Source organism: Psittacula echo (genome assembly GCF_963264785.1).
Source record: "Psittacula echo genome assembly, chromosome: 15".
NCBI classification, from domain to species: Eukaryota; Metazoa; Chordata; class Aves; order Psittaciformes; family Psittacidae; genus Psittacula; species Psittacula echo.
The window spans coordinates 5,658,329-5,783,621 of record NC_137751.1 but is presented as its reverse complement, the minus strand read 5'-3'; the positions used below and the strand labels follow the sequence as shown (position 1 = coordinate 5,783,621).

Sequence of the window (125,293 nt, the reverse complement as noted above, 5' to 3'; positions counted from 1 at the left end):
ACAGAACCTTATGGGTTTCGCACAAGTAAGTCTAAAACTATAATGGAATTCTTCTTCTATCACTGTTTGCCAACCCACAAAATCAATGGTCTCTTTCCAGGGGATGTTTTGGCCCTCAACTCTTTTCCTCATCTCAAATCACAACTCCATCAAAGAAAAAACAAAGATATCGGTGTGTCTGGACTAAGGTCAAAAGCAGATGTCAAGAAAAAAAAGTTATTTTCAATGTAGTCAAAATATGATCAAAAAAATGCTGATTTTGTTAAAATTGGGACTCATTATACGTATTTACCTCTGAATTCTTTGTAAATACATGGTACTACTGCAAAAGCAGTTCAGGTAGGCACTCAAAAGACCCCAGCAGTATACAGTCACCATGTATTTGCATCCTTATACTAAAAATCATTCTGAAATGGAAAATCACCTCTGCACTTCATAATCTTGACCACAAAAAGTCTATTTTTCAGCAACTGAGGCTTAGTTTTGTGTGGGAGCTGTGCACAATATATCTGATTTGCATCAATTTAGATGCACTTTTCCGTGATCCTCATGTTCAGCAGCTACTCAAGTTGTAGAAACCTCAACGATACATATAAATGAGGCCGCTTTAAGCGTGCTTATTTGGCAAAAGTTGATACACTTGCTAAATGATAACCTATTGTCTAAATACCCTAAATATATTTGAATGCACTTGTTACAGATGGCATGCAAATATTTGGAAGTTGGTCAGGGATTTGGCAATCACAAGGAATAAACAGTCTAATACAGGGAAATGCAGCATCATTTGCTGATGCAATCTGCTTGTCCCTTGCACCCTCAACTTCTACCACTGCTGCGCTGAAAACAGTTGTTGGAACGAGGGGGAAAGGAAAGGAGGGCAATAGGTTTCTGCGTGAGCCATGTTGCAGCAGCAGCAGACACTTACACCAGGCCAAGGTTAAGCAGCAGAGGGGTAGTGTGGAAGGGTCTATGGAACCTCTTCCTACTGAATTATCCCAGGTAATATCATTAAAAGGCCATCTTGGGTTGCAGCTCTGCTGCAGCCAAATTGTATGAACACTGGAGCAAAGCTGGGGGCAGCACTTTTACCTATGAAAATTTAATAGGAACCCACAGGTGTGGAGCTGGAGCTGTGCTTTGGTGCACACGCCAGATTAAACTGGCTTTATATACAGTATTGCCACCAAGATTCTTATCCTTGTGCTTGAGAGGCCACTGTCCCCTTGCAGATTTTAAGGATTACAATGGCAAAAGTAAGTCTAATGCAGGTTCGTGTGACAAATGTTCTCCCACATGGGATATAGACATTCTGGTCCTCATTTTTGGTGCTTTCTCCTTTGACAGTAGACTGCACATTGTAGCTTTTCATTGAAATACTGCTATCCCACCCTCAGAGAGAAGTCATCCTGACCCATTAGTACACTCATGTATGAGATTCTCTCTGGTATCAATTTGTATTATTTAATGTATGTTTTTACTGACAATTCTAGGAATGATTAAACAGCTTTTTATTTTTCCAAACTGTCACACAGCATCCAAAGAATCCCCAGAATCTTTCCCGATACACCTGCGGAGGTAGAAGTGACACTAACAGCTACAGAGTCCCACCTTAACATTCTTCACGAGTCCTCTTTTGCAGTGAGATATACTTTTTCCCCCACCCCCTTGTCTCAAGCAACTCATTTGATTACAGAAAGTCACCTTGGTTTTACTGGTGATTTTACTTGACTGTAAACCCTCTATTTTTCTGGTTTCTGACTGGGTTATGAGTTACTTTAGTTACCTTGGTTTGACTTACATCTATGTTGCTTTCATATGAGTATGGCCAATTCAAAATGCCATACCCACTGCTCTATTTTTAACACAAGTATCCCAACGAGAGCAGATTGAGAATGACACCAAGTCAAAGTTTTGGCTATACTTTTATTTACTTCACGTACTATGAACATATACATTACATGCTACAAAAAAAATAAAAAAAAGACTTTAACTGTCAAGAAAGTGGATAGTGTTATAATACAATGGCACATGTTCATATTTGTCTTCAAACTGGTTTGGTTAGAATCCTTCTCCAAAACCATTAACACAAAAAATGAAGTGTTTTATTCTTAAGATGATTAGAAATATTTGCATTATTAACAAATACAATTCAAACAGATTAACAAGATTTAACCAGGGCAAATATTAGTAAAAAGGCTGGGGTTTACCAAAAGGAAAGAGAGATTAAAAAACCATAGCAGCCAGTTGTACTTTTTAGTGTGATATAATGTGTAAATGCACCAGGAGAACACAGTGTAATTGAGCATTCTGCTTTCACGGTGTATTTCTAGAAATGATTATTCTAGTTCTAACACCTGCCTATGCACAAGAGACCAAAACCACAGCCAAGGAGAGACAAAAGATTGTGACCAACATTCTTAGCAATGAATCTTTTTTGCACGCATCCGGGAGGAGGGAGGGAACAAACAGAAGAGGATTAAACAAAGGCCACAAAAGGATTTAATCTACATGTTCATGAACATAGGTTCTACCTATTTTCCTTTAAGAGCTTTGAAAAGCTGAAATGTCTATCTCGTCCGAAAGCAAACATACTCATTTCTATCATCTATGAAACAAAATCACATTTTGGCTTAGAACTGAATGGTGAAAAACAGTTGCATTAACGTATCAGTTGCCTAAGAAGCTGCTTGACAAGAACTTCAAATTCTAGTGCAACAGCACCTATTAAGACTCTTCTAGTTGCTTTTATTAGCTCTTTCCAAGTGTACAAATATTCACCATTTATATAGTCTTGACAAAACCACATCTACAAAGATTGCAGGGTATTTGCTACTTGGTTCAATTTGCATCTTTCGTATTACAAAGGCAAGATTTGCATAATAAAACCAGGTGAAGAATGTTCTCTTGGTATCTTAAAATAATTGTGATTGGAAAGGTTCAAACATCTGGGCTTTCATCAGCTGCAACTGGAAAAAGTACTTCAGAACAAACCATGTTACTGTAAGAACACACAGGTCATTATGTTTCTTTTGCAATCTAAGCCTAAATGGGCAACTGGTAAACTTGATATTGCATTTGTTATTTAGAATGCAGCTATTGAAAAAACAAATAGTCCTAGTAAATATCCAGGTGAGAGGAAAAATGCAAATTAGCCTTAACAAAACCAATGTGTTACAGGACCTAAAGTTAGTTTCTCAGTTCTTTTTCTCAAAGTAAACCTTGTCCTAAGCTAGAAGAGATCCCACAGTTACTGGCAGATCACTCTAACCAGAAGAGCACCCCAAGCTAGACTAGTAGTACTGCAATTCTCTCTTACTGTTCTGTCACCACTGTCAGTTTTCTCATCATCTTCAGTAGTGCTTATGAGATTGGTGATGGAAAAGCACGATGAACACTGGTGTTAGGCTACAGATTAATGAGTGCCCATAACCTGAAAATTAGTCAGGCTTGCTGATGGATTAGTTTTGAAGTAGAACAACTAGTACTTAAATAGAACAGAAATATTAGGATTTCCAGCATGTTACAGTTCTGAGGTAAAGTGTTACCAGGATTCTGTTGTCTGGGTCGGTGCCTTGCAGCAATAGCCTTTGCCATGCGAACCAGCCCTTGCAGCATTTACAACCAATGAGCTGTTCTAGCACATGGCTTCTACCAACCCAAAGAACATTTTCAGTTTGCTACTATTCAGAAAAACTGTTGTGTATGAATTACACTGTAGGCAAAGGTACAAAATCTGTTTGCTTAAGTTTGGTCACTAGAGTGCTGTGCTTGGAAAACAATCCAGGGTACAGGCAAGGGGGAGTTACTTCAGTGTTTCATTTCAGTTTACAAAACTTACTGAATCCATTCTGATTTATGTTAGAGAAAACCAGATAACTAGAAGAACAGACTAAAACCAAAACCAAGCAGTGCATAATACCACCTATTCAATGCACTGATTCTCATTATGAGCTAGGAAGCCATAGTTACTCTATTATGCCTTTTGAGAATCAATCCAGAAGCACACAAGTATTTTCCATTAGTTTATTAAAAATAAAATCCTTGTGAATTCACTATCAAGTATTTTACAGATGGGAATTAAACCAGAGGAGTCCCCAGAGTAACTTTAAAATAAAAACTACTATTTGGTTTGTCAGTTCACCATGTTTGACACTGATTTGTACTGTAAGAGTATTGGTACAAGAGGAGTTATTGAAGAACTCCAGAAAAATTAAACTGGCCCTATATAATTCAGTCTTACTGGAAAGCAGTGTCAATGTTTTAGTATATTTAGTGACTCAAACACTGCTTTAAAGCTATGCATTAAAGTGCTACGCACGTATGTTTCAGCACTGATATGGATGTTTACACTTCCATAAGCTTTATATTTGTGGATAAAAAGAGACATTGGTGTGTTAATAGAAGAATTTAATTTAAAATCAGCTGCTACGTTTGAAGCATCAACAGTACTGAAGGAATCAATCTAGTGTCCACAAACTTCTAGAATTCCAAGGTTGATTTGATCTGTCATTTACCATTAAAATGGTGAGCATCGATAAATCATAAGGCTGTCCTCAACGGGCTCTACGTGGATCTGTACTGCGCACAGGTAATTGACTACGCAAAGTACTCCACAGCCTTTCCAGGACAGAGGATTCAGAATGGAAAAAACCAACAATATGGAGAAAGCTCCAGGATAAATTTGTGACATTTCTATCTATATATTGAATTGTCTAAGGTTGATGTTCACTGCCTGAGGAAGAAGCAACATAAGCAATAGGACCGGAGAGAGCTATAAATGTTACCTTAACATCTACATTACTGCCTTCTCCAACTGCTGCTGCTGGCAAGGTCCAGTCTGCTGTGCACATGGACAGAAGCAGGCATTACAACCTATGATCATGTACTAGTTCTGCCACTTGACACACGAGTTATCTACTGTCGTACCCTGAATTACATGACCCTTGATTAAGGAATGGTGGTGTTCAGTCCCAGGGGTTTGCAGGTTATCAGAATGCTTAGACAAGCGATACCGCTTTCAACATCTGTCGGAACATAGTCTTGATGGCATCTGCAATAAAAACAAGTTGAGATTGTTCCCATCTGGAAGCGCAACTGTTGAGCCACACTCAGCTGAAGTCCTCGTCAGGATTCTGTTGATCCAGCAAGCGGACATGTGTGAATGGAAAGTGGCCACGTCTGCCGTTACACTCTCCTTCCCACTGACCACTCACGTTAATCTTTGTGACCTTTACCAGCTCACCGACCTGCAGGGCAGGAAATAAGGATGTGTTACAATTATAAAACCCAAGTGGACCAAATATACTTCTATAAAAAGTAGTTTTAGTCTTGACCATGTTATAGCCTACACCCGATGTTATTCACTCCTGAAGAAAGCAGAGAGAGAAAGAAGTGTACCTAGACTAGGTAAGCACTACCTAAATTGAAGAGCCTGTAATCCAATGCCAACCTGCCAGAGCACCATCACAATAAATGCATGGCACTGAATGGACAGAGGTTTGCACTCTGCTTGTGCTCCATCCACCACTTCATGAAGGGAGGGAGGGTCAGCAGGGTAATCTGCAAGCTAAACAGCTCCTTGATTTGGAAATTCCACTAAATGCTTTTCAGGTTGTATTGGAAAAGATCTGGGTAAGTGGAAGATGGATGGATAGATAGATAGGTATAATCCAGCCACAGATTATTACTATGCCATGGGTAAAGACAATTAATGCCCTTTCCCTCTTATACCTGAATTGTTCGGCTAGAAAAACAGAAAGAATGGTTACTATGGACTGATGGAACAGTATGCTGTAGTTTAAAAGTGTTCAGTTCTCATGTAGCACACTAAATAGAAGCACAGCAATGTATCTCATCTTCTCATTTCCAACCTAATATTCGCATAACCAGTTCTAAAGGTATCGCCTCCCTCTGACAAAGGTGGAGAAGAACTGTGCAGCAGTCCCTTTCCCAAGGCTGTGCAGTCAGGTAGTTCAGGTCAGGGCTGCAAGTCTAGGTCTAATCAGTCCCTAAAACTGTTGAATCTTAAAGGGTACTTTAATTAAGGAGCACTTACACAGCCTAAGACAGCACAATTTACATTGTAAAGACTGTCACTGGAGAGGGGTTAAGTGCAACACTAAAAAGCTGTCTGCCCATTTCCAGCCCTCTGTAGAATTCTATGAGTAATCCTAGTTACAAGGAACATAAAGCAGTTTTCAGAACTCGTCCCAGGTCACACATGAAGAATGCTTTTGGGACAGATACACTCTATTTTCTTTCACTAATACTGTAAATAAACTCTCCATGCACAGCCACAAGCACTACCACATTTCATCCAGAAATTCACTGAATGTACAATTACTAGTTTACACAGATGCTCATCACTGCCTTCCAAATTCATCCAAAAGAGAATCTCTTTATTCTCATTTGCCAGACAGTGAATGAAGAACAAGGAAAACAGTTTAAGATGTTACAAATATCCATTAATTTTAAGCGTTTTAATCACTTGCAATCTTTTGCCAGCACAGCTTTTAACAGCTCATAAATTCAAACCACTCCATGGACATTTAACTAAGCTCCCATACCTCTGATGGTTACTTCTCTAGTAATGAGAGGCACACTTGGGACTCCAGTTTTTCCTTTTGTAGCCATTAGTAGAGACATTTTAATGAATCATATTTTAAAGAAAATCCTCTTATTTATTTGCTACAGGCAAAAGGAAGCCTTCGTGGACTACTGAATGCTTGGTTTTGCTCTTGAGGAGTTTAATCAAGCAGGATGGATAATTTTGCTACTGCAAATAATCACTGGGGGATTCTACCAACCTCAGTTGATCAAATCAATACATCAGCTATAATTTAACAAGGCGAAGATTAATTGTGACAATACTAGAAGGAAGAAAATCTCCTTTCTTAATCACAACCATCACCAGAACACTATCCTAGATAACTGTGAATTGCTTCAGATCTGGATATAATCTATGTATCAGCCTTCAACAGAAGAGTATATAACCTACAAGCCACTAGGAAGGAAAGAGCACTTGTTATTCCAAGTTCAGGAGTTTTAAAGCATTCAGATTAGAAGTGGATGTTCTCTCTGAATTCTTCTCACTTTTAAGGTTGATTTATGGTATCATTTGTCTATTGCACATCATCCCACCAAGCACAGCACCTTGGGAATAATGTTCCCCCTGCTAAGAGGCCAGATTTGTCTCAGTCTTCATTAGAAGTTTTAAAACTAAATATATCCCATATGCTTCAAAGCAAAACTAAAGGTTCATGTGAAGACTTCTTAATGCTGTGGTTTTATTCCAAGTACTACACTGGTAAGGTCAAGATGGCAAAGTTCTGCTACTGTTACAAACACTGGATTGATCTCATTTCCTCCTAACTTTTAATTAATATAGACTGACAACTCCTTGAACAGGTCCAGATAAAAGCAAAGTTATCTCCTGCTGAATCTTTTTCCATAACACAAAACAGCCTTTAGTAGAACATCTGATCCTCTTCCTTGAGCTCTTTAAAACCAAGTCCGTTTAAAAATAAGAGGACAGATATTCTGTTGGCAGTTTGTACCAAAAATGTTTGATATTAAGCATGTATTTTCCTAAGAGCAACAGTGTGATCCACCCCCACCCATGCACAGTGCCAGACTTAAGGATAAGAGTTTTAATTTGGAAAGAATCCCACTTTCTATCTTTATAGTTATTAAAGAGGTCTGGGCAAAAATGGACTGATAAGAGTCACATAATGCTTTCTACTAAGCTATCTAAGAAGAGATCTCTGAACAGAGAAAGAACACAATGAAGTGAAAGGAAATGGGAAAAAAGGAGACAACAAGAAACAGTACTTCAATAAACAAGATGAAGAGAAACTTGCAGAGAGTGAAGTGCATGTTGCTGTTTGTCCTGTACAGACATTGAAAGCAACTTGGTAACATTGTGATTTGAAATGATAAAAGCTGCAAAGAAGGTGGGGAAGCCTATAAGAAGCAGTGACAAATGGCTCACACTTTATATAATCATGCAATATTATATACAGAATAAAGAACCACCACTGTTATTACTCTTCTTAAATCCAGAGCTGTAGCAAGGCAGGAATATATCATTCTAACCAAGAGAATGTCAACTGAGAAGTATTTAAGTAAGTCTACAAGAACTACAAAGGCCCCTGGTTTAATATAAAAGTAGAAAAATAACAATAATAATAAATAATAGTAGTAATAATACTAGAGAAAGGAATGAACAAGTGATGCACAGTTGCTCACCACCCACTGACCAATGCCCAGCTCATTCTTGATGCCTGATCTGCCCCTTTCAGCCAACTCCCCCTAGTTCCTACACTGAGCCTGACATTCCATGATATGGAATATCCCTCTGGCTAGTTCAGGTCAGGTGTCCTGTCTCCGGCAGGGCATAAGAAACCGAGAAGTCTTTGACTAGGTTAAGCTTTGCTGAGGAACAACTAAACCATCAGTGTGTTATCAATAATATTCTCAGACTAAAGCCAAAACACAGCACTGCACCGGTTACTAGGAAGAAAATTAATTCCCCAGCCAAACGCAGGACACTAAAGCACAGCATACTTGACAGATCATGTGGGTTGTAGTGGAGAGGACTGAACTAACATAAGGTCAGCTGTGGCAATCACAAGCTGTTCTTCAGTGTGTAAAGGATTTTGCTTTCACTCAAAGTTTCTCACAATGGCCTGGATTATCAGTGTTTTCTCACTCTATCCCACTTCATGCTACCAAACTGGGAGTTGGGCAGTGTTGTGGGGATCTAATTTAAGTGAAATAAAATGTAAATTTAAGCTTAAGAGAACAGCGCTAGTACACTGATAAATAAAAGCCAGAAAGAAATCCAAAAGGCTTTGACAAATATGCAGCTCAAAGAAAATGTAACATCCGGTAATTGCAGGAGTATTTCCAAGCTCCAGGAGGTGGCTGGCTGGAAAGAGTGAGAAAAAGGGAAAAAGAAGGTGGTTTAGGCTATATAAAGCCTGAAGGTTAAAAATCTCCACATTCCCCAAAACCTGGTGAGTTGGCATGAATTTCTAGACGTGCTTCTCAACCCCAAAATTTATACTCAGTATCCTGTCAATCTCAATTCACAAATATAATAGTACCTCAGAGTATATTTACACTGCTTCCCTAGACAAATTTTATCTACAATGAGGATATTTCCCACCTCCCAGGTTGTACATCATCGGGTCTGCAGAATGTGCTGCATGTGCCAATTCTGTACTAAAGACACAGACCTCCAGTTGCCACATCACTGAAGTGCCTTCTGTGCTCCACACAATTAAATGAAGTATTTGAGAGTGAAGAGGAGATGCTCTGACTCAGCACAAAAACTGTTTTTTCCCAAGTACTTCAAATGTTATATAAACAGGAAGTCAATTAGGTATCAGGAAATTCCAGAGCCTTTAGCTCAAAGAAAGCCCAGATTAAAGGAATCAATTTACATATCATCCTAAGGGAAAGGTCTGCCACTGAGAATACCTTAAGTCTCAATTTCCTCAACTATAATTTGGGGGGTAGCTATTTGATGTGCAGAGATAGAGCATTCTAGTCTCCTTTTAAGAGGAAAGCAATAAAAAGGGGCATGGTCGAGTAATTGATTGTGTCAGGAAGTGAATCAACCTTAGGGAAACTCACTGTTTTATTACAAATCATACTCCATCAATCACTGCTTTACAGGAGACCTCCCTAATGAACTATGCGTTCCTGCTTCACCAATTAGAAACCAATGCACAATCATCATCCTCTCAGTCTGTGTAACGTTTAAGTGACTCGATGCTTCCAGTGACTGCTTTTAAAGTGCTGACAGATCAGGGGGCAAAAAAAAAGCTAAGAAACAACCCAGCACACCTTTTAAAGCTTGGGGTGAGGCAAGAGACAGTGAACACGGGTTCAGACACACAACTTATGAACTGCTCCCTCTCCCTCCCCCCTAAAATAAAGACTTCGGAAGTGAAAACATGGATGGGGAAACATGTTAATGACGTTTGACAAAAGACACAGTAACCTGAACATGCCACAACAATCAAACTCTAGTCTACAAGTGACTTTAGTCACTTATTAATTCAAAAAAAAGCTTTTATCCATAACTTATTAATCATGATGTAAAACCAGTATTACAATGCTTTTCCCTTTCTTATTCCTACAAAACTAGAACGTGATTGAAAGGGAAATCCCTTCAACAGATCTCTTCTTTCTAAGTTTTGCCCATTATGTACCTCCAAAGCCAAGGCTGTCTTGTCGTAGGCATTAGGGACTCGCTTCTGGATAACCCGGGCATAAATAGGGCCATTCTGAAGGTTAGGGAGCGGAGCGTTGATGCAGGGCTGGGCATAGGGCCCTGGCTCCGGCCCACCCAGTGGTTGTGGGTGGGAACTATCCTGGTTACCTCCAATCGGAGCAGTTAGTGAAGCAGAGGAAGGTCTATACTTCTCGACGTAAGGAACAGGTATCATTCCCCTCTTCCCTTCGCTGTCTTCTGCATTCCACCATTGCTCTTCAGGTTTATCCCGGATTTTCAGTATGTCTCCTTTCTTAAACGGAAGATCTTCTTCATCATTTCCATTAAAGTCAAAGAGAGCTCGCACATATTCAGCTTCCTCCTGCCTGAGGATAACACCACTATTCTGCCTGGATCGGGAAACTGGTTCTATCAAGGTTGTAGTGTCCAAATAGTGTATTTTGTAGAATTCCAGTAAAGATGGCAAAGAATCAAACTCTTGGTCACCTATTCGAAATCGGCTGGGATTCAACCCTGAAAGAAGAAGGTAACATGTCAAAGAGAGCATACAACAGTTAAAACCAAGTAAAACAGTTGGGAAGACAATTATATTTACAGATACATCACTTGATAGTGAATTTGGTCATCTTTAGATCAGCATTTACCCTACTCAGCTCTTCTGTGTATTTCTAATCAAAGACAGCACTATAATGATCGTGAGGAGAGTTTTATTTGTAAAAAATTTGTTAAAGAAGGAAAAAAGAAATTGTTTGGCACTGCCAAACTTCCCAAATGAGGATAAAAATATCCCATTTCCTTGAACGTTATATGGACCCAACAGATATAAATGTTCAGTACATTTGAGTTTCTCAGGAGCCTGTACATTCAGTAACAGACAATTCCCTTTTCCCTATTTTATACTATAAATCCAGGAAGCAAATGAAATTTTGGTGCAATTTCAAGAAAGTTGGGGTTTTTAAAAGTTGTTTCAAAAGGACACATCGCAATAATGGTTATTTACCTGTTGTAATGGATCTTGGGTTACAGGCATGGAAAACTGCTTTGCACAGCAGTGAACAACTTGTGCGACTGAGCAAATGAGCTTCTTTTTGATAAAAGGTACCATTAAAGAACATTATGTCTATTTGATGCAATGCAAAGCAACAATGTATGTTTTCATAACAGGTATAATTTAGTATTTTAATCTCAAGTCTCGTAGTTTCTGTGTCAGATGGAGCCTAAGCTATAAATCTCAACCTCAAATACATTAAAATACAGACAATGTTCACATTCAAGTCATTAGAAGTATCAAAGTGCAGATATCCATTAGTTTTCAATCTGTGTGCTGCACTTTTTTCCCTGTTTTATGTTCTTCAGGCTCATCTGGGGGAAAACCATACACATGATGTTCTATTTCCACAAGCCCCATACACTGTAATCAGTTATAGGAAGGACTGTGGAAGGCTGGGGGAGGGTAGTGGAGAGGAAAAAGATTGATGCTTCAATGAGTAACTCTTAGCAAGAAAGAGATGCTTACTTTGCAAGTCTGGTTCTCTGCAGGGAATATCTAACAGTTCTGAGACTGAGCTCTCCCGTACAAAGCTAGCAGAATTCTTCAAGCTGTCACTGATCCAAAACCCCCTTCAAAGTAGCACTGTCAGCATGGAAAGCCAACAGTGCAAGAGACTAAAAAGGGGTTCTAATAGAGAAAGGGGCAAATTCAATATGATCAACATAGACATATACCCGATAAATAAGTTCTGAAGTATCCTGAAGGAACATGCACATTAGTGAAGCTGGTTCCAGGGAATTCAAAGCAGCAGAACTAAGTCATTGGAAAATGCCCATTTGCATGCATTAACTGCCCTGAAAGGCTTGCAAAAGAAATGAGCACAAATGCAGTGAGACAAAACCCAGAAGCAATACCCTCAACAAATATAAAAACCAAAACACAAACTGGCATCACAAGAGATAAGGAAGTTAATGGAAGCATCAGTAAGAAATATGAACCCAGTGTAGAAAGAGAAGGAAGATTTCACCTTATTCTCCCAAAGCGCGATGCCGAAAAGATGCAAACCCCCCTCAACTTTTGTTGATGGGATGTAATTTACAGCTCCAGACTTAGCAAGAACTCTGGAATTTCACCTCAGAGGCAGTTCTTAGCTCTGTGGTCTCACAGGAGGTGACTTCTGGCTGGACACGCAGCGTCCCTACACCGCTTCACAACAGCTTATGTGCACTACATAAGCATATAATATGATCTGGGAATGTTGTGCTTCCGCTAGCATCGGAAGCAGGAAACTGGCTTTGTAACAAGTGGTATAGAAATCAAGTTCAGACAAACCTGGTGACAAACATTAGCATACATCTGTTGCTATTTCAGAAGAGAACCTTTAAGGATCAAGGCTTGTGTAGACACTTATGTCAAAAGAAGAAGCCAAGGAAACTTTAGGACCACAAGTCCTGAAGGAGTCTTTTAAGAAGACTGAATCTCGGGTAATTTCGTGGACACAGAACTTACACATGACAGAGATCTATAGCGTGAAACTAATTCACCTCTGTAAAACCTGCTACAAACTGACTCAGAAGGCTGAGATCTTCAATCACCAGCAAAGTACACACAGAAGTCTCTTTAAAACTCACAGGAAATGAGCAATTCAGTAACATTCATCAGCCTTGTCAGCACCAAAGTCATCACTCTGATGAACAAGGTGTTCTGGGGATGTCTTTCCCTCCTCCCTCCTTTTTCTATTGAACAGGTTCACCCTCCTGAATTAATGCAAAACAGCCTGAAATAGCTGCCAAATGTACCTGAATAAATCTGAAGTTGGATTCCAAGAGGAAAATCCACTGGAAGTTTATGTGTGGGGAAGGAGTGACTGAGATCAGTGTACTGTATCCTGGAAAACCACATTCTAAAAGACATTTCACACAACTGGATAGGAGTGAGATGACAGAGACCCTCCAAACAAATCTCTTCACAACAAAAAAAATCTACAAGATTAACCCAAATCAGGGAATATAAAGGCAGCGACTTGGTCACTGCCTGGAGAATTTAAATAGGCGGCGTCTAAATTCAGCTAAAATACGCATAAAAAGGACCAAAATGGTTGAAAGTCACAGTTAGGAAAAGAAAACACAGGTTGGAAGTAAAATACAACTACACCTTACCAAGCAAATGGTAAGCTTCCCATCTGTTTAAATCTTTTGTGTATACTCTTGTTTGGCTACAAGGAAATAAGCTGAATGATGCTCACTTATGTAGTGAGGAAATCATTCTATTCACTATGGGCTTCCAAGTTTGTCATTAATGAAATTCAAAGATTAACAGATTTCAGGCTCAGAGGAATTCTTCAGCTTCTTGTTTGAGCTGCAACACTTCTCATACCTGCAGACCAATGGAAAAATTAAGGCAAGATGTACCACAAGAAAAAGTTACAGTAGCAAAGGAAATGGGTTTTGGAGAGCCAGAGCTGTTTCCCTTCATGATTCTGGGATTCTTGAAGGCACAAGTTTGAGCAGCACATTGCATCTTCTGAGGGCTCTCAGGAAGAGAAGGCATGTAAAGGTAAGCCTAGCTACTGGAGGAACTTTAGTCACTTCCTGTTAAAGCTGGACAACCAGTAGAATAGGAGGAATAACTCTCTCCCAGCTCTGCACAACCAAAGGAAGAACAGCTATTCACAGCTTGCATCCCAGCTTCTTTCTACCACTCAGCTCGTAAGATGACTCCTCTAAATGAGAAGCACAAAGGGCTGAGTATCACCTTTCTTACTTATTCCATCCTAGTTCCACCAGCACTGTGACTTAACCTGATTCCACAAATTCCAGCATGTCAGAAGAGCCATAGAAACCTCTGCTCTCAGGAAGGTGAGGAAAGAGTTAAAATCCGAAGTGTCCCAGAATGAAAGTTTCAAATCTGGACCCTGTCAGTTCTCTGTTTATGATGCACATTCCTCCCTGACAAAACACTTTCACACTGTCTTGGCTTCATGTCAGTCTGGAAAAGATTGCTTATGTATGTTTTAAATAGTGGACAGATACTGGGGAAGCAGAGGTATAAACCACCTAATATTCTAATTCTGAGAGTGCAGGCAGGTGGTGTAACCACAGAGTAACTTCTCACTTTCTCAGACGTCTCAGGGGTTTTATATTTCTCTCTTCACTCCGGTTATGTTAGTACCATGGGGCAGTTTACTCTTTATTCCTAAGCTTTGGCAAACTTTCCTCTTCAGTGCAGGGAAGACCTCCCAGAAACAGACTTTCATTTTTGTGTCTAGATCTAGTCTATAAGGGTGCACCCTTTTCCCCAACTTATAAAGAATGTTTGGGCAAGAAAAGCTGTTCTTATTATGCAGGGTACTGAGACAGGAGGCTCTCATTTCAAAGCAAGACATCACAGTGATGTAAGCCAGCTTTCTCCTGGAGCATTTGGGAACCCTGCATGAAGGCATCACATTCCAGCCTGTGTGTTTCCCCACCCCCATAGGGACACCTTTTCCCTGTTCTCAAGTACCTCCCTACTCAAGCCTGAGTAAAACAAGTAAGTACCCATGAACACACTATAAAACCAGTAAAACCCCATTCTCTGTTCCTGAGAAGAGCTCTAAGCACAGCAGGAGAATCATAGAATAGCTAGGGTTGGAAAGGACCTTGAGATCATCTAGTTCCAACCCCCCTGCCATGAGCAGGGACACCCCACACTAAACCATGTCACCCGAGGCCTCATCCAACCTGGCCTTGAACACCGCCAAGGATAGAGCATTCACAACCTCCCTGAGCAACCCATTCCAGTGCCTCACCACCCTCTCAGTAAAGAATTTCTTCCTTAGATCAGGAGTTATATTGTCATTTCTGCAGATAATCAGAGGATTAAAGTAGATGCCTGTGTATACACTTTCCAAGCTTCCAGTAGTTCACGTTTTAAGAACTTAATGTAAAAATAAAATTAACCCCCCCCCAAGTAACAGCAAATAGCAAAAAACAACCCTCAAAACCCCCCAAGTATCAGAATTAGATTATTCCGCTCACACATATCTAAAGACACTGCCTACAGAACTGAGTATGGATATCATTATGTAAATATGTGATTCCAGGAAGTACAGTCACAATGGAAGTGATTTAGAAATGTAAGTCAAATAGCATGTTTTTACCATGCAAACTTACTGTAAACACCACCTTCTACATTATATCTGTCATAATTTCCTGCTTTAGAGACAAGCTTTACAACACTACAAGGTTTCTGGCTTTATTACATTGTACTTTCAACAAAAGCGTATCTTTCTGTAGATATTTTAGGCATTTTGGTTTAATGCATGTCATACATTTTTACCCTGGACTCATATGTCAAATTGCAAACATATGATGCATTTCAATGTTTCCTCTATTGTCCATGGCCATACTAATGCCTGCATGCAGTACTTTGTCCTGTTTGCTACTGTGACATTTCATCACAAATGATAGCTAATTCTGATTCAGTTGTTAATTTCCATTGGAAATAGAGTGTTTTGCTTTCCCATAATCCAGTGATTTATCCTGTTTTCTTTAAACAGCCTTAAAAACATCTCAGGAAGACGTAGCTATTTTGAGAAGTTCTGTTAAATTCTTTATTTCTCATGCTGAAAAATCACTTGTGAGAAGTTACAAACTGCAGCATGTCAGGCAGAAGGTGAATTAAGAAAAAGTTACCAAGCTTATTTTATACTCTGGAAATGGATGAAAGTATCACAGGGGTTTCTGGCTTCCTTTTAGATTAAGGAAGCCAAAGCTTCTTGTCTCATTCATTCTGCACAGAGCAGCGTTAAAGCAGTCATGAACTGCACACACACATACTGAGACTAACAAAAACCAACCTAAAAAACCTAATCTGGCATATTCAGCTTTCCAAGTGAGAACCAATTGCTAAAAACCCTCTACCATTAACTACGCAATTAACACAGTAAAGATTTTCCTGGAAGAAAATCTTAATTACACTTGAAGTTTAATTTAATATACAGACACCCCAGAACCTTCTTTGGTTTGAGTGTGAAAAGAGAGCAATGCATGGACACATGACTTATTTCGAACTACTACAATCTCAGCACTAGAGTAACTGTGGTGCAGGAGTGATGCATCACCCATCCCCAGTACATCCAGGGGAAATCAAGAGAGACCAACTAAAGCATAATTATACCGTTTAACATCTATTAAGCCTGTTGTACCAACAGCTTACAGGGCTCCAACAGCAGCCACTCTTCTAGAATGGATAAACATTTAAAACAGAAGAGAATTAGCTAAGGGGTATTTAGTGATTTTTAAAACCACCACCAAAACTCCAAAATGTTTTAACACCCTTAACATAAACCAGCCCATGGAACGCCACAAGCATTACTGAACTTAAGAATGTAACGCAATTAAAAGTGAGGATGGGTATGGTAGCAAAGTGATACCCCAGGAACATGGAAAACACTGGTTTTCCAGAGATGAGCTGCGCTCTGGAAAACAGCTGCCCAGAAATGACAGACGGACATCCTCCAGTGTTGTTCATCACTACTGCCTTTAAAACTCTCTTGGGCTGGATTCCAGAACAAGCCACCCTGGTAACTTATTCTGCTCTGTGTAACACCAGTCATGCATGGCAACAACTCAATACATAAACCTCTGCCCTCTCAGACACAAAACCATGAACAATCCACCACATCTTGTGGCAAACCATTTTACTACCCACAGCAGTAATGACTTCCACTTCCAGCTGAACTCAGGCACCTTTAATTTCTACCTTGTGGAGCTTTTTATGCCTTGGGTGCACTCTGTCACAAGTTCCTGGGATAAACACGATGATTTCAGGCTTTCCCAAATTTGCCAATAGGAAATGTTCCCCTCAGCAGGGGAAATTACTGTGTAACCATGCAAACCTATTGGCAACGGTTTTGTTTGTCTTACGCTATCTCCTTCTTAACTACAGCTTGTGCAGAGGCTGAAGAATCCTTCCATAACAAGTACTGTTGCATCTTCCCAATATAGGTCTCTTATTCCAACCAGAGCTACACCAGAAAGAACAATTCACACGCTGCCAAAGTAGTTCAGCAGATCTCTCGTTACACAGGTTTACTACACTTCCCAATCATGTGCCGGTTTCCCTCTGAGATGCTAGCAACACACCCACATCATTCTGCAAGCATTAATACCCACACTTGAGCAGTTCCACTATAACTTCAGTCATGCTGTTGCCTTTGCATTACGCATTCTTACACAGCCGAGGATGCTGCTGGGGACTCTTGTTCATTTACTTGCACTTGTAAATGTAGAAATGCTGCTTCTCATGGTAGAGTTCTCCCTCTGGCACAATCAGTATCTTCTGCTCTATAAGCATTACACTTAAACACATCGTTGTCAGATGTAAGGTTTAGGAATAACATCAAACATTCCCTTTTAAGACAAAGGGGGGAAACCCCCCCCTTAACTTCACATCGGACTTATATTCCTTAACAGTTCCCGCTACTTAAACCACCCACATAATACTTTGATTCATAACTTGAAGTTTAGCCTCACTCTCTGCTAATACAAAACTATCTAGTCAGAATCCAGACATTCAGGTGACACCTCCACCGAGCCGTGCCCTGGCTGAAGTGACACAAGATCTATAGACTATAAGTAACCGGTTTATGAAAGTAAAATAATGGGTGAGCTCTACAGCTGTACAACCCTTTCAGGACGGCTGCAACAACCGCTCAGCTCCAACAAACACCTAACCATGAGATGTTAGGTGTCTGGCAGGCAGGTGCAGGCAGCCGGCTCAGCTGGGTCAGGAGCCCCAGCAGCACAACTCCACTCCATTCCACCACAAAGAGCTCCGCAACCTGCACCGCCGTCCGTGGGGAACCGCACACCGGGGCCCGGCAGCCCTCCCCGCCGGGGCACCGCCAGCCCTTGGTGGGGGTCACTCACCCGGGGCCCCAGGGCCCTCTCCGCCGGCCCGCCGGCCTCCCGCCGGCCCCAGGCTGTTGACGATGTAGTGCGAGACGCGGGAGCTTTCGGACACCGAGAGCACGAAGTCGCCGGGGATGGTGCCGGAGTCGCGCACCAGGAAGGTCCCGTGGCGCTGCCCCTGCAGCAGCGTCACCGCCTCGGCCCTGCTCAGCCGCCCCCAGTACCAGCTCGCCCGGTCCTCGGAGTCGAACTGCCCGGCCATGGGGCACACCCCCACCGCCGCCCGCGGGCCGCCGGTGCCCCACTCCGCGCCCAGCCCCGCCACCCAAAATGGCGGACCCTGCCCTGACCTCACCTACCGGATGTGAGCGCACACGGGAGACGCAGGAAAGGCGCGGCGTCATCGCCCCGCGCGGTACGGCTGGGGCGGGGTGTGGAGAGCGGCGCATGCGCGGTGCGGAGCCAGGAAGAGGCGGGAAGGCGGAGCTGTGAGGTACCGGGGAGTGCTTCCCGCGACCGGGGTGTTCTGCTCCGGGTTCCCAGAAGCAGCAGCTGCCGCGTCCAGGGCTGGTTTATCCCCATGGTGCTCTCACATCGGGCTGGCGTGATGAGTGTCTGGGGAGCCGGCCCTTGTCTACGGAGGAGTGTCAGGACTCGTCTCTGCGTTTGGTATATCCCGTTAGGAGGGTAAAGTAGCACCCTGAGAGTCCCCATTCCCTGGTGGCTTCCTAGCTCCTGTATCTTCTTGTGGTGGTTTATGTGAAGCCAGGATATTAGGAGTGTTAAATCACAGCAGCAAGAAAAGACCTTCATTCTGTGCAGTTGTTCAGAGACTTCAAGGAAATAAATCGTGAGGTCTCTTGCCGTGGCAAAATTTAGTGTTCTGACAAAAATCAGAAAAACTTAGTTTTCTGGCTAAAATCATAGTTTTCTGACCAAAAAGTCTCCTTTCGACCACGGGCTGCTTTTTCCTTCTCCTCGCTTCCCATTCTCCACCGTTGTACCCGATCTCCCACTGTTTTCAGCTGAAGCTGCTGAAGTTCGTGAAGGTTTTTATCAAGTCTGGTTTTCTTTGCTGCGAGCAGCTGGGACTCGTTGCAAGAGTTCCCTCTGGTGGTCAGGGGTGAGGAGATGGACAACGCTCCTGCTGTAAGATGCTGCTTTTGATACTTTTACGCTGGAATAGAATCTCAAAGAGGTTTGGGTTGGAAGGGACCTTAAAGCTCATCCAGCTCCAACCCCTGCCACGGGCAGGGACACCTTCCACTGGAGCAGCTTGCTCCAAGCCCCTGTGTCCAACCTGGCCTTGAACACTGCCAGGGATGGGGCAGCCACAGCTTCTCTGGGCACCTTGTGCCAGCGCCTCAGCACCCTCACAGGGAAGAGCTTCTGCCTAAGAGCTCATCTCAGTCTCCCCTCTGGCAGGTTAAAGCCATTCCCCTTGTCCTGTCCCTACAGGCCCTTGTCCAAAGCCCCTCTCCAGGTTTCCTGTAGCCCCTTTAGGCACTGGAGCTGCTCCAAGGTCCCCCCTTCAGGAGCCTTCTCTTCTCCAGGCTGACCCAGCCCAGCTCTCTCAGCCTGGCTCCAGAGCAGAGCTGCTTCAGCCCTCACAGCATCTCCATGGCCTCCTCTGGACTCGCTCCAGCAGCACCATGTCCCTCTTGTTCCCTCCAGAGCGGGATGTAGGACCCTGCTGGTTGTGCTCCTGGTGACACAGCCCTGCACATGGTAATCCTGGCCTAACTCATAGGGTGAGACTGTGTAAGCCTGGTGTAAATGGCATAGCTCAATACTGTACCCAACTCGTGACATTAAAGGAGGAAAAGGTGCATCTTTGTTTCTTTTCCCCATGACCCGAAGAAACGAGGTATTAGCCACAGAAACGTGGGATTTGGGTTGGAAATAGTGCAGAGCTCGGGAATGGGTTGGAAATGATGCAAAACTCCGGAATGGAGCAACCCGGGTGGGATTTCTCCGGTAAAATAATAGGAATTGTAATGAAACCACTGGGTGTAATGGAAAAGGTGGTAATTGCTGGTGACAATGAGGTGTGGAGCCACTGATGGGGAAATAATGGTGCCAAGGCAAAAGCACGATGTGTTTTGGTTTCGTTGTGTGTGAGGGGATGGAGCTAATTAGTGTAATTAGGGAAAGAGAAACTTGTCTTATGGAAATAAGTAAACCCCATACGGTTTATTTAGGCCAAGGGGAGATGGGGCTTCACTCTTGAAGCAGCCCAATGCCTTGTGTTGGGAATACACGTAAAGAAAGTAATTGAGCCCCGGAACAAGGGGATGCAGAGCCTGTGGGGAGCCATCAGCTCTTCCCCGCTGACCCAGTCCCGCTTCGCGGGGAAGATGGCGGCGCGGCCCTCCCGCTCGCCGTAGCCCTGGAGGACCGCCGGCCGCGCCGCTCTGTTCCCCTCTCTCTATGGCCTCTCAGCCTGTGGGCCCCGACCCGGCGCTGGCCTCGTGTGGCGCTCTACCCACCGCATCGTCTCGGTGGTGGTTCTAGGCGGTGGCGCTCTCTGCGCGGCGGCGGCACCGTCTCGGTCTCCGGGCGCAGGGCGGGCCTGGCGGAGCCATGGCGGCCGTGCGGGGCCTGCGGGTCTCGGTGAAAGCGGAGGCGGCAACGGAGCCCCGCGGCCCGGAGCCTGAGCCGATGGAGGTGGAAGAGGGCGAGCTGGAGACCGTCCCTGTGAGGCGCTCGCTGCGGGAGCTCGTTCCGGTGAGGGGTGTGAGGTGTGGGTATGGGCTGGGGGGGACATCGAGGGACTGACGGCTGGGGGGGCGTGTGTCTGTAAGGGCGTTTGAGGGGACATTCATGGGAAAAGGAGCTATACTGGGGGGTGCGTGCGGGGAAGCGGTGGAGGGAGTGAGGATATAAAGGGAACTCGGGGTGTGTGAGGGGAGCGAGGGAGCAGGTCGTCAGAGGATGTGCTTTGGTTCGAAGGGATGAAGAAGCTGGTGGAGAAGAGGATCTGGGGGGTAGTAATGGACTATGGCTGTGGTGGGAGAGTGTCAAAGGAGCTCAGGGTACAGCTAGAGCTGGGGGTGTCAGTGGGAGAACTCAGGTTGAGGCACTGGGAGTGGGGCTCTGATGAGTGAGGTTTGAGTATTTCCTTTCCGTTTCCCCCCCCGCTTTCTTCATTGTCCCTAATTGTTCCTGTACAAGTTTTAGTAGGATTAGGTTTAATACCTGAAAATGGGTCAGAGTTCTTCTAAACTTCTCCCTAGTCTTTTGCTCTCAAAACTTGTGTGGGAATTACTTTACAAACTAGTCTCTAAGTATCTGAGCCACCACCATGCTTGAGCTTCTGCCACATACGTGGCCTAAAAGACAGCACCCTTCTGTATTTCCTTGTGCTCCCTGAGTCAACCCTAGACAGTAGGTTTTTTAACTTCAAAAATACTGCTCATTTTGCTTTTCTTTTTAATAACTAAACGTTTGGCAACTTCAGACAAACTTTGCTGCTGTTACCAAGCAAAGCAGTTACATGGTGTGTTGTTTGGTATTTCTAAACTGAAACTGGCCTACTTTATACTTTAGCCAAAATAACTATTGCAGCACAAATGTAAAGAACATATTTACTCCTAAAGAGAGCAAGATGTGTCCTTTCAGCTCCAGACATTTGCCAGATGATGGTCCTGAGGGTGCCAGGATGAGGAGGTGCTGTTTTTACAGAGGCAAACAATGGAAGGGATGACTGGGGCATTGGTCCGGGGTCTGTGTGGTTCAGTGAACTCAGCCTTCTCTGTTTTTGCTCTTTATCAGTCAGGTTGTATCAAAACAGTAATGTTTTGTCTTGCAGGTATTTGGGCATTGGGTTTGAAATAATGACAGGACTAACAAGTTGCTTGTTTAAGTGTGGTTGTGTCTTGGTGGTTGGACTTTTGAGACTAGAAGCTGCAAATTGACACTTCAGGATTTGGGTATCACTATTCAATCTTTTGTGTTTTGCAAGGAAATTAGATCTGAAGCCAAGATTGTGGAAGTTTTAGTTAGGAAATGTGTTTGATGACTTTCCCTGCATTGCTGAGAGAGAGTAAGTAAAAACCTTCACAGCAGCAGACACAGAAACTAGATTATGCCAAACGAATGAATCCTTGGAGTAAAGGAAGTTTGGTTCAGCTCATATGCTTTTACCTTCACTGACATCAGCAAGAATCATTGCTCGTGTACTAGAGGTGTCACTTGGAGTAAGGCTCAAGGAGAAGAGGATGTATTTCTCATAGAAATGGTCAGATTTGGTTATTTTCAGCATAACAAGTCTGTTGCTTTCAGTGTTCACTGAGATTTCATCACCATTTCCCTTTGTTTCAGGACACTAGTAGGAGATATGAAAACAAAGCTGGAAGTTTCATTACTGGAATAGATGTAACCTCCAAGGTAATTCCTGTGCTGTGGTTCTTCAACATACTTCAACATCCTTATTATTGCTACTGGGAATTATTGGCTCCCCACCATGAACAAAAGCTTAGCTTCATGTTCAGAGAGCTGCACTTTTCAACACTTAGGGAATTAACTCTCCTTTTGTTAGCTGTGGCCTGCATCAGGACCTGATCTCCCTTATAAACTTGTGAGAATTGGTGTTTTTAAGTTACAAAAACTTGTGTGCCAAGACCTTGCAATGATTCTGTTGCAACTGCCTCAGTGCCAGTTGATACTGCAAAGCCAAACCCTTAAGAGACAAGTCAGCTGTGGCTTTTCCTCTTGGGAACATGACAGAAGGAAGGACAAGTGCTTGGCAGGAAAATCAAGTTTCGTTGCTTTGTATCTTCCAAGGGCATCTTCTTGATTAATTATTTAAGACGCAGCTTGAAGAATGTGAGCAGCTGTTGCATTGAAATAACTGAAAGTTGCATAATTCCATGGAACTTCAGAAACTTAATCCTACAGCTCGTCTCTGTACATTTAATAGTGAATGGACTGTTTCATACTGTACAATTGACCACTAAAACTGGTATTTAGTAGTGGAGAAGAAGCATTTAGGCATACACTTTGCAGGACTGATACAATTTTACATGTTCTAATCAGTATGGATCCTCACCAGAGCAGTGTGCTGACAAATCACATATTCCCATTTGCATTAGTGAAGCTCATACTTATCAAAGAGTACAGAAAGGGTTCCAAATGAAGACTGAAAATCAGCTTTTTGGCTTCAATAGCTTGTGTGTTCTCTAACTCCATAAAGGATTTGCAGTTCCCCAAGTCAGGACCAAGCTGTCATCTTTTGTGATGTTCTTTAATGATGCAACTCTGATGTGGCCAAAGCTGTTGTGGCAACCTTTAAAAAGCGGTGAAACCCCTGTGTTTATTTGGCTGTCATTGGTGGCAGGTTCTGCTTAAGCACAGTTTGTGTTCCAAGTTTGACTTTGGTTAGTAAGATCCCAAACCTTATAAAGCTTCCCTATACGTTCTGCAGAACAAGGAGCTTCTCATTTGGTTGCAGAACTTGCACAAGATCCACATAAGCCGTTGCTCATGAGCTGTTTAAAGCAGCGTGAACTGCCAGTGTGAAGATGTCGATAGTCAGCACTCCAGCTTGTGTTGCTAAATCCATGTGGAGAGAGACAAGTCTTTAATTTGTATATATTTAAAAAACAGGGAAAAATCTCTATAATCTTAAACCATGAATTTCCCACATGGAGGAAATGTTTAAGTGACCTTTATTTTTAGCACAGCCTCTGTACCTCTGTTAGAAAGAAGATAATGTTACTGTTCCATCATGGAGTCTGAGCATTGTCCAAGATGCCTTGTTTTCCATGCATCCTGATAGCATCCATTATGTTGCTGGTCCTATGTTAAAACTGTTAGGTGTCACAGAGATGCTTTAGGGAATGATTTCTATGCTCTGAAACTCACAGGTCCCTTCAGAATGAATAAACCTCTTAATATGGATTGTTGCTGTCTGGTAGATTTTAAGTATCTGGTCCTTCAGTGCCACTTGTTGGGAATGCTGCTGAGATTCCTGTTCTGATTGTATTGTTGTGCATTTTGCAGGAAGCCATTGAGAAGAAGGAACAAAGAGCAAAGCGCTTTCATTTTCGAGCTGAAGTGAATCTCGCCCAAAGGAATGTGGCTCTGGACCGAGACATGATGAAGAAAGGTAGGAGTTTATCCAACAGCCTAGAAGAAAAGATCCCTTTGTTTACTTCCTCACAGTCCCTTTACTTGATTTATCCTATAATATTCCCTGCATCAGAGGTTTTCCCAGATTATTGCCAAAAGAAATCACTGCTGGGTTTTTTCACCTTTTAAAGTTGTTATTTTAGAAGCTATTTGGCTGTTCTCAGTTCACTCCTTGTTTTATCAACCCCAGAAAGAAGATGACGATTTTATATTTATCTTTATTTGCCTAGTGCTGCATGCCCAGGATTCATCTTCTGTCTCAGTGCTGCTTTAAGAACCTTTAAATTCTGTGAACAGACCAGACCTTGAGCACTGTTTGTGTGTACAAGTGAAGCACACAGTGTCCTATGCACAGTGAGAACAGCTTCTGTGCCATACACTGAGTGAAGCTGGGCTGATTGTGCTTGTGCCCTCAGATGGCAAGCTGAGCATGTTGGAATAGAAGCAGATCAGCCAGGAAGTATGTGTACAGCAGATCAGTGCTTCTGGCATGCTGTTAGTTGGACCTGCTAAGCCCTGTGGCCTGTAGCAGCTTTCATTAGGTGATAAAAGTAGTAAAGTTTATAAGGCAGTTTAATTGCTGTGCAGTACCTGCATCTACTGATGCCTGTCACGTTACCTCTTTTTAATTCTCAATTTATCAAAATTTTGCATTGTGGAAGAATAATTCAAGTTACGGTGTTTAGAATGGTGTACCTCATGCTTTGCTTTAATCAGGTTCCATTTAGCTTATTTAAAACATTTGCTTTATAAACCCATATATTACTAATTCAACAGCTTCCTGTATATGAATAAGTACCAATTTTATATCTCTTCCTTTGTGCAGCGATTCCTAAAGTGAGACTAGACACAATTTACATTTGTGGAGTGGATGAGATGAGTACACAGGACATCTTTGCCTATTTCAAGGAGTATCCTCCTGCTCATATTGAGTGGTTAGATGATACATCATGTAAGTAAGCGGAGTGTTTTGTCTGTAATTCTTACTCATGTTTTAATGCCAGTAGTAGCTGTACCTCGTATGTCCTAATGGCTTTCGAAATCACTGATATTTGTGTGTTAGTTTCCTTGTCATTTGCCTTAGTAAAAAAGATTTAGAAGGAAATAATATAATATATTAATAATAAACTATAAATATATCGTATATAGTCAAAATCAAACCTGCTGTCTGTTTGAATATTTGCTGTTGGAAAGAGATAGCACAGAACAACTAGCAGGAGTCTAAGAGGGGGAAAAAAAGGTCTAAAATTACATCTTGACATACAGAGTATACCTGCTGTGAGTGTCGCAGCAGATGACACTGTGAGAGAACATGCCTGTGTGCAGTTAAGCAGGTTGGTTTTGTGCTGTGGAGGAGCAGACTTGTTGCCATATTTATTTAGTGCATTCTCAAGGAAAAATCAGTGGGTGGAAGAAGGCAGAGGCTGAATGTGATTTACATAGATTGGAAAAGGAATGCAAATTCATGTTGCAAGGGCTGTTTCGGGGAGTAATAATGCAGTGAGATTGCCAGGAAGATAGAGGGTTGTTGACAGCCGTGTTTTCTTCACAATACTAAACACTGCAAGAGTTGTTTGCTCCAGGTGGGTGCTGGGTCATGGAACTGGAAGGCTCTGAGATTGCCATGTGGCTAGAAATGCTGTAAATGAAATCATGTAAAAAGTAGGAGCCAGTGCAGGTTTTCCAATTGGATTGCTGGAAACTAGTTTATTAACAAGCATGGCTAAGACTTGAGAATTAGCAGCCTGGTTCCCTGGAATGACCCTGAAGAAATTATGTTCCAGTGCAAGGTAAAATACATGGTGTACTATTGGTAACCTTACAGTTACTGTGCATGACAGCTTGAGGTGCTGCCACAAGCTGCCAGAAAACCTGAAACACAGTGAGCACAGGGTGGCCGAAGAGCTGCTGTGGTGATGCCTAAGCTGGCAATTGCACAGCTTAACTCTGTATTTGAGGCTGCATTTCTAAGGTTGATGATTACCCTTTTTCTGTGTTATTATCCTTACTCTTAAGTGATACGTGAGTAAATATAGTGTGGAACCAGAGTGAGCTTGCAGTGCAGAAATGCAGGCTTCAGAGTTGTAGCAATACTTTATCCAGTTACAGTTAAAACACATCTTCTTTAGTGATTAATTTTCATGCTGTATGAGTTAGCATGGCAGCTACGTGGTGAAAATGCAAGAAAAAACAGTGCCCTTTCAGCACAGATTTGTGCCACAGCATGGCAGAAGGTGTCACATTCCCCGCTGAATTATATCTCGAGGTGTCTTAGTGCAGAGGTGGATTTAGATGGTGTTCTGTATTTCAAATTGAACATAAAACGATAAAGGCTTTGAATGTGGAGGTGTGAAGAGCAGGTAGGCATACAGAAATGGAAAGTCATTAGCCAGTCATTGAAGTTAGCACCAAAAGTGGGTGTTCTTCACCTTGTAAATTGTGTCTGTTCAGGTAGTTTGAGAGAGTCTTTTCTTCTGGGACACTGCATAGTTCTTGTGATATCTGAATACACTCTGCTTAACTGCAGAGCAGTAAATTACATTTGCTGCTGTATTTGCACTGGATGCAGAAAGCTTTTGTTCAAAACCTGATTCTAAGCAGTTTTAGCTCTTTTCAACTTTGATGTTTATGAAATGCTTTTAGTTGGCCTAATAAGTTACGTTTTAGTACCAGCTGCTGATACAAGGTATATGCAAGGCATGTACTGAATCATATGGTTAACCTATGACATGATGATCAGTGCAAAGTGTAGGCTTTCCTATTTTCCTGCTTTTTGGAAAAGATTAACGGAATTCCTTAGTAAAGTCCAAGGTTATGTTAAATTGCCAAAGGGAAAAAAAATCAAGGCTTCTTTCTCCCTGCCTCTTGAAATACACTGACCCTGATCCAATATCCTACGCTCAGGAAGCAGGCTTTAGTACATATGATTATGCATTTCACCATTCTGGTTTGAATCAGTTGTTGTGTATGTCCTCCAGCTTCCTATGTGTGTTCAAGAGTGACTTTCGCTGCAGGAGGTGTATCTGATTCCTTCTTTTGCCATGTTACCATAGAAGAGTGTTTCTAAACTTCTGTTAGCAGTTTCCAGTAAGGCGGGGTATGTGACTGATTATACAAACTGCATTATGGTTTTGTGTCTGCTTTTATATGTCACAGGTAATGTGGTCTGGCTTGATGAAGTAACAGCGACACGGGCTTTAATTAATATGAGTTCCTTGCCTGATCAGGAGAAAACAAAAAGCAGAGAAAACAATGAAGAGAAGACAGCTGAAAAAGCCAAGAAAGGTAGATTGAGACATGTATATTTAGATATCACCTAGTTAAATCAGTGCAACTTTGAACTTGGGCTTGGGTACTACATAGCCTGAATTACTGAAGGAGCTTCTATCATATAGTTTCAGGTAAATGTATTCTGCCACTTTAAAAAAGGCTTTCATCTTGGAAACCTTTTGAAGAAGCTGCTTCTTAAAAGGTGGGTTGGAGCTAGACCAAAAGCAGTCATTCAGTCGATACTGAACGTGTTAGATACAGGGTCATATTCAGATACGGTATTTGTAGTGGTACTTGGGGCACAGAAGTAAGTCTGTGGCATTAAAAGGATGAATTCCAAGTGTGGAAAAAGCAAGTGTAAGGAAATGTCCTGGTTTTGAAATACCACAGTTGATTCCTTTCTTGATGCATCACCATCCTTTATCGTTCACGCTGGTGTGACAGGTTATCACTTCACCACTGTGTACGTCATCTCTAAATCTGGCCATTGTACTTTCAAGAAAGCAGCACACTGAAAGGTCAGTTATACAAGAGCAAAGCAGTAAAAATGCATCTTAATATTGTGTTAAATCTGGTACCTGAATGCCTGAATTGTGAATTGATTTTACTTCTATGGGTGTAAGTGAAGAATCAGGCTTTTGCTACCTTAGGACAATTTGCTTTTAGGCTGGTGTGATAAATTGCTGTGGTTCTAAGCACTGTACCATGCAGTACAAAGCAAAGAGAGATGTTGTATTTATGAACTCTTCCATAGATTGTCCTTAAACATGCTTTATGAGCAAAACGCATCATGCTTTATGAACAAATGTGGATCCTTCTAATTCATCCGCTTTTCTTGTTGCTTTTCTCCACAATGCAGTGGCTCCTCAACCATTCGTGTGGCTTTAATTTTGGGGCGAATGTTGATAATGCTTCAAGTAAGACTTGTTATGAAGTCAGGGATTAGTGACTGTCTTGTTTAAATGGAGCATAAATACATGTATTTAATCTTCTTGGCTACAAGTTACACATTGTGTTATCATTACACCACATCTCAAAACAAAACCTGTCATCTAAATTAATCCTGTTCAGCTGGAAAAGTGGGATATTGGATAAAGTACAAACTGTTCACTTACAGCTTAAGGTGTGAGATGCTTCCAGATACATGAGAGTGACTGGCTTAGATGCATTCCTTGTGCTTCCCTTGGTGGGGGGGCAACCCAATATGAATTTTTTACTCTGAGCTAAAAAGAACCCTGAAAACTTTATATAAGCATCTCACAATTGTAGTAGTTCTGGAAGCGTGCACTGTTCTGTCAGTTATTTCACTTTGAAATGAAGTCTCTCAGGTGGTGGTTTGAGGTTTTTCCTCCTGCTCTCTTAGAATATTCTAAGCTTTTGAATAATCACCTGGTTTACTTTAGTAGTATTAAATACTTGTGGGTACTCACAGCATTTTAAAGGGAAACTAAAGGAAATAAGCTTTAATTTGCCTTTTGTGGTCTTGGCCTAGCTGATCTCTCCCATACCCTGAAATGCAGTGTAACTTCATTTGCTTTCAGAGAATTAAAGTAATCCACATGTGCTGCTGCAGGCATTTATCTGCTCAGTGGCTGCCTGGTTTGTTGTATTCCATGTTCATGTGTACTTCACATTTCTATAGACGTTTACTGTTTTGACTATCGGCTGCACAGAAGAAAGGATAACACCTTCCCTTTGATTTCAGAGACTGTAGGCAATAATAATCAAATATAACTGACATGCTAAATGGAGTTTATTTTTTTCCCCCCTCAATTATTTTCCTTCTTAGAAAAACAGGAGGAAATCTCTGATGATGAGACAGAAGAAGGCGAGGTTGAGGATGACAATCCAAGTGATGTTGAGGTCAGTACAAAAGGAAAGTGAAAACACCATTATGGAAGTTTGACTTTGGCTGGTGTGAAGCCTTTATAACATTACACTTTTCACCATATATATTTGTAATTCACAATTTAATGACCAAAGTAAATGAAAGAGGAAATGACAAGAAGTGCAGGTATATCGTTGGTGAGAATAGCTTGTAATGTAGAGTGTTTTGTGAAGAGTGATAGGGCATCCAGCGTGTAAGAGCCAGACTGGCTGCTGTTTCCTGCTGAGAAGAGGCAATGGAAGAACAATAATAGCAGGCAAAGGCAGTACTGAAAAAGACAAATAGGGTTTAGAATGACCATAGGTATTTGTTGGAATCAGCATACACATTGATGCTTTGTAAATGATGTTATCTTCACTGGCTGAATATAGAATTGGTGTGATTAGAATTTCTTTAGGAATGGCTTAGTGAACGCTCGTACGTCATGGAAGTCTGAGTTTCAGTTTCCATAAAGCAGATATAAATGGAAAAGAAAACCTTTTAGTCATTGCATGAGGGCATGAAAACCTGTTAGTGAAACCATTTAGATATGGATCAAGCAAAAAGGAAAAAATCTCAGTGTCCAGGTTGTGTTATTTGTTGTCTGCATTTCAGCCATTAGGATAGAGTCATTTGAAAGTGACTGGATTTAATAATCTGAGGGAATATTATGAAGTAAGAGAAGGAAATATTTAAATCTTCAGGGCAAATTACTTACAAATTCACATCAGTTTGTCAAGAAAAAAAGCAAATTATTTGAGCATAATTTGACAAGTAACTTTCTTAATACTCAGTGGGTTGCTGCTCTCTAAGCAACCCATTTTCATTCAACAGTAATCTTATTTTTGAGTCCAAAATACCTCTTTTGCCCCCCAAAGTTGGATGCCCTCTCCCAGGTAGAAGAGGATTCTCTCCTGCGTAATGATCTTCGCCCTGCCAATAAACTGGCTAAAGGAAACAAGCTATTCATGAGATTTGCTACTAAAGGTAAATGACCAGCTTAACAAGCACAATGCATTCTTGCTTGTTGTAGTTTTACTTGTTGACTAATCACTGACTCAAAGTACCTGACTTTCTATTTGCACAAGTGTTAGTTTCTTTGCTAATCATTAGGTATTAAGATTTTGCAATAAATCCACATTTAATGTGTAAATTAAATCCAGTTCAAGTTGTATGAAAACTGTGGTACATACATCTTGGGCTCAGGGCATTCTTCCAAATACCATAGAATAGGTCTTATGATGCCCTTCTCCATAGGGGTAAACTTCATGGTTTATTAATAAGAAATTAATTGAGATGCTGATGAGATATTAGTGGCAATTCTTTCTAAATACAGTTGAGATACTAAATGATATTTATGAGTAAAATGAAAATCCATATGATTTCTGGACCATGAGGGAAGTGACACATCCATAAGGAAAGGAAAGGTCATGAAGAAGGTAAGTACAGCCTCCAGCAATTACAGGGGGATGGAATGCTCTGTGGAATGATATGTGGAAACTCAGCCTTGCTAGAATTAAGTTTCTAGACACAAAACTGAGGTGTCAGCAAAGCTGTATCCTTCTGAAGGAGACTGAGGTAGTGCTGATCTATAACACGTAGTTTTGCCTTCCCTCAGTGTCTTTGACTGGAGGGTAATGTATTTTTGTGCTGATGTTGTAAGATGCCTTCTAAGAGGGAAATATTCCTTTAATTTATGTTTTTTCCAGATGATAAGAAAGAGCTGGGAGCTGCAAGGCGAAGCCAGTATTACATGAAATATGGGAATCCCAACTATGGAGGCATGAAGGGGATTCTTAGCAATTCATGGTGAGTATTGGATAGAGGAGTTGGAATATTGCAGGATGAGAGAGTCTGAAATGGTTTTAATTTGTGGATTTTCTTTCTGTTTTGTTTATGTAGATGCTCCTTATGTGTAAATCATGTTTTTACAGCATGACTGTGCAAGGGGAGCATTTTCCCATGAAAATAAAGAATGCCTATATTCAAAACAGACATCTCTGATGTAAATGTCTGTCTGCTGTTAAAGTGAGGGATAACTGTGTATGCTTAATCCAGGACTGAATATGGGTCATTCATTGTGCCTTTCCTGTGACAGCAATGTCATTCTTTTTGTGGTGTTTCAGGAAACGAAGGTACCATTCACGCCGAATCCATCGGGATGTGATAAAGAAAAGGACACTTATTGGGGACGATGTTGGCTTGACTCCTCCTTATAAACATCGTCACTCAGGTAATGGATGCCAGTATGTCAACCCTGTAAGAACACAGCTGGCGAATGGAGGGTTGGGAATAGCCTTAATCAGTCCTTCATCCGATCCCTGTAGTGCATGGAAGCGAAGTCCAGCTTTGTGCTTGAGCAGGCTTCTGAGGTAGTGAACACCATGGATTGCTTTTGTCTTGTGATGATTTTCTTCCACTTACGCTATTCTGTAATATAGATGCCACTCTGTTCTCTCTTTAGCCTCAGAGAACCACAAAGACTTATTTGTAGTGGATCATTAATTACAGTAATTCCCCCACATTAAAGTACTTTGTATGAATGATAAAATTCAGTTTATCAGAAGCAATTTGCTTTGCTACAGGCTTAGTAAATGTTCCCGAAGAGCCTATTGAGGAGGAGGAAGAAGAGGAAGAAGATCAGGTTATGGATGAAGACGACAGAGTTGTGGTAGAGTACCGTGATGAGCTGCAAGCTTTCAAGCAGTCCCGAGAGCGTAGTGCAGCCCGAAGGTCGAGTGCAAGTGCATCTGACTCTGATGAAATGGACTATGATCTTGAACTGAAAATGATATCAACACCCTCTCCCAAAAAGAGCATGAAAATGACAATGTATGCAGATGAGGTGGAGTCACAACTGAAAAATATTAGGTAAAAGTTTCTTTTTCTTTAAAAGGATCAGTGAAAAGGCGTTCTGAGTTAGTGATAGAGCTGTTGCAGCTTAAAGGCAAACTGTCAATGCTCTCTTAATTTCTTAACCTAATTTTGTAGTAGGTATTAAAAAGAAATACAAAATACAGCAAACAGTGATACAGGCTTTTAATTGCAATTAACATCTTTCAAATACAGCTTCCCTTGCAGATTCTGTAACCCTCCTTATTGATAATGATGGAGCTCAAAGTGGAATCAATAGAAATTAATGCAAGCAAGCACAATTAACTTCTTGCATTTCATAACTAGGCCAGGAAGACATAACTCAGTAACTGCTCTTTCTCTTTTGCTTTTAGTCCTTCCTCTTTCCTCAGAAAGAAGAATAACCCCCCAGTGTTGATGGCAAAAAGGAGTTTGTTTGTTATGGGCATATTAACCAAAATCACTTACGTTGTAGATTACTGAAATCACTTTAATGTGTCCCTTCAGTAGTCTCATTAGACTTTATTATAACATCAAGTCCTTTAACAGTTTTGAGGCTGCATAGCTGCTCTGAATTTTGACACAGAGGCACAGCCTTAAGGAGGCTAGCTCAATATTTGCTTTGCAATAGATACTGAGGTATTCATGTGATGATTGCTAAACTTGGATTCTGACTGGAATATGAGCTCTTTCAAGTCATATTTTACCACTGTTTCTCTGTTAAGAGATCCTGATATTACTGTTCTCCATGACGTAAAGTTACATTCAAGAGGACTTCAGATTTGTGCTAGATTTCATTTCATTTAAGGGATGTGAAATCTGTAATTTTCTTTAGGAATTCCATGCGAGCAGATAGCATAGCAACCAGTAACATCAGAAACCGGATTGGCAATAAAGCATCATTAGAGAAGGTGGCAGATGTGAGACTACTGTTAGAAGAAAAACGTCAGAACAACAGTGGGCCACGTCATCCAAACAGCATTGTAAAATCAGGTACTTATCAACTCCTACATTGTGCAGAACTTGACTGGCTCATTAAAAGAGATATATTCCTTTTATATCTGTGCTCTGTTGCAAGTAACCTGAGGGAGTTCTGTTCAGGAGCAGTTTCTGCATTCATGCAGTTTAAGTTGGCACCTAAGTCCTGTAACTCCCTTTGTCTTCATCTTTTTGTTTGAGTCTCCTTTAAGACAAGAAATACCCAGCTGAAACAGGCAAACTTCAGAAGGCAAGATTCACATTGTGGGTTAAATAGCAATACATTTAGGATTCTTGTATTCTTGTTTTCATTGTCTTCTGCAAAATAGCAAGCAGTATTAGAAGTCCAAAGCAAGGTATCTCTTATCTGGAAGGAATTGTTGGAATGTACTGATACATGCTGTGCTCTTAAAGCAGAAACGGAGCAAGCCATAGAGTACAATCTCTTGGATAGAGCACAACCTGAAAGTATTAAATGTCAAATTTATTGCCAAGAAAAAAAGAAAGATTAAATTTGGATACACTGTATTGGCGCCATTGCCAGGACTGAAATCCGAGTATGAAAGACTTAAAAGACCAGAGAATCTGTCTAGTTTCAAGTTGTACACATGGTGAATGAGCATAAAACTAGCTGGTAGAGCTGGAATAAAGACAACGTGGCTTTTGTCATTTTAATCACTTGAAAATATCCCCAGATGTGCGGCGAAGACTGGGAAAGAGACCACATTCTCCAGAAACTAAACCGCCAAGTAGTACCTCTGCTTCTCGTCGAGAACCCATATCAGATGTCCACAGCCGGTTAGGAATCCCAAAACAAGATGTTAAAGGCCTCTACTCTGATACCAGAGAGAAGAAGTCAGGTTAGTTTTATGGAGAAAATGTAATACTGCAGTTCCTTTGGGTTTAGCATATAAGAGAAGTGTCAGCAGCAAATCATGAAGGATGTTCTTTAATTTCACTGAATCAGCAAATGTTTGTTCAGAGCTTTGAAATCTAAATAGATGCAGGTTGAGCTGAGTATTCTAAGGAGTAATAGTTTTATATAGGTATGCTTAAAAGTAGAGGACTACTTTAAAACTGAGGTTAAAACAGGGCACTAAACCAAGTGTCATGAATGCAGTGGCACTTCAGACCTGCATGTATTATTCTGTGCAAACGGGAAGCAGGGAACAAGACCTCCCACATTTTAGTTTCAAGTACTGCTTCAAAGCATAGTAAGTTCCATGCCAAACATGACGGTGGGAGAAGGATGAGGAGTTTAAATGAATTCAAGCCTAGGTTCCTCAGACTTCCTCCAGCATTCCTCTTAGTCCTGTCTTCCTAAAAGATATTTGTTTTTCATCTGACCAGGTAATTTATGGACCCGATTAGGGTCTGCTCCGAAGGCCCAAGAAAAGACTTCAGATAAACCTGAAAAACCTGTGGCAGCTCCAGAGGAGGATGACTCAGAGCTCCAGCGGGTTTGGGGTGCTCTCATAAAGGAAAAAGAACAGTCTCGGCAAAAGAAGAGCCGGTTGGATAATTTACCGTCCCTACAAATTGAAATCAGCCGAGAAAGCAGCTCGGGATCAGACTCAGAGTCATGATCGGGTTTACATCCTGATCCTCAACGTTAGAACTCTGCAGTGTGGCAAGATTTCCTTTGCCCAACAGCTGGACACTGGCAAAGACTCTGCAGTGAAGGTTCCAGAAATGTCTCTGTTCCTTTTATATACAGCAGAGATGCAAACACCACTTGAAACCTGAAGCAATCACATTTGTCTGGAGTCTGTGGTTGGCCCTGTGTTACGTAGGGCATTGTCATATATGTTTATTACAGCAAACCTGTAGTTAATTCTAGCAAAACACTTTCTTCCCCCAGCTTTGAACTTAAGAGGCAGAGATGCTCTGTATTTTTAAGACCTTTTTTGTTCTTAATATTTTTAACACGGAGGCTTTTAACAACGTATTTTACACAGTCCTTCCAAAGAACAGGGCATTTCATAACCAACATCATTGCCTTGCCCTTCTGGCTCTTAACCAGCACCTTTCCTTTCCTCTTGAAGTAATGACAGGTAAAGCCCTTCCTGGGTGGGCAGCCAGCAGGGATAAGCTTGAATGGGACTGTCACGTTCCTCTCCTCCAAAATACTGGATGTGAATTGGAAGTTAAACATTTTAGTAGGGTGGAATTTCACATAGTATCCAAGTAGCATCATGGCTTGAGGAATCCTGCTTGTTTCTTTAGGTGATACTACATTCTGCTGCAGTAGGGATTGAGATGTTCAAGACTGCGAAGTTGGAGGTTTGAGAACTGTGCAAATTGCCAAGGGTTTCAGTTTTTGTTGTTGCTGTTACACAATGAGAAATCCCATTTCTTTCATTTCCTCTGTGTTACGTTCTGAAGAAATCTAACAACTGAAAAGCATCCATTTTTCTACTTGTGAGGATTTTCCTGTTGGCCACGGTGAAAGCTGTAGTAGTGTTTTCCTACATGCTGTTTAACTATATATATATATATATATAAAACTGAAAGAGAAAAGGAAAACTCTAGAATCACTGTGTCATGTCAATACTTTCGGATGTTCTTCCTGTATAGTTCATGTGGATGTGGACATGGTTGACTTGTTACATTCAGCTTTTTTACCTGCATCCCCTCTCTTGGTAGGAAAAAAAGGTTTGGTCAGTGTGCAACTGTAGTTACTTTATTTCTTGTTGCCTGTGGCATATATTTGCATTGCCAGTGGTTTGAAATAAGGAATGATGCAGCACATCACACTCTGGTAAACAGAACAGGTAGCAAAACCATCGCTACATTTGGATAGGCTGAAAATCTCTTTGTGTTGTCCGTCTTTCCTGTGTTGTCAGTCCAAAATGTCTCTCAATCTCTCTTCCCCTTCCTGCTTTTTAACAAACATGTTTTACCTTTTCCCTCCCTGTTTTTGTACTAAGCTGAAGTAAGTCTGAGGCTTCCCAAAAGCAAGGAATCTGCAATTAACTTTTCTTACTGCTTTATTATGATAAAGAATAGCAGCATGGGAAACAAAAGGTAAAATGAAAGGTACAGTGACTAGAAGGTTATCTGGGGACTGACTGGGGTTAAAGCCTTATTATTTCCTCTTTTTGTGACACTCATCCTTGGTTTTCTATTTAATTCTTGACTATATAAATATGTCGCATAAAAGTCCTGTTGAGAGTAAATGGCTGTAATGGTTGATCACTGTAAGAGTTCATCTTAATGTGTGCTTTCATCAATACCCTTTCCAAAGCTTTCAAATGCAATCATGCCCATTTCTCAACATACAGATAAAGTTTATTTAACCAGTGTCTTTTTGCCAGTAAACCTTTGTTGTGTTAGTGCTTTGAATCCATTATGACCTTCCCTTTTCCCATTATGACCTTCTTTTTCCTGGGAGGAGATGATAGACATGAATCATGCACCTGACCTATGAAAACAGGCTTCTGTGGTGTTGTGGACCCTTGCATGTGTTTAAGCTCAGCCACAGGTTGTAGATGTTGCTGATAACCACTGTGTTTCCATATGAATACTCATAACTTGAGCCTGGTGAAGGGCAGGATGGGAAGAGAGAATCTCTTAGCTGTGATTTAAAGGGTCTGAACTCATGGATGTGTGAAATCAAGACAAACAATGTAGGCAAAGGCTTGTGTTTGAGGAAGAGGAGCTGTTAACACTGGTTCTGTCTTCCAGATTGTCATAAACACACCTTTAAATGCCTCCACATTAGTTGGGTCTGTTGCAGTTATGGTTTAGAAGGGAGAGTTTTATGTGTTAATGACACCACAGTAGCTTTGCTGTAAGAAAAATAGAGGTTTAGTGTTGAAGAGACCTATAGAGTGGGGTTTTTCCCACTTGTTTGCCTGGTTTTGCTTTTGGGTGATACACAGAGAAGCCTTAATAATTGCGGGTATCAGGAATTCTAGCTTTGGTCTTTAGTTCCCTGCACATGAACTGCTGGGTTTTGCTCATTCAGAATGAGCACTGAATCTTCAGTGAGTGCTTCATCCTCAACACAGTTAACTGAAACCTGTTTGATCTGGAGAGAGATTGTATGGAGAATTGTGTTCTGAGTCCCCTTCTGTTGTACTAAAATGAACTTGCACTGAGAATTGCAAGAAGGAAAAGTTTGGCTCTTGCTGGAGGGAAAGATGGGTCTGAATTTTGGGTAACTCAGCACAGGACCACATAATCCTTTCTCTGGAAAGGTTTTGCTGTTTAAAACAGGGTCTTTTGGATTTTATGGGGGTTTATTTTTGTTCTATAAGGTGATTTGATTGTGTAGAAGAAAGAGTTGTGGGGGCTACAGGCTCTGTGGCTGCAGCTGCCCTCGGGCTGATTCTCAATGTGTGACATTGATTGGGAGACTTGAAAGAGAGGGCTTTGCTTTTCTTCTCAAAGATGATGGTCCATGTGTTTAACAGGGAAAAGGAAAGCCAAATATAAACCCCTGATGTTCAGTTCACAATGCCATTAAAATGTGAAAATAACATCTATATTTAAGCAGCTATTCTGTCCCAAATAAAGGTGGTCTGGAATCACCCTGACCCATCCCCATGTGCTGGAACAGCGATGATACAGAGCAGAGCTGCATCGGTTCACAGTGGGGAGCTTGTGGGTGCTCCCTTGGCTGCCCTAAGAGAGGGGCTTGTGCCTTTCTGGGGGCAAGATCATGGAATCCCAAAATTCCAGGTTGGAAGAGGCCTCAAGAATCATCTGTTCCAACCTTTCTAGGTAAGCAGGACCTAAACTAGTTAGTGGTGCCAGCACCTTGACCAGTCCAGCCTTAAAGATACCCGATCTTGGGAAATCCAGCACTTCCCTGGGGTGATCCCAGACTATTCCATCATTATCCCAATGGCTGGTCATTCTCAGTATGGAAGATTTTCCTCTTGTGTTCAGTCAGAATCTCCCCAGGAGTGACTGATGCCCATCACCCTTTGTCTTTTCCATGTGTGTAAGAAGTGAGTCTCCATCTGCTTTGCAGCCACCCTTTAAGTACTAGAAGATGATGACAAGGTCTCCCTGAGCTGCCTTTTCTCCAGGCTGAACAAACCCAGCTTTTCCCGTCTTCCTTCACATGCTTTCCGGTCCTTGGATCATCCATGTGGTCCTTCTCTGGACCCTCTCCAGCCTGTCCACACCTTTTTGCATAGCAAGGAATTGTATTCCATGTGTGGCTTTACAAGTGCTGAGTAGAGCAAGACAATGACACCTTTATTTCTGCTGATGATGCCCTTGTTGATGTCCCTCTGCATCCTCTTGGCTTGCTCTGCTGCGTCTACACACTGTTCACTCACATCGATGGGGATCAGTCATCAATTCGAGGTGCAGCCCGTCCCATCCCAGCCATGATGACCCCACTCTCCTGCCTCCAGGATGCCTAAAATCAGGGTCCCACCAGCCTGGGGATGCTCAAAGCAGCCCCAGGTCCCGCCTCCCTCCCGTGCCCCGCTGCAGGAAATGGATGCCTCCACCTACCCCCGCCTTGGTGCAGCAGTGGTACGGCTCTCCCCCCTCCCCGTGAACTGGTACGTTCCAGGCCTTTATAAGCGGTCGCCGGCTGTTCGGCGCCCTTTCACCACGCGTGCACTGTGGTCGGTGAGGAGGGCAGCGGGCATGGGAGCGGTTGGGCGTTAAAGGTGCGCAGGGAGAGGCGCCATTATCATGTCGCACGCTATGAAGTGGCCATGAGGTGGGGGCCCACACCCCCGCCCCGGCAGTGGTGGTGTCCGCCGTGCCTCCCGGTCCCCAGGGCCGCTGGAGCTGGGCCCGACCATTCGGGGAAGCGGAGGGGGGGGACACATAGAGGGAGAGCGGGCCGTGCCGCGGGTAAGGGAGGCCTGTGGCATGGCGGTATGTGGCGCTGACTCCCTTCGTCCCCACAGGGCCGGACATGAAGGCGGGAACCGGCACCGGGGCCCTGATAACCCGTGAGAGCGGCCGGGACCGCGCTAGGACCGGTGCGAGCGGCTCCTCGGTGAGTTGGACGGGGCTGCGGTTGGGAGGCCGGGGCATGGCGGTGGGTGTGAGGTAGCGCCAGGCACCGCCATGCCTGAGCTGTAGGAAGGGCTCTGTTTGCATGTGAACAACATGGGAGTTAAACCCTGGTCACATTCGGTTGCCTCCTCATGAGCCTTCCAGTCGCTTTCGGGCTAGGCCTTTGTTGCTGGTGCAGAGGCCTGCCCCGCTCGGGGCTCCCGAAGGGCTGTGGAGGTAACGCTGCAGTTAGCGCACGGCATTCCTGTGCCTTCCGTGGGTTTTCAGTTTTAGAGGGCTGGAGCACCTCTCCTGTGAGGAATGACTGAGATTTGGGGTTGTTCAGCCTGGAGAAGGTTCCCAAGAGACCTTATTGTGGCTTTTCAGTACCTAAAAGGGGCTATAGGAAAGATGGGGAGAGGCTTTATCAGGGCCTGTTGCGGCAGGACATGGGTGATGGCTTTAGGGCATTGATCCTGAGGTCATGGTTTTGGTTGGGGATTGATTTGTTCTCCTTTATAAACCTACTTTATAAAACTACTTTATAATAAACTGTTACTTTATAAAACTACTTATTTTCTAAACTCACTGCTGCTGCCTCTTCTAATAATGCTTCTTTTGCTTTATCCTCACAGCAGAAAGATGGCTTGAAGTGAAAAAGGTAAGTTACAGTTTATCTCGTACCAAGGTATATGGAAAGTTGTTGATGTGAAGCAGTTAATGCAGGACAGCTAGTAAAAAATAACATGTAGCAGTTACATTGTAAAGCAAATTAGCTCAAAAGTCGTTTTACTTATCATTAAGAGAGCTAATGCCTTTTATAAGGGGGAAACGGACGACTGTCGGTTCAGGATGAAGCACTTTGCGGTGTTTGAAGGACTCAGATACAAAAGTTGGCTGTTGATGATGATAACCCTGAATAGGAAGTGCCGTCAGATGCGAGAACTGACGATAACATCCTTACGTGTCTGAAACACAGCTGCATGCCTGCAGAGTTTGAGTTCTGGAGGTTTGTCTTCTAGAACTAATGGGGCAACTCCTTAATGATACTTGCTGTCTGTGAAAATTGCTCTTGTAGTATCTTAACATAGCCTCATGTCTGCCTGTGTCACTGCAGAGCCTGGCTTTCCAGATGAAGGTGACACAGGGAGTAGATTGCTCTATGGAGGTGGCCCTAATGTGAAGGTGAGTGATGAATTTCACTGACTCAGGTAGAGCTTTGTGCCATGTGGGATCTAAATGGAGAATAAATGAGGTTTATAGGCTGCAAAACCTCAAGAAGCATGTTTTGTGAGTTAGTTTATAGCTTGGATCAATCCAGTTTCCCTCCTCTTGCTCGATATTCAAAGCCTGATACTTATTTCCTGGTATCTATATTTAGGTGTAGCTTGCAGGTCTCTGCTGCCATGTACTAATTGTTCCTCACGTCTACCAGGTGATGTTATAGCTCTTCACAAGTCCTGCAGAAGGCAGTGAGACAGCAAGAGCAGGAGATTCCTCTAGGTGAGTTTAATACTTGGTATGCTGTTAGTTTAACATGATGGGGTTTGTCTGCAATCTCAGAAACATGACCTACTTGAGAACATCCCCATTGGCTGTGTTTCTGTCTGTATATTCTTAGCTCTAGAAGTATAATAATTGACGTTCTAGGCCAAAAAATAGTTTGCAATAAAACATGGGCAGCAAATGTGTAAGAGCAGTTGTCTTTTGCACTGCAGTTTTGCTGATGGCTCTGTAGAGCAAAGGGATAAAGGTCTTCTTTCTGCTAGAAATGGATCAATTCCCCTAAAGATATCATGTGATGAAACTAACCACAAGTTGCTGGAATTACCGGCAGATTGACTGGTGGTGAGCAAAGGTTTTTCTGATGATATCCCTTACATTAGCAAATGGCTTAATACTTGCTGGGAGTGGTTAACTCACCCGTGCTGTTGTATTACAGGTGTTTACGCTGAGAACATCTTGTCTGAGGAAGAAGGAATCCAGCAAAACCTGTGTGTGAGCTTGGAGACCAGTGTTTGTACCTAAAACGTTAAGAAATGGTAACAGTTACACTATTTTGATGGCACGTGTATTAAAACCCTATCTCAAAGCAAACAACTGGGTCTCGTTTTGTCACTTAATGCACTAAGGAATGACTTCCCATTACACAACATGTTTTAAAAGCCATGCTGAGCACTCCTAGAATTCACTGTAATATAAAGGAGGTGTATACACACTGCAGTATAATTGCTGCAGATAATTAGGTTTTAGTTGCACCAGCATCTATCTGGTATTTGGCAGTTTACTTGCTTTAAACAGTTTAAACAAGTGATGCTTACACTGCTGCTGTAATTACCAGAGAAATGAGGCCTTAAATACCTCTACAGCAAGAAGAGCAAACAGCTATTTCTGTCGCTTGTTTCCAGGCCATTTCTTCTTTATTTTGGCCTCAAATCTGTTTTGAAGTCTACTACAGAGGTAGCAGAATCTCCCTGCAGCAATAGCATTCTTGCTAAGTAATGGTCCAAATGCGTGAATCTAACATTAATCACCAGATGAAGAGAAAGGGAAAAGAGCCTCATGCTACACAACTATAGGAGGTGTGGAATATGTATCAAGCCCGGAGTGACTGAGCATGTCCAGCAGATGTTACTGATCATTTTGCCCACTTGGTGTCAGCAAGTGAAAGATTTTAGTACAGCTTTTAGTGTGCTTTCTGAGAAAGGTGAACTTCATTAAGATACCTTGTGAGCACACAGTTCTGTGCCAGCAAGGACTGAAAGAATGTTAGCTGTACAGCTCCAGGTAGAAGATACTTTGGTATTCCTTTTGAAAGCAATGAAACTTGGACCCAGTTGGGAATGTTGCCAGAGGGGCTTTGGCTATTAAAAAGCCCTTCAGGACAGGCAACAAAACAGTCAAAAATAGGTATTTTCTCATGAGTAATAGTTAACTGTAGTAATTTAGGTGAATAGTTCTGTCATCAAACAAAGCAGGGATATTACCCAGGGGTTTGTAGTCCATTATACCACTATTGCGGTGCAAGCTTGCTTGTTTTCATGATGGGACGTGGGAAAGAAAAGTGGTGACAGTGGAACATAAATGTTACTCCAGTCCTGGCTCACAGATAAGGCTTCAGGGACTGCCCCGACTGTAGCTGAGGCAAAGACCTGAATCTGTTTTCTTGTCCGATTCACCCCCTGACTGATACCTGAAAGAAGGAAGGTGGTGTGACTGGGTGCTCCCCATCTGGCATCACAGGGCTGTGTCCGTGGAGTACGCAAAGTGTGCTTGGAACTAATTAGTTTCTTTTTATCTATATATGAGCTTTTGGAGGAACAAGTTACTCCAATGTTCCTTTTAATTAACATTTTAAAGTAGAATTGCATTCTGTTCCCAGTATTTAAAGAGAACTTCTTTTTGCCTGATTTTAAGGGCTTGTGCATTAGAACATGTCAGCAGAAGATCTTTCTTAGATGGTGTAATACACATTAGAACTAAAAGTGGTTTCAGAGCAAAATGCCCTTAGTAAACAGGAACAACTCAACAGATTCGTGCGTGACTTTAATTTGCTCAAGATGGGTTTGCTGCAGCTTGGGTTTCTAATTGTTTGGTTCTTTCTACTGTGTATCAGAACTATTAAAACGGAGAAGAGTTGATCTGGGAATACTTCTGTGAAGAGGGAAGTGTTTGTTTGGGTTTATTGAGGTTACAAGTTGGTATCTATTATAGTTAACTATTCATGAGTTTCATTTTAGTATTACTTGTTTATTGTGTTCATCAAAACCGAAGTTCCTCAGCAGGGATCCTCTAACAGGCTGGGGTTTTAAAAGGAATGAATGGAAAAGTGTTATTTCTATTGGAATATGGAACAAAATAGAGGGCCTAACCATATTACTGTGATCTTCAGGGGAGCTGAGATAATCTCACTATTCATCTCACAGTGCTTGGGGGGAGGAGAAATGGAGTCACTCTGTTCTGATTACATTTGGAGCACATCAACTTCACAGTGTTGGGAAATAAGCAACAGGAATAAAAAGATCCTGATTTAAAAATACAATTGTTTTGGCTTTTCTAAAGGTTTAAGAGAACAGTTGGCAGAAGGCCCTGGCACTCAACAGCAGCCAACAACTCTGGATAGATCTGAAATAGAGGAGAGGATTAAAGCAGAAAGAAAAGCCAGCAAAGCTAGGTGTGGCTGAGTGCCAGCTCTTAGCAAGAAGAGAGATGGCAACGTCATGTAGTGTAATTCATTTGTGATAGAAAACACAGTGATTACGCATTAGCTGTAGAATACGTGTTCTGACTGCTGACCTGATGGAGAGTGGCTGCTCTGTGTAGTAGCCTTGCTGTTTGCGTCTTTCTGTATGAGATGGTGTAGAGGATGTCTTGCCAGTGTTTGGCTTCCTTTTTGTAAATCACAAGCTTCACATTTCCTATAAGTGCTGGTTATCATCATTATTTCTTGATTAGTAGTATAAAGCAATCAGATCTCCATCAGCATTGAAATCACTCATGCAAACCCGTAAATTACTGTAATTAATATATCCCAGCTATTAGCTAAAATCTAAAGATGTTCTTTCTTGGCTTGGTAGCTGCTGTTTCAGCTCAGTTTTAGCTGGCTGTAGGCACATAATGAGAAGGGAGGAAGGGGTACACTGTGTATTTTACCTTTTCAGAACAAAATAGGCCCTAAATTTGGAAGCTTCACTCCTTTTCTCCTGAAGGCAGATGGAAAAGCAGTTAATTTTTCACCTCTGCTCTCCCTTATTTAAATTGGTGAAAGAGAAGCAAAGCACCATCAGAGGAGTTGCTGTTCTCTAGCAAGGAACAACTGAGATGATACTAGTTTTGTGCCAGGGAAATTTATGGGTTTGTTTTCTTCCAACTGCCACATTAGCAGATGCTTTGTCTGTTGTAATCTCAGATGCTACAGGCAACTCAGAGCAAGGAGTGGAGGCTCAAAACAGCTGGGGGGTGTTTGACCTTTCTCATGCAGGCTCAGTGCTGTTCATAGCTTCTGATGGACCTTGTGCTGCCAAAGCTTTGTCAAAACTCGTGTCTTCCTATGAAGAACAGGACTGACACATCATCTAGTGATCTGGTAGGACGACAAACATGCGCCTTATTTTGTCAGTTCGTGTAATTTGGTGTCTCAATTTTATGCTTAAAATCAGTTTTGGGCAAACGTTACCAACTGCTCCCAATACTTAAAACTGTCAGAATTTAATGGGTGGAACTTGATTTAGAGCATGCAAGAAGGACAGAACTAAAGAACAAAAAGCATTTTGTGCTCCTGTACTCTTAATTCAGGAAGGGAGAGAATAATGTTTGCCCCTGTGTTACCTCCTGAAGCTGGAGCCCACAAGATGGTTCAGTGATCAAATTCAGGTTTATTGTAGAGAAAGATTTTGCAGCCTTGAAGAATCTTGTTTGGGAATACACAGTTTTACTGCTGGTTCCTTCCTGGTTGTCTAATAAGATTTGCAACTTTAACATGCAGAGTATCCCTTGCACAGTGAAAATACCCCTCTTTATCTGACTGTTAATAGTGGTTCTTAGTGCAACACCAAGCAAAGGCTGAACCTCTGTTTTCTTTGATGCTATGCAAGCAGTCCCAGCCCCAAAGCGGTTTTGGTCTAAGCAGTCATCAGTGACACAAAAGTGTGTGAATAAACTGTGTAATTAGAAGACAAAAGAGTTAAAATTCAGGTTTCTTTAGTAAAAATAACTACGTGAAGGATTATCTGCCTTTCACTCCAATGCAGTGATTGGAGGGACTTCAGCCCAGCTGCTTGCTAAAGCCCTGCTGTGATTCCTTGGTGGTGTGTGTTGAGCATCAGCTCAGCTGAAGTCAATAGACACCTCCCAGCCCAGTACCTGTGTGTGGAGCTGTAAACCCTGAGCAGAACACACATGAGAGGATCATTCTAGGCTGGAGATTGGGTTTGGAATCCTGTTGCTTGAATCAAATTGAAACCTTCAGAGTTTCAGCTCCAAGAATTCAGCCCTTTCCTGTATGTGCTGGTTTTTGGGCGTTGGACTCCTGCTGGTGTTTGCAAGTCAATACTTGGATTTTCTTTGTAACAGCGTTTTTAGTTGTAATGATTTGTGGTAAAATAACTGCATAGCACAGCTGCACCATGAGCTCTCTAAACAATGAAGTAATCCATATTTCTAAAGCTGCTTATGGCTTTCTGGTGGGCTGCCCTTGGGTTTTTTAATGCTTTTAATTTCTTTCTTAGTCTTCTGAATTATTTCCTTGTTTGTGCTTTTTCTTTATCCTTTAGGAGGATTCTCCAGGTTTGGTTTTCTTCATTTCTCTTGTATTCCGTACACATGCTGGCTGCACTTGATTTGTTTGCATTGCCTATGGGTTTGTATGCAGTGCAGTTATCGCTGAAGTTATAACTGTGGAATAGGGTTGAGGTTTGATAGCACATTCAGAGATACCTTCCTAGCTAAGTCTAAGCTTATCACCCATATAATAAATATTCCTGAACAGTTTAAACTTTATTAAATACCTGGGTCAAGATTTGAGTGGCATTTGGTTCTTATCTGACAGCAAAGGCAAAATTGATGTATTGGTGATCTGTGAATATGCACAGCATTATAATGTGGCCCACAACAACAGGAGATGAAATGCTTTATATAGTGTTTTACATCTCTTGTGCCTCCATCAGATAATCTTGAACTGATCTGCCAGCATTTCCGTGAAGCAGTTTTACCTCCTCATTGCAGATGAAGAAGCTGGACAGGAGAGCCTTGCTGGGGGGGGGTGAGAAAAGGGAAGCCCCATTTGGTCAGTTGGATGAAGCATTTTTACTGAGCTGTGTCCAATCTGGTGTTTATTACCTTCAACCACAGCAGTAAATAATAAAGTCTTTGTGCCAAGTGCTCCTGGGGATGTGAATACAGAAGATACCTGCTGTGAAGATGATGAGAATCATGTCAAGGCAAGGGGTGAGCTGGGAGCTTTGAAGAGCAGTGATTTCTGAAGGTAATGGGAGGATGCTGCACTGAGGTATGTGCTCTTTCAATTTGATCATATATGTATCCAGTCATCTCTCAACCAGCCTGTATGCTTCTGCACTGTTGGAGGAAGATACTCTGTCTTTGCAGGGGCAATATAAAGCTTTTGTGTCAGCACGAGGCTGTTTGGTAGTCCAAAACAGGGGGCCACATCAAGGAGAAGGTATTTCAAAGCTCCTGCATTAAAGCTTCAAACAGGTCTTTGGAGATGGCAGCAATGCTGTGTCTCTTGGCAGCATATCAGCAGCTCAGAGGCTAAAAAGGAGGAAGAAGAAGAGTTTCAGGGTGGAGAAGAGCAGGACCGAGGTAACAGCAATGACACCTGATCTGGTACCTGGAGCTGGTTACATGGATGGAGGCACAGCTCTGGTCTGATGGCTGCCGCTGCTCTGGGTGGCTGTTGGTGACGGTTTTGGGGGTCAGTTTCTCAGTGGTTTAGTGAACACTCACTAGCTTGTGTCTATGGAAAGAGTTTCTGGTAAAGAGGGAGGTGGAAAAGGCAGCTCTGCTTCCAGAACCCCTAACTCCAAGGGAGCAGCAAGTCGAGGCAGTGGGTTTGCAGATGGGATGCTGCAAAAGGATGTGTGAAGTACATGGAGGAAATTGGAGATCGTGGAAGTCGGAGGACAGGGATAAAAAGAAAGTGGAAAGTGGCAGTGAAGTTATGCTTTGGGGAAGCTTCTTCCCCCTTAGATCCTTTGGAGAAGCACATTCAGGAGCCCAGTCGCTGTGGGAGTGGAGTTTTGGCTGGTTCAGAGAGGATATTTGTGCAGAACTGTAACTATAAAAGCAGATTTAACCGGTCAGACACTTCTCACCTTCACAGTTCTTAATCAGAGGGGTTAAAATGGCACCTGCAATTCCCCCCAGCCCCTGATAACGTGGTCACCTGTTGAAAACCAAGGTCTGCAGGTCCTTGCAAGGAGGGGTGGCCCAATCTGTGCTGAACAACATCAGAGCTTGATTAATGCAATTAAAAGCCTCAAGGCTGCTGCAAGGGCTTGGCTGGAGGTCAGGCCATTCGCTGACTCATTGATTGAACATCTGGTGCTTGTTGGGGGCCTCAGGTGAGGCTGTTTATCTCCATTTTGTTTCTAACACCTCCCATTTAGTGCTCGTGCGTAGGGTAAGGATCTTGGGTTTTCTTTCTTTCTTCCCTTAGCAAAATCCAATACTTTCTTAAAGTAATACTAAATTATTGTGCTCCAAGGAAGGAACAGCAACCTCCTGGGCAGTGCTGGGTGGGCTTAAAAGTAGTCAAGGAGGAAGGGATGCGTTTCTGATGGATGGTTAAGCAAGGAGCCTTTGAAGATGCAGACCTGGAGGCAGAAGGGCATGGCTGCAGGAGGAGGAAGAGGTGGCACCTACATCCATTACAAGAGAAAGTGAAAGCAGGTAAGAAAAACTCTGATTTCCTGGAGAAATCCTGATCACACTTTTCAGGTTCTCCTAGGAATTCAAGAGGGGAGATGGAAACAATTGCTGGTCACGGGAGGATGCAAGAGGGGGCTGTTGGTGTCTTACTTTGGAAGGAGTTTGAGCGGGCAAGGAGGGAAAGGGGAAAGAAATGGATGATTTGGAGGAACACAGTGACTAAAGACCTTTAGAAACTTAAACATGTAAGAGCTGCGCAGCAGAGGTGCTGCTTTGTTGTGAGTGTATGGTGTTGCTTAATTCCTGTCAGATATTACCAATTGCTTGACTCTTGCTTGGCAGTTCTCATCAGAGAAGGCTGATTTAATCCCTGACTCCATGAATTAGTGTGGGACTAACTAATATGAGGCTCTTTTGGCAGACTGGAGCAGACCCTGCCCATCAGATGGCTCATTTTGCTGATGTGCAGACCTGAGCTGCTAAGATTGGGCTGCACCTCCTAGATTAGAGCTGCGGTTCCATTGTGTGTGTGTGTGTGTGTTCACTGTGTGGTGTGTAGTGTGGGGAATACAGCTCTTGCCTTCTACTGCTTCCTAATAGTACTATTGCTTAAAGAAGCGATACCCACTCTGGTTAATGAGCTAGAATGAGAGCAGTCTCAGCAGTGAGACACATGCAGAAGACTGAGTTTACCTCTGAGACGGGTGCCAGCTTTTCCCCCAGCAACACTGAGGACTTGGTTCATTTATTGCATTGCAGATGTCTTTCTGTGCCACTAAAGGGCTTTACCTGACTTAGCTCTGATGGGAGCTGAGGTTTGGACCTGCGCTCTAAAGAGAGCTTTAGTGAAAGCCAGCTTGCATCTTCCGACTGTTGCAATGCTTTAGGCTGTTCTGCTGCTTTGGGTTATTGTTCTTGTATCCTGGCTGAAAAATGGAGTGAGTTTTACAGCAACTTTTGCCAGTTGTTGGGAAAATGTGGATCCCCGGTTGGCTTTGAGCACGCTTGCAAAGCCTTTCTTCTCCTCCACTTGGAAAGGAGAAGAAATGCTTTCTTCTTCTGAACATCTCCCCCTTATAATTTGCCTGTTTATCTTTTTCCATCTCTTGCAATGAACTTAAACACAATTGGCAGCTTTTCATGGCAAAGGGAGGCAAGTGAGGGCACAAAGAGAGGCTGAACTTTGCATCTTAGCCTGCAGCCCTGCTGTTCCCAGTGCAAGTGGTGGAGGGGAGCTCTGAGCCTGCAAGAAGGAACAGCTTCCCCCAGAGTGGCTGGAAAAGTGCTTAGCCTTTAAATTCAGCTTTTAACAAGCAGCAAAGGAGATGAAATAAAGCAAACATGGAATGGTGAAGTTCTATTGGGAAGTGACGTGTAAAGGCACAGTCTGAAGTAATGCCTTTTACTTTGTGTGTTTGATAATCTGCCCACTGCCTGCATTTCTGTGCAGGATTCAGCAGCCATCATGTACCAGAGTGGGATGCCCATGGTGCTCAGAAATTGCTTTTATATTGCCTTGTATTTCATCTGTATAAGACCAGCTGAAATTGCAGGGCTTACCTGGAAGTAATAGCAAGACAAGAGGCCAAAGAGGAAAAGGGAGGTTCATTCCTGCAATGATGCAGCTTATGATGATGCAGGATTGTCTATATGTGTTACAGCCAATGTCCCTTCCTTATCTTGTGGTTTTCCATGTGTACCTGGGTCACTGTTTATCCATTATGCCTGTAATGAGATGCTTTGAGGTCTAATTATGTAGCTGTGATTTTGCACTGCATTTATCGTGTCTGTTGCTTGTGGTGCTGGTGGAGGCCTTCAGCTGCTGCTTGGGATGCAAAATCCTCCTCACTGAGCATCTCCACAAAGGCTTGTACAAACCAAGGGGAGCTCTGGTTTCCCTTAGGGAAGGACACAGCTGACAGGTAACACAGCAAGCTATGGGGAAAGCAGAAGTAGAGAAGCCTCACAGCACATACCCAGTAAAACGAGTGCTAAATGCATGGGCCACATCTTCAGTGAGTTCTGTATCAATCGCTGTGCCCTTCTTGGCACAATCTTTGCCCCTTTTTCTTTTGTAAACCTCAAATGCTGCTTCTCTTTCCACTAACAACTCCCTAAGAGATGCAGCATGCAATAGGCTTACTCAAGAGGCAAGCAGTTGCTCAGCCCAGCCTGCCAGATGGGACCCCTTCTTGAAGGATGCTATATGGGCTCTGCAGGTTTATTTTCTCCTCAGGTTGAATTCATAAACTAGCAAAGAGTGGCAGATGGCACAGAGGCCGTGGAATCAATGAGGAAGCAGAAAACTCAGGGAATGAATGTAGAAATCTGCACGAATGACTGAAGGTGGTGGTGAACAGGTTGCGTCTTCTCTGACTCTATTAGATCAGGTCTTGTTTCATGTACAACCATAAACTAAGCCCAGGTTAAAACCAGCTGTCTCCTCTGCATGGTTATAGAAGGAAGATAGAAAATGCAAGCTCAAAGCTGCCAGAAGGGGCTATAAACAAAGTGTCTCCAATTCCCCATCCATCAGGAGTAGTTGAACTTTGGGCTTATGACGTTAGAATGGAAAAAGCTGGCACTGTATTCCTAAATGCCTGTCCTGCAACGCTGGCTTGGGATCCAGAGTCTCTTCCATCCTTTCCAGCTGACAAAGCTCTTGTGGATTGTCCTTGTGACCAAATCCTGCACTAGCATTTGTTAATAGTGATGCACAAGCAAAGCAGATGGAATACTTCCATTCCCCACCAGCATACTGATTATGGCTGCTCAAAGAAATGAACTAACATCCCCATTTTATCTGCAGCAAGCACTCAGCTCTATAAATCACAGATTTTGGTCATACAGCTCTTTTTTGCCATTCTTTTATGATGTTGTTTGAAGACATTGGTTATTGCAGTGCCTGAAAAAGGAGGTCAGTGAGCTTGTTATAAGCTCGACCGTCTCACCAGGTAGCAGAGGAGCAGGAGTTGCTGCTGCCTGGCCAATTGCTGCTGCCTTTCTCTGTAATAAAGCTTCCTAGGAGAGAGCTGTTGTAAACTAACTGCTTGTCCATCATGCAGCAGCTTTGTGCTGGGCAGGCAATTAATGGTGCAGTCAATGAAATGACTCAATTTAGCTGTGACCTCTGAAGGCTCATCTGCCAACTTAATACCTGGAGCCGTGAGCCTTGCAGGCACCCCCTCAATGCTCTTCCTAGTGCAGGGCACAGGGATTACATAGCAGAATCTGCAATGTGATTCCAAAGGCAGCGTAAATCAGGAAAACTGGTCTCCAAATCCACCTTCTTTTAAAGAAGTCCCTTCGGGGGCTCACTTTTGCTGGGGGTTAGCTTTGAGTGCGTGGTGAAATGATGCTGTGCTGCCTGTGGTCAAGGCTGTTGTGTTTGTACAGCGTCTGCTGCTAGAGAGCCCTCATCCTGGCCAAGACCTTGTAGCATTGCCATAAGCATCAACAAATAGGGTCTATCAGATGATGATGATGATTATTATTATTGTTATTATTTATTATTTATGGTTGTAGTAAAAGGGAGGTTTCACCATTGGGTGCACTATTTGCTCACTGATCTATGGGAGATGACTGATGGGCTGCAAGGGGAAAGTGGTCTGATCCATCCATCCCTGCTCACAGGAGGGATCCTCCCCAGGCATCTGGCACTTTTCCTGGCTCCCTGAAGTGTTTTGGTATCACCCCACCAAGAAGAACAATTCCAAGACCTGCACCCATCTGAACTGCAATGTAATGTGGGTTCAGAGCTCTTTATCAGCAAGAGCTCAAGCATCTCTGGTTTCTAACGATGCTCAGTGGTTTGTGTGTAAAACAGGTATTCCTTGAGAGATAACGCTTACTTTTCCAGGTCCCAATATATGAGTTTTCCCCATTCGCTGAGCTCCAGCAGATTATTTGCCATCTCCAGGGCCAGCACTAAACACACCAGCATGAGCTGCTGATGAATAATGCAACAGATTCTCCTACCCAGGACCTCTTATTCTATAAGGGGGGGAAAATATCAGGCTCCAGGTAGCATGGGAGCAGCTGAAAGGTTCGGCCTAACCTTCCACTGGGTTCTTATGTGGATGGGTTTTAATCCCAGATGTCGTGGGTGAGATTTGCCTTGGTCCCTGTGTTCTCCGGTCTCATATCCCTTATTGCAAACCCTCCAGAGTCGCTTTCTCCCTGGGAAAACAGCATCCTGCAGACATCTTCCTGAGCTCCTGCTGCTTTCTTCTCTATTTAACCAGCTGCAGCTGAAGCACTCCCTCAAGAATTGATTTTCCTCCCAATAAGCAGAGTACATAGAGGTTTTGTTACGACCTGGCTCACAGCCTTCAGAAGCAGTCCCTGGATGTTATGTCTTAGGTGGGAATGGCCTGATGTATGTGGCCTGACTCATGGTTTTGGAAGGAAAGGACCCTGGGGCATGTGTGGGTTGGTGGCTCTGCTCAGGGAAATGGCAGCTTAGCGTTCCTTAGTTTGGGCTAATGGGATGAGGCTGTGATGTAGCTTTAGTCCAGGCTGCTTGGTGTGCTGCTGCCTTTACGGATTGGGTTGTATCTGCACCCAGGAGCAGCAGCGGCTGCTCAGGAGGCTGCTCACTCCACATCTGCCATGACAAGTGTAGAAACCCTTCTCTGTCCCTGCGAAACCTTCTTCCCACTCCCCACACTCTGCATCTTCCCATTCCTGCTTGTAGTGACAGCAGGAGTCAGCCGAGCTGCTGTTCTCTGGGTTCTCCACCAGCTTTGCTGCTTCTTGTCTGAAAACCACGTTTTCCACATTGAAACCCACCTTCTTCTGCAGCAATTGTGATTATTTTCCACTCCCCTATTCCTCATAAACAGCTGGTTCCCACCAGCCTCCTGCTTTACAACCCAGAGGCTGCAAAATGTAGATGGAGGGAAGAAAACACCCCAGCCCCTACCCCCCCTTCCAGTTTAATCCACTTCAGTTCTCCCCTGCAGCGCTGTGTGCCCATGAGGAGCACATGGGAAATCCTCCGCATGCTGCAGACTGCAAATGGATGCTTCTTCCTTAAAGCTTAAGAAGGGAATGGAAATAAATAGAACCCAAGCTGGGTTTTGCTAAGGCTCTTCAGTGAATGCAGGCAAAGCCGTTTGTGTTCCCAGGCCAAACACCCTCCTGTGTGCCCATAGGAGTACACAGGAACTCCTGAATAAAGACCAGGGAAGATGTGGGGATGATGGTGTAAGTAAAATAGGTGAGTGTGAGAGCAAAGGATGCTCTGGGCTGTACGTGTCAGGGATCGATGCCTCGATTCCCATATATATATAATGCATCATAGGACCCAAACCTGTTGTATTCCTTATTTATTGTCTAATTTGTGTGAGAAATAGCAGTTATGATGTGCTGCATGTGGCTGCAAGCCCATGTGTGCAATCACTGCTTGTGGGGTGCTGTGAGGGAGGAAGCTTTAACTCCATCTTATAGGACTGCTGTTCCTCCAAGGCATGGAAAGGAAAGGCTGAATCCCCAGAGCCCAGCAGGTTCTGTGTTCCAGGGTCATTACATCTGTTGCTTACAACTGCTGAGCATTAGATAATACTTAGTGAAGATGGAGCTGGCTGTATGAAGCAGTGACCCTCGCATTGCTGGCTGTGAGTAACTGATCTGGTTTCCCCTTTGTCCTGCAGGATTTAATGTTCAAGATGCTTAACAGAGCTGGAAAGATCATCTCTTGCTGTGTGTATCTGCTGGTGGAACACAGCCCCCAGGCAGCTAAACCTCAGCTGCCCCTGGAGCAAAGGCAGAATGGGATCACCGCACTGTTTCCATTAGGAAGAGATTGAATCTGTTGCTTACCCAGGAGCACTGCACTGGAGAGGCAAGGTTGGTTGGTTTTTCCCTTTCTCATCGGTGTTAATACATGAATACTGCTAATAAGGTCAATCTGTTTCCTTGGCAATGGAAGCTATTGGTGATGCGCTCCCAGTTAATGGAACATGGATGTAGTTGTGTTTCTGAGGACACAAATGGTCCCTGGTCACTTTTTGGCCTTCCCTCTATGGCAGGTTTGGGTAAGGGTTTGAAGAGGTTTGCGTGAGGGTTTGAAGGGGTTTGGGTGAGGGTTTGGAGAGGTTTGGGTAGGTTTTGGACAGGTTGAGGTAGGTGTTGCGGTCGTTGCTCCTCTCCATGAGACTGGTGAGCAGCAAGCCATGCTTTTGACCAAAGTATTCCTGAGCTTCCTGATGTCCCCGGCAATGTTCTCTGTGGCTTCCTTGCTTTCCAGTGCAGTCCATGCTTGGAGGTTACCATCACCATCTCCATCCAAGAATGCAACCCCCATTTTAAATGAATAATCACCTTCAAAACCCAAACAGGGCTTGTGCAAACCTGAGCTAACCCAGCTGGAATGAGCCCTCTGGAGCTCATCCGCCCTTTCAGGCCTCTCTCATTCCTCACCTGCTATTCAGCATCCCCTCAGTGTGGGCTCTTCAACCCGTGCACAATGATTTCCAATGACATTTTCATTGCTGAAGGTGTAAATCTTCTCCCACAGACCAGTTTCTCTTCAGTTCTCAGGCAGAGCTGTGTAGTGCTGGTACAGATAACAAACCAACCCAGGCTTAGGTGCTTTATGGCCATTTTAACTTGATGGTGGCCGTTTCCTCCCCTCTTTGACAAGAAATGACCTCTGGAACTGTAATATTCTAACAGCAGTGATTTTCAGTACTCAAATACTTCTCCTAGGCCATTTAGAAGTCTCTGATCATGAGCAGCAGCACAGGCAACATTGATTATATATGGAGTGAGCTCCAAGCTTGTTTTGATGCTGATGAGCTGGGAAAGGAAGCATCTCATGCTGCTTGCTTAAAGCCCCCCTCTCTTTACTGAGCCCACAGGATCATCATCATCCTGAAGTGCAGTAAATGCCTAATTGACCCAATGCACACTGTGAGGAAGAGACTGATTAGCTCCAGCCTCCTGTTTTTATTCCACAGTAGCTGTCTCTACTAGAGCTGGCTTTTTGTTTTCCTATGAAAGTCAATAATTCGGTGCAATGCTTCAACATGCGCAAATATAGTGATAAAAAAAGCCCTTTTTAGTTATTTCCCTTTCTCAGAAGGGCCAAATCCTGGCTGGGCACAGAGATACTGGCACAGCCTGTCTGGACCAGTGGTGCAAAGAGGGATGTGGGGGTCTTCTTCCATAGGCTCATCCTTTGGGTGATCACAGAAGGGCCGCAATCACAGCAGCAGCACTGGGGACAGAGCCTTGCATTAAGCCCTCTGCAGCCAAAAATGGAGCTTTTGGTTGGCTTTTTGGCAGCCCCTTGTAGAAAGAACTTGGTAAGGGCAAAGTGTCTCCTGCCTGATGCTCTTCACAGCAGGTAGAAGCTCAGCAAGAGCAGAGCAGGACCAGCCTCCTGGGTGGTTTGGGTCAGTGAGGGAGCTGAGCCTGCAGAGCATCAGTAAATGATGCAGCGCTGTAAAGGCAAAGGGCCTCTGGTTTATGACTTTGCATGGCCAAACCGGGGGGTCCAGAAGGATGCTGAGGCCCAGGGTGGCTGCTTCCTGTGCAAATACTTAGCTGAAAATACAGAGCTTGCAGCAAGGGGTTTGTGATTTCAACAGAGGGGCCTGAGCTGTGCATGAGGAGGGGTTGAGCACTGCGGTACAGAGCAAACCAGGGCCTGACTTCTTAGGGAACAAATTAATGAAGTTTCTTGTCTGCAAGGAGAAATCTTGTTCTTGATGAAACCCCCATATGTTGAGTTAACAACATCCCATGAGGGATGTGCTACTGGCACGGCAGGGCCATGTGTGCATGGGATGGATGGAGAAGTGATGGTAAACTTGCTGCTTGTGTCCCATTGCCTGCCCCTGAGTGTTTGTCAGCCTTCCCATAGGAACAAAACACCTTCTATAGGCTCCATCCCACAGGAGAGGAGACCTCCATGTGTGAGTCCTGGGGAGCGGGAGGAGCAGAACCTCCCTCAAGGATGGGCTGATGGTTAAGGATGCAGCTGAGACCTCATCAACCTGGTGTAGCATATCCTGCTTCGTCTGTACCCCCTGGTATGTATAAGTAATATACATACATAAAAATATACTTTATATACAATATACTTTATAAAATATTTTTTTTTACTTTTTATTATATTTTTACTATATTTTTATACTATATATACATATATAAAGGTATTTATACCTTACTAAAGTTGTAATAATGGTGGAAATACTCCCTAAGTGCTGCAGGAGGGGGTCTCCTGTGAGTTAGGACAAACCTGCTCCCATGTCCTGTCCCTTACCGTGGTTTGGGTCCTGGAACAAAGATCATATATAGGGTCCTTGCTTGCATTTCCTTCAGTGCACTGAGCATAAACACCATGTGGAGCAAGCTGCCATTCCCAGTATTCCTTCCTCCCACATCAGCTTTGCATGCTGGTGACATTTAACATTTAACCTCTGCTTTAATGATGCTTCAGTGTCCACTTTGTGCTCCCCCCCTGCAGAATCCAGCCCATAAACTGGGCTATTGATTTCTCCAGCCACCTACAGAGACCCTTAAGCTCCCTGAAGAACCAGCCCTGCATCACATAGCACTTGCTTTATCCTCTGGTCATAACTGGGATGCTCTGGGCTGCCAGCTGGGAATCCACTCTGTACAAAGGCACTACTCAGTGCTGGGTCTTTATTAAACATTGTCATTTATTTGGGTGATGGATATCTCCTTTATTCAAACAGAACAGTTTATTCACTGCAGAGTTCTTCTCATGCCTGTTGGGATGAGTTAGCATGAAAAAAAGAAGGAAAAACGCTTGGATACATGCAAATCATACTGAATGGTGCCAAGTGTATTAAGACGAGTAGCAGAGTCTCTTCTAAGGTACCTACAACCACTGACAGTGCGGAAACAGCTTCCTGGTGCAGGGATGTTGAATGAACAGAGCCAAGGAGATGGCCAGAAGTCCATGTCTGCACCCAGACAAAGCAAAGCCGGAGTCACTGCTGCGAGCCAGGGAAACGGGGTAAAGCAGGGCTTTGAACAGGTAGAAAGGGGCTCCCTGTTAGGCAAGGGAGTGACATCTGGGCCTTTGAACAGAAGGGAGAGGAAGGGTTTGACCCTTTTCTGCCTTCCCCCAGGTTTGGGATCAGATGGAATTCTGGTTCAAAAGCCAAAGCGCCCATTCCAGGGCTGCTGCTGCTCGGGGCTGAGCCATTTTCATCTAAAATCCCATCAAACCCACGTCTTTTGGGGAAAATCCCCAAACTATGCTCTAGAAACAAAGCACTTCTGGTCCAGCGGGCAAAGGACCCAGCGGAGTGACCTGGCTGTGGCACAGGGATGAACCCAGCATTGTTTTTCCTGTTATAAACCAGTACTGGGTTCTCTTTATGTCAGGATTGAACCTGAGCTGAGCTCTGGCTCCAGATCCTGCAGATCCCTCCCCAAAACGGATCAGGTACTCCCAGCATTGCTCCAGGTCCCACATTAAAAGCTCTGGAGTTACTACAGCAGCACGGCTGGAGGGAAACTGGGGTTTACATCTAAGTACTGGGCAGGCCCAAGTGCCAGCCTGCTCTAGGTAAGGCTGGAGGGTGAGTGGTGTCCAGGCACACTGCGGGATGGGGATTAGCTCCACACTGGGAAAGCAAAGCTCTTCCTATGGGCTGGCTCACAAGGTTAAGACAAACACCCTCAGTGAGTGTGTGGTCAGACTTGGGTTGTATCTCAGCAGATAACACTGTTCCTCAGCCATTCCTGAAGTCGGGATTGGAAAGGATTTCAGGTTTATCTCAGCAGCAGTCCCCTTTGGGTGGCTGCTGTCTGCCCGTCACACATGGAGAGCAGCTGGGTCTGGTTAGACTCAGTGCTAAGGAAAGGGAGTCCTCTGCTAAGGCTGGGCACTTCTTCCCCTCTATTTCTTCTAAGAGCCTCATCTTACACCACCCTGGAGATGCATTTTTGAGAGGTTAAAAAGCCCATCCCATCCCTCGTGTTTAAAGATACCTGGCCAGATTCCATAAAATACAAGTATTCAACATGATCACCTTTATGTGTTCTTTGAAAGGAAAAACAAGTTGACACACACGGAACAGGAGGAAGGCAGCAATCTGGGCTCCCCAAGCTGTATGGATCAACCTCCATCCCCGAGGTCTCAGTTGTAAGCCATCCTCACTCATCGTGCCCACCCAAGAGAGCCAGGCATCATGTCTGTGGGGTAGCAGCACCTTGCTCCGTGTTGGGGAGCTCCCCAACCTCGACTGTTCTGTCTGTCTGCTGCAAGCCTATGGTGTCAGTCTTGTCTGGTCTGGCTCGCAGGTCCTCCTGACTGTCAGCCAGACCATCCTGGCTCTCCAAGTCGCTTACCTGCCCCTCTCCAAACTCCAGGATGGTTGGCAAGTTCCCTTGCTTTGGGCACCGTCTCTTTAGGCTGACCAAGAAGGGTTGCGGCAAGGAGAAGATGTCCACGTTGTTACCCAGGTCGATCCAGGTGATGCTGGGGAACTTCTTGGGGTCCTTGAGGGCTTCGGTGAGGTCCCGTAGGATGGCTTTGGTGAGCCGGTTGCCGTTGAGGGAGAGGGTGGTGAGGTGGGGCAGGACGCAGAGCGCGGGCAGGAGCTGCAGCAGCATGTCATCCGTCAGCTCCGTGAAGCACAGCTCCACCGTGTCGATGTGCTCCGAGCTGTGCTGCAGGTAGGACGTGACGCGGTCCAGGTCCTTCAGGGACAGTGGGATGCCCGACAAGTCCACAGTGTTGTCCTGAGGCTTTCCCATCAGGACAGCTTTCAAGCTGGAGCAGGGGGAAGAAAAGGAGAGGCTGCTTTAAGTCAGCGGTGACAAGGTGAGTCATAGAATAGTTTGGGTTGGAAAGGTCCTTAAGAACATCTAGGTCTATGGACAGGGATGCTTCACACTAGACCATGTTGCCCAAGGCTCTGTCCAGCCTGGCCTTGAATCTTAAGCATCCTTCATCTAAGGAGCCAGGCCCTCACTTTTAACAGTGTCAGGTTAGTCTTAAAGTTTATTTAACATAGGAAAATAGCTCCAGATTTGTAGGACCAAACAGCTCCAGTAGAAATACCTTACCTGGGTGCAGGATCCACTGAGTCATAGGATGATTTGGGTTGGAAAGGACCTTAAGATCATCCAGTTCCAACCTCCCTTCCATAAGTAGGGGTACCTCACACTAGGCCATGTCACCCAAGGCTCCATCCAACCTAGCCTTGAACACTGCCAGGGATCCATCCTCAAGCACCCCTTGGTAGCAGAACAAGAAGGCTTTTAAAAACTTAAACTACTGATAGTTGTCTTTTGTGTAATGTAAGAAGTTTTTGTAGTTCTTTTCCTTATGGCAATGCAAAAACTGTCATTAAATGGCCCAGAGCCAAATTCCAGTGGGTAGATCAATAAATCTGGACTCTCACTAAACTGCCCTGGGCCCTGGGGACCCATTGCAGGGGCACTGCTATTCGTGGCACTTTGTGCCTTGCTGGCTTAGCTGAAACCTCAAATGCACACCTCCACAGTAATTTAACAGGATCTATACTTATCCCTTTAGAAGGGCTCATTTAACCTGTATGTGGGCAGGAAGATAGCTGTTAATGTGACGTGGTTCTCTCAACTGGGACTTTGGGGGGGAAAGAAACCAAAGAAATGGTATATTTATTATTACAAGAAATAAAGTGGTGCTCATCTTTTGGCAGCTATTGCTCTCCCATCTGTACCACTGCATCACTGCTGGAACAGACCCAGCAAGCGAGGTGTAGAGAAGCTGGAGCCTCAGGGTGATGCCTCAGTAATAACCTCTTCCCACCTATCAAAACTAAATTGCTCTTGTCTTGCAGCATTTGAGCATCAAAGCGGGTTATAGTGGGATCTCGCTGTCAAATAAAGCACAGTTTCCCTGCAAAGAAGTGAGACCCATTTAATAGCATGGCTAAAATAAGCATCTAGGGGTTGATCCCTGTTTCATCCAGCACGGAGCGATGCTGTGCACCTGCCTTCATGTAACTGCTTGTGGGGCTTTAACTTAGCAAAACCATGAGGCTAACAAAAGCGGAATAAGGATCACTTCAGGGCAGCTCTTGTATTGTTCAGAGCTGCTTTCAATAGTGCTTCACGTTTGGTTTTTCCTTGGGGCATGCAGACAGCTTCTGCCAGCAAGTAAAAGAGAATTCCTCACTAATGCTCCATCCATTTCCCCTTGAGAGGGATTTAGCTGATACCTACTGCAATGGATTGATTATCTTGTATAAATAGCCTTTCCCCCCTGATGCTGTGCACTCTGTATCCATGGCAGAGGAAATCGGGTTGGAGCAGCCTCTGTGCTTGTGCTGGATGAGGGTTTGCTGTTCCACAGCAGCCTACGCTCAGTCTGTCCCTTGGGAAACAAAGCAAGCAATCCCAAACCTGATTTAATAGGAATAGTTGTGTGGATATTCCACAGCTCCTCATGGAAATGAGGGCGAGTTCTGCTAGCAAACAGCTGTGAAAACTTTCAGCCCTGCCATAAAGTTTGCTGCAGAATGGCTCCGGAGCTGTGGAGGAAGAGCTTACCCTTAACCAAATCCCTATGAGCTCTAGTGCAGGATCAGTTACTCCCACTTGGTTTCATCCTCTCATTTTATAAGGATATTCCATAGGGGAAAAGACAGATTTTCTTCCCCATCTGGAAACACTATGTGGGGTTTTGACCAGCATAATGATAGGATTGGGTATGCACTCATGCACTAAACTCCTGATAACACTTTGGCAGGATGCTGATTTATACACGCTGATGTGAAAGCTGCTTGCATGCAGTATTAACTCGGGCCAGAACATGTTCCCCTGAACAAGAACAGTGATGTTTAGATCAAAGAGCGTTAAAAGAAAGAGATTTCCTCCTGGTTTCATTGCTCTAAAGCACAGATCAGGACATGAGTAGCCCATGCATCAGGTAATAAAGTAGAATTGGGCTATTGAGCCACTTCCTTAGGGGTGGGTAAAGGAACAGCTCAAGAAGAAGGAAGAGGCAGCCCCATAGAGTGAAGAATTACAGTGAGAGAGTTATAGGTGAGAAAACTACTGAAAACATCAGCCAAAAATGAGTGAATTTGATGAATCATCAGAAAAAAACTGAGATAAAAGACTTGTCCTGTGCTACCGCTGGGATCAAGGTAAGTCCTCAAGAGCCTTTTCAATGTTCCTCCTCCTGCTTTAAATGACAGGCAAAAGACTGGGATAGTTTGGGAATGGAGGGAAGGAATACAAAGAAATGCAGCAAATGCTGTTAGTAATAGTGTTGGCAAAGGGGTTTAAACTCCCCCAGCCTCAGAGGAGGACCTGAGACAAGAAAATCTAATTATTTAGCTTAAATGAGGAATGTGATGGGGGTGTATGTAATACATATCCTATATTCTGTGTATATAAAAGGTATATGTAATAGTAAGGATGAAGAAAGCAGAAGATAAGGATAGGCTGCTCTTTCTTTGTCTCTTTGCCACCCACTGATGCTCAAACACCAAACTCCCAGTGGATAAAAGGGAAGGAGTGTGTACACAGAGCTCGGATGAAGCCCCAGCCCCAGCCAGGGGATATCACTGAGATCAAGGGCTTTGTGGGAGGTCCAGAGCAGAACATCACAAGTTATGTTTGTTAGGATTTAACAGGAGGAAATTAAAGGAAATGGGGTCTATGTCCTGGGGTGAAATAGGAGAAATCCTGTCATTCAATAGGGCCCTTTCCCTTCATCACCAGGAGCCTGGAAAAGGGGGCTGGTGGTCAGGAGACCCCAAAAGCTGCTCCAAAGGCTGTGTCAGGAGGCTGGGAACATACCAGAATATACCCATGGGTGCTGTGTATGTTGTTTTGTAGCTGCTCCTTATTTAAACTAGGGAAAGGGCCAGAGCAAAAGGCTTCTACTTACACCAGGAGCAAGGAAACGACTCTATTATTTCCCCAGCTGAATGCAAAAAGCTCCTGTTACCAGGTTTGGGATGCGGCCTGGTTGGATACTTCCCTTTTTCCTCCTCCTCTTTTGTTTGACAGAACCCCAACGCTCACCCCAATGTGAAAGATGAAATCCCAAAGCAATGCAGACAGAGCCTAGGTCAGGACTGGACCCACCAAAGCTCGGATCCGTGCATTCCTACATGGGGCCACCACGGCTCATGCTCACCTTTTATTTCACCCTTCCGTTGACACTCCAACGTGTGTGTGTCCTGTGGGGATTATTCCTGAGCTCCTTGTTTAGTGCCACACTAAACAGAGGCTTGTTAATAGCATAGTTGAAAGTCTCTGTTGGTCACAGCCTTCACAAAGGAATAGCATAGAACTATTTCACTTCTTGACTTAAAGAGATTCAGGGGAAAGAGGATTTTTAAAGGTATAAATACAAAAAGATGTCATTTTAAAGCCCATTGCAAGCTTTCCAATAAACACATCAACACTTCCTGAGTCTTTGCTGTTAAGAGCTAAAGTACCAGTGGGAATTGTTATTTGGGGCTCTCCTCATGCCAAGAGCCTTCCAGCTTTGCTGAGGTTTGCAGTTCTAATGTTATAAAGCCTGGACATCCCCATTGCTAACTTACTTTCCCTGCTATCAGAAGTCCAACCTGCTCCTCCAGTGATCCGAAACAAGATCTCCTATTGCCATTGCAAGACCAGACCCTGGGCTCAGCTCCAGCACAGCCTGGTTTTAAGCATCATAAGAGCATACCTGGAGGGGATGCTGAAGTGTTCCCTGCAGCAGGATCCCATCATTGCAGGCTGCTGCTGGTGGTGTGTGATGCTCACAGCAGCCCTCTGCGTGCCCAAGCGCACGGGCTGCTCCAGGAATAGCTCTTTGTTTACACATCCTTCCAAATCCCACTCCATTTTCCTTGGCTCCACACCAAGCTACACAGGCCTGTTCCTCCTTATCCCATAAAGCTTGGTGTTTGATGGGAAGAGTAATTTCTGGGCGCACAAAAGCATCCCCTGCACCAGGATAACCGATACGGGCCTAGTGGCTGTGGCCACAGTGCGGTAGTAGAAGGACCATTGGCACCAGAAGGATCTTGAGCAATATCTCATCACAGAGAGATAAAGCCCATTAATTCATGTTTCTTTACTAAATTAACTCGTTTCTTTCCTAAATGACTCCAAACCTGTGTAACATCTCCACAGACACATGTTAAATTCTAAAATACAAATGAGAAAGAGCCGGTTTTAGCCCTGGGTGATGCTGACCCTTTCCACCAACCCCACCTCCTTCATCTCGACCCGTTTGATGAAGAGCCATCCACTAGAGAGCACTGTCACCCAGCCCTTGGTACCCGAAAGCCAGCAAATCACCCCAAACCCACATCAGAAGGGACACAGCCCACAAACTGTACCTTGTAGATGCGTTCCCACCTTGCTGACACTCTCATCCCTGGTAGGGTGAAGGAATACCAGTGCTGTTAGATGTCCTACCTGCCCTCTTCTGCTCGGTATGTCGTATAGGCAGAGTTATCCAAGAGCTGACGATGGCTTTGGAGAGCTGCAGTCAGGCTTTGAAGACCCAGATCCAGCTCTAAACACACCTAAACCCCCTAATTGTCCAACTAACATGCGTGTAGAGGAAGGAATCTGAATCAGCACCAAAATACCCCCTTGGGGAGAAACAGAGTGGAGAAGAAGAGAATGGAGAATAAAAGAAACAGAGAAGAGTTGCTGTTTGGGGCTGGGTAGATGAATTTACTTTAACAGCTCCCAAAATACCTCTAATTCCACCCCAGAGCATCTTCCTGAGGAAGGGAAATAAAGGACACATTTTCTTGGCATTAAGCCTTTGGCAATGTGATATTTAGTCCCTTTCTAAAGCCAATGTGCCTCAACCCTGTGCTTAGCACCAAGAAGGGAAAGCAAAGGGAAGGAAGGTCAGGGCAAAAGTGCAGCAGGGCTTCTGCCCTGTCTTTTGTGGGCTGCTGCAAGTGCAACGGCTGCACTGATTTGGGATTGATTTACATCTTCTGCATCGAGGAGAAAAACATCAATATACAAAAGGAACCAGGCACATTGAACAAGTTACTGAAATGAATGTAAAAAGTGGGGGAAAACTCATGCAGTGGTTTTGGTTTTCAATCCAAACCACCTAAATCTGACCCCCTAACATTACCCAAGTGACAAGGACAGATCCACTACCTGGGAATTCAAGGAAAGTCCATCCAGGTCCAGTTATTTGGGTTATTCGGTGACCTATAGCGGCTCATAGGGCCCTATGATGGTAATCCCTAGAGAAGATCCCATGGGAAGGTTAAACCAGAAAGAAACAACATCAAGGATGGACCAAAATACACCCATCCCTTCCCATGGCCAAGCTTCATCAGCAACCCATCCTTCCCTGCAGCTTCCCCCTGCCTATAGCTGTGGGGTTACTGCTGTGTCATGATTTCACAGCATCCTTGTGGTAGTCAGCCAAAGGACCCAATTAAACCTCTAAAAGCAAGAAGCTTCTGGGAAAATGAAGTTTTTTTCCCTAAAGAACCAACTTGGGAAGTGTCTCCAATAGGGATAATTAAGCAGAACTGCTCTCATTTGATGCTGCTCTGCCACCTCCTTGCCACAGTCCAGATGTGAGGAGTCAAGATTCAAGTATTCAGTGAAGCTCTGCATGAGAACCACCATTTCTGTGCTACAAGAACAGGGATTTCTTTTCCCCCAACTTGTTTTCAATTTCCTGCTGAACAAAATCCTAAAAATAAGCCTTTGGGATCCATCAGAATGCTTTGCTATAATTGTAACTCTCTTTAACTTATTGCAAACAGAAAATGTCATTATCCCGCTGTTGGAATACTCTGTTTTTCCAGCCCCTTCCTCCCCAAAATGAAATGAATTCATATGCTCTTTTCTATGATACGTTTTGCTCTAGAAACCTGCATTTTCCTATAGCTGGAATACATCCAACAAACTCAATTCCAATGCAACAAGAAACGGCAGCCAAGGCCACGTTAATGACGCGCATTGGCAGAAAAGGCCATTTGCACAAGTGCCAACAGAGAAAACAACCATAAACGTAAAGGAAAACAACACGTTGGGACTGGTGCTTCTGTAAGTGATCTCCTGGAAGGGGCTTGGAGCAGAATAAGAGGTTGTTCAAGTTTGCATCATAACAGCCAACAGTTGGCAACCCAATAAACAACATTTCCTTTACATTCCAACACAGGATTCAAAGAAAAGGCTGAAAAGACTCTTGGAAAGGGGGGTTCCGATTTGATATTTAACAAATACCCAAGGAAGTACTGGATTTACAAGAGCGGCTCCTCACCAGAGAGAAAGGAAGCTGATGTGCTCTGGTTTAACCGGGAAAAGGGCCTTTGAATTGAGTTACAGCCCTCAATGTCCAAAGCAGAGGCCAGAGGAAATCACAAGTAAATTGCTCATAAACTCATCCAATTTCCTGCCAATACGTTTAAAACAGTTCCAAAACTGAGTTGAAAGGAAAAGGAGGAGAAAAGAAATAGCAGGGGAGAGGCAAGAGGATGGGGCATGATGGTGAGAGATGGGAGATCCATGGGGATAGATGGATGGAGCAGGGCAAAGCAGCGCTGGCTGGGGCTACTCCTGCAAACCCAGGATGGATCAACGCTTGCCTGCTCCTTCTCTGTCCTACTCACCAGAGATTTTAGGGACAAAGAAGTGAGTTTTGCCACATCTTGTCGAAAGGGGCTGGTTTGAGTCATCTCCCATCCATCCCCTTCCAGGGGAGCTTTGGGATGAAGGAAACGCACGCAAACTGAACAGGCTTCCACTGAAGGGCTGAGGTTCACACTTTGCAGAGGCTGTTTGTGCTTCCTGTGCCTTGAAATAGGTTGAATTCCATTAACACAAAGGGGAAGAACACAGGATTTGTGCTGGGGGAAGGGGATTAGGGAAAAAGCTTCAACTCTGATCCTCCTGCCCCATTTTCTCATCAGAAACCAGCCCTAAGAGTCAAAAGAAGCCCCTCTCCCAAACTGCTCTTCCTGCAATTGGGAATGATCGGCTGCCAAAGTGTGCGCCGGGGGCTTTGCTTCCCCTAAGCTGTTTATTTTAGTGGAGCACAGATCACATGTGGAAGAGTTTATGCAGGCAGAGGTCCCCTATGGCCTGGGCTGCTCGAATGAGAGCCAGAGCACGGGATGCAGCCACCAGCCCAGCTCCCATGGTCCCTGCTTGTCCCGATTGGGATAACGTTTTCCCCATGGCTAGAAGCTGGTATCACTCTCCTGTTATCCCCTTTTCCTCTCAAATCCTTGGCCCATCTTCCACTTCAAGACAAATCCCTGCCCTTCCCATCACCATCCCAACACCTCCGGTGTCCAATGGGAGATTTTGAATCCCAGCACAGCTCCCAGTGCACTCCCAGGTGGATCAAAAAGAAACCACCCCCTTCTGTTTCAGATAGCTGACACGTACTGCTTGCCATGGCCTACAGCCATCCCATAGCTATGGGGCTGCGTCCTCCAACCATGTTTAGGGGGTCAGGAGCCCCACACCAGCTCTTACTGTGAGCACCCTATTTACAGACCAGAGCATTTCCATGCAGTGAGGAGGTCTCATAGAATAAATAGAACCATGGAGTGGTTTGGGTTGAAGGGACCTTAAAGCTCATGCAGTTCCAACCCCTGTCACGGGCAGGGACACCTTCCACTAGAGCAGCTTGCTCCAAGCCCCATCCAACCTGGCCTTCAACACTGCCAGGGATGGAGCATCCCTAGAAGCCTTGGTTGCATGAGTAACCAGCTGCCAAATGAAGAAGATACAGGCAAATGGAGACAACCAACACGAATGGCTTGCATTTGATGTTATTAAAGCCCTGCTATCAGCTTCTCATTGCAATTTGCACACCTATCAAACCCAAACAGTTCTGTTCCGTGTGATTTTCAACCAACAGAGATTGCTTTGGCCAAGGAAGACCTCCCTGCGCCGGGGGATGCATCTGCTTCTCATTACCGTGCGCTGAGAAGAATGGGTCCCACTCAGCAGGGCAGAACAGGGCGACCATTGTAACCTTGGCTTTTCATCAGATGAGAACTAACAGGATACAACCTGATCCACTGCTGGGTCCCTGCTCGTGGATTCAAAAGAAAAAGGGATGGTTTTTCCCCCTGCTTTTTCATATTCTGTTCCAATGAGATTTAATAGCGCCCATGTCCTCCTGGCTTTATAAACACAGCCAAAAAGCTCACTGGAGCAAGGGGCTGAACCTGCTTTGTTTGCCTCCTATAGGCTCCTTTTCCTGGCTATGGTTTTTCATGCAGCTCACAAAGCTCTTTCATTTAACAGACCCCTTCCATGGGCCCAAGGTCAGCAGAGAGCAGCCTTACCATTGCCGGGGCTGCAAAGGCGAACAAAAGAGAGCAGGCGCTGAGTGGCTTTAACTGCCCAAAGAAAACCTCCTCTTCCCCCAGCACTTCATTGCTTTGGGCACATTATTCCCCACTAATGGTGAGGATTTCGGATGGAAACAGAGCTAACAGCAGAGGTGAAGCTGGCTGCCCAGGCTGCCTTTTCAGCTGGGTATAACACAGCAGTAACTTGATCGGCTGCTCTCTATAGCAAAACACCATCGCTGCCCAGTGCCTGCATCCCTGCGGCACTGCAAATCCTGCTGGACAAGCAGGAAAACCACTAAAACCTTCCCTTCTTTCCCCCTGGCTGGCTCTGGAACCCACTTGCTAAAGGCCAGGCTCTGTTATCAGCCCTATCAATAAACCACAAACCACTTCAGCTTTCCAAACACAAACATGTTGTCCTCCTCTCTGTTTTCCGTAGCCATCAGCAGTGAGGTTTCATGTTGCTGTGCTCTGAGCTGGCTGTTAGAGAGGAATGAGCCGTGCTGGAGAGATGTGGCCAACAACAGAGCATCCCGAGGCAAGTAATTTGTCTGTATTATATGAAAACACACATATATATATTTATGTGTGTGTATATACATATATATTTGTGTGCATATATATATCCCAAGTCTCCAACTCAGGATAATGAGCCACATTTTAGCACTCAGTGCCCAGCAGGACCCAATAGCTGATTAAGCAGGGGAACACAGGAGAAGCCTCACTCCAGATGGGCATTTCTCTTAGCCAAGATGCTGCCAAGGAATACTGCCCATTCCCAGCAGCAAGGTGAGAAGTGACCTTCATGAGAGCACACAGGGATGCTTTTCTCCCCCAAACCCCTCCCCAGCTTCCCAGTCTGGTGCTAATCCTGGACAAGAGGAGGGTGAAACACATGGAAGAGCATATTGCCACCCTGAGCAGCACGTTGCTAGACAAAAGACATCAGTCTTGGGGCTGAATGCCCCGTTTCTTAGGGACTGGGATGTGTCAAAACACAGGCTGCCGTGTGCCGGCAAGAGATGCAAACCCCAAAGCTCAGACCTGAACAGGGGCAGGGTCTCTCTAACTGCACCGTGCAATTCATCTCCCTTTCATCAGAGGTGCCAACCACCCCTTTTGAGATGCAAAAGAGCCTTCTGTGCTCTCCCCAGTGCTGGCAGGATGCTCGGCCTGTGGCCAAAGGGGCTTTTCCCTCTATCCACCACCTATAAACCACTTCTAATGATGAAGAGTCAAACTGGAGATGGTTCAAGTTTGTGCCTGGGTCACCATGGGGTGAGTGGGGACCACCCAGGGGACAGATGGAGAAGGCCTGGATGTGAGTGACCAGAGGTAGGATGGGCTTGAGATGCAGGAGCCCAGGCCAGGAAAGGTCCAGCCTTGCTCCCAGTGCTCACATGCTTCATGCCCCATCCCTGGCAGTGTTCAAGGCCAGGTTGGACGGGGCTTGGAGCAAGCTGCTCTAGTGGAAGGTGTCCCTGCCTGTGGCAGGGGTTGGGGCTGGATGAGCTTTAAGGTCCCTTCCCCATGGCAGCAAGGAGCAGCAGTGCTCCCAGTGCTCCCGTCATCACTATTCCCCTTTTCACCACTATTTTAAAGCATTCCTTCCATTCAAAGGGAGCAGCAGCGTGTGCAGGAGGTGGAAACTCCCCTTGGCAGTGGGTTGGAGCCCTAAGCTGAAGTGCTGGATGAGCTCATTGAACACCTTCATTTACCACCACTAATGATGCACAAAGTGAAAGGGCTTGGGAACAACATTCAAAGGCTTCTCTCAAAGCTTCATCGCAAAGCTTGAGCCTCCTAACTTGGGGCTATAGCCATGGGTGACAGCCACACTGGTAATGAGATGGGCACTGCTGCTCGGGGAGTGCATGGTGGCAAGAGAACAGCCCCTCACTGGCTAAAGGAGGATGAAGGCAGCGGCTGCTTTAGACAAGCAATCACTGTGTGCTTGGAGGCCTTCCAAGGCAGGGAGGACACACATGTGTGTGGGGCTTCCTTATTTCACCAGCTGATCCCTTTGTTCAATAACAATTGCCACCAGTTGATGCCCTGCTCAGCAGCCCGAGTTGTGAGGACCGAGGCCAGTAAATCACTGCTGTGTGTCAGAGCTGATTCCCACCCTCCCCAAGGCCACTAAATCACTGCTGTGTCTCAGAGCTGATTCCCACCCATCCCCACGAGCAGAGGAAGTGGAGGAGTGATTATTAAACTAAATCAGATTTAAAATCCCACTTTTCACACTCAAAGGCCTTTTATCATCAGGACGAGAAAACATACGTAGGAGAGCACACGCACGTAAGTGCAAGGAGGTGGGAGGGGAGCGGTGCCAGCAGGATGGATTTAAAACCATGGAATTGGGTTGGAAGGGACCTTAAAGCTCATCCAGCTCCAACCCCTGCCACGGGCAGGGACACCTTCCACTGGAGCAGCTTGCTCCAAGCCCCTGTGTCCAACCTGGCCTTGAACACTGCCAGGGATGGGGCAGCCAATCCATTGGATTGGATAGGAGAAAAACTACTGGATCATTCCTTAGTCCGGTTGCAGGAGGGGAGAGGAAGGAGGAGGAGGAGGAGCATGGCTTGAAATCCAGGGTTTAAATCACAGATAGTTCCTGTGACCTACAGCAAGAGTGTGAACAAGCTCCAGAAAGGAAGCGGGTGAAAAAGCTGCTGTAAATCACCGCATCCCGAGTTTTTCCCTACTTTGGGATATTTTCTAGTGCTTCCGGCTGTCAGTTCATTTGCTCAGAGAGGAACAGCAAAGGCAACTCAAGCGTTTGCCAGGGTCCATATTCATCAGTGAGGGACAAATCGTGGTGCTCTGTGGTTTGGGCTTTAAATGCTGGAGCAACGCAGACAGCTCACAGAGGGCAATGAACAGGGCAAGGGCTCATTTTACACAGGGAGTCAATGGAAAACCTTAAGCCCCTTCCAACACGCCAGCTTGGCCTGCAGCCCTCACCCGGGTGGCATTTCAAGATGCATCCATTATTTACAGCTTCTGAAGCAGGTCTTTGCTAAGGCCAGCTCCTGCCTGAGCGAGGTGCGATGGGGCTGGTGCAGAGGAAGGAGCTGCAGCCTCACCAGGATTAGGGAGCTGGGAGGGATAATGTCTCCATGCACAAAATGACAGCCATGAGATGCCATCCATCAGATGCCATCCACCCCACCTCGCCTGCAGCTTCCCTTCAGCTGCACAGAGCAGAAAGGCCAACAAAGACGGGATGCACTGTTGATGGATGATGTGGGAGAAGGCAGGGAAGCAGCTGGTTACACACCAGAAGGTTTACTAGGTTGAATGTGTCAACGGAATAGAGACCAGAACTCATACAGGATAAGAACTGGGATTGTAACTGGGAATGATGCAGAGCATCTCATTTGAACCTGCTGAACAGTCACAGAATGGTTTGGGTTGGAAGGGACCTTAAAGATCATCTAGATCATGGTGTGGAAAGGAACAGGATGGCACAGAATGGAAAGGAATAGGACTAGACTATTCCACTTGGAAAAGACCTACAATGATCACCTAATCCAGCTGCCTGACCCCTTTAGGACTGACATAAAGCTTGTTATTAAGGGCACCATCCAAATGCCTCTTAAGCACAGGCAGCCTTGGGGCACCAACCACCTCTCCAGGAAGCCACGAAGGGGCACAGCATCCTTTGCTCATGCACCCAGGTACAGCAGCACTGCGCTCTCTGGAGCCATGCCAGCCACGAGTAACCCACTGGCCAGCAGCAAACACCTCCAGGTATCACCTGATTTCAGCCACATGATTTCATTTCACAAGCATCTGGAAAGTGTAAGTGGTACCTTCATCCCCATCGCACAGACAGGGCCCCATGCGAGCAGCCCTGGCTGGGAAGACCAAGGGCAATGCCCAGCAACGGTCCCATCTTCCAGATGCTGCTGCAATATCCAGCAAAACCAACTCATTCCCATCCCGAACTTGGTGGCACAGAAGAAATCAAATCCCCCCCTCAAGATCAGCACCAAGCAAACAGGATGGCAGCTTCTTAAACTGCCTCGAGCAGCACGTTATGGAGTTATTGCTCCATCACAGCCCTCATAACCATTTCCTCCCCTGGATTTGCAGGGCTTCACCTTTCCCCCCACGCCAGGCATTCCATTCGCACGCCATCCCGCCTTGTTTCCATCACTCCAAAGGTCATTCCAGTGCTTCTGACTCTTTACGTTCAACAACAAACATCCCAGTGCTTTCCTTTCAAGCCTCTTGGGAAGGACAGGCCACCCTGCCAGCTAGGGCAGGCTGACGTGTCAAGGGACCCTGCCAAGGGGATGCTCCAGGCTCGATCGGCACTGGAATGCTTCTCCCTTCTGCAACACATCTAAATGCCTTTTCCTCCCAGGCTGGATCCTGTGTTAGGTCAGTCTCAGCACAGATTTCCTCTGAGAACCGTACTTTTAAGTGTGGGATACCCCTTTGCATCAAATATCTCTGCAGGATCTACACCCCAGGGGCCCCCTCCTGCATGGCCAACAAGTAGCTGGTGACAAGGGACAACCAGACATCACCTTGCAGGGTACTTTTGGTGGTTATTTAATATTTCCAGAGGATTTGAACACTGAACCACAGCAATGGGCAGAGATTAAATCCTAATTTCCAGCCCTCTTGATAGGGGCAATCACAAGAGTAGGGTACAATAAGCTTGGAGAATGCCTCTCTTGTGTTTCTAGGGCAATGAACGGAACTGACATAGTAAATAACCCCAGTATTTGTAATGCTGCAGGATACACAGAGGGAAAAGCTCCGCTCCACCCCAGCAGAGCTCTTATTAACAATTGCCATGCACCAGCAGCCAGCAGTTGGTATTGAGTGCCTACCCTGGGAAATGAATTGCTTTCCGCCTGCATCCCGATGCAATCATCCCAAACAAACAGAGCCCTGTGTTACAGCCACAGCCAACACACAGCGAGGACAAGGGCAAACACCAGCAGCCTCAGGTGCAGGGAGTCACAGCCTGGTCCACCCAAGGGGATGAGGCATCTCCCAGAGCCATCACCATCACACCACTGCAGCAGGTATCTGCCTCCTGAGCTGGATGTCAGCACAAGGATTCAGTGACTGCACTTTGGTTCTCTGCCCCTTCTGATCCTTGAGACTCCCATGTAATATAGGGCAAAGTAAAGCCCCACTGTCACAGACAGAAGAGATCACCCACTCATGGGTCCCCAAAGGTCTCCAAGCTCACCAATCCTCTGCTCTCCCCTCGCACACACACACACACACACACACACACACAGACATAGATGGGGTTTTAATGAAGAGGAGAGATTGTGTAATTCCTGCTCTGCATCCTCCCACCAACACCCATTCGTGTTGGATGCTCTGAAGGGACTGTTTGTTGCAGGAGCTCTAACTTCTGCTATCGCTCGCCCACAAGCTGCAGGCAGCAGCAGAGGACCTTCATCCACAAGCACTCCGTTTCCAGAAGGAAGGGCACATTACTCATGCATCAGGCTTTCCCCCCCAAAAAAAAACTCCCTCTTTTCTTGGCTTCACAAGGGCTTTGTAAGGAGACACAAGCAGGCACTGCAAGCAAGTATGAAAATCAGCACCCACCATTCCTCCAGGACAGAAATGGTTTGTGCCCCTGGTGACATTAGGAGTGGGATGCTAGAAGATCATTCCTACCAACCAAACAAGGCTGCTTAACCCCTGTTAACCTAAATCAGAACACCCTCCTCTTCTGTTTGAACACTGACAGTACCTGGCTACTCAGAAGGAAAGGGGTTTAGCTTCCTGTGCAGGCAGGGAGCAAGGTAGCCTTGTCCCAGGCACATGGCACCCTTCTGTAGGGAAAACACATTGGGATAAAACCTGCATTTCGCCTTGTGAATCCAATTCCTGCCTCTATAAAGCAGCAGACATGGTCCCATCCTCTCTGGCACGGCTGCTTTGGCACTACCTGTTGTCCCAGCCCAAGAATGTGCAACCCCAGATTTAATGTCCCCAGTCCTAAACGCACCATGGGCCTGTGCAATGGGGACAAGCCACGAGCTGGAGGATGATGAATCAAGCAGGATTTCTGCCCTTGGCAGGAGTATTTTACCCCACGCTGATGGAGCTGACACAGGATGGATGTGGCACACCATGGCCTATGGGACAAGCTGCAGATACCAGGGGCTGGAGGCATCAGCCCTTTAAACCAGCTTCCGCAGGGTTTACCTCCCACCCCAGGCTACCAAATATCCTCCTTGGCTTGTTGCTGCATCAGCAGCTACTGCAAAACAGCATCTCACAGGCCTAATCCATCGCTTGGTGCCTCCCCAGGTCCTGCTGGTACCCGAGGGATGCAGAAAACCAGAGCCAGGAGATGCTGCATTTTCAGCCCTGCTTCAACTGGAAAAAGCAAAGAAAACAAACACAGTTTTCTATCCCTAGCATCCAAAACCCTGTAATTTGCACACATTACATGGAGAATTACCTATTAGACAATGGCTTTTACACTCTCAGTGTGGTTCGCACTGAGGCAGGGCCACAGGCAACCATTTCCCTGCAGAAATATATGGCAACAAATAAATACCCATTTGCTGTATTCACCTTATTCATACCCACAGAGGGACAGAAAAGGACAGTTACTGTTGGACACGTTTAGGATGAAATATATCCTCCATCTCAGACAATCACAACCCCTCCCACACAACCCATCCCACACAACTTTCCTAACCTGTCCTGAGGCTTTCAAGCCACAAAACTGTCTGACCTGGAGAAGCATCAGTGCTGAGCCACAAGCTAAAACGTGTGATGCTGCCAAACCTTCTTGGCCGAGGAATTTGGGGCTCACCCTTCCCATTGGCAATGACTTATTGAGGCTATCCACAAGCAGAGCATCCCCATAGGCACTTAGTTGGGTCCCTTTGGCTTGTTAAGAAAACAACAGAATATGGAGTTTGGTTTCAACTTTAAGAGAGTGAAGGGAATAGGCACCTGAGATTTGAGTCCTAAATCCATACTCAGGCTCCAGGGACCTGACTTTTCCAAATGGAAAGACCTCAGTGGTTCTCAGCACACTTGTGCCACCATCAAACACCGACCTTGTCCCTTCCTTGTCCCTCTCTACCACAGTTATCTTAAGAACCCAATGGCTGCTGTGGTAAAACAAAAGAAATCAGCATAAACAAGAATGCTGCTCAGCGCCTTAGGAGCGATGGCATCTTTCAGCAGACTGACGTGTCAGACTGATGCGTAACACAGCAGGAATGGGGTTGGGCACCCGTTCGTGCTGCTTGTGGAGTGGAGAGAAGTAAAGGCATCAGGAAAACCCATGTGAATTGAGAAAGATCAGATACTTGCTCTTCATGTGCCCCAGCACTGGGACGAGGAGATGGATGAGTGAGTGCCAGAAGCTCTGAAACATAAGATGGGTTTATGAAGTGAAGAAGGTGCCACATTGGCTCATCCCAGTGTGGACTCCCCCCTGCAAGCTCTGTACCAGGCTGAGGGCAGGCACAGGCTTCTTTGGGGGGCTTTCTCACCCAACAGAGTGAAAAAATCCATGGATTTAGGTCCACATTGACCCCATTTAATTCCAGTGCTCAAACTGAGCTGCTTCACCCTACAGTCCCCCATGCTTCACACTCCAGTGACATCAACAGGAACCATGTGCAAAAAAGGGCTTTACTGAACCATTCTGTGATGATTCTATGCTGTAAAATGGGGATAGATTGGGAATTAGGATATGAATAATCCATGTTCCATCAGATGCTGCCCACTGCTAAGCCTGGTGGGGCAGGCACCACCGCTCCATCCCCTCCCTGGTGCATCCCTGGCTCATCACTATCACTCCATGCCCAGCAGCAAACAAAGGCAATGCACAATCCAGGGATGGGAAAGGCACAGGAAAGCCATGGAAGCGATTTCCCCCTGGGAAACACCTCCTCCCACCCCTCCAAGCACGCAAGCCCGTGCTCCAAAGCAATCACAGACACACGGAGCTGTGATTACCAGCTCTGCTTTTCCAATGCTGAAGGCAGGCGCTTGGCAGCAGAAGGAGGAGGGAGATTCCAGGGTCTAATTTAACACTTGCCAGTTCAACTCTGGACTGCAATTGTGTCCTTAGACAGAGCCAGAGACGTCCAAATTACTTTAGCAGGCTGGTTTCGTTCTCCTGCTGTTGGCTACAAGGCCAGGCAAAACGATGTATGCTTCATATAAAGAGATGTGATTCAGAGGGAGGCACAGAGAGGGAGACAGCAAGTGAGAGACAGACAGATTTAGAATACATACATATAAAAATAAGGCAGTTTGGCAAGGTTTGGGTGCTCTGGCAGCACAGCAGAGCGGGGCAGCCAATGCTGAGAGCTTTCTCCCTCCATTTAGCTCCGTGTGTGCACACACAGAGGCTGAACACATGCTTGGGGTGAGGGGGAAAGGGAAAGCACCAGCCTCCCCCTCTGCCTACGCTGCCTGGATGTAGCGTTACCAACTGCAAAGCCAGCACCAGCCCTCCCAGCCTTCTGTCCCCATCCTCCTCCTCCAGCTGCTTTGCTTCCCATTATCACCTGTAACGAATACAGCAGCTGTGGAACAAAGAAAAGCCATTTTCCCCTGTAATTATTTGCCCACGTTTCTGTTCAGACTCATTACAGCTCCTTGGTTTTGCTCAGTGCCGAGCTGTGCCCATGGGCTGGGCTCCTGTTCACAGCGCGAGGTACCCGGGGTCCCAGGATGGGCTGGTCCAAGGGAGATTGATCCATTGATCCACCCCACTGCTGGTGGCTACATCCCACGCTGCCCAAGGGCAATGCCAGCAGGCATGTCGTGAAGAAGGGATGCTAACCCACTAACTGTGGGCATCGGAGGAGGTGGCAATATAAGACCATCCCTTCACTAGCCCTGAGCAAGAAGGGAAACATCCCACTAAAGAGACCCCTTTGATCCCACAGCTTGGAAAGCCTTTCAATCAAAGAGAGATCAGCATTGCACAAGCATACCCATTCCTACAAATGCACTCCCCATCAGTTCCTGACCACAGGGATAATTAACCTCTAATTCCTTTCCAAAGCCAGCTGCAGGGACAGCCCCAATGTCCATCCCAGCACAGACACCTCATGGGCTGATTGGTGCGCTTTGGGTAAGTCAATCACTATTAAATCACTATTGCAACAGAACAGCATACACATCACAGTCCATTTTCCAATCCTTTTCCCATAATAATCCATGATTTAAAACATCATCAGAGCCCCCTGAGCTTTGCTTGTGCTATAGCCAAAGGCTTATTATCACAGTTGTGAATTTAGGCCAGTTTCCACCCAAAACCAAGGTTGACTTCAACTTCCAGCAAAAGGTTGGCATCAACTCTCCTACTCTCCAATGCCCAGCATGGGGATGTTTGGAGGATGGATGCTTCAGGTTTTCCAGCCCATTCCTGCTTCCCAGGCACGATTACGCTGCTCTCCTCTGCACCTGGGATGCAGCAGGGAAAGAGCAATGGAAAAAGGAGGAAAACACCTCTGGGTGAGCATGGAGCAAGCTGGTAACATGGGGGAAAACAGTGGTGAGACTGGAGATAACTGAGGACTCAGGAGGGTTTGATGTCCTGCCTCCCCCTGAGCCCTGGCTCATAGCTGTGAGCCCTTCCCTTCTTCAGGGCGGATTTGTTCCTCCTGAACAAGCATCTAAACCAGAAACCCCGGCTGGGGCAGAGCCAGCGCCGCGTGTTAACAGCCCCAGGGTCGCTGCTGTGCGGTCAGGGCTCATTTAGGGCTGAAACCTCACCCCCGCTCTTAAAACCATGGAAAACCTCAGCTATTTCCCAGCTTTTCCAAGGAAAGGCAAGTGTTATACAGCAGGCTTGTAAGATAAAGCCTTGCAAATCTCTGGCATGTGGATGTGCTCGCATTAAAGCTCCAAGCTGATAATTAAGGACAGGGATTGGTAATTAAAGACAGAGTGGCACAAATCACTGCTTGTCTTTCGGGCTCTACAGCCTCAACAGAGATCATAGAATCCCAGCCTGGTTTGGGTTGGAAGGGGCCTTAAAGCTCATCCAGTTGCAACCTGTTGCCACCAGAGCAAGTTGTGGTCACTAATACACCTTAAAAACACTCAACACACAAAAATACCCTTACCATTGCTGATGAAAAGGAGATGTTTCCCTACATTCAGGTCTCTACGGACAACAGAGTACAAGTATGCTGAGCCAGGCAATATGGTCCTAATCCTATTTGGCCATATAATCCTTTATTCCCTCATGTCTGTTTTCCTCCCGTGCCCATTTTTCTCCCCTGTTCTTCTCTTTTCAGACTGTTTTTTCACTCGATTACTTTCCACTATGGCTACAAATAGCATCTACTACAACAGGAACCAAAACCCTTTGGGGACATGCACCAGCAGCCGGATACAACTCCTGACTCTGCCAGATTGTGGCTCCCTTTGGATTTCTCACTTCCATACATGAAAATAACAAATATAAAATGCATAACATCACAGCAAACAAGGAGCTCTTTCCGTTCCTATCAGCCTCATCCACAGGTTTCACAGCTCTATGGATCCAGGATGTCGGAGCTGAGACTTTGCTGAGGATGCAGGCGAGGAGAGGACCGGGATCATTTACTTCCTATTTTCACCCAGTTCCCTTCATGCAAACACGTTGCAAGCCACAATGTGCAGAATAACATATGCCTGCATGTGAAATACAAGCTACTTAGGATGCCTTGGAGCAGTTTGTCTCCTGCTCTCCAATGCCTACCATGGGGATGTTTGGAGGATGGATGCTTCAGGTTTTTCAGCCCATTCCTGCTTCCCAGGCATGATTACGCTGCTCTCCTCTGCAATCGGGACGCAACAGGGAAAGGGCAATGGAAAAGGAGGAAAACACCTCTGGGTGAGCATGAAGCAACCTGGTAACACACCATGGATGGGGGGGACTCACCAGGACTGAGGCTTCCTCTTCATGATGCCCTGGCGTCTCCACTGCGAGTGGGGGCTGAGGTGGTAGGTGAGCTGCCGGCAAAGCTTCTCCATGGCCCCGAGGGAGTCCCCCTCCTGCAAAGACAAGGGAGGACACCAGGTAAGGTGTCTGGAGCGTTATCATCGCACCCACAGGATGCTCTGACCCCAGAGCGCTCCCCCTGCTAGGAGCTGGCAAAGCCATCAGGAACCACACTGAAATAAGAAGGGGGTGAAAAGCATTCCCATTCATTGCTAAGATGCTTCAAGGATGGGGCATTTCACCAAGGGCCACCCCATCCCGCACCCCTCTGGATATTGCCACTGGAGAATGAACACGGGGATGCACGAGTCACAGTATCACAGTATGTTAGAGATTGGAAGGGACCTCAAAAGATCATCTAGTCCAATCCCCCTGCCAGAGCAGGAACACCTAGATAAGGTTACACAGGAATGTGTCCAGGCGGGTTTTGAATGTCTCCAGAGAAGGAGACTCCACAACCTCCCTGGGCAGCCTGTTCCAGTGTTCTGTCACCCTCCTGTCTGGTTAAGGATGATGAGGTCCCTTCAGGGGATCCATAAGGCAGGGTTGTCCCTGCAATTCATGCACAGCAGCACCATCACCATTTGACACTACCTGTTAGCTTTCAGCACTGAAGCTGTGCAGAGATTGATTGAATAAATCAAACTACCCATCCATAACCCTCAAAACTGCTTTACGGAAGAGCAAACACTAAAGAGGCTTTGGGAGCTGATGGAGATCTTCGGAACAGAAACTCTCAAAACATAAAAGCTGCAAGGAAAACAGGGATTTTGGTGAACTCTTCTCAATTCTGATTAAAATTTACCAAATCACCCCAAAGGAGAGTGACTTGGAAAACTTTAACTCTGGAAGTACCCAAGTATTTGATTCTAGAGATTTTGGTTCCTAAAACTACACCCGAATACAAATACCACTCTCTGGACTGTTCAACCCTGCTTCATTTCAAGATCTTTAATATATTAATGCCCAATATGACATCCAATAATGGAAACCACCAATTTTGCTCTGCTTGTCTGAAAAGTCACAAGCAGAGATTAACCTTACCTAAAGGAAAAGAGTGACAACAAACATCAAGATGTGACAATTCGTGGCTTTGTATATCTGTGGTGTCATGAAACACCTTAAAGAAGACAAAGAAACTAAATAGGAAGCCCTAAAATAAGCCCTGCTACTGCTCTTCACACCCCCTGATTGCTCAGGGTTTTGCTGGGCAGCGATGTTGAGGAAGATGCTGCATCCTCTCTGCCTGGACACCCAATTGCTGCTGCTTTCACATCCTCCCCTCGAGCTGCAGGCTTCACGCAGCCTGATTTAGGCAACATGTTCTCCCGCCTCGCCTCCAAGTCAGCAGAGCGGGACCAGCCTTATGAAGACATCATAAATATTGAATTAAGCGAGGAGCAGTGGGGATTTTGACAAATCACCTCTGGGTGTGCAGGGAAACAATTACATCAGGTTTACACAGGGGAAAGGAACCAAGCAGCACAAAAGCAGGGCAGGAAGGACGCATCTGCAGACGGCTGGAGCAGAAATCTCAGCGTAGGACTCATGGTCTTTATCTCCTCTGTTCAATCTACTCTGTAACATACAAAGCCTTGACAGAAATCAGAGTAGTTTATTCCCAGACACATCCAGGTGCCTCCACAGAGATTACCGTGAATTAAAAGCTGATTTAATGCAGGGGGGATGCTTGCCCAGCCCCATCCGCGCTAACTGGCAGTGAAGTGACAACATCAATGCTCACGCCCCTCCATCAGGCACACAGTGATGGATGAATTCAGCAGCTCAGGTAGAAACTCCAGATCCATGGATACCAGCGGGGCACAGTGTATGGAAAACACCGTGTGAGCTCGAGCTGGGAACAGCGTGAATCAGGAGCCGTTCCACATCAGAGACAGCATTTGACAGCCGTACCTCCTGATTCCCAGGAAATACGGGTTTAAGAGCACATTTAAACTCATACTTTTCAACACCTCATTTATCACCACACTTAACTTGCAACAAGGATTTGAATCCCATAGATTTCAATAGGATGTCAGCCTATGCTAAACCTCAGGCATGCCGAAATCCCCCCTTCCCGCTGGCGACCCTGCGGCAAGGAATATCTATTGCTCCAGGCATGGGGATGGGGGAATCCTGGGAGGCTCAGCCTCAGAAACACAATGAAAGAGGAGGGTTCATTTCATGTTTTCCACTGGAAGGCCTGGAGACACACTGCAGCCATGCTTTAGTTAAACCATTTTGGGAGGCAACGGCATAGGCTGCTCCCTTTAACCATGCTCTCCCTTTGCTCTCTGCCTGCTACACCTTCCTCACTGTGTAACCAGCATCCCTAACGCGAGAGGAAAACACCATGAGTTTTTGACACCTACCCTATTTCTAACCATCATATCCACAGGAAGCTGCCTGGTGCCATCAGCTTTCATTTCATCTCTTTTTATTCCAGCAAAGCATTGCAGCAGCCCCTGAAATAACAGTGTTTGCCCTCAGCACTGAGGTGGGGATTCCATCCTATTCCTCACTGCATCACGTGGAAAAACTCCTTTTGAAAAGGGAGCACATTGAGAGCTCCAAGGAAAGATGCTAGAGCAGGATAAAGCATACTTTAACCCTTATCTCACAGCCAGCTCATCCTTCACACGGTCATCCCTATCAGACCACTCTTTCATCCCCTTATACTTCACAAGCAAGCTCGACTCACAAGCACTGCAAGTACTGGGCTGCTTCTATTCTGGGGTTTAAAACTTGACTTAGAGAACATAACTCCTTCTGGCCTCGGTACAGCGTGAGGGTATAAGCCAGCCAAAAAAGAATGCTCTTTTCCACCCTGATAAATGCCCCGCTTTGGCCCAGGGATAAATTAACAGCCCGTTTCAGAGGCTTCATAAGATGCTATTTTGGTGCTAGGCTCCTTGCTCCTGCACATCTCATTTCCACCACTGCACCTCACCTGCCCATGGGTGAGACATAAACCTCTCTGCTTCCAAGAATCCAAGTTTTACCTTCCTGCAATTCCAGGCCTGACCCCAGCAGTAGGGAAGCTGCCCTGGGTTGGCCAAACACATGCTCAGAAGAAGAGGTGTAGCTGATGCGGTGCCAAAGCCTCATCTTATGCTCTAAACAAAGGCTTTTTTGCTGTTTATGATCCAGATCTACCCAGAAACGATTGAAGATGATGCAAACTTGATGGGATGGAGCCCAAGAGCTTGTCTGAAAACTGAGCCAGCTTAAAAGCCAGCCCAATCCACTTGTGTTGATAAAGGTTTAACCTCACTGCCCTGACACAGCGCATTGTCTTGAACCAGAACCAAATGGCAGCAGCGATCATTCCTGAAGTAACACATAAGGATGCACCTCTATCAAAGGCATCACCAGTGATGCCAAGGAAGGCCTGGTCCCTCCTAGCATCACATTTGCAATGCACATGTGTGAAATGTGTGCTTGGTACTCCGGATTCCAAGCTCTGGGAGGAAAACTCCAGAGCATCCCAGGGTTGGGGAGATGGCAGGGACCCCATTGAGAGCTCAGCTTCCCCAGCTGCTAGGAAAAGCCCTGTTTCACAGAGCTGGGATATGCCCTTTCTCTTAGCACTGCATCCACAGGCAGCTGATACGTGCTGGTAAGAAGCTGGTGATGAGCCCTCAGCTGAGCTCCCTACAGATCCATCAGCTGCACATCTGGAACCATCCGTGAAAGCAAAAGCTCTTGGTGCCATGATCCTGCACATGGGATCCTGCTCCTGTGTCATGCATGCAGCAAAACTGCTTTGAGCATCACACAAATGGGGGGCAAAGCCTCTCTACAAGGAGCAAGACAGCTATAGGGCACTCTCTTTCCTTTCCATTCATCTTAGCTGTTCAGCTGCAAAGCTTTGAAGAGATGTGGCTCACAGAGCACATTTATGCAGCACCCTGGCTTGCAGCAAGACAAAAAGAGTAAGCCCAAGGGGTACAAGCATTAGCTCAGAAAAGCAGTTGTGGGGCAATATCTTGGCTTCTACTCAAGCAAGTCCACTTCTACTCCACATTGGCAGAGACTCAGAGCAATTCCCTGCCACCAGCCACGATGCTGGGTGTGGGATGGAGGAGGGATGAGGAGAAAGCTGAGAGCAGAGGCTCTGCCCTGCAAAGGGCCCCTTTCCCCGTTGTTCCTCCTCCGTCTTTGCCTGCTTCCAGCCCTCTGGAGAAGGAGAGGGCTGCTCGCTGCCAGGATGCATGAGATTTTAATCCCTTAACAGATTCCAGCTGGGAGAGGGCTTCGTGGCACATGCCCCATCTGTGATCCACAGCCCAATGGGACATTGTTCAGCTGGAAAACAAAGGGCAGCGTAAGCTGAGCCCTCTCTGTCCCCAAGCACATGCTGGGGACCACCAGGGTCCTCACCCTGGCTCCAGTCCCTGAGGGAGAACTCTGGAGAAGGAATGGAGCAACAGCGCTTGAAATGGGAATCAGTTAAATCCTAGGGATAAACAAGAGCAGGTAAAGAGCCAGGTTCACCCCCTGGCCTCTGCAGGGGGACCTGTTTTATCCTCACTGATGGTCTCCCCTGCAGTGTAGGAGAGAAACCGTTCAGCATCTATCAGCACCCCATGACAGACCCTGTTGGTGCAGCATCACCAGCATCTGCACACCACCTTTAACCACAAATGAATGATCCTTGGATGCGTTCCTCACCACCCTGCCAGTGGAAAGGGGAGGTAATTAGAAGCAGAGGGATGACACCATGGGAAAGCAAACATGGGATGAACAGGACCATGGTTTTGATGGGGATAAATAACCATGGCATCACCACCTGCCCCCCTTGCTTCCCAACGTGGTGATGGAAGGAGGTAAGATTTGCATCCACAAACCAAAAGCAGCAGCCAGAGAGCCTGGGGAGGACACAACCCATATGAGAGCCTCGTGATAAAGATGTTATTGCAAATTAATTTGTTTTCATTAAGAAATGAATCACCCGCTCCTCCTCCAGCAGCAGGATCCCGGGTGCTGCGCAGAGCCCCGGGGTGTTGCACAGTGGCCAAGCATCCTATAAAATAGGCCAATGTTAATGATTCAGGAGCCCTGGTGGGGAGTCCCTGCTGCAGCACAGCAGGGATTGACCCAAATAAGAACAATTAGCCATTGTCTGGGGTGGAAGGAAGCGACAGGTTTTATCTTGTGGTATTACATAGCCCCCCATTTCTGTCACTCAGAATCAATCTCTGCAGGAAGGCCCCCATTTGCCCTCTGAAATCATGATTTTCACTTAAAAAAATATCTATTTACACCTCTCTCCTTTTCTGTTTCTTTTAAAGACTTTTCAAACTCGCAGCATCTCTTTCTGGATGCTGCAGGATTTGTGGCCATTGCTCTGATGCACAATAAGCTCTGTCCATGCACAAACCACTGCAACCACAGGCCACTGCACTCATCCTGCAAGCATCATTCCCCACTTAGTATGGAGACCCCTCAGCCGAGATGTTTGCTCTCCATACAGTTCAATGGATGATGATGCTTAAAACATCCTATTTTGTACCCAGAAAACACTGAGAATCATAGATTTCTTTCCAAATCCCCCTCTTTGTTTAGTTTGGGTGATGAACTAAGACAACAGGATGACAGTTTGGGCTACTAAGCAAAAAACAACAGTTGAGAGGGAAAAAAGCCTATGTTCACAGTGGTAAACAGAGTTACTACACAGCTAAAGACCCAAAATAGGAAGAGATGCTCTAGGAAGCCCTAGGACAGATCATAGAATAGTTAGGGGTGGAAAGGACCTTAAGATCATCTAGTTCCAGCCCCCCTGAGCAAATCCCCACTAAGCCATACTGATGGAGGGGTAGACTTGGACAACAAAAGGAAGAGGAACTGTTAGCACTGTGAATTGCCCCCATACACACTGGATCATCTCTAACACGTGCCAAAGCTGATGGGCCACAGGGACCTCCGGATACCTCCTAGGAAGGTGGCAGGAGAAGGCACAGGGACACATCTTAAGCAATCACTCAGTGAAAGCCACATCCATCACCCACCAGCACAGAGCAGCCAAACCCCCCCACAACCCAGATCAATGCAGCAGCTGGGATAAAGCTCTGCCCCCCAAGACCTGCAGCAGCCCCAAATCGCCTTTCCCCACACGCTGGCACCAGAACAGCATCCTGCTCCCCGGTCTTTAATAGGAACCGAACTGAGGATGCCTTCCCTTTGATGCAGTCACGCAGAGCTGAAGTCATCTATCTAATGGCTTTCTGCTTTTCCTTTTTACTTCCCTTTCTTCTTTCTTTCTCCCCTCCCTCCCCCTTGCTTTCAAAGCATGGGGCTAAACTGCAGCCTATTGTTGCATGCAGACATCTGCGCTGCAGCCAGCCCCAGCGGGTCACTGCCAGGCTTCCCTTTTGAAGCCCTAATGGAGTTTCTCCAGCAAACTCTCCTCCTGTGAGATGAGGTAGGAAACACTTTAAATCCACTGTTTTGAAGGCCAAACCACGCCAACACCCAGCCAGCAGTGAGGGCTTAGGTTGGTGTGAGATGGTCCCACTGCAGGAAGTTCAGTGGTTGCTCCTATCTACAACCCCAGCAACAAATTCCTCTTGTTGGTTGGTCACTGAGTTCCTTGGGCAAGGCATGAGAATACACATGGAAAAAATCCTTGTTGTGCTATAGAGAAGAGCTCAAAATATCATCATAAGGACAGTGCAATTCCCTCTCCATCACTTCAGTCTCCTCTGGGAAGAGATCCCAGCATGTGGGGATGAGGCGGATGATGCCCGAAGGCAAGCAGATATGGGCATGCTGGGTGTAAGCGATGTATCTTGCCCACACAGAGGAAAACAAAATCCAAACGATGTGACAATTTGGCTTTAAATGGGTCCATTTGACCCCCCCAGTACACTGGTGCAGAAACTCTTCCGAAAAGAAGGTCATTTTAATTCAAATTTGAGCAGAAATGGAACAAACTCAAGAAAGGCCATTTTAACAAGGATGAGGTCGCTCCCAGCAGGGTCCACTATAACTGAGCTCATCCACTTGATCTTTCCTGACTTTCCCCAGGTATGCAGCCATGTGGCCAAACACCTCCCATGCCTCATCCTGCCCAAGGTAAGGGCCAAGCACTCACTGGCAGCAGAGACCTCGCAATGGCATTTGTAATGGGAGGATGTGCTCCAGAATTAACTTGCTTCATGAAATGGCCAAGAAGCCACCAGCTGGTCCTGGAAGGGGATGAAGGGCTCTCATATGAGAGGCAGCGTTTGGCTTCTTGCAGGAAAAATGCATTTCTTCAGCATGGGAAATGCACATTTGGGCTTGGTGACCCCTCTCTGAGCACAGCTCCAGCAGTGAGCTCCCTGCAGAGTCCTTCCCAAGCTCTGCTTACGTCCCCTCTCCAGCCATTCACGTAGCAGTGGGAGGCTTGGAAAGGCAGCAAAACCAAACCAGCTCCTGATTTCCCCCTGCAGAAGGGCACTCGGTGGCGGAGCTGGGTCTATGGGGTGCAGGATTTGGGTCATGGACCTGGGAACAGCCAGCAAGACCCTTGCAGAGCTGTCAAATGGCCATGTAGAGCTGGCTCGCTTTCCAGGGGGCTCTTTGCCAAGAGAAGAGCATCTCCACCTTGGATAAAGCTCTCATTTCTGTTCTGCAGGGTTGTATTCTACAAGGAGCGCTGTAGGTCCACAGGAACTCAATAGACAGACAAAGACCAGCATCAAATCAGGTTCTATCTCATTACAAATCACCTAATAGAGGAATGTTTTCATATAAAGCTGTCCCAAATATTAGGAAGTGGTCTGTGGGAAATTCTACTGAGAGTATGGTAAAAGACACACAGAAATAGAAATGGACATAGATGTTGCACAGAAAAAATGCAAACCAAGCAAGCAGCTCCAGATGTCTGGATAAGGAATGTTCATACTGGAAATCCTACTCCATTCCCTATGGTTTGCTAGGATATAGGCTTTACCATCAACAATTCCCTCTGAAAGAAAAGTATAGGTAAAAGCAGCTGTCTAAAGCAGCATAAATAAAAGGCAAAGAGGAGCAGAAGGACCAGCCTTCTGTCAAGCAATAAATCACACTTTGCTAGAAGCCTATCAGAAAGTAAAACTTCTCATCCAGCAGCAACCCTTTTGTACAGAAAGGAGCATTTTGGAGGCCTTGCAAGAACTGAGAAGAGGAAAACTCATCCCATTACTTGGCAAAACCCAAACCCAGCAACCAAATGACCCAGTGCAATTCCAAACCCCACACCCAAGCCTGCAGTGACCAAGCCAGGTATGCAGAGACTGGAATGACAGCCCCAGCATGCCCCGAAACTGGAAGTGCTTTTACATAAGCCTAATTACAGGTTGTGGCCACAATTAGCATGTAACTTAAGCAGCACTTTTGGTCTTCACCACATTATTGGAGAAGCCTGAAGTGCTGGCAGGAGCAGTGGCTGAAGGTGTCCCTTAGCAGATGGCAGGTACTCAGTGCCAGGGCTCACAGCATCAGCTCTGGCCCCAAGCGTGGTGTAATTAACATTTTGAGGAGCCCTTGGTTGACAGCAGCATAAAACTCAATGAGGGAGAAAGTCTGCAACTGGTGCAAACTCTAAGTTGGCCTCAACCTGGGGATGCCTGGGCAGGAGGTGCCCACAGGGGTAATAACCAGGCTCTGCAGCTCAGGGGAACTGCCTGACCCATTGCTCCTCACCATGCTGACTGCAGCCGGTCTCCAGAAGGTCCCATTAACTCCTTGGTCCAAAAGGAGCAATTGGCTTTGATCAAATTAACCCAATACTCAACCACTGAGTGTGGCACATGCATTAACTCCATGGCTCAAAAAACCCCAAATCCTCTGCTTCCAGGCAGATCCATCAATGGTGCAAACCCTCTCCCCAGTATGGTCCAAACTATGAATACACAAGATCACCACATCTAGCCATCACATGCTGGTTGCAGAGATGGGAGTTGATGCTGACCTCCCTAAGATGAACCACCAAGGTCGATTCTTCTCTCAGTAAAGGGTTTGCTCCTGTTCAACCCTTATAAAAGCCAAACCAGCCCTGGACAACATAAACCTGGGCAACCCATGGCTGAAAACATCTACGTTGGTCACCCCAGCACAGCACTGAGTGCTCAGCTCTGGCGATCGCAGACTACCAAGGACCCCAGCAATGAAACCCTGCCTTGAACGAGCCCAAATGAGGAGCTGGGGAAGCTGCAGCAGGAGCAGAACATGTAGAAAGGACATTTGTAGAAACAAAGAAAAGGAAACCAATTCTGCAGCTCAGCCCCGCTATACGCGGCGCTCAGCATCCACTTTGACGAGAGGCCGAAGTGAGGCGCATTAGATTCAGTGTTGACACACCAAAATGAAAAGCAATGTACAATAGGGCTTATCAAGAGAGCCAGAAGCACGAAATGAATGGGATCGCAGCAACTCAGGAAGTTATTCAAAAGGATCCTGGAGTAATATTACACTTGGGACTTCAGAGAAGCAATTAAAGGCGGCAATAAAATGCGAGGTGATGGATGGCCTGGAGGGGAACGTGTAAGGTAAAGGGAAATTGCAAAGAAAGAATAGAAATCTCTTTGGTGAGAGCGACTGGAGGGTACCCAGAACAGCAGAGCACAAAATGAGCAGCAGCCAAAACACCATGGGGAACCCGCATGCTGCTTTGCACGCAGTAGCTGCATCGCCCCATGCTGCGATGCCTAATGCCACTGACTGCAGCCCCAGTTGGGATGTGCCCAGTAAAAGTGTAGCCTTGGAGGAGGCTTTTGAGCACCAACACATGCTCCTGACACACACAGCAAGATCCTCAGCCAAATACATTGGACCCACTCAGTGCTGTAAACAAAGTCAGTACCAGGAAAGCTATTTAGATGCCACTGTTCATTCTTTGGAGGGTCACTGGACCATCCTTTTAATGACAAATGCATCTGTAGCCTTCTGACAGACACAGGGAGTTCCCACAAAGCAAAGCAAGCAGCTCCAGAAGAGTCATTCATTCCCCTGGAAATGGTTAATCATTATAGCTGCTGTGCAACAGCAGAGACAGGAAAACACCCAAGGTGCTGCACTGACTGGACTGCAAATGGGAAGAGAGGTTGGAGGCGCCAAGCGCTAACATCTGCTCAAGTCAATGTATTCAATGGATGATGGCACTCGCCTTCCTCCTACACACACAGACAGGGAGGATTGATTTTGGAGCCTTGGGGACACAGAACCCCAGAGAGGTTCAGCCACTTGCCATCAGTCACTGCCATGGTCCGAAAGCAGTCAGCATCATCCCTCACCTACAGACCTGATGTCTGCGCTTACCCACGTGGCCTCAGGCTCTCAGCCCCTTCTCGAGGTGATGCACACAGGATGCAGATGCTGGCTGCAGAGAGATGGGTGCACAGAGCTTGGCATGGTTTCCATGATACCTCCCACTATCCTGCTGCAGCAAACATGGCTTTTCATCCAGAGCCTGCCCTAACCATTCCCTGCAGGAACCAGCATTTCCCAGGGGGCATCAGCAGGTCGGAGCCCAGCACCTGCCTTTGCTGCTAAATGCAGGACCCCCTTGCTGTTCTTTGTACCCTTCTGCCCCCCAGGGTTAAACTAGAAGCAGATCTGATTATTTATGTCCCAGATGCAGGACATCACGTAGAGATTTTCCCAGCCCTATGGAGCCTGTCTCAGCTGCACAGCACCAGATCCCACGGGAAACAAACCCCAGCCCAGTCCATTCCTGCTGTTGGAGGAGAGCAGGAGCATCCCTGGGACACCACTGCAAATATTCATGTCATTCCATGGGGGCTCTCAGACCATGACATGCACAAGAGCCTGGGAAGGGGTGGCAGCTACCCCCTGGCATCAGTCCCTGTTGCTCCCTGCCGCAGGCGGGCACAGAAACATGAATCCCAAGGCAAGGGCACAACCCCCAGAGCAACACTGCCTTCAGCTCATTAATCACTGTGGGGCCCTCATAGGCACCAAGAGAACGGGTGTACCAGTTTCCTGCAGGCAGGAGCTGAGATTGAATCATGGTATCTATCAAAGCCACTTTCACCCATCTTGACAAATGGTGAGTGGGACTTTTCTGCCTCAACCAAGTCAGATGTGACCATAATCCATGGCTGGGCAATTCCTCAGTCATCAATCAATAGATAGGAAACTCCCTCCTTGTTAAAGCCCTCAAACTCTCCTTATTAAACCATTCATTTCTGCAAATCCACCTTGCCAGCAGATCATTTGCTTGCTCAGTATTCTCATGCTTGTGAGTTAGGTTAGAAATAGGTATTAAAATACCCATTCAAGTGCCCAAATCCCCCAGTTCTTCCCTCCAGCCATGCTGTGTGAGAGGTCCACACCACACACTCTTCAGTGCTCCAGGTAAATAACTAATGCTCCCACCAGGAGGCAGGAATCAATGCATGCACTTCCTTTTCAGTAAATTACGTTCTGATTAAAAGCTAAATGAGCTGAACTCAGACGTCAATTACCATCAGAAAACATCAATAAAAGAAGTTGTTACTGTTTAACGAGGTTTCTTCACTCCTCATCTCCCTCAGGGACACTTAGCGGAGAGGCTGCAGGTGAAGTGTGTGGCAGGATGGACAGTGCCGGATGCTCGGCTCATGGGATGGGGATGGAAACCTGCCTTTGCACTGGTCTTTCTGTGCAATGGCACACAGCTGACAACTACTGCTTATACTGACTTGAGGGCCTAAGGAAGAGGAAGGTCAGATCTCACTTAACCACGGGAGATGGCATAGATGGGCAAGTATGAAGTGAGGGAAGAATGATTTGCCAGTAATGGTACCATCACAGCCCATCTAAACCTCACTGGTATTCCCTTTTAGGCTTAACACTTAAAAACCCTGCAAAGTGCAATTTCCCCCTGTTTCCAAGGCACTCTGCTCAGCTTTAGCTCACACAGGGGCTTTAGAGAACATCTCTATGTAAGGAAAAGATGAGCAGAAGGCATGACACATTAAGGTAGGAAAGAACCAGAGTTGTCATCAGTGGGGTCTGAGCTTTGCAGCCTGTTTCATACTGCAGGATAATGCATTGCAGATGTCTTAAATAGCCATCAGCAGTTATCTTCACACTTGGAACAAGACCAGCAAAAAAAGCCATTAATACAGAATACAGCGTTGACTTCCTTGATACAGAATTGACTTAGTTGAATCCCCATCACTTCCTTTGCTTTTATATCAGGTATTTGAGGTTTTAGAGGGTTCTCGTTCCTAAATCAGCTTCCTTTTATGCTGTTTTGCACAGCAAAGAACAAAGAATACTTAGTGCTCTCATAGCACTTTGCATCCGGAACCTGAGAGCATTGAAGATATGCAAGGAAAATGCATCTTGCACATCTAATAGCAAAAGGGAAAGGTTAAGAAACTTGCTGAGGCTGACAAGCTCACCCAACAGACTGCGCCCGCGTGTCCCTCAATGTGCCATTGCCTCGTACCTATCATTCCAGCTGTAAAAATGAGCATGATGTCAGAAACTTGGAATGATAATGGGAATTCAAGATCAAATAACAACACGTACAGCGGAGGAGATGGATTATGTGCTTGGTTCGGGGATAGAGGCACCGAGCTGGTGGTCACGGTGTCCTGATTATATTCACTCTGTATAAACTGCATTTATTAATCCAGTTTTAGCCACATGTCGCAGCACAAAGGGTAGTAAATAAGAGGGGAAAATCGCTCATTTTAGCCTCAGTGTAGCTCCCTCTTAAAAATGCAGGGCATAAAAAAATCCATCATCATCCGTAAGTGAAATCCTCATACCAGAGGCCTGAAGCAAAGGTTAGAAATGGATGATTTCATCCAGGTCCCACTAACCACTTTTCCTTTCCCTCCTTTCTTGTTTTCACGGGTGACAATTCATGGAATCAAACCCATAGTGCAAACCTGATCAATTTAGGGCTCATGCAGAAGACATCTGAGCCAGACGCTATTTCTCAAATGACACAGCAGCAAACAAGAAAACAGATCTCCATTCTATCCAGAGCTAAATCCATTTTACTTCCAGTCCCGGTAAATCACTACACCAACTGCACAGAAGAGTTTTTAATGTCCTCCCTAACACGTTGCTATCACCATATAGCTTGAAACACTACAAACCCTGGTGAGGAAGCCAAGGACAACGTTACCTGAGATGTTTGCCCATATCTAACGACCGGGACCCCATCTTTCACCCATCTTCTTCGTGGAGCTGCAGCCTAATAGGTGCAGGCATCAACAGAAGAATGGACAGGTGAAGCTGGACTTTGGGACAGGGTTTTGCTAGGCTGCTTTGCCAGCCCGTCTATGACCATCAGAAAAGCTTTCCCTTATAGAAAGCAGCAGGATGGGGACCAGCAAAGCCAGATTCTCACCGTGTATTTACTCTGGGCAGCCTTGAGGGGCTGGAGGCACTTCCATGGTACATCCCCAGGACAGGGAGAGCTGGTGCAATCAAACACCCTGAGGTCACAAGGGAAAAAAGCCACCTTTGTTGAAGGCTTCACTTTCTCCTCTTCCCTGGCTCTGCTCCACACTTATCCCGAGTTCAAGTCCTCAAGCTGGAGGAAAACCTGACTCACTCCCTATCGCAGTCATCAGACATCCCATACATGTGGCTTTGGTCTGTGGAAAAAGAACCCAGTTTAATTTTCCAGTGGTTTATGGCCAGATATTCCTGCTGGCAGAGAGAGCTGTGGATTTTTTATGGGGGCCCTTTGCTCCTTACACGTTTGTGTTTTCAGCTCCTTTGGCCTGGAACGACTCCCACTGGAAACCTGAGCGGCTGCAGCAAGGATACAGGGCATCAGGGCAGCTCTGTCCCACGCCATGTGGCTTTGGTACAGCTTTTGTTCCCTTTTCCCATTCACTGGACAGAGAGACATCACCCTGGGGACTGAGAGCATCAACCGCTGTGCCTGGAGCTGAGCTGCTTTCCAAGGAACCCACCTGGCACCTTTCCATGTGGCACGAGGCAGGATGATTCAAACACTGCCCAAGGGCATGGCCATGGGGAAGAAAACACTTGTTCAAATGTCCCTGGTCCTGTGCAAACACCCCCTTGGACTGGTGCTGGAAAACTTGCTGCACAGTCTGAGGTTCCTGGAGAGCAAAACTGCTTTTTTTAACAAGTCCTGGGGTAATGAATGGTTGGATTTGATGATCTTAAAGGTCTTTTCCAACTGAGCTGATCCTGTGATTCTATAATAAGCCCCAAAGGTTTGCAATAGCTGCACAAGGCCGTTAAGTACAGAGCGCAGTATCTATGGCCACCACTCAACACAACATTTACGTGCAATGGTATTTACTCAACCTGAAAGCTTCCCCATCAGACAGCAACCCAGCAAGCCTCAGAGCAGAGCTGGGTGGTTGCTCTCTTACAGCTCCATTGGTGTTTCTGGAGATGCCACACGGTGATGCCATGGGCTCACCCCAGCCCCTTGAGGAAGGGATACTAGAGGCATGGGTTTGGTTGAGCTGCGCTGCACATTTGGGATGGGACCAAATCCAAACCCTGACTTCCAACCCAGCCTTTGCACAGCACACCCTGAAAGCTCACCCAAACAATTCCCACTCAGTCAAAGCACTCCAGGCTCCAGCTGGAGTTGCTGCCTTGCTGCTGGCTTGAATTTGCTCGCTGGAATAAGCATCCGCTGTGCTGTGAGAGCCCAGGCCAGCTTTTTCCTGGCCATAGAGCCCAGGATATGTTTACCCAGAGCTCGGAAAAACAATTCAGCTTTTATTTTAGCTCAGAGACCAAGGGGTCATCTTTAAGCTGAGGGTGGTATAAATAGAGACTAATGGAAAAAGCAATGTACAGAGAGTCAGGGAAGTGTTCTCTCCAGGAGGGAGGAGGAAAGCAAGACCCCGTAACCCCGAGCAGACACATATTTAATAGAGCAGGTTAAGAGGGACCAGGGTCAGCCCCATCTGTTCCACCTCCATATGGATGTGGGCAAGTTCACAGCTGCCTCCACCTACGTATCTATGTATATTCATGCCACGGGATGCAGCAGCAGGCAGAGCAGAGCAGGGGCTGAAGCACCTCCCATGTGAAGACAAGCTGAGAACATTAGAATCATAGAATCACAGACTAGTTAGGGTTGGAAAGGACCTTAAGATCATCAAGTTCCAAACCCCCTGCCATGGGCAGGGACAGCTCACACCAAACCATGCCAGCCTGGACAAGAGAAGCTGCCTGGAGAACTCAGAGCAGCTTCCAGTGTCTGAAGGGGGCTACATAGTGATAGGACAAGGGGTGATGGATTTAAACTTAAACAGAAGGGATTGAGGTTGTATGTAAGGAAGAAATTCTTCCCTGTGAAAGCGGTGAGGCCCTGGAACAGGCTGACGAAGGGAGACGTAAATGCTCCATCCCTGGAAGTGTTCAAGGCCAGGTTGGACACAGGGGCTTGGAGCTGCTCTAATGGAAGGTGTCCCTGCCCTTGGCAAGGGATTGGAACTGGATGAGCTTTAAAGCCCTTTCCAACCCAAACCATCCTATGACCCTATGATTCAGTATTAGGAGTTTGCATCTGCATGCTTACACTGGCACGAGCTCCTTCGCAGCGCTTAGTGCCAAGAGAAACATGCGGGGAGATGTGCAAAAGCAGGTACTGGGCAGTGAGGTTGCTTTGATGAGGAGCAGATCATCCACTTGGCCATGGCTCACCATGAGTCTCCCAGGGCAAAACGTGGAGGAGAAACCAGCTTAGTCACGACGCTTTGGAAAGGGGTAACCTCAGAGGGGGAACGGGGCCTCTGCCTGGATGCGTGCCCGTCAAAATAGGTTTCTCCAGTTTCCCATCTCATTGCCCCATGGGGGAGGAGAGGAAAGGATCTTATTCTCCATAAGAAAAGGGAAAGGGATATAGGAGTATCCTTGTGCGAGTTTAGCTATGCAGCACTGTGTCTGTATCATGACACAGGACATCCATCCTTGGGCTGGAGATGGCAATGTGAGTCCCTGATGTCTCCAAGCCACGTCCGCACACTACTGCACCCATTCCACCCTTCCCAACACAGTGTAGAGAGTTTTACGAAGCGCTTCCAGAGCCTGTTCCACACCACAGACCAGGCTGACACACTCTGAGCGTCACCATGGCTTTTCCTCAGCAAAACGAAGAGAAAAAGCAAGTTCCCCCATTTTTAAATACTGTTGGAGGCTATTATTGAGGAAAACATCCACAGGAAGCAGCAGTGAATAACTCGATCCCTTCATACACTCTCACAGGAAATTAAAGAGCCCTTATTAGCAGTAAGCACAGCAGAGCAATGCCTGCAGGTCCCAGCTTGGACTGGATGGAGCCCTGCTCCACCACACTGGTCTCATCACACCTATGGATGGTCCCTTCCCAAGAAAAGCTTTCAAATGCCATGTTCAAGTCAAAAGGAGGCAGGAGATGGGTAACAGCCTTGCAGTTCGGCAGCAGAGACCAGAACCCATGAGCGAGCTCTGGGTTTGCTGTCTCCAGGAGAGAAAACTGAACATCACACAAGGCAAGGAACCGACTTTATCCTTGTGAGGCAGAAAGTGTTCCCGATGGGATAGGGTCTTTAACACAGACACACAACGTGGCAGAAAGCAGGAATAATACCCAAAGCAAAGTGCTAACACCCAAAGTACTAACTTGGGCATGCTAGAAAGCCTGATGTGGTGCTACCAAACCATGATCTCTGAGCAGGTCCTCTTAGTCCAAAGACACACAAGCACAGCAGTAACCAGGAGGCTTTTTCCCTGACACTCAAGGAGAAGCTTCATGCTCCCAATAGAGTGGTTTTCCAAGCCAGCAACAGTTATAGAGGTGTGATGAGACCAAGGTACTCACCGGTTTGGGGCAGTGGATGTACCTAGCGAGGCTGATGATCAAGTCATGAGTGATTGGATCCACCAGGTTTCGAAAGCTGGCATATCGATAGAGGACATCATCCAGAGAGGTTGACTCCATTCCTAAATCCTATGGAAAACAGGGTAAAGGAGCAATATTAGACGTGCATAGGAAGGAAACAATGAGCCTGAAATTGCAGCAATGGAAACAGGAGGATAAACGATGGGGGGATTTGGGAAGAGCAAAGTGCTGGACTAGATTGCCTGGGGAAGGGGTGGAAGCTCTGTCGTTGGAGATTGGATAAGGACGTATCAGGAACAGTTCAGATTGAGCTGATCCTGCCCTAGGGATGCATCAGACCTCCTGAGGCCCCCTCCAAGACTGTTTCCAATGATTTGCAATCCTTAGTCAGGAAGATTGCTTTTTGCAGGAGATGCCCAAAGGAAGCTCCATCTCTTTCAGAGAGAGAAACCCCTCTCCTACCTAACAGCAGCGTGGATGTTACCTTCTCGGTCTGGTATAGCTCAACATTAGGATTAAGCAATCATCAACCGAGAGCTGGATTTGGCACATGATCATAGAATCATAGAATAGTTAGGGTTGGAAAGGACCTTAAGATCATCCAGTTCCAACCCCCCTGCCATGGGCAGGGACACCTCACACTAAACCATGGCACCCAAGGCCTCATCCAACCTGGCCTTGAACACTGCCAAGGATGGAGCATTCACAACCTCCCTGGGCAACCCATTCCAGTGCCTCACCACCCTCACAGTAAAGAACTTCTTCCTTATATCCAATCTAAACTTCCCCTGTTTCAGTTTGAACCCGTTACCCCTTGTCCTGTCACTACAGTCCCTGATGAAGAGTCCATCCCCAGCATCCCTGTAGCCCCCCTTCAGATACTGGAAGGCTGCTCTGAGGTCTCCACGCAGCCTTCTCTTCTCCAGGCTGAACAGCCCCAACTTTCTCAGCCTATCTTCATACGGGAGGTGCTCCAGCCCCTGATCGTCCTCGTGGCCTCCTCTGGACTTGCTCCAACACTTCCATGTCCTTTTTATGTTGAGGACATCAGAACTGTACACAATGCTCCAAGTGAGGTCTCATAAGGCATCACTAGCAAACACCACGGGAAGGAGCCAGTTCTGGGCCTTTGTAGAAGCAACCCTGCACACACAGCTCTCGACACGCTGGGATCTTTGAAGATCAACCCAAGCTCAGCACCTTACCACTTCTCTTTGAGCATCTCAAAGCTGCGGCAATATTCTCTTCAGCTAAAACCAAACCACAGAGCCAATAGATCAGGGAATTTCTGCTCCTCTCTCCTGGGAGAACTTACGTTTCTCACATGAAGCATTCCCTCCTCCCTCCTGGCGCGCATCCTTCTATGCACAGATGTCTTTCTCAGCTGCTCCCTAATCTCCCTGCCACACCAGCATTGTCTCTTCTCCACCACATGTCATATTTTCAAGCCGCTCAAGGCTGAACCTTGTCCGAGGCCAAGTGATGAGCTCATCTGCAGTTTAAGAACCTCACACCAGTGCATGCTGTCAGCAGCAAATCACCAGTCACTGCCTTCAGAGTAAACGCCCAGCATCTGGTTCCAGTCACTTGGGGTTTCTCAGCACGTTCCCTTTTCCTAGGGGAGCTTTACCTGGCCAACAAGGGCCATTTGCAAATAGGAAGGGTATAAGGGTTTGAAATGATGGTATTTATGAGCCGTGGCTTTCTTGGTGTAGGCTGGAAAGGTGTTTTCCTATGATGCACCCAAAGCCATGCTGAGAGGACATTTCAGAGCAGCATATTCAAAGGCACATTTACCCCGGTGAGGAAGCCCTTGCTAATGCCCAGCTCAAGCAGGATTCAGGATTAACAGCACAAAACAAGCAGAGAAAGGAATGCAGAAGTGACTGAACACAACCCAAAGGCTGTGAGCGCATCTAAAAGCTGCCAGCCTTAGGCAGCTCCCTTCAACTTGAGCTGATCCTGTCTTACCACGCTGTGCCTCTCACTGAGCACATCAGCTAAAGCCTTGCTTTGCCAGGCAAGATTAAGGAGTAGGAAGAGTTCATCACTTTGGGGCTGAACAGTAAAGCAGAGCCTCATTCAACTCCTTCTGCTGCGCATCCTCCCTGCCGTCACCAGTGGCCTTCCTGCAATCTGATTTGTTTCCAGTTTAAGAGGCTGAGAGAAGGCCAAACCACTCAGCAAGTCCTTGGGGATGGCTTACCCACTGGAAGCAAAGCTTCTTTTACAGCAGTTCATTACCTTGTGGGTTACAAGCAGCAACTGTGATTTGCAGCATTAATACACTCTAAGTATGGGCACTTCTCCTGCCACCAACTGGTTGCCTTCAGCCTCCACAGGAGGAGGCTTCTTCAAAGGTAGCAATGCAAAGCTATTTGATTAAAAAAACCTAAAAAAATACACAAAAAAACCCCAAACAACAATAAAAAGTGAAGGAATTAGAAGTTTAAATCAAAGAATTCAGCAGTAAAATGTAATGCCTTCTTCCATGGTGGCCAACAAATGAAACTTCCCAGCCACAGCCAGGAAAGGCATAGGAGAACACCAGACCAGGTGAGAGCCCAGGTATGGTCAAGTCCTGCTGCCCTGCAGAGCTGATATTGTGCTAGATGCTCTCTTCAGCCTGGGTCCCTTCTGCAAACAACAATCACAGAAACAGCCCTTCCACCCAAAAACTAGCCCAGACCAAGAGCTCAGCATTGACTTCCCCAAGACGCTATCCATGCAATGCCATTTTCACAGTCAGAAGGGAAAAATCAGTGCATTTGGGAGCTGTACCCCAGCTTATCCTTCCTTAGTGTCAGATAAAACAACCTGTTATTCTCCTTCTGCTGCCTGTTCAACTGCACCACAACAGCTAACAGCAAGCAACCAGCTCTTGAAGCTCCAAGTTGAGTTTCCATGAGGTGCAGTATGGTGTAATACTCCCCTAAGCCACACGGAGCCATAAACAGCACAAATCAAACCCATTTTCACCTATTAAACTATTTATTGCTGCAAAATTGAATTGCAATTAGAGGAAAATCCAGCACGTCCATGTGAGAAGTCATATGAGGAAGCAGGTTATGATGTTGCTGCTTTCATTAACAGGGAGCGAAGGCAGTTATAGCTGCCCAAATGAGGTTACTGTGTAAAATGCCACCCCGAGCTCCTGCAATCACGTCTGCTCATAAATATCCTGATAGCTGCTATTTTGGCCAGCACCTCCTCCAAACCTGCTTCTTATCTCTACTAATAGCCAGGGCAGCCCGATGAATTTCCAAGCAGAGAGGTTGGTGCAATAAAGCATGAAGGAAGAGGAGCATTAATATTGTTTGCCATCAATCATCTGCAGCAACTTATCTGGGCAAAATGATCTCAGGAGGTGAGCATTAGCAACGTGGTGGGTAAGGGCAGACCAGGGGGATAGGCATGTGAGATGTGACTCAAGCACAGTGTGGGTTGCTCAAAGGCTGTTTTGCTTGATGGAGGACACGTTTAGCTGCTCAGTCCCCCAGGCCTTGTGAAGCCTGCCCTTGAAAACAAGCAAACAAAGTCTTTCTTGCCTTTGATCTTTAGGATGTTCGACTCCGTCGCAAAGCCTCTGATGTCTGGTTGACTTACGAGGTTAGTAAGACACCGTAAAACTTAGTATTTATGGATTTCCCAGCTGCAAGTGCATTCTATACTTGTATGGCTGGCCACAGTGCCTAGAAGCAGCCTGTCCCTGGTTTGCACATGATAAGCCCTGCAGCATTTGCTTCACAGCTAATAAATTTGCTGCTGCTTTGCTTTCCTATAAGATAAGACCAAGCAATGTGGAAGTGCACTGCTGGAAAGGTTATCTGCCTGATGCACTTCTTGCAGCCCAACAGCTCTCGTTGTCCCTGTACATCCCCTATAAACCATCCATTAATACACTGCAATCAGGGGTTTTATCAGGCCATAAACAGCTTAATTCCTAACTGGGTGTCCTAAGGAAACAAGGCTGAAATAGTCACACAGTTCACCCATCTCCTCCTCCTCTTCCCCTTTTTAACACAGGAACCAATTTCATGGGTTGAGAGAGGAGTAAAGCATCTGAAAGTGATGAATTTAATGATGTTCCAACAGGTTTTGGGTAAAATCAGACCTCAACAACTCAAAGATGCCCACGTTTGCACCTTTGGAGAGGGAAGGCAGCACTCAGCATCCACGCACAGCTGTGACTGGGCAGCCAGTGGTGGGACCAATACATCTGGATAGAGCATCACGGAAGGCACCCTGGGAACCTCCAAACAAGCCAACAATTGCTACTGCAAATTCCCACATCTAATCCACAGCCTGGCACACAACTGGAGTTCTAATATGTGGGATATCTTCCCTTTAGCAGAGTTAATATTGGTTTGGAACCAACAATTGCACATTCAAGCCTCAAATGAGGGTACAGTTACAGAAGATTCAATGCTTCAAGGAAGGAGTAAACATTTCCTTGGCAGATGGACTCAAATAATAAATGGTGGCAGCTTGGGCCCCCCTCCAGGAGGCTGGAATTAGAGAAACTTGGAGAGGCAGATTAATGGGCAGAGATATGATGCCACCATCCAGATAATAAACAACTGTGACTGAGAGATTTGCAGTAGAAGGCACTGTGTTAGCTTGAAACTGCAAGGCAAATGCAATTGCACCAACTGGAGTTTGGCCAGGCCACAGCTAACAGGCTTCTTCAGGGAAGCACCTATGGATACGTAATGAGAACAGATTCGGCTACCCATCCCATCTTGATTCACAGAGCCAGTGGGATCCCAGTATGGAAGAAGCTTGGAAACACTGTCAGGGGAAGGCGACTCCAGGATTTGCTTTGAACAATCCAAACAATTCAGATCCATCACTGCCTTTAACACAAGCTCACAAAGTGTTATTCACACATCCCTTCTAAACCAGCAGGACCTGCCTGTATCTTGGTCTCCCATCCAAGCGAGGCTATGCGCATAGCCTTGACTGCGCTGTGCTGATGGCTGCTCCTAACCGCATCCCTTCACCTTATCACCCCACATGCAAAAAGGACTTTATTTCCCTTGCAGAAGTCTGAGATCTCTGTTGGAAGACATACCTAGAGGGCAGGATACATCTCATCTGCTGTCAGGTAAAGATCCAGACTTGTCACCTAAACTCAGTCTACTGTCAATTCAGACGAAGACTGTGATTCATCCTATTCTAATGCAGCTGGGCTGAGTCAGTCTCTGGCTGGGGCTGTCTCAATCAGTTATCAGCCAAGAAAAGCCCATCGAATTAGTTGATCCTAGACATTTCATGTTTAGGCAACTGGAGCAGGAAAATCCCACTGTCCTCACCTTTGTTTTCCAGCACAGCAAGCGCAGAGCCCTGAATGGCTTTTGTACCTACTGTCCCAGCCAAAGAACAGCCCCATCTGTTCTGCAGCTGATCACCCATCAATACTAGTCACATTCTGAAGTTCTGCTTTAGGCCCCCCACTGCTTTGTTGGAGGGAGTTAGGAGCTCAAACAACTCTTGTCCTTGGAAGGTGATGGGAGATGACTTATGGGCATTGAATACCTTTATGTGTGCATACAGATAATGTACTGTGCTGCCACAAGCACTGAATACACGCACCTTTATATCAAGTATTTATAGGAACAAAGGGAAAAAAGGCAGAACCAAGATCCTTGCAGGAAAAAGACTTCCAAGTAGAAGACAACGGTGTCAGATGGGGAGGAATCACTCTTCTTCATAATTTCCACTGCCTGTTGGAGACCGCCCCGCTGTCTGGGCACACAGGCAGGGAATGATTCCCAATACAAACCCTGCATCCACAAACACCTTCCCCTGTTTGACATTACAGCCGAGTCTCCACGCACACACTACAATTGATGGGAGTCCTTAGAGCAACACAGAGTCTGCAAGCACTTGGTGCAACCTGCTCCTTATCCCCCACCTGCACGTAGTGCATCTCATTAACAGCAATGAGCTGAATGCCCTTGCTTTACACATCCCTGCAAACACCTCTGCTAATGGACGTGCGAAGAAGGGAATCCAACAATCCTGATGCATGCGGTACACCCTGCACGGCAGCAGATGGATGGGCACCCAGCTGAGACCTCAAGGAGCACACTGGGAGAAGCTAGGTTTTCCTAGAGCTGAGGTTTGGTTGATGTACTGGACAATCAAGATAAGCCTGCAGGAAAGGCAGCATCCCCTGGTCCTGCATTGGGTACTCTCTTTTCTAACAGAACGAATGAGAGCATGGAAATCATCACTGCTCCCTCTTCTCTGCTCCAACCCAGCCCTCACTTCACAGATTAACACGGCACAGCCTGGCTCTGGCATTAATCCTGCTGGACCAGCCCCTGGTTAGTGGGAAAGCAGGATTTATTGTCCTGGATCACTTGAGCCCCAGCTCCTGTTTCCAGCAGCTGCCACCGTAAGAGATTTCAAGAGGAGGTCAGCGCGGGTCTCCTGATGTACAAGGGTGCAATCCTGCCCTCTCTGAGCACAGTGTGATCAGCTGTTCCCAAGCGATCCCAATACAGAAGGAATTGCAAATCACGGCTGAAAAGTCACATTTGCTTTTCTACCCATTCGAAACACTGCTTTCTGAAGGTGCCCCCTCCTCTCCCCAGCCAGGATTTGCTGTTACAACCTAACTGTGGGAAAAGAAACTTGATGATTGCAGGGATCAATCAGGGCTGTGTTATCAGTGTTGCCAATACCACCGAGATGGGGATTACCTCCTCCTATGTGATACAGGGGTTTTGTTTTGATGTGCAGCTCTGCCAAGCAGTGAGCACACAGCCAGCCCTGTCCTGCATCATCCCCAAGCACTGAAATTCCCAGGCACATCACGCTAGTCCTGCAGCATCAGTAATGATGTTACCGTATCACTGGGAAGCCTCCTGGACAACCCCCCTGCTCCAAAGAAATCAATCCGTTCCTGCACATACAAGAGCCTGCAATCCAATAACTGCTATCTAAAACCTGGTTTCACTTCCAAGCCCTGGGCTGATTATTATTGCATTAGCTATGGAGGGATGTATTGTTACTGCCCGGTGAATGCTAAGCTCTGCTTCAAAGGGACTGAATTTAGGTGGTGGGAGACTGTACAAATGCTTTGACAATTGCTTTGGGATCCTTCAAAGCTGATGGGTGCTAGAATAAAACCCGAGATCTTACTGATACAAGTGTTAGTGAAACTGAGCACCACTGATCCTCGACACAGCCCTTTTCCAGAGTAGGCTATTCAAGGGAAGTAATTTCAGACATCTTTGAGAGAGAGAAAGATTCAATTAACTCTTTAAACCAGCTGAAGGATGTGAATGGTACAAAAAGATCATTTCAATGGACAAACTGCAGCTGACTCTAATAAAAATACCTCAAGCCTTTTTTTGTGCCATTTTATACCACTTCCGAAGTGCGGGCAAGGGGAGCACAGGGACAGAGATGGGTTTGCATAGACAGTGGCAAAGGAAGAGCCAGATGCTGCAACAGGCACCACTGGCACTACCCAAAGGACACCAAATATGCTCCGAGGCGCTGCTGTGCTCTTGGGCTGCCATCAGTACCTCTGCAAAGCAAACTCAGGGTTGAATCTGAAGGTGAGATGTTTTGCCATAGCCAAAACCATGCCCCTGTAGGCAAAGCAATGGGTATGCTCCTTTCCCATCTTAGAATGAGCACCCGTCCTCTACCTGGGCACCCATGGGTGCATCCCACAGGAGCACGTGTATATCCTGCAACACACACAGCACTGGAGTTACTCTTTCCAGCTACCTGGCTGCACTTAACACACAAATCTGGCTCTGTATCCCTGCAAGGAGACATGTACTAGAGATCTGGCACTTTAAAAGCTTAGAGGGAACAAGACAGGCAGATTTTGGCTCAAAACAAGAGATGGAAAACCAGGGTTGAACTTGACATTGAACTAAAATCTCCCCGCTCCTTTTCTGCATTAACACTTGCTCTGACTTAACCACAGCCTATTCCACACCAAGCATAAAGCTCTTGGTACCTTCTCAACAGTTAAAAGGGGCTTCCAACAAAGGAGCAAACCCAAGAAATCCCACAGCATTCAACTGGTTTTCTTACTGAAGGCAGAGCAACAGGAATGGAATAGAAATAAAAGTTTCCACAGCTTCTAATGGCTTGCCAAGGAGGCCAGCATCACACGAGTAATTAATATGGACAACATGAATTTCAATTCTTTCATTTGCAAATCCAGCATCACCATTAATCTCAAGCATGGACAAAGTCCATTAATAAAGCAGATTCATGTTAATGGCATTCAAAGCAATGGCAAATCAATCTATAACACACTTGTATGCTAGAATAATCTATGCTTCGCATATTAATCACGGTAACTGTAATGCTGTGTGCTTATATGGAGACGCGTTCAAGACCAGCCCAGGCCACCTAAGGAGCTTAGTTGGGCTTATTCTCCTGGTGGGATACAACCAGGGCTGGGGCTGAGCAGCCAAAGCAGAAATACCCAGCAAGAAAATCAGGTGAACACATGCACAAAGGGGTTGCAGCAGGGAGAAGAACTCGGAGGGGTGGTATTTGATGCACTGTCATCCACGAGATGGAGGTAAATCCAATGGAGCAGCTCATTGCTGCAAAGGTACCTCCAGATGCAGGCAGCCCCCTCATACATTTCAAGGCCTGGCCCCCAGCCCTGAGGCAGTGTGAGCTTATTGAACTAACCCTGATAACCACACTACTTAGTCCCTCCAGGGTGAAATCAGTGAGGGAAGGGTAAGTGCTCCTTACACCCCTGAGCAGCCACAAGTGAGGCACTGTATTAGCCTCTAGCCATTGCGTGCCTCATGCTCAGCAGCTTTACAAGGTGGAAGGGGGGACAATGTCCCTTAAAATCCCCCCTCAAGCCCCTCTGGTCTCACCCTGGGTGCCTGGCAGAGGGTGCCTGCCCCTAGAGTTCATCAGCCACTAATGGGACCTTTCCTGTCCTTCAGATGCATTTACTGATACGCATCAATCCCAACTCATCCCCTCTTTCCCTTCACCACTGTCCTTGTCATCTTCGATTCCTCAAAGCCAACGTGGGTTATGCAGAGAGTCTTCCCTTGAACAGACTGGAGAAACTGAGTCCAAGCAAGTTAAACCCACGTCCCCAGACTCACATGTGCTGCCTTCTGCCTTTAACATCCACATTAGCAAACACCTTTAGTTGTGAGGCCACGATTCTGCTCTCTTCCTTCTCCTTTGGGATATCTTCCCTCATGCTTGCCAAGTCAGAAAACCACTTACATACCTGATTAACTACAAGCACATGTTTAAGTCCCACTGAAGCCAAAGGGTTTTGATTAGCAGAGCACTTAATAAAGGTCTTTGCTAAGCAAAACATCTTCCCTCCACTGCCCTCTCCACCCCAGTCCCTTCACAGCAGCACAGGCTACAACCTGAGAAGCGATGGCCAGGACACAGCATGAACATCAGTGAGACGCAGCTTCACTGCTCAGTGGAAGAGCATTTTGCACAGCATCAGGCAACAAGATCCCAGGAGATGCAGGCAATTTGCAGGCTGGGCTGGGCTGCTCTCTGCCCTGCCAGAGCCAGTGCTTCCAGTAAGCGCTATTAAATCCTCCTCTTCATTTCAACACACATCACTGCAGAAAGGCTTGAGGGTGATGGTGGCTGCTGGCCTCTCTGATCCCCAGAGGTTGGCAGGGATGTGCCAGATTAACCTATATGTGGCCAGAGAGCCCCTGCACTTGGGCAAGAAGAGAAATTCACCCCAGGTTTCATTGAGGATGCTGACTCAGACAACAAACAGCCTTTCTGCTGTGCTCTGTGCCTCTTGCCCTATTTGTAGGCTCTGGGTCCTTTGCATAGGATCATAGAAGAGTTAGGGTTGGAAAGCACCTTAAGAGTTCCAACCCTCCCGCCACGGGCAGGGATGCCTCGCATTACAAGGGGGAAGAGGTGCTCTCTGCACCCCCAAACCCACAGCAGCACCCCAAGCCAGGCTGGGAGAAGCAAGCACATCCCTTCCTGCTCGGACAGGCAGCAGTACCTGTTTGCAGCAATCAGAGGTGTCAAAGGCCCTGTACCCTGATTAAAAATGAGACTATTTCTGCTTTGTTTGACACTCAGGGCCATTAAAGCTGCTCTTGTTGATATTGCATTTCCCAGCGAAGATGCCAGCAGCGTGCGCCAAATGAACTCGGGACATAAAACATCCCCCTGTTCCGTGAAGGAAACCCAGCACATGATGGATTTGTGGCAGTGCAATGCCCAGCAGACAGCAGCACGCTGTAGCTGACACTTGTGTGTGATGATAACCACATCTTATGTTCACTTTGCAGAAGACAGCTTCCACTGCTGAGTCACGGCAGAGCTTCTGCACTTGCAGCTGATGCAGTGGAGGTTTCAGTGCAGGCTTTTGGAGTTTCCTTCCACCACTGACTCCTACCCAGCCTCCACTGTTGGGGTCCAAGAGAGGCCACCACCCAGTGCCAGCAACAAGGTTGGATGCAGCTCTAGAAGAGGTTAGGAAGGTAGAACCTTTGCACCAGCAAAGAGTCACTGCTTGCACGAAACAGACACTGCTGACTCAGCCGTTAGATATCCAGCCTGGAATCAGCCAAAGGAGGAGCTTCCAATGTGGGATGGAGTTGCCCAACAGGGTGCAGGGGTTTCCTTCTTGGAGAGTGACCGTGAGGGATGAAAGGATGGAAAGACTGGTGCTTCACTTGGATTTCTGGCAATGGTTTTCTCCCAGATGGCAGAGCCTGTCCTGCCAGTGAAGATGCTGACATAAATCTCCGTGGGATGCTTCTGGGATGAAGGCTTCTAGCATCCAACATGTCAGCTGGTCAGGACAACCCCCAGGTCCTTCATCTTAATGCTCTGCAGCCTTCATCCACAGAGAAGCAAAGCAGTTTTTCAGGTAACGCGTTTCCTGCCCAGCCTATCAGTACCTGCCGTTGGCTTTTCCTTCATTTATCCTATAGCAATTCCTTCCTCCTCCTCCACCCGTTCCTGGCACCCATTGTACCCATGAGTTCTGCTCATGTAGTCTGCAGGGGCAGCCAAAACCTCCCCTTACACAAACATCACCAAAGCACCCAGTGAGAAGCCTCTGTCGCCATGCCCTGAGCTATTTCCCTATTTCTTTACAATGTGACACCATTCCAGGAAGCATCCCTAGCCAGGAGGAGAGGCCTGGAATGCCGGCGGTAACCGAGTACCCTGCTAATCCCTCATCCTTCTCCATGGGCGGTTGAGCCTTCCTGGGAAAACCAAACTACACCCCATGAAATGCTGTGGCCACAGAGTATTTCCACAGGTGCTAGAACAAAGCCTTTGGCTTGAAACCCCCACCACAGCTCTGGCATTGTGAGCCCAGAGCATCTCTTCTCCAGCCTCAAAATAGCCAACACTAATACTTTTGACCACCAATTCCTCCTCGGGTTTAACAGCAGAGGAAGGAGAGCCCTTGAAGCCTTCAGGATGCAGGAGCAACTTCTTAATATTGCTTTCCAGATACAACCACAGGGCTGAGGAGTTGCTGAAACCTGATGCAAGCCCATGAGCCGAGCAAGAGCAAAGCCAGGATGAGCTCATTGCGCAGCCCCATCCGAGCCAAGCTTTCCCTTCCCTGCTACAGTCCCATCGAGACATCCACAACCCTGGGCTGAAACTCTTCCACTGGCCATGAAACAGCTGATTTCAGTATCAGGGCAGTGCTGAGCCATGACTAATACACTCATTGGGCTGGTTTCCAAGTGTAGAAGCAGCCGGGCTGTGCTGAATCAGACACCTACAACCTCACACACAAGAGATGCGGGTAAACGATGGTGTTTGCAATGGGTTGGGGTAGCATTTTAACACACAATAACACCAAATGAGGCTTCAAACCCTCTTCCCCCCAGCCCAGAAATCCGTGCTTGAAGGAAAGACTCCTTTTGCAAGACATGAAACGAGAAGCAAAACCCTTATTTCTGTCTGAAGATGCCACTGATCCAAAATCACCACTGACAAGTAAAGAGGTTGGGAAAACCTGCTTCCGAGGGCTGGCGGGCTGACAAGCAGACTTAATGTGTTATCATTTCCCTTTATTTATCTTCCCCAATGTGCCTGCTCACAAAGAGAGAAGGAATAGCTGCCCCAAGCCCTCTTTGTGGCTCTGCCACCTCTGGATCCCACCATCCCTGTTCTTGGAACTTCCGTTTTCCAAGGATAACTCCCTTCCCCTTTATCAGGGGGATCTCCAGCCTTTCTGCCCCTCCACTCCCTCCACAAAGTCAGAGGGAGAGATGCTTCCCCCCATTAAATGGGTTTTGGAGGGGTAATGAAGGCAAAGACCACAAGGTGCCCAGCTGCTGCAAGAGGGGATCTTTGAGACCCCATCTGCCTGCATCCCACCTTTGCTCTTCTCCTATTAGAGCTCAGCCCTTGTAAACCCTTTTGGCCAAGCTGATGTCACCCATAAAACAACCTCCTTTGGCTTGCACCCACACAAAACAGAGCGGAAGCTCAGAACTCCCAGGTCCTGCTCCAGAACCCAACTTTTCCTTTTCCCATCTCTTCCTTTTGCTTTGTGCAACCCATCCTGTTTAATCAACAGCACAGCCTGGAGCCCCCGAGCTGCAAATCAGCTCTGCAGCATCCCACAGGCTCAGGGACGGGTCAGCCAGGGATGAAGTATCCAGAGATGGAGCTTGGTCAGCGTCAGGTCCCACTGGGACCTTGCACGTGGTGCTCAGCAACAAGATGTCATTCTCACCCTTCTGCAGTGAGCGGAGGCAGCACCGTGAAATGATCTAAACCTGCAGGAATTGCGCTTTTTATTCCTGCCTTTGGGATTATTTCAGGCTTCCAAGTCTCCTCCAAAGGGAGGACAAATAAGCAAACACGACTCCTAAAAATGCAGTTGATTTACACTATGTGGCAACACTAAAAAAGAAATGGCTTGCAGGAGAGGAGTTTGGCTTCTTTCTTTACTTTGTGTTGGTGGAGAATAGCAGCTGATGGGCAAGAGATGAAAGCACCCCAAGCAGAGATTGCTTACCACGTGTCAGGGAGTTAATCTCATCAGGGAACTGCTTTACATCTGTTTGAATGGGGATGGAGAGGTTCACTGGAGCCAGACCTTGGGCTGGTGCAGACAGGCTGACCCCATCCCCTGCACTGAGCCAAATCCTCCACCCTCCTTCTCTGGACAACAAGGAGGTGGGAAGGAAAACAGAGGGAAGACCAAGCAGCCCCAAGCCATCCATGGAGAGCATGAAGGGGCTCAGAAAGGGCATCAATGCAGTTTGTGTCCTGCAGCTCAGCCCATCCATTTAATGACAAAGTGACACTACTGGAAAGTCTACAACGCACCCAAGGGGCTTACAGAGATGCACACAACCTAAAAGCCAGGATAACCCAAAGTCCTAGAGCAATCATGGCTGCTGACACCCTCATCCTAAAGCAACAAGGCAACAGAGAAGAAATGCCTCTTGTGGTGTTCACCCATGGCAAGGACTGGAAATGATGCACAGAAAGCAGATGTTGTGCACATACTGGTCAAAGACACCTTTTTCCCCCCTGCTGAAGCCAAATCAGTGCAATAACTCAGTTGAATGCTCACAGCGTGGCTTGCACCAGCAAGTCCCAGGAAAGAGCAGCTTTCCCTAATCCATGTCCCTGCTTGGATGCGATGGATGCGGTTGCAGAGTACACTCCTGCTTCACACAGGGGGAAACTGAGACACAAGGAACGTCACAGACACAAAGCCCCAGCAGCATCAGCTGGGGCTGCACCTCCCTGCTACGAACAGTGGCCACAGCACACAGTCAACACATCATCATCTCTGGTTTGGGGCAGAAATAGGGCTTCCACCCATGTCCATCAAGCACTCGCTTGGGTCAGGGTCTTTCCCAAACCCGTTGTAACATGGGCATCACAGGCCCATCACAAGTAACACTGCAGAGACATGAAAGGAGCCTGTCTGCATCACCCACACTGGTGATGCTCAGTGCTTTTAAGGGCATTAGGTATATGGCTTAGAGCTGCACTTCTAATCTGAAGAGAGGATGAAAAGCACAGCCCGACGCTCAGAGATGACAGCAGGCACAGCTCCATACCTGCAATAAACAGGGCCACGCTCAATGCCCTTAATTCCCCTCAAAGCTACCAAGCTGTTCAGAGCAGCTGGATAATGGTAACCCTCCACCCTGCTCGCTTGGGCAGGCAGTCTGTTATTCCCATTATCCAGCCTGCCCGGTTGGGAATGGCACACATCATAATATATTGATTTTTCTCTGCTCTATAAGGGGCTGCCAGGTGGACTTATGAAGGAAATTGCCCAGATGAGAGTTTTCTCTCAAAACACCCATGGAAAAATGGGAAGCTGATTGGGAAGGTAATGGATGAGACCCATCACTGGGCAAATTAACTCGGGGTGTTTCAAAACCTTCTCATCTTCCCACCCTAAAGTTCTATCAGTGCTGCGATTCACACCACAGGCAACTGGGAACCTTCCCCCTATCTTAAAAAGGAGATATCATTGAAGGATAGTCAGTAGGCTTTGGGGGTTAAGGGAAGAAATGAAGTTCTTCCCATGTTTTATCCCATGCTTGTGTGTTTCTGCTTCCAGCATAAGATTCGTAACCATTAGGTAGAGCAAAGACTGATCCGGGTTGGGATGTAGTATTTGGTACTCAGCTCAGAGGGAGGAAGCTTGGAAAGAAAAGTCTTTCTTGAAGACTTTCATAGTAATTTCCCTGTCTGGCACCAGGGGATTTGGATGCTTCCAAAGTATGGGAAGCAAAGTAAGGCAGCTACAGGGGTGGGATCCTCTTCCAAGAAAACCAATGGTAAAGGCATTTGGCTGAGCAAAGAGCTTAGTAAATGCCCAGCCTTGCTAAGGGAGAATGAAGGGATGGGTTGTACAAAGACTCAATTCAATGACATTAAAATTCAATTAATACTGCTATTTAAAACAACTTTAAACACCCAACACATTTACTTTGAAACACATCTCAAACAAGCAATTTAAGGTGACGCCAGTCTCTGGTCATGCTTTAATGTCCAACAGCTTATGTTGGCCTAGGTTAGCAGGACAAGCGCCTACCAAAGGTTTAGGGAAAGCCACTGCTGATGAAAAGACAACCAGAAGAGACTGAAGCACGAACACAGCTTTTGGGAAAGAGTCTGGCTCAGAAGGGCAGCAAAAATATCTTCATTTCAGTTAATCCACCCAGTCCATTGACTTCAACAAGCCAATGAGCAAATCAGGAGCATGATGGGGAAATGCCTGTTTTTCAATCTGCAACTCAAACTGCAACCTGAGAGGCCAAGATTGCTCATTATGGTAACCACAAGTGTAATTCATTATGTACAATTAATGGATCAACTGGTTTTAAATGTAAAACATGGTTTGAGACCTTTGTCTGCCCCACATCCCCAGCAAATTCCGAGTTTATGAACCCATCAAATAACACTGGAATAGTCATTTTCTGCAGTTGAAACTTGCTTTCATCCCCCTTTCACTTGAGTCAGAAACACAGAAAGAAAAGAAATGAAGTCGTGTAACCCCCAAATTCACCGTTTTCCACCAGAATAAAAGCACACAAAAAGAGCCATCCACCAACAGCTGCCTAAAGAAACGTCCCCAGATACTTCCTTCTCTGAGCAAGGAGCCCGATGTATCTCATTACACCAAGCAGCGTTTTACAAACCCAGCAGGAAAACATCCTCTTTCTTATGGAATGGCAGAAAAATAAGAGATCCTATCCACAAAAACCCAGCTGCTTTAATCAAGATTCCCTCCTTGCTGGTTTTGGCTGCGGCCACCACCATGGATGTAGTGGTCATCCGCATTCGCATCCCAAACTGCTTCACACATTGAACGGGAGTCAGGGCTCTGCCCCCATATGCTCTTTTCCCTTTGGCATTTGAACCCCTAAAGGTCCAACCTGGGGCTTTCACCACCACGTTTACCATCTCACGGGTCTTTCCCAACCTCCTGCTTTGCACTTCCCACTGGAGGTGGGGATGCCCCAAATCATGGTCAAAGAGATGGTATCGGTCCCACCACAAGCCCCATGCTCCACAGGCAAGGTGGGAATAGGACAGAGGTGTCCCAGTAAAAACCCTCAGCACATCTCTAGCTGAAATAAGCATTTTCCACCATAGACTTCAAAAGACACATGTGCCTTTTGCATCCTCAGCAGATGCTGCTTTCTCCTGCTGGGATTTAATTGTTGTGCCAAGATCTGCCTGGCCTTAGGGAGGATGGGGGCAAAGAAACAGTGCTGCACAATGAGACTGCAATTAATTGTTCCTCAGCTTCCAGCCATCCCCCCAGAGGGCTCAGTTTAAGCATCCCCCAGAGACAGAGGAGGCAGCTCTGGGAGTGCTTCCCAGTGTGGTACCCAGCCACGGAATCGGGGGCTCCAAGGCACAGATTTGGTTAAAGCCCCATGCCCTTCAGTCATACAAACACAGGGAATCTCTGCCTTTGCTGCCAGTGGGAGATGAAGACAGGAGAACCATTAAAGGCATTATTGTTCATTTGCTGTAGCTAAATGTAAAGCAAGGAGCTGAGGAAGCCAGCACACGCTTCCCCATCCTCTGGACAGCCATGCACACCCATCCCCTGCACTAGAGGGTTCTGCTCAGAGTGCAGGCTGGTGGTTTGGGCTCCCCATTAATTAACTAATGCTCATTTCAACTCAACCACTATTAGGAGTTCAGGGACAGTGCCTGACAAACGACCTCTTGTGCAACACAAGAACGTAACCCCCTGCAAACCCACAACCATTGCAAAACCTCATGGGGATGAGCAGGCGGAGCAGCACCAGTGGGGAGCAGGGCTGCAGCCCTGGAAATGCTGCTGCTATTTCCCAGAAGCCAACCTCAAAGGCAAAGGGGGCATTAAAGGGCTGAAGGCAGCAGCAGCCTGATCCGCTGCCTGTGCACTGCAGACCTCATGGAAACCCTCCATGGAACAACAAGGATGAACAGGCTGCTGCAATCACTGCAGAACCCAGAAGCATCTCATAAAGCAATATATCCACCAATATCAAACCTGCTCTGTAACGGCAAGAGAGGCCTTCGGGAAGGTCATATTATAATATAAAGAGGCCCTAAGGAATGAGATATCCATTGAGATACCCACAGGCATGAGAAAGGAGGCAGCTCCCTCCCATCGGCTCTGGTGCATGTCCCACACTCTGTGCTCAAACCCTCGCACAAAGGGACTGTTGCTGCCTTTGAAAGGCAAAGCCTGAAAGGTAAAAGAAGTCTTGAACAGATCTGAGGAAGCTGAAGCAGCTCCTGCTCACAAAGCAGCGAGGTCAGAGCCAGGAGTAATTGGAGCTAAAACCTTCTGCTTGGGGAGGGATGCAAAGGACAATTTCCTTTTGCTTTCGGATTAAATCTACCATTCAGTGGCCTTTCCTCCAAAATCTGGAGGAGAAGGAGGCCAAGACACACAAAAGAGACAAAGGGAATCAGGCAGTGAATCACATCAGGCCTTTGGCCAAGACCCGCACAAGTTAAATGCTAAGAAACCCCACCTCTTTATATGAGAATTAAATGAATATTAGTATACAATCACCTCCCTTACTTAAAGGGAGGCCACCACCACCAAACCCCCAACACATGGAGTGCTAAAGCCATCAAGAAGCTACAATATATTGGACTCCAAGTGCATCCCCCTGTATCCCTGCCCTGAGACCCCCCGCACTCCATCGTAGATCTGCAGGGAGGTCTCTCCCTACACAGCCATCACCCCCATAGGCTGGCAAGAGAGAGGAGACATCCTCATATATAGGGATTTTACAGTGTGGAGCAAGATAGAAAGGAAAAGAGGAGTAAAAGGTGCATGCCAGGCTGACTGAGGGCCGGAGCCCTGAGCTGCCTGTGCTTCACATCAGATGTGGAAGAAGCAGCAGCCTAAAGGGGGTTTGGAAAAAGACACATTCCTGCTATTATATAAACAGATAAAGTGCTGAATAGGGGCTGGCCTGCCAGCTGCAACCATCAGCTTCTCCCAGCGTGGAGACTTCTGGCTCCAGGGAGGGTACAGGCAGGATTTCCTCCTCCTTTTGGGAGCAAGCAGCTGCCCAGCACCCTTGATCAGCAGCATCCAGCCCAAGAGGTCCAGAGGAAGGAAACCAAGGTCTGATCAACCAGGTTCATCTCTGACCCTTCCAGATGCATCACCTCCTGGATCCTGAGCTCTGGGAGCCATCACTCCCTGGGCACACAGCATTCCAAGCCAGCAGTGCTTCCCAAAAGGCTGTGCCAGGGATACTTGGAAAGCTGGCCATGGAGGGGTGTCCTCCAGGATCCATTCCTCTGGCGCAAGTGGATATATGAACATGGATTTTGCCCATGTCAGGCTCTCTCATTGCCATCCCTGCAGCAAGCAGAGCGTACCCGGTGTGCTGCGTGCGCTGCATTAATGCATCCGCTAGCAACCTCATTCCTTATGCGAGTGATTCCCCAATCCCAGAGGAACATCCCTGCTGGAAGAGAAAACCCGCTCTGCTCCATGCCAGCAGCGGGGCGAGCATCACTGCCGCACAGGGGGCTCAATACTGGGATTGAACCCATGCTGCTGAGCACGAATTGCCTCTTCCCTCCCTCTCTGCAGCCCCCAAAGACACATTTGCCTTCGGAGGAGCAGCAGCAGCCACCTTCCAGGGGGTTAATTCAAACCAGGCTGCTGGGATGCCAAGCAGGAAAGGAATGCATCCACCTGCGAATCCCATGGGGGAAGGAAAAAGAGCAGAAGGAGCCAGGATGGGAAGCAAGCAGAGAAAGGAGGCTGCAAGGGCAGGGTTAGGAAGCACATCTCCAGCATCCTAAGGGTTAAAAGTAGCTGTGGGGAGCAATGGTGGTTTTGTCAGCAGCCCAAAGCAGAGGAAGCGAGTGCTAATCCCAAAGCTGCCCCCTTGTTCTGCATTACCCAACTTCCACCCTGCATGGACCCACAGAAACCAGTGCTGCAAACCTTCGTCTCTGAGGAGCAGAGAAACCCCTTCCTCATCACCTCTGATGCATTGGCTGCTCTTAGCACTCCGGAGAAGGGACCAGGCGCTTGCTTGTGTGGACTGGGACAGTCTCCACAGGGATGGTGATCCACAGCTGGAGCGCACAGGGCCAGGAGCAAGCACAGAATGGCACAGACCATACACAAGGCACGCACAGGATGCAGCTAAGCTGCATCATCTCAATCAGACCACATTGCTCCCCAAGGTCTGCTCTCGATGTCCATAAGCGCACCCAACCACACAGCCAAGGGGGAATGTTTAAGCAGCTTTGGCACTGGCAGGGCTGGTGCAAAGCCAGGGGCCAGCATCCTTCAGGGAGTAAGCATGAATCTGAGATAAAGCAGCACCAAAACCATCCCCTTCACCCTGATGAGCAGCTGGAGACACTGCCATCATCACTAACTCACCTGCAACATACCCACCTCCATAGGGATCTATTATGCAACAGGATCTCTCTGGTTTAAGTGTTGTTTGGGGGCAGGAGGGTTGGAACTGGATGATCTTGAAGGTCCCTTTCAACCCAAACCATTCTATGATTCTAGGAGATAAATAACCCCGAGAGCACTCCTAACCCACAGTGAAGGTGCACACTGTGTAACACACCAAGTGTAACACACAGGCCAGGCTGAGGCTGGGCCATGAAACGCTTCTGAACACACAAAGCCAGCCCAAGGGGGCAAATAGCATCCTCATGGGTGTCTGCTTTTCCAGCCCGTGCAAGTGTAACACTACCCAGTTTGGTCTGAACTCGGGTCAACCTCTCCCTCCCCATCCCAGCATCTCCGAGCTGACTCCCCAGGATGGTTTGGAACCATTGCATTGCTCTCCATGGGAGCTCCAGAAGCAGTGCTCACCCTCCCTGGGAAGGTTACTGGCCTCTGGATGTCCCAGTGCTGCCTCCACAGCCCTGCTCCAAACTGTCCCCAACAGCTCCTGCCTCTGTGGAAAGTGCAAAATCCCAAACACTGGGGGAACTGGGAAGGGGGGAAATAGAAAAACGTGTGATAAATCACCGGGACAACTGGGATAAGTAGCCCTATTCTGCATCAGCTGCCATTTAATGCACTTAATGTTGACTAAGCAGAAGGACTGGCCCCAGGAATTGCTTTTTACCCCTCTGCTCCGGTGCAGCAGGAGAAGGCCACCAGAGCCTGAAGTGACCTCCCTCTGCATTAACCATCTTCCAATCTATTTGTTTCTCTATTCCCCCCTGGCCAACCACCTTCTTATTATGAAGATATTCATCATTTACATTAATGAAGCATCCCTGTGCCACGCAGTCCCCATAGCACCAGGCAGCTGCTCACAAGGCAGCATTTAATCCCCAACCCAGCAGGGTGGATGTTGGGACATGTCACAACTTGCTTCCTGCAACCACTGGCTGCAAAACCCAGGGATCAGCCTTGGAAAAGGCAGGGGGATGCCAGTGCCCACGGCAGGGATATATGTGGGGGATAGAACACGGGGATAACAGGCTCATGGCAAAGAGATGCTGCCCGCACTGCAGGCACAGGGGCTGCCCTGCTCGGTGGGCATCAGGACACGTTTGCCTGCAGCCCCATTCCTGCAAACAGGAGTTCTGGTGGTGTCTTTGCCCACTGCAGACCCTGACACCTCTCTTTCCCTGCCCTTCATCACACAGGCAAGGCTGGTGTGAGCACAGAACCCACCTTGCAAGTCATGCAGCTTTGGCGCACCTTGGACCTTGCCATTTGGCTTCCAGCCACCCTCTGTGCCCGGGGGGTTTATTACAACACTGCCCTCTTTTTCCCTGTTCTCTTGGGGTTTTAACTCCTGGATCTGCTGCACGACTCCTGCCCCACGCAGGTGATGCCCGGAGCTTGTGGATGCCTCTTCCTCCTCCTTTCCTCTCCCACCAGCCCAGCTCTACAGCAGCAGCCCAGCCAAAAGCCTCCACGTTGAGCCATAACCAATGGCAAATTCTTGGAGTGCTACGTAATGTGCTGGGAAGTGCCTCACCATTTCGCTTGGGAAAATGATCTGTTTGGCAGCGGCGAGGAGGAAAACATGCTTTGTTTTACAAATCCTCTCCCCAGCAGCACAGGCACTCCCAGAATGTAATAACCTGACAGCGCTTGGCTGCTTTAACCACTGAAACTCAAGAGTGCCGAAGAAGAAAGCGATGCGCTGTGTGATGGCAAAGCCTGTGCTGTTCTGCAACCGGTCGTACCAACTCGGAGCTGCAGCTCTCCCACCCGCGATAGCCGCCTTGGATGGGGTGCAGGGAATGGGAGTGGGTTCCCATGTTTCTCCCAAGTGCTGGACACAACCAACTCAGTTTTCACGCTCTCCTAGGGTGAGGCTCTGCAGCAGAAAGCAGAGGAGATGCTGACAGGTAAACCCAGAAGGTTGCTTTATAGCAGAGAATCTGGATTCAAAATCACTCAGTACAAGAACTACTTCCATGAAAGACAACCGGCTCCATCCAGGTGCTCAGGGAGATGCTTCCTGCAATCCCAAACTCCAACCTCAATAAAATGGGAAGTGTCTCAGTGTATTTCTGCTTATCCTCCCATGTGTTTCACTGCAAAAAGCACCCTATGTGCATCGACAGCTTAAAGGAAAACCCACCCCGTATAAAGAGGGCAGCAAATGGCAGCTTTTGGGGAGGGGAACTCCTTTTTGCAGTGTGGGGTTTCGCCTCCAGGCTGTTGACACCAGAGCAGAAGGAAAGAACAACCAGAACCTGTCATTGAATCAGGCTGCTGCACCAAAGGAGCCCATACCCTTTGAGGGGCCACTGCCAGCTCCGGCACGCAGGAATAACACAAGTGTTATTCTGAGGGCAGCAATGGGATCGGATTGCCTCCGCACTGGAGACCGCTTCTGACCTCTCCGACAAGCAGCGTCGAAGCAAAGGAGTCCGTCTGCTGCTCCCATCCTTTATCTCTTTAAACCCAAACAAGTCCACTTTGCACCTTAGCGCTCGTGTAGCTGTTTGCAGCCTCCAAGCGCTCTTGGAAATGCTGATTAATCCTTACAAGACCCTATCAAGCAAACAGCATCGCTCCCATTTCAGGGGGGAAGGATGGATACCCACCCTGGACACTGCTGGAAGGGCAGGACATGCCCTTCTCCAGCAGGACACATCCATGCCCCAGCACGGTTTCTACCCTGCCCTTTGGTTATTAAACACAGCTTTGGCATGTAGGAGAAGCCCCCTGAACCCTGTTTTGCAGTGGGTGGATAGGGCAGGATGCTAATGTCAAGGAGAGCTGAAAAGCTGATCAGCCAATGCAGTCACCTTGCTTGAAAGGAAGGATGGAGCACCTCCAAACACGGGGATGCTGTCACCTATCTACTTGCTAGCACACTGGAATGGCTTCAGAGCCCAGGGAAGTGAGGGGAAAGCCTCCAAACGACCTAAATCTCTTGGATTTTCAGGAAATAAGAAAATCTAAACGCAACTGAGATCCTGGCACCAGGTTTGCTCAAATCCCCGGGTTCTGCAGCAGCAGTAGCATCACACGTTACGTTGGCAACTTCATGGACCAACCAACACCACAGCCCCTCTGCAGTGGACACCATAGAATGGCTCACAGGAAAAGGTCTCTGTCCCACCAGGCTCACCCATTGATCCCTCTTTGCATGGGGAAGCTCATCCTTTCCCCCACATCCTCACTTTTTAGGCTGGAGCTCAGACTCCCACAGCCCCACCTCCTTGGGAGCAAACCAAGCATCCCTTGCAGCCACCACTGCACCCCTAAACCAGCACCTCCCAAAAGCCAGCCTATAGGAAACCACAGCAAGCGGGATTTGTTCAGTGGGGCATCCCACATTCGCTACCTGAAGGCAGGGAATAATACCACCTCATTAAAAATGTGCTTCGAGTCTATTACTGTATCTAGGACAAAGTGTTCCTTATTTTGGCACTCTATTTTATCTGAGCAAGCTCTTCAGAAACACTCACAAAGGTTCATTTGGCTGGAACAGGCTCCTCGCTTCCCCCAGCATTGTAAAATCCATTCCTAGAGGTTATTTTTGCCCCCAGGCAGATGATGGGATGTCCCCATGGTCAGATTTGTCATTAGGGCACATCCCTCATGCTCCGTGCGGCCACCCCACAGGAGGAAGAGGATGGTCTAGAGCATTGCTGATGATAAACAGTATCTGTTTAGAACTTAGAAGCAGCTCATGGTGCTTCACAGGATTCGTTTTTGGGGGTGTGTTTGATATAAACACCTTCTAAAATTAGCCCCTGCCTTCCTGCCAGCTCCAATGGGCAGCTATGCAGGGATAGAGAGGTGCAGCGATAGGGTTTTGGCATGGCTGAGAGGTGCAAGGTCTGGGCGCAGATCCACTGCCCAGCTCCCAGCTGCTTCTGTCCCATGGGGGTTTCATGGCCATGTGCCCATGTGGCTGCACAGATCCCAATGGAGAGGTCATAGTCCCAAAGAGTTACACCTCCAATTCCCATTAAAGGGGGCACATTCATCTCAGATAAAGCACGTTACCAAGGTTGAGGGGGGTTTCTGTAAGGGGACACAAGCACATACAAAACTACTTGGATTTCTCATCTTGGCTGCTCCAAAGACAGTCCTAAATCACATAAACTGACTGCTCAGAGGGACCCTGATTGATGGTAGAGTCAGGGACATGCCCCAAGCAACACAGCCGCTTGCTAAGAAGTTATAACAGGACTAGAAAATGAGGTGGAACAAAGGCAAAGAGCAAAACCCAAACACAAAACCCAAGAGGAAAACCATCAGACTTCGGACCAGCCACATCCTCCATGCACAGACACATCTACAGGACAAAACCACAGCTCCTGATGCCCAGCAAAGATCTGAGCAGCTTTTCCTCAGCTGGTAGAACTGGTTACACCAAGAGCCGGTGCCTTGCAGGCTCCCTGGGAGGAAAACCCAGCTTGAGGATGGGTTTGTTTTCAGTTTGCATGGAAAACCTGCTGCTTTCCAGAGCCCTGTGTACCCCAGAGCCTCGCAAATACCCAGCGCACCGGTGTTTTTATCCCGGTCTATCAGCAGAAGAGATTAAACAGTGATTTGCTGGGCACAGAGCAGCACTCTTCTCTGTTTGCTCACAGCAACTTCCCGTAGCGCTGCTCCTCCGCCAATGCCCAGCTCAAACAGACGGTCAAGGGGAAAGGTCTTGGGCTCCACACAATGAATTCCCTGCTCCCACACAGCGTCTCACACACTCGCTGCTCCAAGCTGCCGCCAACACCAGCAAAACTCCACCAAGCAGTGATAAAAGCCAAGCTGCCAACTCCCGGTATTTCCAAGCCAGGGAACAGGGATGCTCCTCAGAAGCTGCTGCCTCCAATTGCCTCAGCACAACACCAAACTTTCCCAAAGTTGAATAGGAACCTCCTTAAGTGGGGTTCAAACCCCAGGGCGCTCAGCACAGGCAATGAAGGGAAGGAGAAACCCGCACCCAGCAGGGTTCCTCGCTGCAGACAATGCAAAACACCTCCCCGGGGTTATTTTCCCGTCTCCAGCATCCATGACCACCCTGCAGCTCCGAATGACACCACTGAAATTCCACCCGCCCAAACCGGAGCGTGCCCCCTCTTTGCTATGCGGCTTTAGAAACCAGGATGCGCTCTCAGACTGCATCGTGCTCCTAAACCCAAGGAGAATCCTGCCCATCCTCACCTGCCTCAGGTGCCTCAGCAGCTCGGTGGCCTCCTCCTGCTTCCCCTGCTTCACCAGCACCAGCATGTCCTGGATCATGCAGATCCGCCGGTGGTAAGGGGGGAGGCTGCTGCCGCCCTTCCCGAACTTCTCGCCGGACTTCACCACGAGGGAAGCGAGGAAATCGCCCCTTTCCCTGGGCGGCGCTTTCCTGCGGTGATAGGCCGGGGGGCTCTCGGCAGCGCTGCCCGCTTGGCAGCCCTTGGTCTGCTTGGTGCCCATCGTGTGTGGCCCCGGCTCCTGCAGCCCTGGGGCTGCATGCAAGGGGGGGCTTGGGGGTGGAAGGCACGGAAGGGGGGGACACAAAGGGTTAGGGGGTGCAGAAGGGGGATGCACGAGGGGATGGAAAGGATGCACAAGGGGCTTGGGGGTGCACAGGGCTATGCACAAGGGGATGCAGGGGATGCACAAGAGGTTCAGGGGGTGCACAGGGAGATGCACAAGGGGTTTGGTGGGGACACAAAGGGATGCACAGGAGGAGGGAGGGCATGCACAAGAGGTTTGGGGGTGCACAGGAGGATGGAGGTACACAGGGGGATGCACAAGGAGTCTGGGGGATGCACAAGGGGTTTGGGAGATGCACAGAGGGATGCACAAGGGGTTCTGGGGGTGCGGGACGGGGTGGGCACCCCGCTATCCTAGCAGGGGGGCCGGTGCCCAGCGGCGGGGCTGCTCCGCTCCCGCCGGCGGAGGAGAGAACGGCTGCTCCCAGCAGAGAGGAGCCGCGCCTCGGCCCCGCCGCCCCGCTCCATCGCTGCGGGGTTGAAGCGAGCAGCCGGGATCCGCGGAGCTCCTTCTGCCGGTTCCGGGCGGCGGTGGAGCGGTGAGAGCGGCCGGTGCTCAGCGCTGCAAAGCGGCGGCGGATCCGCGAAGCCCCCCCCCCCCCTTCGCCTCCTCCTCCCCTCGGTGCCTGGGGCTGGGGGGGGTTCCCCGAGGAGGATGCGGGAGAACGGCCGCGACTTGGGGGCAACTGTTGCGCGGCGGGGGCTGCCCGGGAGGCGGCGCGGTGCGAATAGGGGGGGAGCCCCGGGGAGAGCCAGGGGAGGGCCGGGGGCGGGCACCGTGCTCCGAGGCTGGGCTTGCGGAGGAAGCCGGAGCCGGACGGGGCTCTTCCTTCCTCCGCCGCCGCCGGAGGGGATGGGGTTGCAGCGGGTTTGGGGTGGGGAGAAGCGGGGCTCGGCTGCGGCAGAGCAACGGAGGCGGCGCGGGGTATCCCCGACGGTGGTTCCCGGGGGGTTCCCGGTGCTTCTCACCCCAAAGGACCTGCAGGCACCGACGGCGGGGGCTCTCCCCGGGGGGATGCCCCAGAGCGGGGCTCCCCCAGCTCTGGTTCTACCTGCGGTGAAACCTCCTGGTCCTCCCTCATCCGCACCCCTGCCAGCAGCAGCTCCGGCGCTCTGGAAGTCACCGCTGGTGTCCCGCCATCCCCAGCCAAACCCACACACAGCCGCATGCAGCGCTTGCAGCCGCCCCTCCACGCTGCTCCTTCCAGCAGCTCCACATCCAGTATTCCATCACTCCTTATCTTCCAGGCACTCCGCTGCTGGCAGGGTTTAGGGCACGGATTAAAGCTCTTGGATAAAGATCACGATGAACAGCTCTTCCTGACAGGAACAGCTCACCTGCTGCAGGAGACACTGCTCAAGGAACGCCTGGGAGGGAGAAGCTTGGACTGATGAGGCCCCAGCAGGAGCCTCAGACCCTCTCCCAATGCAAGGGGCTGTTTTCCAGCACAGACACACAGCAAACTCCCCACCCTTATGCTTCTGTTTAGCTAAGGCAAGAGAAGCCCCACTGCAGCCTCTGTGCAGTGTCTGGGCTGGGAGAGCATCACCTCCTGCAGCAGGAACTTGCTATTGAGGGCATTTTGCAACTGTGTTCAGATGAATCCCAAAGCAATAGGTGAGCACTTTTTGCTTTCTCTGCATCCTGTGCAGCTGCACATCCCCAAACGCACAAAAGCCATGGTATGCTCATGAATAAAAGGCAGCTCTCAACAGCCAAATGGCTGGAGACCCATGTCACTGTTTCTAGAACTCCAAAGACCAATCGATGTAAATGCATTTCTATACATGGACCACAAGAGCAAGGCCACAAGGCCAGTTTGCAGCATCCTTGCTCACCATGAAGCTCCCCATGAGCACATGCAAAGGCCCCATGCCCACTCAGGGCAGCACAAATGCAACCTCCAGGCTCAGCACTGGTGGCTCGATGGTACAAGACATTCAGGTCCCCCAGTGATGCTCCATCCCAGAGCATTATTCACTCCCACACCCTCAAAAGGGTCTCATTCAGCTGCAGCCCAACCTAACAGCAACGCTCAGCCTCCATGCACACACGAGTTTCCATAGGCATTCAAGACACCCACCTACAAACCCACCAGTGCCAAAAGCCCTGACCCCAGCACTCATTATGGGTTCTGCTAAACTCATCAGTGGCTCTGCAGCCAACATGCATTTCTCCTTAGTGCAGATGTATGCAAACTGCAAATCAGTTGATGTCTGTCCAAGGGAGTTTGCCTTTGTTACTTGGTCCATGCTCTTTCCGCTATCTAACATTAAGGGTGTGCTAGAAAAGCCTGATGCTTTAGAAGAGAGGAACTCCAGGCTGAATCCATGAAAGAACATTTCTCCTCTTCCTTAAACTGAGATTTAAGAACGTTCTCACTTCTACATCCAAAAGAAACTGCATCTTTCCAATACATTACGCAGAAGCCAGGGAACATCCATACCGCATGAGTGAAGAACCTGATGGAATAAGCTGGAGTGCAGGATTCCAGCAGCAAACACCTCAACACAAAGACCTTTGTGCTCAGCTCCCCAGCACCCAGGTGTGGGCACCCACCGCCAAACCGCTTTGCATGTGTGTGCACGTCTACCTTTGGTTTCAGATTAGTCATGGATGAAACCGGCTTCCTGCTTCCAGGAAGCGCTGGCTGGTTTCACTGGCAGATCACAACCTAGTTACACTTCTCCCTCGCCAGCCCACTCGTGTCGTCCTTTGGGATGTGCTTTGTGAAGTCCTGCAGCAAACCCCTCCATCCGTGTACTCACAGGCTGAGATGGGGTTTCACAGCTTGCCAAAGGTAGGAAACCCCTTTCTGATGCCAGGTTTTACCCAGGATTCCCATCCTAAATGGGAAAATCCACACTGGACAAGTACGGTCCAATGTAGACCATGAGTTCTTCCTCACCTGACAGGTCTTGGGGGTCGTTTCTTGGTGGCTCAGCTCTTGGTCTAAACCTCACAGTTACTGCTTCTCTAGGGAATAGGAAGGAAACATCCCCAAATCCAAGGACAGTTGTTTCATCACTCCCAAAACCTTTTCCACAACCAGGATGGAACAAAGCCATGGCAACTGCAAGCACGTGGAGCACCCCCAATCCCATCTGTGTCCGTCCCTTCCCCAAACACATTCAAGGAGTTCAAAGCAGAGATTGAGCTGAGACCAAGCTCTGATCACGCTCCCTGGCTTGGGAGGGCAGCACAGGACTTGCTTTTTCTTGATAGGGATGGAATAAATAGGATTCATTTTAAATGTCAGCATCAGATTCAGGTTAGTGCTACCCATTACATGGAAAGGACTAAGCTGACTATAAGAAATATTACTTTCAAGATGGCATTTAAAGGAATCACAGAGTTAATGGGATTTTCATCTCCTACTTAACAAACAACCAAAAAGCCCTCAAAAACCAGCCTTGGTGTAAGACAACATCGAACCCAGCAAGACGAGAGGCATCAGTCTCAACAGGCCTTCTCTGGGGATGAAGGGCAAATTGAGAAATGGGATTTTAAGAGAACAAAAGGCCATCCATATCCCAAGCTTGATTCAATTCCGCTTTGACAAGGCGCAGCGGTGAGACAGGGCTGAAGGGCCTTGTGAAATGCTACAGGATGTAATTGCGGCTGAGCTAAACTCCAGGGTAAATGGGGCAATGTAATGATGAGAAACATTACATGCACCGAGGGATGTTTTTAAGGAGAAATGAGAGAATCTCCTTCTGTTTCCTCCAGGCAATGGGTGAAGTTTTCCTGTGTTCACCTTTGAATTCATTCAATGCATTTAGTCTAAGCTAGAATAGGCAAGTGAAAAAGGATTAAAAACTATCCCTGCCTTCGTCCTGAGTAGTCAAAGGAATATCAGTGCAATATAGAGGGAAGCATCTTCTTCCTGCTCCTCCTCACAGCCTGACCTCAGGAACAATAGGCAGAGAAGGGCCAGAGATGAGGAAAAGGGAGATGCAGTCACTGAGCCTGGGTACCAGAGGGAACAAGGTTACTGCAGGCAGAAGCACAGAGCTGCCCAAACCCCAAATCCCCACGTGGAAAGCTGTCTTCTTCATTATTAATTTGCTACCCCTCATCACTTCTATTACACCAGAATAACTGCTCACACAAATGGTTTTATAAGGAAAGAATCAGCATTCAAATCAAAGCCCAGACCCCTTCCAAGCAATTCTACTGCAACAGAAGGAAACGGGGATGTTTCGTGCAGCACCCTTGGCCAACCCATTTCACCTCCAGATCCTCTGTTCCCCTTACAAGCTGGGCTCATTGAGGGGCCTCTCCTCCACCACCCTGGGGAGCACAAGAGGAGGTCCCTTTGGTACTCCTTCCTGTATCTTTTAACACAAACCCAACCCAGCAAAGGCTGTGTCCATCCCTGAGAGCACAAGGGGGTTGTTATGGGGTTTGTAGGGATGTTTTGGGGGGGGTTGGGGGTTTGTTTGCATTTTCAGGCTATTTTTTGCCACTGAAAACTGTTCAATCATGGAACCCAATCAGGGGAGTAGAAAAATATCTGTTAGATGCCCTCAACCAAAAGGGGTGGCTGAGAGGGTGCTGGGTGAATGGACCCCTCTGCACCCGCACTGACCCCTCTAGAGCAGAGTGGAGCAGGGGCAGCCCGCAATCCCCGTGCGCATTGGATCCATGCACGTGCTCCGTGCTCCAGAGACTCTTCCATAACCCCACATTGTGCAGATTCACCTCTCTCCTCCCAGATTTCCCATGCAAAATATGTCCAAAGCCTTCACCCTGAGCACACACAGAAATACTTAAGCTGCCGGAAGCAATCCATCTTCCCTTCACGTGATGCCTCCAGCTTCTTTCCCACTCCACAAGCTGGATGCTGTGTTTATAAACCCAAAAAGGCTGTTTACACACCGGCTAGGACTTGTTTAGCACGAGGTTAAAGCTGCCAAATATTTTCCTGGAGTCATCCTCAAACCCACCCTTTGCTTTCCCTGCAGCAGGAATGCAAAGGCTTGGGGAGCTCTGTGCCCTTTGGGCTGTAGGGAGAGTTCTTGCCTTGAGATGCTTTAGCAGTATCAAAGATCAGTGGGTGTTTGAAAGGAGAACTCTCTTTTAGTGCTGCAGCAGGGGAGGCAGCTAATTCCAATGTGGATTTGGGAGTCAAAACTCTGGGAGTGAATCCTGAAGATAGCATCATGCTGCAGAGCTGCATCCCCTCCCATGATCTGGTACTCGTCCGTAACGGGATGCAGGCACCCAGCAGTACTATAGGGGTTCACCCAGTGATGGAGGGATGAAGGGCTGGTTGCTGCCTTGTTGGGAGAGGGGAATCACTGGGAAGGGGACACCCGACCAGGACCAGCCACGTGCTTGGGAAGCGCAGCACCAGGACTGCATCCATCCCTCCCGGAGAAGCCAGAATGGGAAGTGAGTGCAGCGGCTGGCTGGAGCCAAGAGCCACGAGGCAGTTTGACTCACGCTCCTGATGGCTTCCAAATGTTTCCCAGCATCCAGCAGTGACGTGAAGATGGATGCTTTGGAAGGGCTGACCCCATCCATCGCTGCCACAGCCCAGATCTGAGTGCGCGTGGCCTTGGGAAGAGGGCCCATCGCTTATTACATGAGTTCATAGAGTCCATCTTGCACATTCCCATGTCACTGGATTGAACACTCTGGTTGTTTGCTCCCCAGCTTCTGCTCAGGGTTAATGCCTGTTTGATC

General features: G+C 46.8%; 3 protein-coding genes and 1 long non-coding RNA gene across 5 annotated transcripts; 2 read left to right on the top strand and 2 right to left on the bottom strand.

Annotated features, from left to right (window-relative positions):
* Window positions 1-1,903: 1,903 nt before the first annotated feature.
* On the bottom strand, window positions 1,904-18,481 carry CRK (CRK proto-oncogene, adaptor protein). Of its 2 annotated transcripts, none has more exons than XM_080629822.1 (3): window positions 18,149-18,481; window positions 10,221-10,756; window positions 1,904-5,246 (listed from the first exon to the last, which is right to left on the bottom strand). In XM_080629822.1, the coding sequence occupies exons 1-3, from the start codon at window positions 18,390-18,392 to the stop codon at window positions 5,109-5,111; spliced, it is 918 nt and encodes a 305-aa protein (XP_080485948.1). In that variant the 5' UTR covers window positions 18,393-18,481; the 3' UTR covers window positions 1,904-5,108. The 2 variants fall into 2 exon arrangements, with proteins under 2 accessions (XP_080485948.1, XP_080485949.1); XM_080629823.1 differs by having other exon boundaries at window positions 5,106-5,246; window positions 10,391-10,756.
* A 187-nt stretch (window positions 18,482-18,668) lies between these two features.
* Window positions 18,669-36,602, top strand: NCBP3 (nuclear cap binding subunit 3). The gene is made up of 14 exons (XM_080630101.1): window positions 18,669-18,799; window positions 20,332-20,857; window positions 22,454-22,519; window positions 24,134-24,239; window positions 25,089-25,214; window positions 27,419-27,547; window positions 29,322-29,395; window positions 30,278-30,386; window positions 31,109-31,208; window positions 31,526-31,632; window positions 31,985-32,270; window positions 33,088-33,245; window positions 33,926-34,090; window positions 34,581-36,602. Exons 2-14 carry the CDS (start codon window positions 20,714-20,716, stop codon window positions 34,814-34,816), a joined length of 1,806 nt encoding a protein of 601 aa, XP_080486227.1. The 5' UTR covers window positions 18,669-18,799; window positions 20,332-20,713; the 3' UTR covers window positions 34,817-36,602.
* Window positions 36,603-38,816: 2,214 nt separating this feature from the next.
* Window positions 38,817-41,280, top strand: LOC308227418. The gene is made up of 6 exons (XR_013958065.1): window positions 38,817-38,866; window positions 39,113-39,204; window positions 39,839-39,864; window positions 40,321-40,388; window positions 40,639-40,706; window positions 41,146-41,280. It is a non-coding gene; the product is annotated as an uncharacterized lncRNA (long non-coding RNA).
* Window positions 41,281-57,764: 16,484 nt separating this feature from the next.
* LRRC75A (leucine rich repeat containing 75A) lies at window positions 57,765-119,539 on the bottom strand (the record flags this gene model as incomplete). Its single annotated transcript, XM_080629944.1, has 4 exons — window positions 57,765-58,350; window positions 77,781-77,893; window positions 94,633-94,761; window positions 119,279-119,539. The coding sequence occupies 4 exons, from the start codon at window positions 119,537-119,539 to the stop codon at window positions 57,765-57,767; spliced, it is 1,089 nt and encodes a 362-aa protein (XP_080486070.1).
* Window positions 119,540-125,293: the final 5,754 nt, after the last annotated feature.

Excerpts from the sequence above, each read along its gene's own strand:
- CRK (XM_080629822.1), bottom strand. The coding sequence starts at position 18,392 with ATGGCCGGGCAGTTCGACTCCGAGGACCGGGCGAGCTGGTACTGGGGG. Across the intron at positions 10,757-18,148 it reads AGAGGGCCCTGGGGCCCCGG|GGTTGAATCCCAGCCGATTT; the intron begins GTGAGTGACCCC and ends TTCTTCTTTCAG. Across the intron at positions 5,247-10,220 it reads AGACAGCCTTGGCTTTGGAG|GTCGGTGAGCTGGTAAAGGT; the intron begins GTACATAATGGG and ends CCTGCCCTGCAG.
- NCBP3 (XM_080630101.1), top strand. The coding sequence starts at position 20,714 with ATGGCGGCCGTGCGGGGCCTGCGGGTCTCGGTGAAAGCGGAGGCGGCA. Across the intron at positions 20,858-22,453 it reads CGCTGCGGGAGCTCGTTCCG|GACACTAGTAGGAGATATGA; the intron begins GTGAGGGGTGTG and ends CCTTTGTTTCAG. Across the intron at positions 31,209-31,525 it reads GGGATTCTTAGCAATTCATG|GAAACGAAGGTACCATTCAC; the intron begins GTGAGTATTGGA and ends GTGGTGTTTCAG.